The 144,179-nt window shown below is 39.2% G+C and overlaps 5 protein-coding genes and 1 long non-coding RNA gene across 8 annotated transcripts in view; 4 read left to right on the top strand and 2 right to left on the bottom strand.

Annotated features, from left to right (window-relative positions):
* Positions 1 to 20,952: 20,952 nt before the first annotated feature.
* LOC306771542 (melanopsin-A-like) lies at positions 20,953 to 65,054 on the top strand (the record flags this gene model as incomplete). The annotated part of the gene is made up of 11 exons (XM_079260717.1): positions 20,953 to 21,075; positions 31,390 to 31,526; positions 31,635 to 31,768; positions 40,350 to 40,553; positions 46,477 to 46,648; positions 47,345 to 47,506; positions 51,587 to 51,694; positions 55,244 to 55,415; positions 55,518 to 55,709; positions 61,931 to 62,002; positions 64,854 to 65,054. 11 exons carry the CDS (start codon positions 20,953 to 20,955, stop codon positions 65,052 to 65,054), a joined length of 1,677 nt encoding a protein of 558 aa, XP_079116843.1.
* Positions 65,055 to 74,818: 9,764 nt separating this feature from the next.
* On the top strand, positions 74,819 to 91,473 carry ldb3b (LIM domain binding 3b). 3 transcript variants are annotated; one of them, XM_079260722.1, is made up of 10 exons: positions 74,819 to 74,885; positions 75,124 to 75,461; positions 78,674 to 78,825; positions 79,129 to 79,204; positions 83,651 to 83,673; positions 85,406 to 85,603; positions 87,289 to 87,312; positions 89,441 to 89,610; positions 89,750 to 89,786; positions 90,687 to 91,473. In XM_079260722.1, the coding sequence occupies exons 2-10, from the start codon at positions 75,366 to 75,368 to the stop codon at positions 90,781 to 90,783; spliced, it is 873 nt and encodes a 290-aa protein (XP_079116848.1). In that variant the 5' UTR covers positions 74,819 to 74,885; positions 75,124 to 75,365; the 3' UTR covers positions 90,784 to 91,473. The 3 variants fall into 3 exon arrangements, with proteins under 3 accessions (XP_079116848.1, XP_079116850.1, XP_079116849.1); XM_079260724.1 differs by lacking the exon at positions 87,289 to 87,312; XM_079260723.1 differs by lacking the exon at positions 74,819 to 74,885 and having other exon boundaries at positions 75,009 to 75,461.
* Positions 91,474 to 99,192: 7,719 nt separating this feature from the next.
* Positions 99,193 to 107,384, top strand: sncgb (synuclein, gamma b (breast cancer-specific protein 1); the record flags this gene model as incomplete). Its single annotated transcript, XM_079260726.1, has 6 exons — positions 99,193 to 99,317; positions 102,525 to 102,562; positions 103,192 to 103,319; positions 104,433 to 104,450; positions 105,277 to 105,318; positions 107,266 to 107,384. The coding sequence occupies 6 exons, from the start codon at positions 99,193 to 99,195 to the stop codon at positions 107,272 to 107,274; spliced, it is 360 nt and encodes a 119-aa protein (XP_079116852.1). The 3' UTR covers positions 107,275 to 107,384.
* A 10,220-nt stretch (positions 107,385 to 117,604) lies between these two features.
* On the bottom strand, positions 117,605 to 125,427 carry LOC306771871 (glutamate dehydrogenase, mitochondrial-like; the record flags this gene model as incomplete). The annotated part of the gene is made up of 8 exons (XM_079261193.1): positions 117,605 to 118,476; positions 119,730 to 119,792; positions 120,049 to 120,140; positions 122,295 to 122,418; positions 123,438 to 123,446; positions 123,496 to 123,564; positions 124,821 to 124,915; positions 125,376 to 125,427. The coding sequence occupies 8 exons, from the start codon at positions 125,425 to 125,427 to the stop codon at positions 118,357 to 118,359; spliced, it is 624 nt and encodes a 207-aa protein (XP_079117319.1). The 3' UTR covers positions 117,605 to 118,356.
* A 5,142-nt stretch (positions 125,428 to 130,569) lies between these two features.
* The window catches only part of LOC306771541 (glutamate dehydrogenase, mitochondrial), a 17,740-nt gene continuing 4,130 nt past the window's right edge, over positions 130,570 to 144,179 (bottom strand). Inside the window, exons 2-13 of the mRNA XM_079260716.1 lie at positions 144,133 to 144,179; positions 143,867 to 143,922; positions 143,272 to 143,335; positions 142,125 to 142,219; positions 140,689 to 140,868; positions 137,689 to 137,826; positions 137,329 to 137,466; positions 137,167 to 137,247; positions 135,396 to 135,519; positions 133,159 to 133,250; positions 132,853 to 132,915; positions 130,570 to 131,596 (exon numbers count right to left, since the gene is read on the bottom strand). The exon at positions 144,133 to 144,179 is cut by the window's right edge and continues 34 nt beyond it. Of these exons, the coding sequence (XP_079116842.1) occupies positions 131,477 to 131,596; positions 132,853 to 132,915; positions 133,159 to 133,250; positions 135,396 to 135,519; positions 137,167 to 137,247; positions 137,329 to 137,466; positions 137,689 to 137,826; positions 140,689 to 140,868; positions 142,125 to 142,219; positions 143,272 to 143,335; positions 143,867 to 143,922; positions 144,133 to 144,179 (1,198 nt within the window). The 3' untranslated portion in view covers positions 130,570 to 131,476. The remainder of the gene's footprint in view (positions 131,597 to 132,852; positions 132,916 to 133,158; positions 133,251 to 135,395; positions 135,520 to 137,166; positions 137,248 to 137,328; positions 137,467 to 137,688; positions 137,827 to 140,688; positions 140,869 to 142,124; positions 142,220 to 143,271; positions 143,336 to 143,866; positions 143,923 to 144,132) is intronic.
* Positions 131,641 to 135,150, top strand: LOC306771549. The gene is made up of 4 exons (XR_013771763.1): positions 131,641 to 132,037; positions 133,751 to 133,813; positions 133,928 to 134,004; positions 134,594 to 135,150. It is a non-coding gene; the product is annotated as an uncharacterized lncRNA (long non-coding RNA).

Raw genomic sequence — 144,179 nt, forward strand, 5'->3', positions numbered from 1 at the left:
TCATTTTCAAAGAGTTGTTCAATATATATCAATCACTTCTCTTTCCATATCTCAGTTCCCCCTTCTTTTGAATGTATAAAATCAGTAAATTCGAACCATTTTAGTGACCCTGTGTATTGAATCAGCCATTTTCTATTTTTGAAGTTTTTTTAAACTATTCTTTTGTAATCTTCAAATTATTTTGAATTTTCTTGGTTACAAATGGCAGTAACTCTAATGACATCTCTGGGCAAGAATTTTGCTCTATTTCCCTCCATCCTTTCCCATCATCTGTATCAATCCATACTTTTAAAGCTTTCAACTGTGATGCCAAATAATGGTTTTTGATATTGGGTAAATTTTTACTACCTTTTTATCTTAATGCTCTGAAGTAATGTATACTTTATTCTTGTTTTTTTTTTTATTAATGTATAAACATTAGTTATATTTTACTCAGTTATATTTCAAAATTGTGTTTATTTTTATTTATTCATATATATATATATATATATATATATATATATATATATATATATATATATATATATATATATATATATATATATATATATATATATATATAATTCTTTTTATGTAGGTTTGTATATTAATGTGCATGGATATGTATCAGTATATGTATGTATGTGTATGGGTATATATCTTCAAATTGATAAAAATTCATAATTCTAATTCATAATGACAAAGTTTTGGAAATGACTTGGTAACATTTTACAATGCCACATTTTGGTGTTTAATATAGTTTAAAAACAAGCTTTATTCTATTATTCAGATACATACAGTACCATGTACACTGTTGTGTTCTCCTACAGCTTTCCAACAGAAAACACAATAATGACACCCTAATGCTGGTTTGAAGACTCAGAATAAAAATTAACAAAAGAAATAACGAAATGAAGAAAAACAAACTTGGCCAAGTTTCGTTAACATTTGTAGCTTGAAAAAAGACAATAGCTATACAGACTACAGAAAACAGAGTGAGAAGGGATGAGGGCTGTAGGAAACAGGATATACAACAGGAGAATATGGAGGCTAAGGCTGAACTTTAAAGCACACTGGGAAAGTGTGAAACACGGACATGTACATTTTGTAATGAGGAAGAATCCCTAGGACATGTTCTGTTTAAAGCCAAAACAGTACGAGACAGACAAAAGTACGATGCCAAGAGACAAACGTGATCAAATCATAATCTGATTTCTTGTAACAACAAAACTTGTTCGTAGTTATTTATAAAGTAACACACAGACTTCAGCCACACTCCCCTAATCCTAATTTCCTATTAATAGGAGACTTTATTATTGGCAAACTGAAAGAGTTTTAAAATTTGTATCAGTGTTTAACTTGCACAACTAAATTAGATCCTGAACTTGTGTTTCAGAGCCTGCAAAAAGTTTCTCCCAGAGCCCCTTCTATACTTCTCCAACTACCATCCTCCTCCTCTCCTCTGTATACAGGCCAGTACTTCAGATGGAGAAACTACAAGAAGAGAAATCTCAGTCTGGGGTAAAGAAATACATCTGTGTTACAGCGAGGTATGCGATGTGCTGGCCCAGCCTTAAATTTACATTAACTAATAAAATACCTAGTTACATTTTTATAAGGATACAGTGATCAAGAAGGTTTTTTTTTTTTAAACTTGTCCTCATAGCAAACCTTCATTCCTAAGTAACTTGCACACCTCATTTTATTAAGGAGATGCAGGAGACATAAGAGAAGAGAGAGAGAAGTCAGAGCAGAAATTAGGAAGGATAAACTCCCACATGAAGATAAGCTGAAGGAAACTTTGAGCAGAAATGATCTTAGGGGTAGTAAAGGATGGTGTGAAAAAATGACAGATTTAACTAAAACTGATTAAAAAGCAACTATGTTGAAAGATCACAAGACAAGTAGAGACCTGGTAGGAGCTCCACATGGGCTTAACGCTCGGAGCTTCACAGGAATAAATGTAGAAAGTCAGCCTGCTGTCCAGTTTAAACTGAAGATACATGATGTAAAAAGCTATAGGTGAACAAGAGTCCAGAACCAGATGGTATCACAGGAAGATTGTTGAAAAAACTGTGCAGAGCGACTCAGCCATGTGTGTCTTGATACATTCAACATGTTATTGGAACAGATGAGTGTCCAAGCTGTGAAAGGAGTCTGTCACTGTTCCCATAACCAAATGCAGTTCTCTTAAACAGCTGAGTGACCTCAGACCAGTGTCTTCTCTGGCTGATAAGTAATTTGAGAAGCTGGTGTAAGCTTTAAACAAGGGGAAGGCCCTTGCAGACCCCATGCAGTCGAGGATGCTTGCATTACTTTACATTCCCTCCTAACGAGGCCTAGAGACACACTCCAGAATGTTATTTGTGGACTTCTCATCTGCTTTAAATTCCATCAATCAACTATTTTAACTCAGATACTGCTGAGTGATTCTCAAATCAATATTAACTTGACAGTGTATTTTAGATTTTTTTTTTAACAGTAAGGACTCAGAGTGTGAGAGTGAATGTCAGGATGTCGATTCTGCTCCACACTGACTCTTCTCAGGGATGTGTCCTGTTACCTCTACTACACATCCTGCATACCAACAACTGTACAAATTCTTCGGTGCAATTTCACTGACATATAATGTTAATGTGAGCGCAGTGACTAAAAAAGACCCAGAAATGTCTGCACCTCCTAAGGAAGTTACATGTTTTTAATGCGGACAGTAAAATGATGTTTCTGTTATTTTCTAGTTTGGAATTGTTGGAACCAAAGATTCTACCAAGTTAAGAGGAAATATTATGAGAGATTAAATGGACCGCATCTGATGTGAAACCCATTTACACTCAGTGCAAATGTTTTACTAAGTTTATGCAACTTGACAAACTGCTACATCTATAATTAGAGAGGAACGAAGGCAGAATGCTCAGTAAATAACCAGGGTAAGTTTTACAGGAGTGTGTTTTTGAGAAAGACTACGAGGGCTCACAAAACTTCTCCGGTTTTATTTAACAATGTTTGAAATAGTCAAAGAAAACTGCGTTATATAAAGATGGTTCGGTCAGGCTGAGTTTAATCCAGCTGCAGATGATGCGATCCAACGCAGAGAGGAAGGAGTGACACAGGAACCTGTGGTTGTGGTCGCCGTTGCTGTCTCGTTGGGTCTTGTCACATTGCTGGAATCATTCAAGCGGCTGGGAGTGGCTGATTCTTGTAGCTTGACACCTGGCATGTTTCTTCAGTCACGTTAATATTTAACCACTTTCTGATTCTATTTTTCAAAGATACCAGTCCATACAAAGGATTTATTGAAACTGGCCAATATATTGTGATAACTTAACGCACATACAATCATGTTTACGCACAACTTCTCCAGGTATTTCAGTGATGAAAAAGCAAATACAGGAAGGGATTCTGAGTTTAGTACCAGTGTGAAAATATTTGATAAATAAACGAAAATGAAAATGATATCGAGAAGAGCATTAATTAAAATAAACAGTCATGTTCCTGGATGGGAGGGCCTGATTTGTAAATGAGCAGGTGTTTCCCTGTGGGGCCAGTCATAGCTAAGGGACATGTCCTCCACAGTGGGAATCCTCTCCACTCACCCGCTACATTTGCCTTGGTTACTAGGGATGGAATTAGTGAATAAAATGGGGTTTTTCACCAATATTTCCAGCTATTTTTACCACCTTGAAGCTATTTCCAGGGTGAAAGAACACCCAGTATTCTGCACCGCTGGCATTTCCACTTGGTTAAACAGGAATAAATGTAGAGCATGCCACACACGTCATTGCCATCATTTTCATTTTGTCTGGAGCTTGTTGCTTACTTTGCAAGATGACAGAATTTTGTTCTTGTTCTTAAGGTGGCAAAAAGAAAAAAATATCAGTTTTGGCCCGATTATTTCATACTTCATGAGAAGTTTTGTCCCTGATGGGGACACAGCGGTGTCCTTTCCTTCATCTGCTGCAGGTATTGTAAATATTTTAATACTTTCTCACCAACTCAACTAATTGTGACTTCAACCTATTGACTTTGCTGAACCTTTCACATCACCGGAAAAGCGGGAAGGACAAATTTTGCTCTACCCTTTTCCACACACAATTCACACAATCACTCTCAGACACCACAGTTCAGTTCAATTCAACTTTATTTGTGTCGCACCATTTCATATTTCATTCATATCTGGCCATTTTGCAGACAAAATCGGTTCAAGACAATTAAATTTAATTGGTATTCATACTAACCAATTAAAGAAAAAAATGATAGCTTGGCTGAGGAAGAAGAGGCTTGGGGAAAACCCATAAAAACTGTGAAACCACAGCAATAAGGACAAAATCATAACATTTTGTTCTTGTACCTCCAGAACAAGAACAAACGTCTCTGTTCTTGTGTCATATGTGACGGCATTTATTTAGAAAAAGTTACACAGTCAGCATGTCGCTGTGCGTAAACATATTGAGTCATTGATTTGATTTAAGCTTTTCATTGCTTTACATCACCTTTTGGAAAGTCAGCCAATAAACATGTGGTCATTTGTTTTGTTTTGTTTGTTCTTTTTAATGGTTGATCAGCACACAATTTGCTGTCGTAGTTAAGTTTCAGGAATTCTAAGTCCACATGTAAGACGGGGTTTGAGACCTCAGATGGTTTACTGTGTACTTCCACAGAAATCACTTGTGATGTTTTATTTCTATTTCTTGAGCATTTTTAATGGTTCTAACTTTGTACTTTTTGGGGAAAAAAAATCAAACAAAAAACAGGTGTTAGATAAGATTAAACTTAATCCACCTCACCTCAGCGTTTGCTCCCAGCATGCCATCTGCTTTAAAATGAAGGTCTTGTGCGGCCACGACGAGTCGTCTCAAACAGCTCTTGACCCTCATGATGTCATCACTAAAGCTGTAACATGTGCGACTGCAGGCCTCTAAAAGCTACTGCAGTCTGTCCCCTACACCCCTACACCTCAAGATGGCTCGTCTGTAGCCATCTTGAATGTATCTTTGAGTGGTAGTGCCACTTGCCCGGATAGCTGCTTGCAGTCAAAGTGGACACTGAGTGATGTTTGACAAGAAGTTCCACACGTTGCTGAGGTAATCTTGTCACAGACACATAGCCTTTGTCCTGCTTCTCTCACACTGGGCTGAAGCTCTGGGATCAGACATCTGCCTTCGTGGGATGATGTACGAGCTTTTCCAGGTTGCGGTTTCACACTGAACAATGCATATGTGATAAACCTGATATCCATTTGTATTTCATTTCTTGTTTGGTGGTTTACAGTTTAAGCTCATAGTCCTTAATTTTCTCTGAAAAGTGCAGCTTGCATGTGACCAACAGCAATATTTCATTTAGAAATCAGAACTTCTTCTCAGTCACATTTCTGCATTGTGTTTTTAGTGTGCAAATGACACCCTTTCAATGCTGTCTGTTTCCACTTTTTTATCTTTTTTCCCCTTACAGGCAGTTCCCAGAACAAAATATCCTTGATGAGATGGATTTCAGTATAATGCCTTTAAATCCAACATGAGAAATGTTGTTTTGCTGTTTGGTTTCACAAATAATCTAACAATCTGACAATCAGTCTCACTGAACCAGCACATGAACTTCAAAATATAAGGACACAGCGCTAAGAGTTGTTTGATTTCAGTAAACTGACAAATCATCCAGGTATTTAAGGAAGTTGCATCAAAGTCATATTTTGCTGTCACATTTCTACATCTGTAGCGGAATTTTGCATTGATGATAAAGGCTGAAAGAGAAAGAAACCATTCAAACTTTATGAACACTGTTTTCCCAAATATGAACAATGAGGACAAAACATAGATCACCGTGTCATCTGTACATTTTATGGTCTTTTCCAGTAATGACTTATCCCTGTAAGGCTGAAATCAAGATTACGTGGGCATTCGTGGAACAGATCAGATAATTGTGTGTCAGACGCCGTGTCCTAGAAACCGTGACATTATTGCTGATATGTTGTTGAACTGGTTGTTCTGGAACAATTCCATGTCCCAGAGCAGCTTACTAGCCTTCTGCTCCTGACAGATTTTTTTTTTTTTTTTTACATAACCAAAGTAGCAGGAACACACACACACTCACAACCGCTTGGTTTCCACTGTTAATGCTCTCTTGCTCAAAAACTGCTAGTTTAAATTCCTGTTTAATTCCAAATAAAAGTTCATTCTGCTTCAAACAGATGCAAAATGACCAAGTAAACACTTAATTCCTAATGCAAATTTCCATTTCGAAATAAACTTTATTCTGATCTAAGTGGCTATTTGTATTTTAATTCTGAACTATTAATTCCTCTGTCATGTAAACCTTAAATCCACTCTAAGTTAATTCATCGTTCTGCACATGCTCGTTACCTTGTCCTGTCTCGATGACGCGCGTTGTTTTGCCTCCCGTGTTCGGTGGTCTATCTTTCTTCTCCTTCTCAGTTGCTGCAAAAAGTGAAGTAGTATGCTCGTGTTGAGCGGGTACTTCACATTTATATTAAAAATAGCTGTGAAACTGGTACTTATTATGTAGTTTTTACAAGTCACGACTGAAAAGACGAGAAGCAGCGAGCCGACTTTGTTTATTTCCGGTATACGTCATACGTCACATGCACCCTCTGTCCAATCAGAACACCTTCCAACCCGCCGCTCTAAAGAGGAATTAAGTGAGGACGTGTTTCATGTAAACCTTCATTCGGAACTATTATTTTTATGTGAACTCGTAGGAGAATACATTAATTCCAAATTATTTAATTTTAAAAAATGAATTCCAAATGAATTGTCGAGCTGACCAGGGTGCCTTTCGCCCAAGGACTGCTGGGATAGGCTTCAGCTTCCCCGCGACCCTAACTTGCATTAAGCGGTTAGGAAAATGAATGAATGAATGAATAACTCCAAATTAAAAAACATCAAGTAGCCGTACTCAGAGTGTGAACAGAGTTCGCGGGACTGAAGTGTAGTACTCACCAACGGTATGAGAAAAGCAAAACAGAACCATTACAGGGTTTTTTTTGTTTTTTGTTTTTGCCCTGCAGAATAAACTGTTTTGCATTTGAAGAGAGGATTCACCATGAACAAGTTATCCATTGGAACAACCCACATAAATAATTCTGCTGCTCATCCCCCCAATACATTTTCCCTGCATGTGGCAACTGTGAGATGGGAAATAAACAAACTTTCCAACAGCATAGGACCGATTACCAGGAAGGATTGTTAGAACAAAGGAAAACTACTCACAAAACATCAGGGATATCCAACACTATTCCTATTGCTTTGTCCACTTGGTAACATACATGGAAAATGTAAAAAGTTCATGCTACACACACACACACATATATATATATATATATATATATATATATATATATACACACACATATATATATATATATATATATATATATATATACATATATATATATATATATATATATATATATACATATATATATATATATATATATATATATATATATATATATATATATATATATATATAAATATATAAAGAATGTAGAGCATTTAAGTGGAATCATGCAAGCTGTCTGTAAAAGCAACATAAAAAGTTCATGTCTCAGTAATGTTTTTTATATTAGGTGTCTGGTCTGATGGTGTCAAAATGTGAACAGTGTGATGAAGGTGACTGTTTACATACAAGCTTTCACTAAACCAGAACATTTATTGGTCGATTAGACTCTTCTTCAGGGTTTTTTGTCATTCATCACCTTGTTAAGGCCAGTTTCTACTCAGCATGTGGATCAGGCCAGACCCGCGTAGCTGATGGAGATGGAGTGTATGTTGAAACTCGAGTGTCGGTTCTTGTAGATGGCAGAAGGGCTGGTATCGGCTGGTAAACTCCACAAAACAGTTTTTTTTGAGGATTTGCTTCGGTTCTGGGAACGATTTCACATTTTGGAACAACCGTGGTGGCACTTGGCATTCATTCAGCTATAGGCATAAACATAAAAACATATGTCTATGTGACATATGTCCATGCATTCAGCAACAAGACCCAAACATTCGAAAACATTTGATCACACTCTGACCAATCGCAAGGGAGTACTTCCACATAGCTGCGTTTGTCAGGTCTGAAGAGGTGCGTGTCAAGTTTGAATATGGCGATACCGACCTGATAAAGACGCCCCGCAAGTATAAACCAGTCTTTAGAGAACAGCATGTTGTGTAATAAAGAACAATTTTACAAGCACATTAAAAAATGTATCTAAAAAAATCTCCTGTAATGGTTTCAGTACATTTTAGATTCATTCTGATATTGTCTGAAAAGCCAAATGCTCCAGCTCTTCTCTCGCCTACCTTCTTCTTCCCTGGATGAATGACTGTTCATTCGTCTCAATGCATGTGTCCTCTATCAGCTTCATGGTCCTGCACAGTATCTTAGCTGATTGGACTCTTCTGGACTGGGATATCTGATGTTTCTCCAGGCATCTCTTGGAGCGAATTCTTGTATGGAGGGCTCACTGTCTCCAGTTCTCTGATGACCGTGGACCTACTGTTGTCTTCACTGTCCAGGCTTTCTCATCTTCCTGACACTTCCGGATGGCCACCATTTCCATCTTGTTGGTCTATATCTGGAAGTCTTGCACAAGCTTCGCTGTGTCATTCTGCACCGCCTTGGGAGGTGTTTCCCATTGTGACCTATAGCTCTCCAGTCTGCACTGATGTTTCGGTACACTTTACTGACAACTAGATTTTGGTATTTCATACATTATTACACCTTGTTATGTGCTGGATTGTTTGAGGGACCTCTTTGCACAGTTTTCTCCTGGAATCCTGCCTGGTGTGGTAGATCTGGGCTTCTATAGCTCTTGTGCTCAAGGCTTGTGTCTGTGCTGCCATTGTTAGCGAATCTGTGCTGTCAGGTCAGTCAAGTCCTCTCTTGCCACTCGTAGGACTTGGTCTTATCAGCCACTTCTGCTACCTGTCAGTGGTATGTCCCTGGAATTTGTAAGGGTTTCCCCTCAGCTCCTTCTCCTCTAGTTTTCACTGCTTGAGACATTTACCTAGTGCTTCATCCCTCCAGGCCATCTTCCTGATGTATTTATGGAACTTGAATATTTCGTCTCTCTCTCTCTCTCTCTCTCTCTCTCTCTCTCTCTCTCTCTCTCTCTCTCTCTCTCTCTGAAGTAGGAAATCAGTCGCAAAAAAAATGAAAAAAAAAAATTACATTTACTGTGAATGCAGAAATTTTCATACTGGCATTTTTGGGAACTGACTCATGATATCTTTTTATTTTTTAATCAACCACAGTGTACCTTTTTAAGAAGTTGCAGGTCTCTTTATTTTCTGTGTTGGCTTGAGTTTCCATGACTGGAACTGGGTGGTACAGCACATTGAACAGCAGGATGCCAGCATGACCAGTAAAACCTTAATAATTCATCCAGTCTAGCTCCCAGTGTTAAACGCTGCTTTGCATACTTTAAATATTAGCAACCAACAATGGCTGATTTATGAAAATCTCTTGTAAATCTGGGCTGGAAATGAGCAATACTCTGGTTGTGTTTGTACAACACTTTTATCCAGTATAGAAGACAAACTGCTCTGGAGGTTTGGTTTTTGATAAGAACAATATATTTGATAGTATCTCATTTTAATTCATGTTTATCACACGTTTATTGACAGTAGTTAGCTAAATTTGGAAGCCCATCACATCATTTTTTGTGACTTTTTTTTTCTTTGTTTTCTGACATTTCAGTGTTTGTAACATTCACATTGTCCTTTTTTAGCTGTGTTGTTGCCTGATTGCTCATTTATCCAACAAAAAAAAATAATAGTCAGCTGCAATGTTGTCTGCATGTGCACAGTTTAGTGTCATGGTGTCATGGTGTGAAGTTTTTGTGTCGTCTTTGTTCTGGTTTCCCGTTTTATTTTGTAGTTTTCCTTCTGTTTTCAGTCTAGCCTTGTTTCCTGTTTGTTAGTTCACCTGGGTCTATTTATCTTATGGATTCCGCCTGTGTCTTGCTGTGTTTTCTGTGCATATGAACCATCTGGTTTCTGGTTCCATTTGCTTGTTCAATGTTCATAGTCACCCCTTTTATCCTGTCAAGTTGTTATTAAAAAGCGTCTTAATTCTGCATTCCCCCTCCTGGTCTACATTACGGTCCTTACTGCGACTCCTGACACATGGCTGCTAATAAACCAAAGTAAACCTCATACCTGAATGCAGCTGGAACAGATTTACCTCAAATTGGATTCTATTTAGATTCAATTCAAATTTTCTTGTATTTCTCTATTAAAATAATTTCTTTTAAAATGATACTTGAAAATACCTAACTTGCTAAGTTTCGTAAATCTAATGCATGGATAATAAATTCCTGTGAAGTTCTTTGGAACAGTTTTTTTTCTTCCTGAAAGAGAAGCTGCTGCCATTAATGTTTGGCCATTAGATATAGCATGCTTAGTTCTGTTAGCAACATATTGTGCAGATGTGTGACTCATTATTTAGTCTGTTGGTGTGTATGTTGGCTCTTGCATGCCTGCATGACTGCAGGTGGAGCAGAGATGGTGGCACAGAAGGAAGTACAGCAGAAGCTACAATTACTGAGTGAATGACACGGTCCCGAGTGTCACCTTGACAGCGTGTGGGACATACGGCTCTGTTCATGATGTTATTATTTATAAATATGCTGCCCTGTTTATAACTCACTGTGTGAAAGGTGCGGAAGCTGCAAAGGTGTGCAACACGAAGATGAACATGACAAACAGGCAAAACAATGGCAGGTTAATAATGTCAAAGTGTTGAGGCCAACAAGTGCTGCATGTGGCAGGAGACTCTTTCCATGTTAAAAAAAACAAAACGGTTAATATTACCATAAACTTCTTGTTGTGGAACGTAATGAAACACTCTGTATGACCTGCATGTGACACAGTCACTGAGTCGTCCTGCAGGTTTATTTACTACAGATGATTTTCTTTCTATGTTTCTGATTTAGCTTGTGAGTTTCCGGTTCCCCTGACAGTTGATGGCTTCGTCCTCCCGAAGGGTGAATATGAATCTAATGTGTGTATGTGTATATGTGTATGTATATGTGTACATATAGGCGGGTGTGTATGCGTACGTATGTATATGCAGATGTATGTAAATTTTTCTCTTTCCCATTCTTTCTTTCTGTTTCTCTCTCTCTCTCTCTCTCTCTCGCTGAGTTTTTTATTCTGTTTTCTATTCTCTTTCTGTCCCTCTTCTATCCCCTCTGGTCCGGTCCAGCAGTACAAACTTTGTAATACAAAAAATTATGCAAAAAAAATAGAAAAATGAAAATAAGAATCCAGAATATCAAGGGGAGCATTATAGATATAAAGGTCCCCTTGGCAAAGTCAATTTGTTCAGTAGAACACAGCATATAGATCATCATTCTGCTTGCTTAAGTGCTGGACAAAGACACAGAAAAAAGTAATGAAACAAAGGCTTAAACATAATCCCAGGACATGTTAGAGTCGAGAGTGTGAAAATAAACCAAAATGAAGAGTAAACTACTATTGAAGATGTAACTGTATAAATGTAAAGACTCCTATATCAAATTAAATTTAGCATTTATTGAATGACTGACTATTTCATTATTCATTCATTTCATTATTTCATTCATTCACTACATTAAAAATGGGATCTATCAAGGTGTTGCTGCAGACATAAAGTAAAATTTTTGCGCCAGTGGGCTCATGTTATTGCTACACAGGCACTACGTCTGCACACACTATGACCCTTTATCGGGCAAGTGACTACTTTTGATCACTTCTGCATCCTCCCTCACCTTACCTTTTACCATTATTCCTCCCTTATCCTCGCTCCTTACATTCTCACTTCCCCTTGTCATTCCTATGAAACATTCATATTTTTTGTCCCTCCTTCTATACTTCTCATTTTCCAGGTACCGTGTAGGGAGTGGCTGAGGTCTCTGGCATCCAGGACCATGATCCTGAGACTCCTTCCAGACTTAAGTCAAGTAGCTCCAGAAAATTCTATTAGAAAGCCTGTCTTCATTTATATAACTTGCAGAATTGCATTGCCAACAGCAAAGCAGGAGCCAGCTGCCACCACTCAAATCTAACAATAAAACCATCTTGTATGTTACTTACAAGGTAAATGCAAATACTGCATGTCTGGTTTTTTTTCAAGCACCATCAAACCTAATGCTTGGAAATCATTTGGAGTTCAGAAGAAGGAAAAAAAAAGTCTGGAGAAGACCAGTAAAGGTAGAAAAAGCCGAGTACAGCGGTATCACAGATCTGAATTCTCACTAGGTGAGAGCTCATGAATCTTTCAGTAATAACACAGCTGGTGCAAAGTAAAAAACACACTGGATAAAATACAATGTGGAGAGGTCAAATGTAGCTACAGCATCTTAAGCCCAATTTATTACTGGTAATTCAGAACTTACAGCATGGTTGAATGAGACCTTCCATAACCTGATGATTTAAAGCTGTGGAAAAAGACAACAATAAGTCAGAACTCCAACAACACTTTGATATCTAAGATACAAACTATCCATATAATCTATATGACTTAAGCACCCTAAACTGCAAGCTGCTGGTTCTCAACAAACCTTCTAAACTTCATTTTTGCTTCACCTGGCAACATTTTACTCCAACTGAAATGATCCCAGCCTCTCAAACTTGGCTGCTTGTGTTGAAATCCTTGACTCACACTGAGCTATGACAGTCCTGACCCCATGTGAGGTTTCTGAGAAATTTTTGATACCTGCCCCGCCGTCTGACCTGTTGCCCCGCATCAAGACAGATTTTCTAAATGTCACTTATCTAAGGCCTCTGGGCTGTAATGAACCTCCGCTGCCACCAAAGAGTTGGGGTCTTTCTACAAAGCCGACCGCAGTCCTGAGTCAGTGGGCTTCTGCAAAGTTAAAAATACATGCATCAAGCAGTCCGTGTCTGTTTTGCTGTTTCCCTGCAACTGATAAAACATTCTCTTGAATGAAGGTCATAAGATGGTTTTCAGTGGTTTAACTTAGTAACTCCTATTGAGAAGACAAAAAAATGTATTTAATTCTTATTTCATAGAAAAAAAATCAGAACAGAAGAGGAGCACAGTCTTTGTCTTACAGTTGTACAACTTCGTGTCAACTGCCTCAACAACGTTACTGGAACTGGGTGACTGCTTCACTGCTTCCTTTCAGTTTTTCATGTTTCAACACTCTCTAAATAAACTGGAGTGTGTGGCGACAGTCCCCAGTCGTACAGAATTTGAAAACAAAATAAACTGCTTTGCTGCTTAAAGATCTGAACTTTTGAACCTCACAACCACTTTCTGCAGCCGTCACACACCAAACGCTCAATAAAATCTTTTCATTTTCCTGTCTCATGGTTCTTCTGCTGGAACAAAACCAATCTTTAATTGAAGACCCTGGTTGCACAAAAGCCCCATTGTAACTTATGTGGAGCTACATGTTGCCTTTAGCGACAGGATTTTGGGAAGACTGTTAACACTTGGCATCAACACGTGTCCATGCAGATACAATCACAGCTCTGAGCACAAATTTTGGTATCTTAGTTCAAACCAGGCACTAGTATTTTCACGTGTTCGGGACTTGTGAGCTCGATGCTGTGAATTCAGATAAACATGTGAATCCGTCTGCAAGAACCTGACAAACAGCCAGCAGTGGGCAACAACAAAAAACAAAATTATGGCAGCAACCAGAACAATGTCTTTATAAAAATTATAGTGATGCATGTCGGATGTGTCACACTGATATCTGTAATGGTATGCACATTTTAAAAAAATGTTATGCATGAGATGCAATACATGAGAAATAAGGAATGAAAGGAAAAACACTTGGATTTGTGATGTTAAAGAGCATCTGCATGTGCACCTTTACTGCCAAAAGTCCCACAAACAAAATGTTTAAATCTTGCAGGTTTTATTCTAACTTAAGTTTTTAAAGACGCTTCAAGTCCATAAGCTTTTGAAATTCTAAGCTTAAAGTCTCAAAATGAACTCATTTGAGTTCAATCCTCAGGCTTTTTTTTTTTTTTTACTTCTCTTTCTCTTGTATTAATTTAATCCAATAATGTTTTTATTTAATTCAGCTGTACACTCAGAAGTTACATTAATGACATAATTATCGGTGAAATTCAACAGTTAGATACGACATTACTGGCTCTAAAGATGAATAAACAACAGCATGCAAGTCAATTTAGTATCATCACTCATTAAAAACACAAGTGTCTCTTAAATGCAGCATGCAGCATGCTCAGAGGTGGGGGGGGGGGGGGGGGGGGCTTTTCACACTGGCTCTTTATTCAACAAAACTACATATCAATATAATAACCCTCAGACTCCACAATGAAAAGAATGATTGCTTTTTACCTCCAGCAATGTGCGACTGGACTGTGTAACATATGGCCATACAGCCATTCACTCTAAGAAATCTTTCAACCAGGAGAGCGGTGGTCTCACCATGTTCTGTTCATCCGTTTGGGAAAATCATCTGCACCAGACTGGCTCTTAGATATTGTTCACCCTTGAAAGGGGATCCACATGTTTTTAAGCTCTGTTGTATCACAACACCCGTGTGGAGAACCATAAACTTGCAGAAGTAGACTGGAAACGTTAATAAAATGATGGTTTCCACTGAATAAACTAAGAAATGGACCAGTAGCTGAGACTGGATCAAGTTGTTGTCACAGGAAATGAGTCTGAACTCATAACGCTGCTCAGAACGATGGAGCCACATCAGATGGAAAAAGGTCCAGGCTGGAAATACAGACGGTGACAAGCTTGTCGTGGCCTTCAGGCGGTGCTGATGACAAAGATTCATACATTCAGTAGAGCTAAAATAATTTGTTATTGATTTTTTACTGTTTTATTAATATTATTATGAGTTTATTTTGTTAGCTGTTTTGTTTCCAGTTTTTATTATTCAAACCATCTCTTGTCAAACACTAGATAAGATGTTTTTGGTGAGTAAAGATGGAAAAAAACTGATGGCACATGTTATCTTCCTTGCTGTTGCTCAACATTACCTGAAAACTAAAGTAGGAATAATATAATGGATGCTGCACAACAAGCAAAAGGAAGCAATACGCAATGCAGAAATCATGCTAGTCACAACCTTTCCAACATTACTCACTCAGTCATTAACGGCAACTCATAGCATAAAGAATTGTATATATATATATATATATATATATATTGTATTTTTTTATACATTTATACATTTATACATTTATACATTTTATACATTTTTTTATACATTTTTTTTATACATTTTTTATACATTTATATATATATATATATATATATATATATATATATATATATATATATATATATATATATATATATATATATGTACATGTATATGTATGTGGTGTATGTATGTGGTGCATTAAAAATATATTTAAAAAAAATATTAAACTCCAAATAACTCTATAGTGACTAGTGTATAATTTCAATACATCCAGGATGTCTTTGTTTCTCGAGTTTGTGTTGCTCTGCCAACATCGTGTGCGTCTCTCACCACATGAGAATTTTTGTGTGACGCCAACAACAGAGCTACTAATTAATTCTCCTTTGGCATCGTTGCTGTTGATCCAGCATGTATTTTCAGCACATCATGTAAAACCTCACATTACATGTTAATAGAGACAGTCTGCTTTGTGTTTTTGCAGGAGACAGCTCACGTGATGGCCTCTGAGTATAAATGCAAACTTAATTAGTGTGTAGTCACACTGTGTTTGCTTGTTTTGCATGCCATATATTTCATATGTCCTCCATAGTTTAAGGGGTGCCTAATAACGCAAAGGGTCGTTTTTATACTGCAAAATGGCTCAAATGCAAAAATTGCACATGTGACATGCACATGAAAGGTTTTTGCACTGGACACACAACATGAGGTCATCTTTGAATTTCATGTTGTTACATGAAAAAGGGTAAAATATTAAAATGTTTTGGGGAACCATTTATTGTAAGGAGATATGCTAAAATGATTCTAATGCTTCTAATGCTAATCAGATAGTATTCAAGTAGATTTTGAGCAAAGTTTTCTCCACAAAGTGATGCAAAATGTCTCAAAAACTGTATTTATTGAATATGTAACATTAGGCTCTATGTTAAGGTTAAATCCTAACAGATGTGCTGATTATTATGCAAAAGTAGTGAGGGTGAATAAATGTCCATTTTTCACTGTCTAGTGTGAATTTATTGGCATCTAGTGCCAAAGTTGCAGACTGCAACTAACTGAAATTGGTGGACCCATTTCTTTATTTATTTTCTATATTGCTTATTCCAGTTCAGATTCTCAGAATTGCAGGAACCTTTAGACAATTACCAGGCAAGAGGCAGGGTTTACCCTGAACAGGCTGACAGTCTATCACATGGTTAATACAGAGACAAACAACCACTCATGCACTCACTCACTCCGAGGGTAGAGATAACAATTAACCTGCTGGTACCTGATATCCCATGAGCGGGATGTTACAAATAAATGTGTATTTTTCTCAGATTACCTTCACTCTACCACATCTTAAACACCATTGAAAAGCAAAGATTGCAGAGATTTGAATAATGTATATTATTTCAAGCTTCAATCAAAACTGTCGCTTCAGTAGATACTTATTTTCCACCACTCACCAAAGCAATTTCTCTTTGTGACGTGCTACCGCACATGATTCTGAGACAAAAAAAAGTCCGTTTACATCAGCAAGGGTCCCGTAAAACTAGTCATTTGGTTCTGCCGAGTGTTTGATTAACGCATGTGTGTTTGAGTGGATGCGGTGTTCATTGACATGTAGAACAACCACACAATATCCTGAACACAATGAGCTCCCAGACCTAAATTGGGTTCAGCAGGTATAAAGCCAGCGCAAATATTCTCTCAAGTTGACGTGGGAAAAGGAAAAGTAACCTCGACTCGAACAGGAATTGGGAAATGAGGGCGGAAGGACAAGAAGGATAACACCACCACACAGACTGGTATTGTTTCCTTCTTTGTATCAGTTGTGTTGTTTAAACACAATAAAGCTTCTGTTGTGTAAGTCCAGACCCAGATTCTGATCCTCTTAATATTAGCCAGAATTCGGCATCATGGGGCCAGTTATTTTGTGGGTCTTTCTGCTGCCAGAGGGCCGCTTTGCAAATACTCCAGACACACACTCTGTATACACGTAAATACACAACACTCATGAAGGAAGGAAGTGTATTTGTCAGGGAGTTCAGTGAGAAGGGAAGAAAATAAAAAACTAAATGCTTGAACATGCCCTTAAACTTGCATACAATGTGTGTGTGCATGTGTGTGTTTTTGCATAGTGAATGTGTGTCTGGTGGGAGCGGCGTTCAGTGGGAGATATTTGTAGAGAAGTCATAAAATGATCATAGTGTTTTGAAGGAGCAGACATTCATTCGCAGAGCTTGGCAAGTGCACATCACATGATTGTGTCACACATCTATTTTATTTGAACCAATCGCATCTTGAACAGAGCAAAACTGTAATTTCCCACAGGGTTAAATTTGATCCACTGTGTCCCAGAATCTCCTCGCAGGAACGCGAAGCATTCCAGACATGAGTTATCCTGACTGAGTTTAAGGCAGCTGAAGAGGCAGTTATGTTTTATGAGGGAGCATTAAGCATCATTAGAGAGCATTAACTAAACATTGCTGAGAATAGAAGATACAGAACTGGGTGTTTTTTAACAGTAAAAAAAAAAAAGCTTTTATTGAACAGGGGTTTTTGGGGTCACTGTGTAAAAACCGCAAAGCAAAGGAAATAGAAAGGCGGTTATGGGAAGAAAAGATGTTTTATCATAAACAGGAGCTGCATCATGAGACTTTATTTGAACAAAAAGTGAAATAAGTCAAATTCCTTAAGATCCTCCTCCTGCTGTTGACAATCAGACATTATTCCTCATCTAACGCTGAGCACTTGCCGTTTCTCCATCTACATGCAGGACAGAGTGCTCCCGGCTAAATGTCAACTTGGATCTGTGGAGGTGAAAGGAACAGTTTATTGTTCCCTCGGGAGCAGTCACAGTCAAACATGTTCCTCGTCTCCCTCTGTTGTAACTCTGATGACCCTTTGTACCCTCTTAGAAATCATGACACGGAGACTTTGGAGCACCTCTGATCTCTGTCAACGCTGTCGTTTCTCCAATTATTACAACCCGTAGTTACGCAGTTTTACTGTTAAGTGCACCCTGGCAGCTGTCAGAGACGGCAACATGTTTCTGAATTTTAAACAGTGAAAGAAATTAATTCGTCTGGATTTAAAGTAGATGTAATCACGGTACTTTTTGACATGTTTTATTTTTCTGAAAGTAGTTGCTGATTCTTTTCTTCCTCTGAAGAGTTCTCCCAGTACACATTAGATCCCTTCAGCTTATTTCAGTGTTATTCAATAATAGTTTCCTAGCTTTGATTCGCACTTGGGCTCTCATGGTGTCGTTTTCTTGTGCAGCAAGCTGCTGTTTTAAGTGCGAAAGCTCAAAATCTCAGCTGAATCACATTAGGCAAATCTCTTCACCGGAGCTGGTCAGTCTTTTAGCTCTATTTTTGGTCTGCACCATGTCCGGTGGGAAATATCTCGGTATTATGCATTGCTTTTTAGTGGTTGTCTCTGAGATGAGAACGCACAAAGTAGAGCAAAACAAGCATCTTTTCATGCATTTTATACACCTGCTTAATCCAGTTCAGGGTTTCAGGGGTCTGGAGGTCAATTCATCACAGAGCCAACAGTGAGGCAAACAACAAGGCATGCTCACTTTTATTCTATTTAGAATTAACATTCAAACCAGCATACGTGTGTTTTTAACATAGGAAAAACCAACTTATAGGAACATTATGCAAATTCCACAAAAAGACCTCATACAGTCAGTGTTTGAATTGTGAAACTTTTGTGAGATGACAATCTGAATATGTGTTATGAATGTCTTTTATGTTGCTTGAAACTGGAGACCAAAAAAAAGCCACTGGCACACTCTTCATCAGACAACAAATAGATCCATATTTAGAGATTGTAGGGAATTGGTGAACTTCAATTTTTTGAAAAAGGAAAATAAACTTATCTGTAAAGCAACAATATTTATATTTCTTTAGGTTTATGTATCAGAACTACAGTATATTGTTGGTAAAAGATGATAGTTTGACATTATAAAGCCTTCATAAAATTGCAGCACAATGCTTGCAAAGCTTTATATTAAAGGGGTCCTATGATGGTATTTGGAGTTTTCTGAGCTTTCTACAGTGTTACAGTATTGAATCCTCATCAGACATGTGAACAGTACTGTTTTTTATTACCTAAATCATGTTTGAGTTTGAGTTTGAGTTCCAGCACGCTCTCCGTTCAGTTTCCATGGCGACGGAAAACGTGTCGTTTTAGAGAGTTTTTTCTACTTGGACATCCTTGTGACGTCCCGGGGGATAAGGTTCGGTGATTGGTTACCTTCTACTGGTTAACAAGGGCATGTACAAATACATCAGGCGGGTGGAAAACGTGGGATAAAGTTATTTCCAACGATGGCTGGTGAGTTTACCAAAGAGAGACATCCTGCTGCATTCGTTGCTGTGGGTTGCTGTTTTCCACTTCGTTTTCAGGGTCTGATTCAGGTTTCAACATGTAGGGCTGTATGCTTTGTGTTAACATTGTATTTTTTTTTTTTATTGAGTTCATATTAGCCTAATCCTTCTGTTTATGAGATGTTACAATGACGGCGAAAGCAGGTGCGGTGCGCACTCCCGATGTAGTGCAGTGGCGGGAGGCGGGGCTTAATGCGGAAGAGTCTCAATCCACTCGTCTTGCCCACAGGCTGATCTGACAGCCTACGGAGAGGGTCGGTCTGAAGTAAATAAAGTGATTTGTGACAATAACTCGATCAATCCCAGCCCTTCTGGGCTCAGAAATAAAAATAAATTAGCCTGAAATGCACATAATAGTTCCACTTTAACTATTTTATAGACCAAAGTAGCCATAGGACAACCCCCAATTGCCCCTGATAGTAAATGTCACACACTTTAACACACACAAGTTGCAGAGGAGCACAACAGCTCCTCTGCAACACACACACTCAAAGTGTCTTGCAGAACTGCTAAGATTTGAGAGCTCTGCAGAGTATTTACCACTTAAAACAATGTCTGCATCAGAAGATTGACTGCTTGGTTAATCAGTTCCCAGCAGCACAAACTGGAAACCGAACTTCATCATTAAAAAATAAGGATGCAATCTCAAGAAGACATGAACAAACCAACATTCGCCAGTTAATTATTTTGTCTTCATTCTTTCATTCTTCTCGTGCCTCATCTTTGTTTCTGGTTGCAGGATTACAACATTGCATGTGAACATGAAGCCTAATATCTGGCTTAATCAAACATATAATGTGATCCATACAACATCACCTTTGTTATAGGTTGTATAGTGTTGTATTCTGACCTTTCCCAGCAGCTGCACTGAAAATCCACAGCTTCTCTCCATCCTAATAAATCACATCAGTAAAACATCTTAATCAGTTATTTTACTGGCTAAAATCAACATGAATTCTGCAGACAAAAACAAAGTCCTGTAGGAGACAGAAAAGGTATGGCTAAAAGAAATTAATCTTATCTTGTACAGAAGTGGTTTTAAGTTTAGCCTTTTTCTTGAACTGTAAATTAAAATGGGGGTAATTAGAAGAGAGGAAGGAGGGGATGAAGTCATGCAAAGCCAAACTGTTACACTGATTCCTTCTATTTAACAAATACGGGAACAAAGGTCATTTATATCTATGAGCTCACACAGACCTACTGACACAGTCTGAGGCATCCCCGAAGCAGGGATTGGACGGGAAGCAGAGAGAGAGAGCGCGCGCAAGTCTTCCCCACCGCTCCACAGCTGTTCTACTACAGTTGCTCTGAGGGGCATGTAGGAGCAGGGTGGCAGGGATGACTGGCCACTTGGACTCTTAAACCTTCTCACATTGACTCGAAACTTCTCAAGTCAACTTTTATCATACAGACATTCAGTATTTTTTAACATCCAGCCTTGGACCGTGAATGGATTCCAGGCTTCAGATTGGACCGGTGATCCCGACACCGGACCCGACCGCCCGCGCACCTTGGAATATCAGCTCCATCAACCCGCACCGGCTCATGGAGCTGTCTCCGGTAGCCACAGCTGTAAGTGTGAAGGGAACTTGCTGCGTTTTTGTTTTTTTTTGTTGTTTTTTTTGGCTGTGTGAAGGACAGCTGCTCTCTGCGTGACTGGAGCGCTTTCTGCGCGCTGCAGCGATGCGCAGAGCAGCCAAACAGCAACTCACCACAGCTGCAAATTTACACACACTTGTGGATCTAGTCTTTTTTTTTTTTTTTTTTTTTTAACCACAACATTCGCGCAGTTTAGGAGTCTTCATAAGTAAGGGAAGTAAAAACGAAAGAAACGTTCACTCAATTATTGAATGAATGAATGCATGAATGAATGAATGAATGAATATCATCTCCTGCGCGTATCTGCTCTGTTCATTCAGCATCATTCGGCACATGACTTGAATGGAGACAGAGAGCAGCGCAAATCTCATCTCATTCCTTAGTTTATCATAAATCTGTAATGGTTGGACAATCCAGCTGTGTGTGACTCTGAAGCTTAAGAAAAAAAACAAAAAAAACCCCACTAATTTTTGCACGTTTGTTAACTGGTGCAGTTGCCTTGTGTGGATGGGGATTTGGATGTATTCACAACCATATTTGTTAAAAATGAGAGCCATTCTTTTGTGTCACTCCAGAGAACTAATGTTTTGGGTTTTTTTTTTGGTTTTTTTTTAATTGTGTTGAGACCTTTCTTACATCTTTAGGAGAATTTAATTGAAGAATGAAGTCATTAACAGTTTTGTCTGCCTTAAATGTTTAATATGTCTGTCTATTGTCTTTATTTAAAAGAAAAACACATAAAATTATATTACCAGCACAAGGAAAGTGCAAGATGTAAGGTTACATTTGGGTTTCTGTCTCTGTTTAACAGTGAATGTATCTCCAACCTTGGGGGAAAGCCTTTCGTGGTTACCTCGAACTGCTGTGCATGTAGATGCAGAACGTGTCAAGGGAATGTACTGATGCTACCAGTGAAGCAGCAGCCCTGACAGAGTCACTGATCTGAGACAAAAACAACTGTTTGGATGACATACGGGCTTCATCACCGCAGTGGCCACAGCTCAACAAGTGAACACGCTTCAGCTCTGGTTCTGACATGGAAGCTTAGACCTTCAGGCTTTAGTTACTGTAGCTTTTGTGTTCTGGCGTTTAAAAGGGGAGTACTGGGAAAGCTGATACTGGAGCTGAGCCTAAGGGGCAGATTCTACAGAGACAGATGGGATCTTCTACTGAGAAGCATGTGGTTTTCTGTGAAAAACTGTTGAGGTTTTTCCACATTCCTCCTTTGGGGCTCTCTTTTCGTGCTTGTTGCTTCTTACTCCTTAATCTAATCTATAATCCTTGCACATAAAATATATATACGATCAAAAAAAAGGTTTGTTTTTCTGGGTGTGTGCGAGCACTTGGTTGCACTGCTGAAACAAAATGATGTATCCGTTTTTTTGTCTTTAAAGAGAGAGTGATAGCATGTCAGTGGGTGGCCCTTTCTGATATTTTCTTGTGATTGCTCCACGGTGGATTAGTGGGTGTCAGCAAAGCAGTTTCCTGATTTATAGATAGGCTGACTGAAGGCTTGATCATGAGGTATTGTTGATTCTGTAAGCTCCATGTGTGCAGTTCCTCTGGTTTTCCTCGGTATTAAGCCTCGGACCCAACGCAGGGACTGCCACAGTTTGCTTGTTTTGCTCTACTTTGTGGAGACAGAATACTGGTGAGCAAATTGGTGGAAATCATGGGATGGTGTGGGAAACCTCCTTGATACATCAGTGTAAAACATACAGTAACATTATCATATAAATTATAAATTATTAGTTGAAAGCAAGTGTGCTGATTATAGATGCAACACAGTGTTTTGGAGTTTTGAAATACTCAGTTTTCCCTTACAACGCAGGCTAGAAGTTTCTACTTGTTAAAAAGATTTTTTTTTTTTTTTTGCATCCCACTGTTGCTATGTGCATGTTCACAGAGAATTTATGGGAAGGATTTTTAAGAAGTGTTGATATTACCCTTTGTACTGAGTTGGAGTATAAATAAAGACTAAACTCAATGTGTCAACCGGGGTCTATCAGCAATCAGAAACATCCTAATTTGCTAAAACGTTAAAAGTAGTTATTTGGTTTAATACACACGGCCACATGCTTTTAAAGCAACTAATATGTTGCCTGCAGTAGCATTAGCCAGTGCAGGAGTGAGGAGACAGTAGCTGAATTAGTAAACTACTAAAAGAATACAAAAACAAGATATTTTACTGGAGCATATATATATATATATATAATGTAACATTAATTTTAAAATGAGATTCTGAGGATTCATTGATTTTTTTTTTTTTTTGTCATTTTCTTTTATTCAGCTATTAGTTTATCTGCGGTGAATTTCAGATTTTTAAGCACCATGTTACCTGTATTTTGTTGAAGACAATTTATTTCATACTTGCTTGATAAAATAAAGCTGTATCAGAATCAGAATGGATTAGTTAAAAGAAATGAGACACACATCCAATAAAATGATCTAATACATGTTAAGGGCAACTGACATCTTTTACCTTAACCCTTATAATTTGACCTGACATTTTAACTGTATTAAACGACACATGAAAGGTTTAAAATATAAATGGCAGAAATTACATGTAAGTATCCATGATTACATGATACCATGAGACCATGCTGGCAGGTCAGGTGCTATGCAGGGATCATTCATGCTTTATTTGTCTGTTTGCTCTGTGATGTTTGTGGTATGTAAAAATATTCCATGTAAAAGCTTTTTAAAGGCATAAAATCAGGTTTGTTGTGAACCTGCATGATACAAATAATGCTGAATTTGACTTGAATTAAATTAGCCGAGACAAGACAAAAACTCCTGACCTTTCACAGGATGAAGAGGGTACACCTGATGGATGGATGACTCTGACACTGTAAAGTTCATGTGAAATATTTGACATGGATAGCAGTGACACAAAGGAACATCTGATAATCAGGAATACAGGCAAGAACAATTTGCATCAGACATGTGGCTTGTTATGTTCTGGAAATGTGAGGAATATAATAGAAGCAGTAGAAGGCTGTTGCTTAGTTTAAAAGATGTATTTATTTTATTTAATTTATTTCTATTTATTTTATCTGTCAATGTTGGACATATTTATTTGTTAAACTAAATTATTTGATTTATAATTCAGTTCAACATTGCTTTAAATGCACCAGGAGTGGCCAGAAAGGCTTTCTTTCATCTGCTGCCCTTAATTGGATGTTGCAAATTTTTTTAATGCAGCACCTAAATGAGGCTTTAATGCAAGCCACAGTGTTTTCTTTTTTTTTTTTAGCTTAAAAAATCCTATTTTTTAAAGCTTAACTTTTACCAAATGGTGTAATAAGTAAAATAGTGTCAAAACAGTGCAAGGAAACAGTGACTGTAAAAATCTCATAATAAAAGAATGTTACATAACAATGTCAGGATCATTACACACATTCTTGTGGACCACCACCTTACAGCTCTTCCAGTCTGAATGTGGACTTTTTCACCGTTAAAATAGACTGTCCGTTGATTTGGGAGAATTCAGTGAAGTCTGTCAACAATGCATTTCTATTTTGTGTCCAGATATAAAACAGAAAAGAGGAACAAACTGTGTGTTGTAACCAAGCGGCAACCTCCGGTGGTTAAAAGTGAAGCCTATGCAGAAGTGTATAAAACTGCAGTTCCCCCTTCATCCACTAGGGGCTGCAAAACAGAGCAAATCCCCATAGACTCCCATGTTAAAAAGGCCAACTTCATGGCAGAAATAAACATGTTTCCAGCCTGGTTCAAAAATCCATTTTCGGTTTATAGGTCAGGTTTACCTTCATGAAAACTGTGGGGGGAATTAATTTTTTTCTAACTCGCCCGTTTAAAAGTAAGTTAATCTCGAAGTTCTGCAGATTTAATGGCGTGTCCTTTTGATTGGCAGGTACCAATCTCCGGCTTCAAGTAAGAAGAACATAGAACAACCGCGGTTTTTAGTCGGTTAACAACGTGACTTAGCTTTAGGCCGCTTACCTCCGTTAGCTAGTTAGCTCCCGTTATATCGGGGTTAGCTCGGTTAGCTTTTAGCTAGAGAAAGCTCGGAGTTCGCTCGATGTCAATCATCCACCATGACGCTCACGGCTGCCCTCTCAGCTCCACCATCTTTGTCCATATTTGTATTTTCCGGACGAGACGACACGCATGATACTGCCAAGATGGCGATGGTAGGAACCGCCCACCGAGCTTCAATTCAGCTCTTCAGAAACCTACGGGTAACGTCACAGAGGCTATGTCCATCTCTTTATATACAGTCTATGGCTGGGACATATGAATCAAAATACACAGGAGACACATCCCGTATGAAAAAAAAAGCCTTTAAAAGAAACCTTTAATCAAACCAGAGCTGTAGAGTTCATCACAGAATCTGTGGAATTATTTACATGCAGGTTAAGTTTCAAAATTACTGTAAGTCATACTCTGCAGAGGCAAAATGGTATGTGAGTGTTTACATCCAGTAACACTCTAAATAAACAATTTCACAGATTATTATAATAATCAGCAATGTTTATCAAATTAAAAATGGTAGAGGTTTGTGAGGGACCAAGTTGGTGAAGGAAGAGGAACACAGGTGGCTTCAAAAGAAAAAGGGTTTTATTTACCCAAACAATATAAATGAATTAGGCCTTTAAAAGAGGTCAACTAAGCAAAACCTAAATCAAAGTCTGAAAATAACTAAACTAACAGATTAGGAAACATAATCGACATAACACAAAAACATACTGACCTGACAAACAACAAACAAAGGAGAACTTAAATACTGGCTGATCAGACCAGTTACAAAACATATGGGGTAACACATTAAACATACTAACAAACTAGACAAAGAAACAGAACCTAACTGTTAGCTTAATTATTCTTAACAAAACTCCTAACAAAAGGTAAACCCAAACTACTCAAAAATGGGAAAGAAAATGAACAAACATTTGAAGAAACTAAACTAAACTTTTAATCTCCCCCTCTGAAGATGAGGTCTTCCCAAAGGCCCGTGGCACTTCCTGCTCACTGGCTTCCCACCTGTGCACACTCCTGCCCCCCAATGCCCAAGCTAATCCTTTCAGCACCAGTAAAAAGAAAACAAGATTAACCAAAACGCAAACAATTGAAAATACAGTGGCTCCTTAATGTGCGCGCTAACAAAAAGAAACCAAAGCATTTAAACTAAGTTTAAATATAAAGAAAACTAACAATGTGGTGGTTTTACCGCCTTTATATGTGTGGCCATTGGCCTGGCCTTCACAAGGTTGTTGCACAGCTGCTAAAGTGATCATCCTGCAATGGGAAGGTTGGAAGCTCGATCCACAAGCCTTTCTGCAGCAAAACAGTGAATAACCTTGCCTCTACTTTCACCGGTACGGAAACTGTGCTCAGTGTTTTTTTTTCTTGTGATAACAGGATCGTTTATCTCGTCATCTCGAGAAAACAAAGTTTATTTTCTCGAGATAACGGATTATTCAAATGTAGGGTTGCCGAGGGATTGAAGCAGTTCCTCGTCCATCACAGAACCAACACAGAAAGATAAACATTCCATCAGACTCGCACTCTCTCCGATTGAGAATATACAGTTCAAATCAGACAAACATGCATGTCACTGCGGGAGGAAGCCAGGAAAGAATTCATTGTTGGATAACATGCAAACTCCACATAGGTTCTTCCCATAAACCTACTTGTTGATAATACAAAGCTTAGTAATTATATTTAAGAAATGAAAAAAACTATGTAATTAATAAATTATATTGATTTAATTGCTGGTGTTTGTGGTCTACATGGGAGTAATGCTGGTTTCCAGTGTATCTCCTGCAGGAGTTAAAAACCTGCAAAAGCGCTTTTTCATGTTTGGATGCAGCAGTCTCTCCTTGAAGGAGTTTCATCAATCATTCATTCACAGAATTACACATTTTCACTGTGACTGCAGCCCCTGTCGCGAGGTTTGGATCAAAGAAATCAGGCGTAACTTATTTTTGAGCCCGCCTTCATCTTGTTATCTAACAAGGGATATTATCTTTATATTATCTCTGATATTATGCTCAACTTAGATTGAGCATGGCTGCTCTAGGCTTCCATACACCAACACGCTCACCTGTGTGTGACTGCAGAAAACAAAGAAATTACTTCATACATGTAGAATAAGAAGCAGTGTATGAGAGCATAGGAGCATGAGAACATTAATGGATTCAGTTTAAGTGCAAACTATTTGTTCCATTGATGCCAGCAGATTCAGAGTAATGAATCTTTCTGTAAACAGTCCTTCCATGGTGTGAAAGTGCCCTTATACCTATGTGTGCGGCAGTAATTGCACTAGTGCATATGTTCAGTTCAATCAAATCAAATTTAGTGAAACTCTCTTCCTTCGATTCCTCTTCATGTCTCTCACAATCTCCTTTACCTCTAATCTTCATTGTTAGCCTCACTCTGTTTATTTGTCGGTCTTTTCAATATCACTGTGCGTCAGGCAGCATCCAGACCATTTACATTTCTATTGCGTGCTCTCCACTGATGAGGAAAAACACAGGAACGTGTTCACACACATAAAGTATAGAGATTTATTACTACCCATCATTGACTTTATACCTCACAAAAAATAAAATAAATAAACACACACACACAGAGGAGACTTCCCCATGCATCTTACTGTGCCCTTCCCTCCTGCTCTGCCATGTGATCGGCATTAATCTGGCTCTGAGCTGCTCGGGCTCGAAGGCAGGTGACATGAGAGGAAGTGGGAGGAAGGGAAGAAGTGATCGAGAGATTTAGTGACCCGAGGAACAGACGTGAGGAAAGACTGGCAATCAGCTGTGACACTACAAGTAGATAAAGCAGGGAGCGTGGCGGGGTTGTGCAAAAGGAGAAACAGGATTTGGGAGGAATTTAAGCAGGAGGGAAAGAGGAATTGGAGTGTGATTGACTGCAGCTCTGATGACAGCATCAGACTGGATCATAGTGTGTCTGTATTGCACACATACATGCTACATATAACCACTACTTGTCCCCTTTTTTTCTGTAATATCTCCTCATGACCTTTTCACTTATTCACTTACATAACCACATTCCACTGTACTGTTAAAACGCCCTCCATTTAGCAGCGTGAGGTTGTGACTCTGCAGAAAAGTAGGACTGCTGAAACAGATGTCGGACAAATGCAAAGAAACACACGCACACACATGCTTAACTTGCAGCAGTCGGGATTAACAAAAGGAAGAGTGAGTTTGTTCCTGCTGAACGCTGGGGAAAACAGGAAGATTTAGCTCAGTAGAGTCCTCGTGATGATGTGCCTGTAAATCTGCGTGTATGTGCGTAGGTGTGAGAGTGGGTGTACATCTGCTTGAAAGAAAGCACAGCGAGAGACAAAAGGAAAGCGTTAATACGGAGAGCGTGCCAGTATCTGATAAAAATTCTGATGCGAAGCTGTGAGCTCTCAGGTGCAGCAGCTCAGCAGAAGAAATGTGCCGCTGTCTAAAGAAGAGCTTTCATTGACAAGGAAAGAGGTTTGAAAGAAGACAGTTTTTTTTAGTTATCACTGTTAATATGGGAAAGTTTTCTCAATCCATCTAAATTTAATCAGTTGATCCCTTTTAACATAAATTTGGGAAGGTGTTTAATGGTATTTTGTGCATATGTTTCTTAATAACTCACAACAGTAAAATATATTCAGAATAAACTCAATTTATCAAAAAAAAAAAAAAAACACACTGAGCAAAAACTGAGGAGAGCAAGCATGACTTTAACAAGACGCATGTGGATCAATCAGTTTTGAGAGGCAGAAATGTTAATGCACAAGCCCACTTATTTCAGCATCATGGGGAATAATAAAAATTTAAAAGACAAACAACCAACAGAAATTAGATTAGATTCAACTTTATTGTCATTATACATGTACAAGTACAATGCAACAAAACGCAGTTGGCATCCAACCAGAGTGCAATAAGCAACAAGTGCAAAGTATATATTATCTGCAGTATGTACAAGTATTTTACAGCTGTGGCATGGAGTGATTGTCACAGTATACTGATTTTGAGTGCTATGAGCATTAAATAAATATGTGTATAGGCTTTAAATATACATCCAGTGTTGGCAGAAGCTATTAACATATTAGGTCCATAAGTGAGAAGTTAAGTTAATGATAGCTGGCATTTTCCCAGTAGGCTTCTGTAAAGTTTGCCACCACGCGTCAGATTATCAGAAAGCCACATGTATGGACTGATGAAGTCTTAAATACAACCGTCATGCTGGTGTCAGTCAGGCATTCGTTATGAAGCACACTGCATGACAAAGTGACGCTAACGCTTCACATGGCAGGACATTGGAGTGAGAAACAGGATAAGTCCAAAGAGAATTGAAAACTATCAAATGAGAGATAAAGGTAATTCATACCTCTGTCGAATGGGATTTCTCACTTTTGCTCCCCTGTGTTGGTGCTGATGGAAGAACAAGCAGCTTTTTGGGCTGAATCGCTACCTGTTATCCATCTTACACAATTCTGCTTTCTTACATCCCATCTGGAACTCTGTCAAATCTTTGGAGTGCATAATCCATCTAAAATGGACATCCCACCGTCGTTGCAGAGGCACTGGTGAAGTTCACCAGCAGAAAAAAACAAACAAGCAAGACAACTGACTGTTAGAATATACATAGTGTTTCAGAAGAAAGAAAAAATTCAAAGTGTATAAAATGTGTTGTGCAAAAAGATTAAGTTCAGTCTTGTCAGACACATTTGGGCTTTATTTCGGCTACTTGTGACACAGTGCTTTATGAAAAGTGTATGTATAAAAAGTGCTATATAAATAAAGCTTAATTTGATTTGAATCAAAGCACTGGTAGGTTTTATGTGGGCCAGATGTAGCCTAAAAGTACTGAGCTGGGCTAAAATTGGGTTACAGCATATTAGCCAGATGTAGGTGAAATGGCGTAAGCCAGCTTAATGCTACAAGCACATGCGCTTTGCAATCATTGGGTAACTCAGTCGGTTAGAAGTTGGTGATTGAAAGTACTAATATGCTCTGAAATCATAATATACTGAGTTTTTTTTAAAAACAACTTTTCATTTTTGTAATCAAGCATTTTCCTCACTGTAAATCCTGGATCAGTTTGGGTTAAATGATCAAATTGAATCGATGAGTTATAAACTTTTCAACAGCAGAATCCTCATTGGGATGCATGAAGGTTGGAGTTACAGTGCACACTTTCTTCTTTAACATTGGACTCCTGCTGGGAGACAACAGTCTAAGAGAAAACGGAGGCAGAAGGCATCATCTCTGCTTATATTCTTCTGGGTTCTAACTGGCCATTCAGAGGGATTATTTTTTATCTGAAGTAATACTTCAGTTTCTGGTGAAGTACTTGAAACAATTTGCTTCTATTCAACCTCCTGAGAGGGGAACGGTTGATTTAATTTTTAATAATTTTAGCATTGCTTTATTATGCTGAAGTGGGAAAAAGATCCACATTAATCCTTGAGAGTAACTGTTTACCTCTACTGTTGGCCTGCTGTCTTTTTAATTATGACTTCAAAATATTTCTTTAGTACAGTTACTGTGGTTTAATTTATCAGAGGTCTTGTAGAGTTTCTCTAATGACCTTCCGAAAAATAAAATAGTTGCTGAAGACATAATAATCAGATAATCAGTCTTGTTTTCACACTTACTAACTATATCAATGACCTCCTTTTCATCGACAGTGTTAAGAAAATTGTGTTATGATTCCTTTCTATTGTAAAGTTAACAGCTGGGGGGGATCTTGGATTTTAATTGTTAAATTTTATCCAACACTAACTAAGAATTTGTTCAAACTATTTACTCATATTTGTTACTTATGATGTTTCCATCTTATTCAAAACACTTTGCATGTTCAGATAAATTTCTAAAATTTTTTATTTAATATCTTCCACATACCTTTAGTATTGTGTTTGCTGCTCTCTAATAATTTATTACAATGTTCCTCTTTGCAATTCCTCATAGTTAACTTTTTTTCTTTTTCAAATTTTCGACATTTATTTTCTGCATCTTTGGTTCTGTATTTTATGTAAACTATGTATAATATTTTTTTTCTATTTACAAGCATTGTGCAATCCATTTGACATTCACTGATTATCTTTATACTTTTGCTTCCTACAGTATGTAATTGGGCAATTTTTATCCTATAGCAATCGAAATATTCCTAAAAACTCATCCTAAGCTCTATTAGTGTTTTTTTACTTTTATATTATTTCCCAGTCTTGTGCCAATAAATAATTTTTACGGGCAAAATGTAATTTAATCATTCTAATGCCACAAATAAGCCAAGCGCTTTGTCTGCAACCAGGGTGCCATCGTCCCGGGCCATGCTTTTCCTACAGTGGATGTCCCAGACCACGCCCACTACACCATCGGAGTTGTCATCCTGGCTGTGGGCATCACAGGCTTGTTGGGAAACTTCCTAGTCATTTATGCTTTTAGCAGGTATTTTCTTTTATCTATAAAGTTTTATCAGATTTTATATGATGGCTATTTGTTAATTATTCGAATGATATTTCAACTGTGTGTGTGTGGGTGTGTGTTTGTGTGCAGGAGTCGGAGTCTGCGGACACCATCCAACATCTTCATTATTAATCTGGCAATCACAGACTTCCTCATGTGTCTCACCCAGACGCCCATCTTTTTCATCACCAGCATGCACAAACAGTGGATCTTTGGAAAGAAAGGTAACGGTTACACAAGCTGGGTGTTACACACAGGTTTAAGACAATCTAGTTAACCTTCCTCCTGTGCTGGCTTTCTGTAAACACCCCAAACGTTAATGGATCGGTTTTGACCAGTATCTTAAATCAGCTGTAAAACACACACACAAAAAAGATCTATCAACCAGTTTTTTCTCATCTCTTGGCTACTGTGTTTTATAAACATATTGGTTTGAATATTTTGGTGTGAGCCTCCAGGACATTTAATTTTAGTGTACTCCTTTTTTGACCCATATCCTCCTGACTACCAGTAGTTCAATTTGTCCTCTGTGGAGGACCTTTGTAAACCTAAATATTTTCATCTCCCTGAATGCTACAGAACGAACACCTTTTGGTCTTTAAAGAGGATATTTAGTGCTTTTAAATGGTACCTCATTTGTGGGGGTGGGGCTTTGTGAACTTTCTTTCTCTCTTCAAGAAAAATGGCCTCCATTGCAACAAGCATGTTTTATGGGAAGAGCAAAAGTGCATAATACTTTTCTTTGTGCTGATTTTTACTTGAAATTTTGTAGTTATATTTTCATTTCTTAGATAAATATAACTATATTTTACCACAATATTTAAAAGTTTAAGCAATGTCCTCCATAGTGGACATTTGTAGTTACACATTTTTTTTCCCCTGGTAGTCAGGAAGATATGACACATATGGCAAAAAATTGACAGTAAAGATAACCTTGACCTTAAGTTTCTGGCTGCACAATCTTTTTACATATCAATACCTGATAATGGCAGCATAGCAGGACTACTCAACTACATCTTACAAAATGTGTCTCTGTCACAGTGTTGAATGACAGTGCATTGATGATGGCAGATCTGGCTCTGATCATAGCTTTATATTCTTATTTTTACAACTGGGTCAAAACCAACTGTAGCAGTACAAAGGTTATCATTTCAACAAGAGTGTTTTAGAATTTAGAGATTTTTTTGTTGCTTTATTTTGTAAAAATAAAGGTTCCTGACAAAGTCTAAAAGCCTTGATGCAATAAACAAACTTATGTGGTTCTTTTATGCGTTTAACCCTTTAGAGGGCACACAATTAAATACCTTAAAATTAGAAATGTTAACCTTAAATTGTCTTTCTGGTATGTACCAAGACCTCCATTCTGTTGTTCCACTTTTTTTAAAAAAAACATGTTTTGATAAAGGGTTAAAACCTACAAATGGGTCACTGCCGACCACAACACATGAAGGTGGTTAAGCAGTCCCAAAGACTCATTATACACTCTTATATATGTTATGCACACACATTTGAAAATGCACAGGGGCTGCATTGTAAACCTTTCCCTTTTTAGTGTTACCCTATAGTTCAGTAAATCCTTTCTCATCCATAAGTGCCATAATGCAAAAGACAACCCTGTGTTTCATACAAGTACATTTATACCAAGTGCAGAGAGCTAGAATGTCTGTCGTACTATCGAATGTGATCTATTTTTTTTAAAATAAGATGTAGTGAAAGAGGCTCAACACAGGCTTCTTTGAGATTTTGCACTGACCTTGATGGCAGCAGACAATTTACCGAAGGGCGGCTTTTGATTTTTTTTTTTTCATAGCCGCTGCTAACATCTTACAGCCACTTAACTTTTTTAAAGACAATTGCTTTCATGTATCTTTTTCATGAACTGATTCAAAAAACTGAAAATACTACAATTTTGCAGTAAATATAGCTAATTCTCAGACAGACAGACAGACTCATTTTGCTTCATAACTGACTGTAGTTTGCAAGCTAAAATCAAGCTTTGTGACAAAGGTTTGTTCATATCAGCACTGATTCTTCACATAATTGTTTTTCTCTTTTTCTTTCTACTAATCAAACAGAGGTTGACAACAAATGACTTCACAAGTAGAGCTTTTTCCAGTGTAACTATTAGCACAATGAAAATAAGGATTTTTGGGGGAACAAAGAAGTCTGAGTACAAGTAACACACGTCCTTTTTTCTACATGCAAAACAACACCAGCAAGAGCTCTTGTACATTGTTTTTTCCATGCTGGGCTCATTTTCTTTTAAAGCACATTCTTTTTTCAGATTTACCCATCATACGTGGAACGTAGCTAAGAAATATTTTGGTTAGATTACAGAAGTGAAATGGTCTGTGATACTCATAAAACTATTCTGATTTTGATGCCACCAAAGGAGAATAAGTTTACTGGGAGTACTCAGTGTTTTTTGCTTGTCCTATACACTGGCCAAACATAAGTATTTATTTTTACATTCTCATCTACAGAGATATTTTTGAAAGCAAAACTCACATATTATTCTTTTTTTTCTAATAAAAAAGGAAGATGCCTTTTGTAAAAAAATATCTGGAGTGTGAATGAAATGCAAATTTTTGCTAAAATCCTCGCGTCATTGATGAAACATAATTCATTCTTTACAGCAAGCTTCATTCCTGTAAAGCTCAGGAGTATTTTATGAAACATGTCCTTTCAGAAAACTACTTTTTTTTGGTCATATTTATGAAAAGTGTCAGTGTGTGTGTGTGTTTGCTTTTTCTTTTTTGTCTTGTGTCCGTTGCTGTTGTTCTCCCTGTGTCTGTTTTCTCAATCCAATGGCTGCATCTGTTTGTGTCAGTTTATCGTGAACAGCGGAAGGAAATCCAGTCTCTTCATTTTAATTTCAAGGAAGTTAATAAACCAAAAACAAATATAAATTATATTAGAAAAGCATTCAGAAAGCACAGACTTTCAGCAAGAATCTCATTTCCTCCCAGATTGTGAATAGCCTTATTAAAACTTCTTGTTCCACAATTTAATGAAATCTAAGTTTGGCCAAAACCCATTCTCAGGACAAAAAAAAAGCCCAGTAGTTTCTGTGTAAAACTGCTAATAGACAAACAGATAAAACTTAAAAACTTACCCTCCTTGGCGAAAATATGCATCTGAGTTAGAAACCCAATGTATTTACAATAAAAGACTAAGACTAACATCTTTTTTTTTCTTTTTTAAATATCCTGTGCAAAACACGACAAAGCCAGAACTTAGATGTTTGTTTTTCTTCTAAAGTTTTGTGGAAAACTCTTAAAATACTAATACTTTTTTTTTTTTTTTTCCATTGCACTCATCACTGAAAGAACCACAAACAGTCTACTTAATGTAAAAATCTAGTACTGAAATAGTTTTCTGTTGAATCCACTCTTAAAGATGTAAATGCAAGAAGCACTCACCTTTAAGACTAAACATTTCCACCTTTACCTGCTGTGTGCCAGTGAGTCAGCTTAAATTGTTTGTTTTGACTGGGAAGGCTCCTAGCTGAGGTAAATGATCCAGAAATATTGGAATGACTGCCATGATACAAGGTGGTCAGTTCTTTAAATGATGTGGAAAAGTACTTCAACTCTTCCATTTCTATTTTTATCTGGTGATGATGCAACATACTGCATACACACAGTTTATTAGGGAAGCCACATTTGAAGTGACATTTATATATTTTAGTAATTCTAACAGGTAATGTTCAGAAGTTAAATAAGTAGACCTACTTTTTGTGGAATTGTATTTTATTTATAGGCAAACATTTACTGAAGAGGCTATAGTTTTGATAGTGTAAGCTAATTAAGTAATGACTGAATTGACATGTTCACCCATGTTTAAAGAAAGATATTTAGTAAAAAGTTCATTGGAACAGCTTATGTTTAAGCTCCACAGCTAAGCTAGCCAAACAGAGATTAGCCTTGCTAGTTGAAAGGCTCCTTTTAATGTCAGTAAAAGGTTGTGTCGAGATACTGGGTAGAGTTTTATAACACCTACGTTCAAAGAAAAATGTTCAGTTTACCATGGACAGCTTATGTTAAAAGTTCCACGGCTAAGTTGGCTAAACCAAGATTAACCTAGCTAGTTGATAGGCTCATTTTAATGTAAGTAAAAGCTTTCTGTGTTTAAGATACTGGGTAGAGTTTTGAAGACTGATGTTTCTTTAAACTTATCTTTTTAATTAAAGTCAATAATCAAAATAATAAGTACAATGATAAGAGCTGTGTAAGATGCTAAGTAAGCTCTTTGTTTTGGACCCTGATGGAGCTGCAGTAACTGGTAATTTTCTTATTGAACTCAAGGCTGAAGTGTTGCTGTTGCTCCTTTTTTTGTTCCCTTTTCCCAGAGCTGTTCTTCCCCCTCCCATTAAGAATTTAATCTCAGATTGCTGAGAAAGCTACATTCTACAGTATTTAAAAAGGAACTAAAGAGCAAGCATAAAACACTGTAAATGGCCAAAATTGGCCCTTACTTTTTTTTGTTAAAGCAGCACTAGTATAACTTCCATACTGCCCCAATATCACATCTGTTCCACGTGCATATCTATTTTATTTGATTGAATTTAAGGCGTATTATAATTGATTTTATTGCAAGACAATACCCTATACCGTGATGGACTGGCAAACTGTCCAGGGCGTACCCTGCCTCTCGCCTGGTGATTGCTGGGATAGCCTCCCGCTTCCCTGCCTTAATTGGAGCAGTATAGAAAATTAATTAACAAAACCCTATTATTCATTTTCTTTCTCAGGTTCAGTCTTTCATCATACTTTCTAACCTAAAAAGAAATAAATACATAAACGAACTGAATTCTGAAGTAGTTCAAAACTAAAATGATGAACTATGACGGTGGACAATATGGACTAATAATTTTATCCTATGGGAACTGAATTTTGTCCATGAGAGGCATGGACTTGCACAATACTGTTGAACATGCACAACATATCAAGACTTGAAAAAGTGCAGAACTTTGCTGTTAAAAGAAAATGCCCCAGAACGCCTGTTCTTCATTTGGAGCTTGTCTAGCCTTTATTAGCTTCAAGCAATGATTGCAAAACACATGGGAACATATGGATTTCATATTTAATTGTGTGATGTTTGGGTTTCTAAACAAGAGCAGCACATTTGAGATTTGATCTTAAATGGGATGGTTTGGGGCTGTGATTATGTGTGACAGGACATTGATCATCACACTCCAAGGGCCAGAGGCAATAGCAGCTGATGAGCTGATGACTGGATGTTTACTTTATTTGTAAGTCATGTGTCTGCGCTTGAATAAACTTGTACACAGAAGGTATGAATTTAACAGAATGATGAACAAAGTCTAAACTTTTGGAAACTTAGAGACATATAAGCAACATCAAAATTGTGTATGTCATTGAAGGAAATTTCAGCATTTAATCATTGTAATTATTGGTTTTCAGTATGTATCAAATGATTGAATGTATTTATGTAGTTAATTCTATTATTTTTCTTCTAAATCATCCCTCAGCTTATATTCTGTACATTGGTTTTATGGTTTAAAATACATTACTAGCTTTGATTTTATAAAATGCCTAAGGAAGTGATCAACTATGGTAGGTATTTTTATCAATCAAAGCTAGTAATGTATTTTGAATCATAAAACCCAGAGACCGAACCACCCGAAAGCATGATGCCCAATTCTACAACTACCTCAGCAAGCAATAGTTAATCAATAGTACTGCACTGCTACTGCACATGTGACAGCCTTCAGTTCATATGTTCAAACTTCAGCTTTCATACATGAAAAGCCTAAAAACACAAACAACAGAGCAGTAAAACTTTGCAAGCATCATGTTCCAATTTGATAGTAATTCATCCATTAATGATGCCATACAACAGAAGATTTGTACAATTTGCAGATACTAGCGTGCAGAATGAAAACTCTTATTTTGTCACCAGAAGATCAATGATATGAGCATCATGTTGTATTTTGAAGTGTCCATATCTCCACTCAGTTCATTTTTGTCACATTATAGTATGAGATCAGAGACCTTAAACTCAATAAAACTGTATCTTGGAAGAAATTCTGACAATGAACAGTTATTTGCTAATATGTTGTTATTAACCTATTCTACTAAACTTCATTGTAAATGAAAACTTGTAAGTACTTAAAACCTCTAACATGTCTGCTACCTTTTTGACCTACCGAGATTGGCTTGTTTTACCTGTGAAGTGGATTCTGGACCGCTGATGTAAATCTGTTGCTCTCAAGGAAAGAAGACGAGGATGTGAAGCCAAATGTAACATTTTTGTGGCAATATTTTCACTTTTAACATTGAATATACAGAAACAATGCCGAACTGTGCGGCTTTTGGTTGCAGTTTCTTGTCAAAAAGCAACAAAGACAGTAAGTATTCACTGCTTTTTGGCAAGTAGAGTAGAGCAGAGAGTTGAATGGCCTATGAATGGACAGAGCTTTCCAATGACCTCCATTTATGTTCTCAGCACTTCTCTCCTGATGCCTTTGAGTCATTTTGTGGACCACAGCTGCTAAAGGAGCTAACAGGAGCTGGTGGTCATACACAAAAGCCAAAACCAAATGCTGTGCCAAGAATTTTTAACTCTCGCAAGGCGCCCAAACGCCTCAGGCAGGCAAACAAAAAAAAAGGGGGAGACACATCTGACAGGAGACGCTGGATGTCCTTCTGCTGGGATGTAAACAACCTGCTCCCCCTGTCACAGCCTCTAAGTGTGAATCATCTGACAGGAACCTGACGACCCAATGCATCATTTTGTCCTGCAATCTGCAAGGGTCCATTTTTCCTCAACTGAAACTGTTCCCGCTTCACAAACAGATGACAGGACATCGGACGCAGTGGTACAGTAGCCGGTAGATGTTTATTACCCATTAAACTAGAAGTACTCAAAACAAGAGGGAGACTGTCTGTCTTGCTTGTCAGTCAAAAAATAAGTGAAGTTTGACATTTCAAGGATTATGCACATTATATATATTGACATAGTCAAGTGTCATCTTATTTATGTGCTTTTCCCCATGTTCAGTATGTAATTATGTGTAATATTCCTGAAGTCATGTTTACCACAGACAACTGCTGTCAGAAAGTGGAGCCCTTTGCATCAAATGCTTTCTTTCCAGTGGGGATTGACAAGCATCCGCTGCACAAACGACAGATATTTTGGTCTACTATATTCTTTACATCTATTTGTTTGTCTTCGTTTTTAAGTGTGTTTTCAGTCATTTCTTCATTGTTGTTCTGTCTGTCAATGTGCTCATGTTCAAACTGAATAGACTGAAGAAAAAAATTAGCTTGTGTACTGCTAGATGAGTCTGAGAACACAGCAACCATCTGATACCATTACCAAGTATGTATTGCAAAATAAAATAGCATTTCACAAGTGAAATGAAATTTTCACCATAAAAAATTCATAAAAAATAAACAGAGTAAAATATTTTTTAAAATCATACATGAAACAAATCAAGCTAAATCCAAGAAACCTCCAAATGTGAGGTTTCTTAAAACACAGGTAACGTCTCATCCATAAAGATTTGTAAATTTGTAAAGTAAGTTTATGCTCTTGTCACATATAAACACTGTATATTTATGGTGTAAAACTATGGTGTGTATGTGCAAAAAGCTCATTTGTATAAAATCCCAAAAATGAACAGAATGCATATGCAGAACAAATCCCCTCTTTTGATACATTTCTGCCCAGATTCCAATGGCGTCATTCCCATTTTTGGCCAATTCATGGAGCTATATAAACCATGCATGTTTATGGGGAAAGCCTGGTCTAACGTCCCTGGCACTGGATTTTGATTCTGCAGACTTCTTCTTTGACCCATACAACCTGATGGAATATGAATTACTAAAATATATATTTAAAAAAACAAAAAGCACACCATGCACCATAAGGGCTGTAGAGAAGCACAGAATGACCGACACTGTTAACTGTTAATAACAAATTAGCTAAGCTTTCATGTATTGTAAATTAAAAATAGATGTTGGCAGTGGGGTTAGTATAAATGTTTTAGAAACAATCCAAAATTTTTAAATTACATTTTCATGAGAACTGTTGTTTTAATGGCAGGAGCCAAGCTGTCTTGTTGCAGGTGTGACATCTGCTGAAGGTAAGTATTGTTGTGGAAATTGTTTGTTCTGACTTAAATTTTCATACATTCCATATATGGTCTTTCTGAAAATGTCATGATGAACTGAAGAACTTAAGCTTAGTTACGCAGTGTCTGCTTATTCCCCTTTAGACATAGCAATGTAGAGATCTGAGATGTCTGCATTCAGACATCTGATATCTGATTAATTAGAATACTCTTTTCCTTAAAGAGTGTTAAAGCTAACAATGGACCATTCCTGTTTATATATATATATATATATATATATATATATATATATATATATATATATATATATATATATATATATATATATATATATATATATATATATATATATATATATATATATGTGTGTGTGTGTGTATATATGCATGATTTATACATGTATTTATAATGTAGAAATAAATTATAATAAATTATAATTTATACATTTATATTTTAAAATTTATAAATAAATGTTAGTCATCTTTCCAAGTTCCACATATCTCTCCTGAGGAGATGAAGCAAGAAAAACAGCAGGACTGTGTAAAAAAAATATTGATTCATAATAATGCAAGCAAAGCACACTTTCAGTATTTGCAGCAGAACTGGAGGGTGCACTGACAGAAGAAAAATGTTTATCCTGAAAGCCTTGGTCAGTAACCTATTTATCCTTCTTCTCTGCTGCATTTCTCCTCTTTGCTCCCCAGGCTGTGAGCTGTATGCCTTCTGTGGAGCGCTGTTTGGTATCTGCAGTATGATGACACTGATGGTGATAGCAGTGGACCGATATGTGGTAATCACCAGGCCTCTTGCTTCTCTTGGGGTGATGTCTCATAAGAAAGCTCTCACTTTTGTGGCTGTTGCCTGGGTGTACTCCATGGGTTGGAGCCTGCCGCCCTTCTTTGGCTGGAGTGAGTATTCCTGCTTTTAGAGACCTCAGTGCTGAGTCTTTATCAGTGTGATTTCTGTGAGGGGTTATATTGTTGAGCTGTGCATGATCTTTCATTTCATTGCATTTCAACAGCCCTGAAATCTTCGATGAGGCTTTGGTCTCATCGTCGCTTTGTATATTTTGTAATTGTATGCTGTCAGAATCTTTTAATTTGGTTTTAATCCCATATTATCACAACACATAATAGCAATAAATTGTTTCAATTCCGGCAGCAAAAGTATTCTTTCTTAACAGCCCAGATGTGCTAGAAGCCACATATTCAGGAATTAAAGCAACATATTTTAAAAGGTACATATCGCACATGTATGAACATAAGTGAAAAGATACTATATGAAAATGTATGCAGATCTGGCATCACTGTTTATTAGATCGGTTCCCCTTTGTAGGTCACTGACAACCATAACAACACACAATAAAAAGGCACAAAAGTGTATCTTAACTATGATGTTAGAACATAGTTGTAATACAAGCTTAAACAAAAAATTTAATTAAAATAAAATGTCCCAAAACTTGTTCAAATTAGGTTAAAAACTGGTAAAGATAGACATAAGAGTATTGTGGTGCTAAGTGAACTTCTTTGAGTGTATCTTGTGTTAAATAAAAATAAATGTAAAAGAAGTAAATGATATGTTTCTATTTAAACTGGTGAATGTCAACATATTGATAAATTAACAGTGAACTAATGTTCATTAATTGATGATGAATAAAGGATCAAGTAAACACATGAATCAAGATTGAGATCATCATTAGTCCATGATGAGCAACAGGAATTCATGATAAAGTCTTCATTAATAAAAGCATTAGTTCATCATGACTTACATTTTACTTAAGTATATGATTTGTGCCATTATTATAAAGTGTTACCAGAGTTTTTAGCTAAAGCTAATTCTCAACTTGTTACATAACATTAAAATACAACGATGATCAGAAACACATATTCCCACAATATATCATCTGTAATCATTCCAAGTTCCTTTCATCATCTTATGCAATGAAAGAGTCTTTCCTTGCTTTTGGAAACATATAACAGTCCTCACATATAGACAAAATTTACATGAATTAGATGTATATTATGAAAAGCAGAAAAACTGACATGGCTGCTGGATAGCTTATACTGTAGATGTGAGCTACCTAAATATCATTGATAGTAAAAATGTAGATTGCAGCGCTTTGATGGGACACATTTGGCCAAAGTTACTTTTTAAACTTTGTACTGTTGTCGGCAGCCATCTCTTTAAGCACTTTTTTCCTCACACTAAGCTGTGTTAGATGTAACTGGAGGACTCCACGAGGGGGCAGACTAGTGAACTCAGACCATACAGGAAGTAAGGCTGTACAGCAGAGGTACCCAAGTCCGGATCTCAACATTCACCATCCTGCAACTTTTAGATGCATCCCTCTGAAACACATCTGAATAAAATAGCTGAATTACTCTTCTATGTGTGATCGAGCTCTGCAGACACCTGATAACATTTGAGTCAGTTGTGTTGGAAAAGGGTTCATGGTGCCTGATGGTAGATCGCAAGGGACTGAAATAGGCACTCCTGATCTACAGCATGTAAATGAATAACTTTGCATTATAAACGTTTTTTTTTTGTTTATGTTCAGATGAAAGAAATATAGAACTGTTTCATTCTAGATGGTATTTGAGTCAACTAAGTCAAGGAAGTAAACTACGCACTTATGTTTGTCTCTCACTCACTGTTTCCATCCATCTCCACATAGATCAGAGGCTGTACAATGTTGGATGACAGAAGCAGAAGCCAAAGTTGTCTGACAGAGTACAGATAGGACCACCACGCTGGTTGTCAGTCCACCAGAAAAATGAATGGAAATGATTCAAAATTCTGAATGGATTGCAGTTTTTTCTTCTTTTTTTTAAATTAAGGACAGAAGAAAATTACTGATCCAAGCTAGTAACAGTGGAATCTCATTGTTTATTTCAATAAACATATTATTATTCAATGCTAGAAGTTTCTATATACATTTTAATGCAATTAAACAGGAAGTGTCCTGTACAGCAGGGGTCTCTTCTGTTAAACGTAGTATGTGAGAAGTATATCTTGTCTAAAATATTTTACATTATTAGCCTGGTGAAGCTGACAATAATACCCGTTAATACCCTGCTGTAGATGTTGTCAGATCAGGAGTGCAGAAAGGCTATGAAAGAAGAAAAAAAAAGAAAAGAAAAGAACAAAAAGAAAACTTTACATCAGAACTCTGAACTATGAAAAAGCATTTTATGGTTTCATTAATACATTAATGAAATGAAATAAAATGAAAAATACTTTATTAATCCCCAAAGGAAAATTCAACAAGCAAGCCAACAAGATTTTACAGACAATAGAATTCTTAAAGGAAGTTCGTACAATCCAGTGGTTATCAATATTGATTAACAGTGAGGTAAACAATATGGTTAAAGTAAAAATAAATGTTTCAAACATATAACCCCAGCTTTGAGCCATCATTCACTGGCTCAGTCTTTGACATGTGCAAAGGACCGTGTGCTCTGAGGATACAAAGGAAATACAAAAGCATCCTTAAAATTTCAAAGATGGCCGAAGTCCAATGGACCCTTGAATTTGCAACAATCCTTTGGCAAGATTTTATGGTGTAGTATCCCAGAAACACAGCCAGCAGGGTTCCTTACTTTCCTTTTCACAAGCACTTTGCATCATCTGGGAGAGTAATGAGTCTTTTGTGCAGTTTGGCTGCATGCAGACTTTTTGTAAAGCTAAATAACACAGTGAGTTTACAGCAAAAAGGCTGAAAAGAATAAACAGATGCAGACTTTAATCCTCTCCATGTATGTACAGTATTTCATGTATGTACCTTTTCTGAGGGCTGTTGCATTACTTCAAAGTATAAACTACCCCAGGAAGATACATTTTTCACTATGATATTTCTGACTTATCAAGTAATAAACAGCACATACATGCAAATTGTTTATTCTTATTTTACTTTATGTTTTGTTCATATTGTGTGAGGGGACACAAAAAGACCGAATATTAAAATTAAAGTAGAAATTTCTCTTATTATTTTTGGGTCAGACAGTAAAGGGGTTAAAACTGTCAACTGGAACAATTGTGCAACTAACAGTAATTTTTTTTTAATATTATTACAACATACATACTGGTCAGGCTACATAAAGAAATTAAATGTTTTCCAATTTAGTTTATATATTTTTTCTTATATAATAATATATTGTTTAGAAATGCAGAGTACACATACTTATCAAAGTGTCATCCAAGGTAATGGCATCAAATTTCTGCCATTTCCCAACCAAAGCATGAAGTTAAACTTGGAAAAAACACCCATATATGAATGAGGAAAAACTGCAGTTTTTGTATTTAAAGATGATAAAATGAATACAGTTTTATTATACTTTATAATATCTCATAACATATATAATACATATGTTGTATCAGCCCTGCGATGGACTGGCAAGTTGTCCAGGATGTACCCTGCCTTTCGCCCAAAGACTGCTGGGATAGGCTCCATCTTCTCCGCGACCCTTTATTGGACTAATAAGTCCAATATAAGTGGTTAGGATGATGAATGAATCAATATGTTGTATCATTTTACATTTAAAATATATTATGTTTAAACAAAAGACAAATCTCACTGTAAAGACAGGAATTTTCTCTTAAAACTATTCTTATGCGAAACCTGTATTATCAGATCGTCTTATTCTGGGTGTTGGCGGCAGCAACGTGCTTCTGTTATTAGCTTTTAACATAAACTTTGCGAATACTGTTAAGAGGCTGCATAAGTTTTCACAATGGACTTGCTCATTGTGCAGAATTATTTGAGTAATTACACTGCAGTTTTCCACGCTAAGACCGCCATTGAAAAAAGGATTTCTTGTATCTTTAAATGTTGAAAGAAAGGTTAAATCAATATGTTCGAAGGTCTTCCATATTGTCCCAGTTATTCCTACTGTAGCTTGTGTTTTAGCTTCTCGAGTGGCTGCTTCCTGCTTCTCTCTTTTTGTCTTACAGCCCCTTCAAGGGAACAACTTTAGACAAGTGGGTTGTTAGACATGTCCTTGTTTTCAGTCTATATTCTTGTTTTCTGTGTGTGAATGAAAATGAAGAACACTGTCCACTAACTAACAAATGTGTGGTGCGCATACCAAAGTACTTCTTCTGAGGAATAAAGCGTGAACTCAACAAGTGGTGTTGCATGAGAATACGGCGTACTTTTAAGTGATGGCAGACATTCAGCTCCAGTTTGATGAATTTATCAAATTTCTTCACAACTGTTTTATTTATTGCGTACATTATAAGACAGGCATGCGAAGGTCAGTTTCAGTGCTTCTGCTTCTCTCCAGCAAAACCGCTGGGATATATTTGAACAATTTTTCCATCATTTCAGTCCCTGGCAGAAAAAAGGATGAAAATCATGCCAGTCAGTCACACTCATCTGCACTTCAATCAATGTTAACAGCTTAGCTCATGACCAATATTAAAGCACCTCTCAGTGCAAGAATGAGAGAGGGGGAGGGGGGGGAGGGGGCATGACCATCTGGATGAATAGACAGGACTTTATCTGATATATTATTTTGATCATTTTTAATACTAATGTCATTTAATTTTAATTTGAATGAGTCAGATTTTGAGATCATGCAAGATAAGGCCTGCTGGGGTGTATCTAAATATAAAAATAAAAAGTATAATCAGTCTTTCCATCTGCTCAAATTCCAAAAAACAGCATAATCCATGGCAGACAATGTGTTTCTTGGTGAGTAAAAGCTAAAAGTCTTTATGTAATATGAGTGAATTAACCCATAAATACAACATGCAAGAATGAGTTTTCACTGTTAGTTTATTTTTCCTTATATCTATAGTTGCTTTACTGATTAGAACAATCATGGGAAATGTCCACATATCTGTTTTAAACAGTGTGGTAATCTGACATAATGTCGTAAAAGCTGTTGAAAGATTATGTTCAGGGTTTGGTAAACACAGTCAGAATTTTATTTATCCCTCCAGGTGTGTGATATAGATCTGTGCTTGACTGAAAGGCGGCTGTTCCTTCTAGCTTGAAAACCGTCACTATCTGTGGAAACTTCCCTGTCTGAAGTTAAAACCTGACTGTATCTTTATTAGGTGTAATTATGGATAATTGATGAGTTTACCAGTATGATGCTACATGCATCATGTGCAGCTCTTACCATGAATAAATGAATGGATCCTGCTGTTGTACAATTTTTTATTGTCTTATTAGTCTGACCTTCTTCATTGTACTTTTATTTTTCTATTAACTGCAAACAAGCATGTCAAAGTGAATGAGGCACAAGTCAATAAACAAGGATCTGTGCTTGATGCATTGTTTTCTATAAATCAAGGTCCTTCAGGTTTCCTTTTATTTGGGAGATGTTTTTGTTTGTGCAACTTGAGAGACTAAGAAACAGATTAAATTTGCAAGATCAAATGTTTTCATTGAAATTGTTGAAGTGCAACAGCATTTTGGAAAGTACGACTTTTTACTTTCTGCTGGTGTTAGATCAGATGAATACTGTTTCATCCCCTCAAAGTGAAGCCAAAACCAGAATCAGTTTAGATTAGCATTGTCTACATAATTAAAGCAAACAAACAAACAGAAACTCCATCCATTAAAATGTTATTGATCGATGTTACAACAGGCAAAGAGACTTATGAACGATGCTTGTTTTACAGTATTTACTTCTTGGCTAGTGTTAGTGACTCAGTTAAAGAAAAAGCAGCTCTCTTCAGATGAAATAACTGAAGTGTGAAAGCAAGCGGATCAAGGTTTTTCAGAGAGTGAGTAGGCAGGATTCTGAACAATGCAGAAATCTCACAGAAAGATAACAACTTACTGAACCCACCACTGACAAGTGTACATGTGCTCTCCAACAGGTGCCTACGTCCCTGAGGGTCTGATGACGTCTTGTTCTTGGGACTACATGACGTTCACCCCTTCAGTTCGCTCCTACACCATGCTGCTCTTTATCTTTGTCTTCTTTATTCCTCTGTTTATCATCATCTTCTGCTACTGTCGTATCTTCAGAGCCATTCGGCACACAACACGGTTGGTGCATGCAAACACATGAACACATTCCAGCAGTCCTGTAAACTTTTTCTGCCCAAACCCACACACATGAACTGATGAACATGCGTGTCAAAGCTAAGCCTTTGCCGGCTGTGTTTTGCAAAATGTCAATGTGAGATTGATTAGTGAATTCCACTACCGTTTTTCTGAAGCTGAGCAGAAATGCTGCTTTTTCAGGCAATATAGATCAGTGTTTTTCCACCACTGAGCTGTGGGACACTAATGTGCCATGAGAGATCATCAGGTGTGCAAAATTATACAGTTTCACCTGATTGGGCTAAAAAGCAGCTCTGTGTTCATCTACACGGGCCCAGGTTTCTCACTGAAAAGAGCGAAAGATCATAAAATTTTTATCGGATTTCTATTCAAGACACTTTGACAGGCTGGACTTTATATAATTAATATAGGCTTTTTTGTGAAACACTTTTGGTTTGTTGTGCCTTGTAATTTTTTTTACAGCAAAACAAAAGTACTTTGACTTAAAAAAAAAAAAAAAAAGGTTGAAAAACACTGCAGTAAATGACAAAGAAGCTGTGTGAGGAAAGTAGCACCACCCATGTGTCAGAAACAAAGAAGCAAAGAGGAAAATCAAGCATATTTTGCAGTAGAAAAAAGAAATACTGCTCTCAAAGTAAAATTACAATTTATTATAGCTACACTGTGTCTGTCTTGCAGAGCGATAACAAAGATCAACTGCGAGGGAACCAGAGACTCTGCAAAGAGATTCCATAAAATGAAGAGTGAATGGAAGATGGCTAAAATTGCGCTCATCGTCATCCTCCTTTTTGTCATCTCCTGGGCCCCCTACTCCTGCGCAGCCCTCACTGCATTTGCAGGGTAAGTCCGTAAGTGTGTGCACTTTGTCAAAACCTGCTTAAGAGACATTACTTGCCATTTAGAGCTGTCTAAAACTATCCACGAGGACCAAAAAACCAGTGAAGCACTATATTTTTGGTGGGTTTCATTCATAATAAAGCAGCCCTGAGATTAATTTGCAGTGGGAGATTTCAGTAAAGCTGCCTCAGGCAAAGGTCGTTCATCCATCATTCTATTTTATGTCAGCTGTCTTTGCAGAGGTGGTTTGAACAAGTCTTCCTGTTCACCCTAATCTCTGTGATAAATTGTATTGAATATCTTTGGCATATACTTCAAAAGTCTGTTTTAACAAAGCAACTGTTGCACAGAAGAAATCTGGACATGTTTTAGTCCATTAAACAAACTCTGACTGGGAAAGCATTTGCAGAAACGGACATAAAATCATCTACATGGGTATTTGTGGATTTTCTTTTGTGTTTCTTGCCATTCTTATCAATTTATTAAAATGAATTAACAAAATGCTCTGTAGCAACATATTGGGTTTCTTCCAAAAGCTCTACCTGGTATTTTGGTAAAAAAAAAAAAAATTAAAAAAAATGAATTTTAAAAATTCACTTGACAGCGTTTGTAATTTTGATATTTCAACCTAAATAAAAACAAAGCCTTTTTATTTAGATGAACATTTTTCCCCAGAATAAACCCAACCATTTAAAGATTTCATTAATTCCAGTCACTTCAAATGACTAAAGAGTAATATTTTAGAAACCGTGGCAATAACCAAAAACTGTCAGCACTAACAAATAAATCATAGATAAGTTATTGCTTTCCTTTCTTATATTGCATAATATTAATATTGGGCGGGCGGGCTCAGCAGGAAGAGCAGTCGTCTTCCATCTGGAAAGTTGATCGATTCCAGGCTTCCCCTGACTATGTGCCAAAGTGTCCCTGGGCAAGACACTAAACCCCAAGTTGCCCCCAATGTGCCGATCAGGATATGAGTGTGAATGTAAGTCGCTTTGGATAAAAGCGTCTGCTAAATGACTGTAGAATAGAATAAACCATGTTGTAAAGCTAATTGGAGTGCTGACTGCTGTGGTAGCCCTGACTCAGTGCCTGCCTGGGTTTACAGGGTTTGTGGAGTTGAGCATACAGATTCTCTAACCTCAGCTTAATAACCAATAAGGCCCTTTTTAATTGATAAATGTGTTTTGTCTTATTCTCCTAACTGCAGTATTCCGACTTTCTGAAGAGAATTTCTTTGTATTCTTGCTTTGTAGTCATGCTGGATTGCTTTGGCTTTGCTGGCTTGTTCCAGTTGTTTTATTAAGTTTTATTTCCAGGAACTTGGCCAAACCTATGTGCTTGCAGAAACCGTTCACATCCATTTCCAGCCAACTTCTTGTTAGCTTGTTAGCCTTGTCCACATGCCGCAAGTATTTTCACAAACACAGATTTATGCGTTTTTGCTGATGTCATGCAACCTCAGTGTCTTAAAAATGCCACTCGATGGGCAGATATTTGCAGACTCTGGCTGCATAGAAGGTTTTTGGTTTGCCTTATCAGATTGTGCACCACTATCTCCCTTGTTTGACGTCACAATATGCACCGATTTCCACTTTGTTGGCATGGCAATGGCAGATGTATCATCTCTACCCTGTCAGTATGACTAATTACATGTTTGCACATAAAATGTACACAAAAAGAGCATCAGCGGAGGCATCAGCATGCACTCTGTCCATGTGAAAATGCAAACACACAATAGAAGCTAATTTTTAGTGTGATGCTATTTCTTGTTTCCTTCTTCAGTGTTCAGGGGCGGAAGCTCAGTCAGATTCAGGAGCTTTGTTCTGCACATGTAAAAATTCTCTTACCTTTATTCAGCAAACCAACAGCTCATTCTTAAAGGCATCTTACCCAGTTGAAGTCCATGCATTGCAGACCAGTAACACCAGTAGCTGGTTCTGTATCACTGGATTGTTTCGTCTAGCAGTGCACACTGGTACATGCTGAAGCCTCCATTTCTTAACACAAACTTAGCATGTGATGCAGGGATGCCATGGAAGCCAAAGTCAGCTACCAGCTAACTTATAGGTTATAGGAGTGAATACTAACAAATACCAGTAATGGCATGGTTAAATGTAAAGACATTTCTCAAGACTTGCCACACATCTGTTCTTTTTTTCCCTTTTCTGGCTGTTTTTTCATCAAGTATGTAAAACACAACGAGTATCCAACTGCTGTAATAAAGCAGGTTTCATGGTATGTACCATGTGTAGATACTTTGAAGTGGTAATCGTCAGGATAGCGGATCATTATTCTCTTTAAATGTTATATCGCAAACACATGCTAACTTTCTTGTAATGTTGGATTTACAGAGACTGTTGCGATAACTGGGAAATGAATCTTGTTGGGAGAAAACAAGCTTTGTTTTCTCATGATAACAACATGGGACTGCAAAATGAGCGGTTATTGTGTTGCACCTGATTTTGTTGATAAAAATAGACCTCATGACAACTGTGGTGGGCTACAAGTCATGGCATGTACACGAGTTATTCTGTGAATGAGTGATTGGTTAAAATTTCCTGATCAGACGCATCACAATTTCAGCCTTTATAAGACTTGATAGAAGAAAATCTGCTGATCAGCGGTTGATGTCAGCGGATCAGACATCAGCTTGCTTCCCAGTACCATACAGCGATGCCTCTTGAACCCAGTGGAGGTGATGAAGGATGATCGCTAAGCTCTCATTCATGTTAAAGCACATCCTCCCTCCCTGTTGCTCCTCTCTCTCAAACACTGACAGCCCTGCAGAGCTCCTTCAGCAACAGATTGTTCACGCCAAGTGTGAAAGGAGCGCTATCACAGATCTTTGATTCCTGCAGCGGTTTTTCTGCAACTGCCAAACAGCTTATTGTGCTATTTACTCTTGTTATGAGCTTTCGGTACCACCAGTGCTGACAGTCATGTACATAATTAGAAGAACCTGTGAGCATGGTCGCCGTTAGCATCGTTCTGGGATCGTAAATGCAGAGATGAAGTGGAGAACTTTATGATGATTGCTGCACTGATAGGGTAACAGCTTTTGTGGTAGGCAGTGTGATTGTGTGGGGCAGCATCTCCCTCTGAAAAAAACTAGACTAGACTGTCATCTGTGGAGGAAATCTCAGTGCAGAGAGATGTTGAAATGTTTCTGCAACCAGGAGCAGTTTCATACTTCTACAGTATGAGGTCTCAAAACCACCGACTAGGTTTGTAACATTGGAGTTTTAGTAGACCCCGATCTGACTTTCACCAGCGACATCAAAGCTCTCGCTAAGATGTTCCAACTCAGAAACATCAACAGAATTAAAAGTTTAGTCTCCCACAAAGGCCAGGAAAAACTCAGTTTAGGCCCAGATTTTATCTGTGATATGTTTAGAGAATATAAACCGAGCAGAGCTCTTCGATCCTAAGACTCAGGTCAACTAGTCCAGACCGGAGTCAAGAACTGAGTCCAGACTAAACATGCAGAAGCAGCATTTAGCTGTAAGGCTGCAAACAACTGCAACAAATGACTGGTGGCGATTAAACTCTTACTTTTAAATCCTGGTTAAAACATTTCTTTCCTCATGTGCCGCTATGCAAACAGGAGTCCAAACGGTGATCCACATTACCATCAAAATTAAATCAGTTCTTCCTTTTCACATCTCCAACAACTCCTGAAAATTTAATAAAAATACGTCTATAATTTTTTGAGTTATCTTGAACACAAACAACCAAACAAAAATAAAAAATAGATAAACACAGGTAAAAACATAACCTCCTTGGCAGAGGTAATAAAATCTTTTTTTTTTTTTTGGGGGGGGGGGGGGGGGGGGGGGGGCAAAATAATCTTTGTTTTAACTATTTAGTTCCAGAGTGTGTAAACAAAATTTTTCAGGACATTGTATAATTTCATCCAAATATGTTGTACTTGTCCCAACGATTGGGGAATCTTAGTAGACAGTTCATTTTTATGCGATCTTGAAATATAAACATGGCTTTAACAAAAATATGAATGAAACACTGAATGTGTGATCATGTGTCTCGCTCTGAACATGCTTCTGTCTCCTTGTCTCTTAGGTACGCTGATATGTTGACTCCATACATGAACTCTGTTCCTGCTGTTATCGCCAAAGCATCTGCCATCCACAACCCCATCATATACGCCATAACACATCCTAAATACAGGTAAAACAACACATGTAAATATACATACATACTCACATACATACATACATGCATATACATATATATATGTATATATATATATATATATATATATATATATATATATATATATATATATATATATATATATATATATATATATATATGTGTGTGTGTGTGTGTGTGTGTGTGTGTGTGTGTGTGTGTGTGTGTGTGTAGGTGTCATCATTAAACTACATAACATAAAATGAATTAACCCTTATTTAATGTTGACTAAATCCCTGTTAGTTATTCTGAAGGAATAGGGGAGAAAGAGGCACAAATCTGAAATATAATTTTTGAGAATAGTTTCTTATTTATTTTCCTGTCCATCTATATGCGTCTGATTTAACGTTAACTGATACAAAAACATTTGAAAGTTAAACTAAATCACTTACCAGCCTGCTCCTGTTTCTTTTATTTCCATTTCTGATCAGCGTTAAGTACAGATTTATCATCTAAAGTTTTGTCATCTGAGAAGAGGTGCTTTCAGACAACGTAGTACTTCCCTAACAACAGCAAAATACTCAGTTTCAAACTTCAGCCCAACAAAAAAAAAAACACATTCAAAATAATGGTTTATCTGACAAAGTTTAGCAGATCTTTCTTGCCGGATATTTGCTAGAATAACATCTTGCAGGTATGCAGGTAAAGCTCAGAACTTCATATGAGGACCCCACATAAAGAGAACATCGGACCTGAGATGTCAAAGATTTAATGAGTTTCTGATCAATGGCACCTAATTTGGAGACCTGGATCTAATTTTATGGATTTGAAGGTGTGATGAATGAATGCATGAGTGACCTATATACACTGCTCAAAAATATGAAAGGAACACTGCTTAATCAGGTGGTGTACTCGCATACCTTCTAATCAGTAAGTTCTGATCAAATTGATCAAATGTTTGTAGTGCAGTTAGCACGGTATCTGTCATTTGTAGGTACTCGACTTTTGGGACAATGATTCAGTCAGTTATGGGGCAGAGGGGCCTGTTAATCGATTTCAGCTAATTTTGATGTTAAAGAAAGGAGGAAGCAATGAGATGACCCCCAAAACAAGAATGGGTTTACAGGCCACAGACCATTTCTCGCATTGTACCAGTGCCCTCATCAGATCATACATGAGGAAGTGCAATCTACAGAAGTTGCTCAGGTAGTGCAGCTCATCCAGGATGGTACGTCAATGTGTTCAGTGGAAGCAAGGTTTCCTGTGTGTCCAAGCACAGTGTCAAGAAAATGAAGGAGGTACCAGGAGATGGTTGGGTATACCAGGAGATATGGAGAGTGCTGTAGGACAACATCATGTTTACAGATTCGCCATTGGCACCCTCTTTCCCCTCATGAATGAAAGCTGGTTCACACTGAGCACATGGGATAAATATGAGTGAGGAGATGCCATGGAGAACATGTTGCTGCCTGAAACATCCTCCAGCATGAGCAGTTTGAAAGTGGGCCAATGAATGTCTGGGAGGGCATAGATCGGAAGGCTTCGCAGATCTTTATGTGCCAGACAGAGAGGTACCCTGACTGACAAGATTCTCATCGTGCTGCTGGAGATGCTGCTGCAGTGGGACCTGGCTTCCTGCTAATGCATGGAAATGCTCAGCCCCATGTGGCTGAAGTTTGTCAGCAGTTCCTGCATGATGAAGGCATTGATGCGACAAACTGGCCTGACTGTTCACCAGACTTAAATCTTTCCGCTTTTATTTTTAGGTTGATTGTGAACCCAGACCTCCATGGGTTAATGAGGCTTTATTTCATTATTTTGCACTCAACACATTTCACTATGCAATGAATGAATATTTTCATCTGGAATATTTATTTATTAAAGCCTAAGATTTGTTTTCTAAAGTGTTACTTTTATTATTTTGAGCAGTGTATCAGGGGGGTGTTTTCTAAGAATCAAAAGTGAAATATTTCATTAAAAGTAAACTATTTTTATTATTTGTTTTTCTTAACTCCCGAAAAAAGCACATTTTGGAGCCTGTATTTGACATGCTTCATGTTGAAAAACACTGGTGTAGAACAAGGGTCTGTTGTAATGTTCACTAATAAAAGAGAGATTTCACCACCAAATAAACATAGTTTAGAGCTGCAAAATCAAATTCAGTCTTAAAAATAACAATAAAAATATGAAAAACTGTCAAATGACAAGAAAAGCATATTGCGTTTTCAGTGGACGTCATTACATTTGCACATTGATTTAGAATTCAGCTTGCTGGGAAACTGGAACTGAAGCTGCACTTATGTAACTAACAGAGTAACGACATTGTAAAACATGTTCTGGTTTCATTCAGCCGGTGTTGAAATAGCTCATAATTTGGACACAAATCGACAACAGTTCTTATTTTCATCAAACCTTTGGCCACCACCCTGTGCATGCTCAGGTTGGGGTGTTCAATTAAAGAAACAGTTAAAGCAGCTTTTTTTTCTTTGGACTGGTTTGCATGAACACAGTGATTATAGACTGGATTAATGTAGAATTTGTTTTAATTGGATCACAATAAGCCCTGCAATGGGCAGCTTCCCCACGACCCTGGCTTGGATTAAGCAGTTGAGAAAATGAATGAATGAATAAATGAATGCATGAATGAATTGGCTTGAACTGTAAAATACCCTGAGACCATGTTGTAAATTACAAATAAAACTTAATTGAATTGAATTGAATTTTCATGTGGTTGCAGACATAAAAAGAACATATAAGGATGCGATTACATTTCACAGCTGCCAGTAAATACTAAACGCTGGAACTGAACATGCAGAGCGTGTATTAAAAAGTATGTAAACAGTCATAATTAGGCCGTGGGAAAATCGAATTGAAAAATCTAAGATCAGGATTTTTTGCTTTCACAATTTTAAAATCGATTTTTTTTTTTCAAATAAATAAAATTAATTCTCTATAATTTTTTTGTTATTTTTTATTGTTTTTATTAATCTTTTTACCTGTCTTCTTGGGCATTATAGCAGCAGAATGATGGTCTGGCTACTGTGTTGTTTTTTTCCTCATTCAAAATGAAGAAAAATGACGAGCAAAAAAAAAGCTTTATACATTTTTTTTTTTTAATCTACAAAAATCAGCAATATCGAAGAATTGTGATGATCGCAATTTAAATCGCATCGGCACCCAAAAAGTCGGAATCGAGAATCGGGTTGAAAGCATATCGTCACAGCCCTGGTAATAATGCAGATAAAGACTCAGGTAAAGTACATTCTCTACAAAGTGGGATAAAATATGACAACAACTTGATGCTGCTTTGCACAGTATACAGTGGATACATGAAAAATGCTTCAGCCTCTTATTAAACATGACAAATTTAACTTTTAGAAGCGTCAAGCTTCATGACTGTGGAGACTTTTTTTCTATTTTCTTCTCTTGGCTGCACAGGTCGAGCTGGGGTCGCTGACTTTAATGTGTTTCTATATGGCCCTAATTCAACTTGACATACAGAGATTTTTCCTGACCCCACACCTCACTATCATGTCATAAAACTGATGTGATTATCCATCTTGACCCCCCCCCAACCCTTCTCAGGTCAGCAATCAGCAGATACGTGCCCTACCTCGGCGTGTTGCTGTGCGTCACTGGCAGAGACCGTTACAGCAGCAGCAGCCTTCAGTCCACACGTCGCTCAACACTGACCAGCCAGTCAGAGTGCAGAGGCCCCAGCAGGCCCCGCAACTCCTCCCAGTCTGAGAGTGAATCAGTGAGTGTACTTCATATATAATATGGTATGTCTTTGTCTTACTGCTCCTTCAACAAAAGCTTCAGATTACGAGTTGCTGACTTTGGTCCTGTGTCGACACAGGCCCACTTCTCGGACACGGAGGAGGACTGCCCGTCTCGGACACCTGTAAGTCGTCACTTGTCTATTGATGTCAAACAGGTGCGTCATTCCAGCCAGAGGTCGAAGGTGAGTGGTCACAGCAGAGGAGAATTTGAGAGAGCTGCTGCCCACATCCCCACTGACCCGGCCATATGTCACCTTTCACAACTCACTGTGAGTACAAAGACCTGTCTTGTGTCAACATACCACTAGATAGATACATATGTCTATACACACACAGAGGTACGCTAAAGACAATATTTTTACAGCTTGAAAGCCATGCAGCTCTAACTTAATTACTCTGAATGTCCAATGGTTATCAGACACAGATGATTTGTCACGTGGGTTCAGGTTGACACTTTTTCATGGTTCAGTGGTTTCATGCAGAAGAGAAGGAGTTTTTGCCTCTGTTTTGTCATCATGTCAAAGCTGATATAAATCCTTCTGCAAAATATGGAAAAAATTGTGGTCATGTTGTTTTTGGAGCCCTGTTAAAGAAAATAGATGACTTTCAAAAGATGATTTTCCTTTTCTTCACATTCTTGTTTGGTTCATATTTCATGTTACGCAATCCTATGAGGTCATGTTAACAGACACCCCCGCCCCCCATGTGCATTCATGTGCATTTATAACATTTTTCCCTGTTAAGGTAAAGAAGTTAGTGTTGAAGTCAAGATACTTATTTTTAAATTTAAGGCATAAATGTGTGAGAGACAAAGCAACCAGGCTAAAAAGCCAAGTTCCACCAAGAAACAAAACAATATTGCATAAAATGAAATAAAAAAAAATAATAAAACATTCTCAATACTATGAACTTGATGGGTTGGAAGGGTAAGTGGATTTTATTCACCAAGTATTTTGTTTTTCATATAATTTTATTGTTAATAAACTAGGATAGGAGGACGTTTTAAAAATTAAACTGTGCATATGCAAAGCAATAAGAAGTTAAGAACTGAAAAAATTTGCATCTTTGCTTGAGCTGAGTGATTAATAATGCACAAGTCAACAAAATATTTAAGAAGAACAATGTTTTTTCCAGAGATTTTAAACTCCTAAACCTTTGCTCTCATTTGCACCTTTTGTACAGTATTAAACATGCTTATCACATAAAACAACGGTACACCGCTGGCTGAGACATCTGTTGCCCAGGTTACTGAAAACTGAATCATCTCTCAGAAAAGTGTTTCCAAAAGTCAGTTTTTCTAACCAAGAACAGAATTTATATGTGGAGAACAGGTAAAAATATGGTAAAAAAGTTTGTTTTGCCAAACGTCTGTAATAGTGTGGGTGGGGCTCGACTAGCTTACAGGAAGGGACATCTGTTTCAATACATTGATCACTGTATTGTCACTCACATGTTGATCAAACAGATGCAACCTAAAGTGACCAATGAGCTCGCTTCACACTTCAGGCAAAAGTCACTGTAATCAGAAAACAGAAAACAGCAGAAATGCAACTCAGCCTACTTTTATATGCGCTACTAAATCAGATACATATCCAATCTTATCTTTTTCACAGTGGCTGCAGTCTGAACAGTTGTGTCATATTTCATCCAACTTTTACATCATTGAAGTAGGAAAATCATTACAATACTGCACTGTGGTGGCAGGACACAGTAAGATTACTAATAAACATTGGATGGAACAATATTATATACCATATTTATTCCAGCTCTGATTCTAAAACAACTTTTAAATGGCACACATGCTAACAAGCATATCATCCACATTTACCACAGCATGGTATGTGTGAGGTCATGTCCTTGCATTATAGTAGAAAAATCTCGTTAAAAAATCACAGTTGAGCTTTTAGACCTGCAGTGTGGACTACTTGTCACACCAGCAGCACCTTGTCTCACTAAAAGCAATAAACTGTTTCCAGTGACCTCAAGAATGATATAAATAAACTTTCTTCCTTCAGTCACCTGTCTATGGTCGGATTTGCCCCAGCTATGTAGTTAACACAGCATGACAAGCAGGCAGGACTTGACTCCAAGCACTTGAAAAACAGACAGTACAAAGTTTACCAAAGTAAACTTCTGTGAGTGTGTCTTGAATTAAACAAAAATAAATAAAATAAAAACTGGGAGTTAAATGATATATTTGTATCTAAACTGGTGAATTTGTCGACATATCAATGAATTAACAGTGAACTAATGTTCATCAATTGATGATTAATCAGAGGTCAAGTAATCACATGAATTAACATTGAGATCATCATAAGTTAATCATTTCATAATATAGTCTTCATTAATTAATGAATTAGCCACAGTTCATTAATTATTGAATTAGTTCATCACAAGTTATGCTTGTGATGTAATGTTACCCAGTACAATTCAGAACATACCAGTTGAGGAATTGGTGCTTTAATGTGGCCCAGGAGAAATTCATGTTTATATGCCTTATTAGCCGAGGGTATGTTTACATGTGGTCCAAGTGCTCTAATCTTGTTTTTCCTTAATTCAACTTGAATGTGTTACATTTCGATGTTAAGCTGTTGACATATGATTGAATCAGCCAGCATTCATGTTACTGCCAGGTTTGAACAGAGTGAGCCTTACATTCCTTTTTCACATGTATACTGATGGAGTTCTTCTTTTTTGAATAAGGGTCACTCTTTAGTACGAAGTTTTTATATGCAACGCATTAAGTAACTTTCTGAAGTGTGTGCCCTCAAATGGGTGCAGTAGTTCCCCTTTCAAACTAAACTATGTCTGCATCCCAAGCGGCAACCTCCGGCGGTTAGAAGTGAAGCCGATGTGGAAGTGCATAAAACTGCAGTTCCCCCTTCATCCACTAGGGGCTGGCTGCAAAACAGAGCAAATCCCCATAGACTCCCATGTTAAAAAGACCAACTTCATGGCAGAAATAAACATGTTTACAGCCTGGGTCCATTTTTGGTTTACAGGTCAGGTTTACCTTCATGACAACTGTGAGGGGAGTGAATTTTTTTTCTAACTCGCCCGTTTTAAAGTAAATTAATCTCTAAATTCAGCATATTTAGGGGTGTGTTCTTTTGATTGACAGGTACCAATCTCCGGCTTCAAGTAAGAAGAATGTAGAACAACCGCAGTTTTTAGCCGGTTAACAATGTGACTTAGCTTTAGCCCGCTTACCTCCGTTAGCTGGTTAGCTCCCGTTATCTCGGGGTTATCTCGGGGTTAGCTCAGTTATCTCAGTTAGCTCGGAGTTCGCTCGATGTCAATCATGCACCATGACGCTCACGGCTCCCCTCTTAGCTCCACCTCTTTGCCTATATTTGTATTTTCCGGGCGAGACGACGCGCATGACGCTGCAAACATGCCGATGGTAGGAACCACCCACTGAGCTTCAATTCAGCTCTTCAGAAACCTACGGGTGACGTCACAGGGTGACGTCCATCTCTTTATATACAGTCTATGCTGCATCCCAGTCAGGTATTCTTTCTGCTATTAAAAGTGTCTGCACAGAAAAGCTATCAAGAACTGATTTTTGAAATGGTTGGCAGCTTTAACTGGCCAATGTAAAACCATCAGACATCTCTTGAAAGACTGCTAATAAAGCATGGTTTCATAGATTTTTTTTAATCATTATTAACCCACATATGATGAAAAATACTAAATGCCTGGGACTCCCCACCCTTTCACCAGAACAGCTTAGCCTCTTTCTCATTAACAAGGATCAGTCATAGCTTCCTGTAGCTGACAGTGGTCAACATTCGCTGTTGCTTCTTAATGCAAATTCCACGATTGCATGGATATCAAGCCAAGCATTAAACTGCTCTGTGCTCTGTAGTTAAATTATTAACATTAACTTTCCTGCACACACTGCCTGGCCCAAAAAAAAAAAAAATCCACCTGGATTTAACTAAGCTAATGTTTATGAACCTTTTATTAGATTATTACTGTATGGACAATTATCTTTCAGCTGGTAACAAGTACCTGATCAGATGCAATGAATAGCTTAAAAGACATTACATAAATTACATAAAAGACATTACTCAGCGCAATGTCAAGTCATTGAGATGCATCAAGTTAAGAAAACATCCAATGAAAAGGAAGGATGGTGAAGAATCATCATCTTCAAAGAAAAACTGTGGCTAGGAATTTACCTCAATGGCTTATTTGAGGTTTTATGTTTTTTTTTTAAGCTTGTAAATAATCAGTTTGTTTGTTTTTTTTTATGTTGAAACCTGACTATTCACAGAGGGTCGACTGAATATAGGCAGTCTTTTTATGTGAGGCACCCAGTAGAGGGAGTGTTTCCATCTCCCTGTAGCCATCATAGTGCACAGATAAAACACAAGTAACCCACATGTGCATATGCAGACCAGCAGAGTTGGCACAAAGCATGGCCAGTCAGATTCATGGAGGATTCTGTTACACAAGGCCTGAACACTAATCCAGTAATCTGGGATTTTTAGATTTAATCCGACGCTTGCATGATGTGATCCCATGTTTCAGCACTTGTATGCTGCACTTATTGACAGACGAAGGAGCCTGATTCTTGAAGAGCTGCTTATCACCATGTGGCTCCATCACTGAGCAGCAGATGTTAAACATTTTTTTCTTTACAGGATTTGATATTGAGAGTTTCTCATTAAACAATGCAGAAATAATTCAATTCATTTATCCTGTAACTTCTTTGTGCTACTTGCCAAAAATGTTATTATTGTATGAATACATAATGAAATCATTTAAACAAAGTGTTTTATTGTTTTTAGTTGTTTTAGGTGGAGTATGGAGGGTGAATTTAGTGGTCTCAAGCCAAAAGAAAAAAAAAAAAAAACAGCACTCAGTGTAATCCTGCAGCATGCCAAAATGGGCAATTAACATCAAGCCAACATGAAACTCATGGACAATCCCATCTGGGGCTCATTTTTCAGTCGATTTATTACCTGTGTAGGTCCCACTTACACATGTTGGCTGAGCAATAGCTGAATTTGACACTCTGGAAATGGGAATGGGCTATTCGGGCTCTGTGCAGACACCTCATCTTTCTGATATCACTGATGCTCAGCAGATTGGTACTGGTATTACTTTGGGCCATTTTAATCAACCACTGCAGAGCATTCCAGTCTGGGGCACACATTCTCTACCTCTTTTTGAAGTTTGCAGTTTCTAAATGCCCCTCTGCTATGTAGGAGTTTACTTGGCTCAAGTTTTGCTTGATTAAATTTTCTTGAGAAAATTGGGTAATTCTTTATCAAGGTCTATGATGACCAAATAAGGTCCTCTCTGATTCATAAAGTAAAAACTCATGAAAATGTGTTTTACTGGCATATCTCCCTCTCATCCCAGTGAGGTCACTGACTCACTCAGTTTTTGTGGGGTTTTTTAGTCACAAATCAGTACAGGTCTGAAATACATAACATAACATAGTAATGAATTTATGCTTTATGGACTGGCAAGCTGTCCAGGGTGTACCCTGCCTTTCGCCCCAAGACTGCTGGGATAGGCTCCATCTTCCCCGTGACCCTTATCGAACTAAGCAGTTAGGACAATGAATGAATGAATGAATGAATAATGAATCAGTGTGTCATTAATGTGCTGTAATAATATACGTAAGTGCTGCAATTTAAACAAAAAGTAATTTTGTCTGAACAGAAATCTGGAAATGGAAACAGAAGGCAAACAACGTAATTGACTTGATCTCAGATGATGTTAATCTAGATTTCCAAACATCCCTATGAAGAATTTTTTTTTACTATCTAATAAATAGATAAATAAATAAATAGAGTAAAATCAAATTAAATTAAATTAAAAGAAATTAAAGAAAGAAACCTGGTAAATTTTCAAAGCAGATGAATACATATACATAAAAAAAATACAAATACGGTACATAAAATAAAGACATTAAGGGAAAAAAGTGCTTTTTCGAGTAGTTCCTCATAGATATGAATGAGTAAGCATCTCTCTAATAATCTCAGTTCTGATGTCGTCATTATGATAATTAAAATATATTTATGCTTGGTGTGACAGCTGAAAGCTGCCCTAGTCGTCCCTTCTCTGTGGAAACTCGAGCTTAGTCATTTCTTGCTCCAAAACACATCTGATAACCATTGGAAAATATTAATTTTTCATGTACAGTTAGGATTTATGTGTTAGCGCTCAGGTTTGCGCCGTAGAAAAGCTGCATACAAAGTCCTCATGCTCTCACTCATAACTGACCGAGCTAATTCGGAATCTTTGCACAAATGTGCTGCTAGACAAGTGTGCTCAACTCATTACACTGCACATGTTAGAGCCTTTGCAAATACAAGGAGGAAAGAAGAAAACATATAGAGATGTTCCTCTGACATGTCTGTGTTCATATTGTTTGTCTGTTTTTAGGAAGACCAAAATGACCTACAGCTAACACTGAAGTTCTTCTGAGTGTAACTGATGCTAAAAAGATGTTTTTATGTGCACTGTTCAGACTCTGACAGAGCCTGAAGACATCTGCATGTCGGACATCAGTCTGCAGCCAGCCAGCCACCTCCCCACTGCTGTAAGATTTCTCAGATTGTCCACCGCCTGCACATTACAGTAGAAGATGCATCTGCTGCTTTTCTTTTCTTTTGCTTTAGTTTTTTTCTTTTTTTTTTTGTAATAAAAGAAACAATTTAGTCTCAATACATGAAACATCATGCACGGATCAGACAGATACATCTAATGTTTACACATCAGATTCTTCCATTCATCAGTTCATCTACAAATAGGTAGTAGCTGCATTTCCATTACACCTAGATTTGCACAAAACCTAATATAAAAAAAGGCTAATGGAAACACCTACATTTAAAGAAAATGTTTTATGCTCTCATAACTAAGTTTTTCATACGTTTCAATATACAAGTACATCGCAAAAGGTTAATAGAAATACTTTTTACGCATTTACGTGTCGCTGGATTTGGCTTTGGGAGTCATGAGACCAGTTCATTTCTGATAAAGATGGCGCAGTATGCAACAAACAACAATAAATTTCAGAGTTTTACAATGAATTAGAAAAAGAAATGATGGAGAGAGGCTTCGAAAAGCTGTGGCATGGCTGTCTTGCATGAGCCTAAGTTCTCGTGAAATCCCGTCTAGCTGATGAGATTTTACGAGAACTGAGGTTTGGGGGATAAACAGCATTCAACTGAAACACCTGCAAATCACAAATGTTGTCGAAACTTACAAATATCAGTTTTATTCTGCAAAAAACTGTAATAGAAACGCAGCTATTGTTTGTGTCGAACCAAAAAAAAAAAAAAACCCCCAAAAAAATTCTCACCACAGTCAGACGTACTGTTTAATTTTACACAAATAATTGTAATCATGCATGACTCGTGTTTGTTTTATCTGTATTGTTTTTCATTTTGTAAGTGAGTATTTCTAACTTATTCGTCATGCTTTGATTAGTTTACATATTTTACCCGTCGTGACCACACCATGAATTATTTGGTTTTTACTGAACCAAATCCTGTTTTCCTATGTTACCTTTTCAGTTGTTGCACAAAATCAGTTGTTATCATGAAGACATCTAGAATTTTCTGATGCCAGAGCAAGCTCCAGACAGAAACTTTTCTCTTGCGGCTTTATGCTGCTTTAGTACTGTTATGTGCGCTTGAAGGAAAATAATTCAGTCTGTTTAATACAAGATTAGATCAGTGACTGTCAGCAGGAATGAGACCCTGCCAAGAACTTAATTGCTTATATGGGATGAGTGTGTTTTTACAGCAAGATATGATTCTTTATGAGCCAAATGATTCAAGTGACTCACTCAGAAAAAAGTCTTTGCTTTTTATGTTTCTCATGGTTTCATGTTAACTCCTAATAGAGTCCAACAGCTCTCATTTTCATCACTTAATCACACCTAGGGAGGAAAAATCAGGATTGTTTAAAAAAAAAAAAAAAAAAAAAAAAAGTTATTTTGGTTTGAAACAAGAGAAAATTAAAAAAAAGAAAAAAAAAAGAAAAGTTACATTGATGTTATAGTAAGTTAAGCAACCTGAGTTAAAAGAGTAAGATGCATAAAATAAATTTATCTACAGTGGAGCTTGACAGAAATGAAACAAAGTTACATCAGCATCGTCCTGTAGATCATGACAACCATTTGTCAGAGCAGATATTTTTATCTGCTGCAAAAGAAGCCTGACTGGAGTTTACAGAAGTCGCCACAAAGTAACCTCAACATAGTTAGTTGTCCAATCCTGACGACTTGACCTATCTTGGCTCGACATGATTAAATCAGAAGTCATAGCTGTATCATGCAATAACTGAATAGCAGCAGTCTCTGTCGTTTCATGGTTTTTTTTTTACCTGTTTTGGTGATGCAGGATGTTTGTCAAGATGGATTTATCTGTTTGGTTTTGTCCAAAGCAAAAATCTCAGCGTAACCAAATATTTTCTCTTGGTTCTACTTAATGTTTTCACCTATATGTACCATACTGCTGATTAAAAGGATATGTTGGCCATTTTTGCTCCTGAATTCCACTAAATTTAAAACCAGAAGAATAGCTCTGCATACACACTGGCCACGTTTACATGAGTTTTAATTATTCTTTAATTCAAAATAAAAGTTAAATCCAATTTAAAGAGATGAAAAACAACAATATAAACACCTCATTCCGGATGAAAATGGTATTTGGAAATTAAACTTAATTCCCAAGCAAATGGCAAATAAACATGTAACATACCAAATGTGTCTTAGCTGGCTTATCTCTATAAACACATTTAGTTTTTTCTCTAATCTATTCTGTTTGATCCAATCAGCTTTTCTTTTTCACTCAGTTTGGATTAATTTCTCCTACATTGATACTGATCAAATCTTGCAGAAAGAAAATCCCCCACTTATGCCCATCTGCTCCTTTGTTCATACCCAAACCCCTTATGATTGTTATGAATATGTCAAACATCCTGTGTTGTCATAATGAAAGTGTACAGGCTGGACTGAAGAATTGCTTGACTTTGAATGAACTACTCATTCTAAGATTACTTTCACAAAGAAAAGTGAGAATAAATTGCAAAGAAACATATTTTACAACTTCTTTTTAAACTCTGATAATTCTTAAATACTAAATAAATGTAACACAATGAATGTTTCGATCAAAAACAGAGATTTGATTCAATGTAAAACATTTTTATATAAAAAAACCCCAGAAATCTGACTAAACAAACTAACTTTCATAACTTTGCATATCGTGTGAAAACCTCTGGATCTAAAGAGACAAATAAAGTCATGTAGTCACCTGTTTTGCCGTATCTGCATCTTTCTTTCATACAAGCGTCGCTATCACTGTTAACATTCTTCGGTTGGACATTCGTAAACATTATGGATAAATCCTGGCGCTTGAACTTGTGTTTTCTCTCTACCTTCACAGCTGGACAGCATGATGAGGGAGTCGGGGCCAAGGCCTGTGTGCAAGACCATGCCATCAGTCATTGTCACTTCCATATCCAGCCCGTCCATACTGCATAGTCCTCCAGGTTTCCATGGCAACCTCAAATTAGCCAAAACTTGCAGCCCGGTTAGTAAGGAGCTACTTGACATAGTCAGACTGGAGACAACAGCATTGCCATGAACAGCTTCAGGAAAGCGCAACGTTGTGAAATTGTGCTTGTGTGCGCTTCAGTATTTTCCTTCATGGGAACATTTTGTTCCCGCATGCTGTTTTATAAGTATGGTCATTCCAGAGCCATAGCTTTTCTTTCTTTTTTCTCCCCCGTTTTCCTGCATGCGGTGTATAAGTATGTGCGCGTGAATGCCCAGTAACTTTATTAATATGTTAGCGTATGTGATTGCACACTTGTGTTTGATTTTTCTGACATATCATGGTGGCTGGAGATGGTTTACCTCAGAGCAGGAAGCAACAAGTTAGCTTTAAAAACACGATCATGGCTTGCGGTTGGTCAAATTGTAAAAAAAAAAAAAAAAAAAGTGGTGGTGAACTTTTGCTGCTCATAAGCGGCTGTTTTGTTTTGTTTTGTTTTGTTTTGTTTTTAATCGGGCATATCAGTATAAGTTTCTGGCGTGATATGGCAATGACTGGAAAAGTTTTTTAAGTTTTTGCGCAGTGTTTATGACCCATATTTTATATTTATCTTCTGATTATCAGACAGATCGCCAGCAGGAGATTTGACAGATCATTTCTTGTGTTGGGAATCATATTTTATACTAAAGTCTGGCCTGGAAAGATTTAGAAAACTTTTTCAGTTTCATGTTAGCTTGTCAAATTGAATTATTAACAATATAATGCTTACCATGCTCAGACATTCCAGCTAATATTGTTTAAGTTGTCTTCAAAAAACATCTGAACAGTCCGTTTATGGATGAAAAAAACCTGAAAGTTAAACTAAGGTTTCCAGTGGAGGGAAGTATGGACGCTTGCCTGCTCATAGCAGGTGCTCCCAGGTATGAATCTTCATTATTAGCTTTTAAATATCTGAACTTATGAGTACAGATTAAGTGAAGATTAATAACACACTGCTGGTCATAGTTACACTGCTAGATCTTTAATAGATACATATTTGCTGCTATATTAAGTTTAAATTATCATCTTATTATATAATAAGATGGAGTAAGGAATATTTAATGATTACTGATATAGTACAGCCATAATCTACCCTTTTTTCTCCCAACATATCAGTTTATTTCTCTCTAAACTTTTTGCTTTATTCTGAAGCAAGCCAGCTGTTTGAACGCTGCTCATAGTGCAGCGGTTCGCCTGAGCTGACTGCACCTACTTATCGTTTCTTTGAAGAGTATGATGCAAGTAAATCTGTTGAAGGGTCAACTTGTACAAATTTCTATGTAAGATATATGTGGGGTTTTTTTTAACACTAAATGAACGCCACAAAATATGATTTGAAATGAAAACACACCTTCAAACAGGAAAGAGTGTTATCAAACACTCTTTTAAAAGAGTGTTATCAAACACTCTTTTAATGTGAAAGGTTCAGAACTGGGCGATCCTGCATACATACACACACACATGACAGGACAGATCTCTGATTGTCTTGTGTGTCTGGCATGTGGTACCACATATCAAACTCATCAGAACACAACTATTTCACATTACCCAGCAGCACCGTATGAGTATGTGCATGTCAGCACTGAAACTGCACTTTGTGTTCCTCTTGAGGCCATACTTTGTGTTGTTATCTAGATATTCAAGTGACAGTTTGCTAAAAGACTTAATTGTTTAAATAATCAGCTTAACGTGACATTTCCAGAGCTTTTTTTTTCTTTAAATCTTTGTTTCTGCACTCTGCGGTTCCCTTTGACATTCCCAAGATTGCTGCGTCTTTGACTATGATTGTAATGTAACTGTATTTTGGCACCTCAACATAAAATCAGACACATTGTTGTCATTTTTGTGAAATGATGAATAAAATGAAGGTAAATGTCTTAGTTAACAAGGCAGCAAGAGGTGGTACATTCCCAATGTTGCTTTTTTTTAATGTTTTCTTTGGTGAATGTTAAAAACATGAATATATTAAATACGTTATGGGTAGATTTTTGTCAAGACATATATTAAATATGAATATTATATTAGATTGAAATTCTGCTTTATTAAAGTGATGGTTTCATGTTGATTTTGTTTTCTTTGTATAAAATGGTTTATGTTGTTTTTATTTATTTTTCTAAATAAAATCTAAATAAAACCTCAGTGCAGTGAAAGTTACTCACCTTATGTTTTGGTCATTGGGACTATGAACTACCCATCTGTTAAACCACATTTTATAAATTACATATTTACCTGGTTATGATATTTCTTATGGTTATATAATTAACTGAACATGCTATGTGCAGAGATTGTCAATGCAATAATCGGTACATTTCATAATCCATTTATGAAATGTATTACATCTTCATGTTTCAGTGTATTTAAAAGGTTTATGTTCTGTCAAGACAATCATTTATATCTCTCTTCTGTCTAATTTAACATTTATCAATACATTCCTCTGCAGCAGCATATTGATTGTGATCAGAACTGCTTTTCATGCATCTTTCCATGACTTAGCTTGATCAGTGTTGTGACTGGTTCATGATTAGTTGGGTTCATGATTGTAAGATATCCAGCAAAACACTGGAACATCTTGCTGTCAGATAATTGCCCAGCAGCATCATCGTTGGTCATACTAGTCCAGCATCCTAGACAGTATGGTGTACTGGACTGCAAGCTGTTTGGCCTTAAAGTGGAAATGAAACAGTCAAGCAAACTAACATTATTTACTAGACTCAGTCATAATCTCATCAATAATAATATTCCAAACGTGACAATCCTGCAGAATGATGGGACATGGCAGACACAGTCTGCAAAATACCTGGGATTACATGCATGACATAAATTTTATTGTAGAATGAAGTTTTGCAATGAAAATATCTCTTTTGGAAATTGCCGCATCTGTCAGCAGAGCTTCCCATAAAGGGCTCCGATTGGTTTTTGACCAGAACCAGATTATTCGAGATCTGAAGCTTGAGGGTTTTCAGTGGCGAGCCAACCCAGGATATTTGATTGTGGAGGGACCGACAACGCGGTGTGGCCTGCCATATGATCAGTCCTCAGAAAGCAGTACCACCAACTCATCTCACCACTCGTGACACAGATAAGACTTAGCTACCCGGGTAGCATCTGACACAGTGAACAAAGACGCTTTTTAGGAAAGTCAAACATACTCACATAAGGAATTCTCACCTCTTTTTTTGAAGGAAGAACTAATCTTGAAAACAGACTTTTTCCCTTCTACACTTTATTTTAAAGGACCTTAACAGGGACACCATTTTGTTTTTTTTATTTGCTCGAGCTCATTTAATGTGCGTCTGTGCACTCTTTAGATAGGCAGGCATTGTAAATTTCTGTTATTAATTGTGGATAGAATAGAATAGAAATTTGGATTCAACTATCACACTTCAGTCATTGTTTTGTTCTGTGCCAACAATTCTTTCAGGCTCGGTAGTCGTACCGAGAGCTTCCGGATGCTGATCCAACATTAGTGCAGCCCACTTACCTTAAGTTCCCGCTACAGAAGGATGGAGCACGAGATCGACAGATGGATCTGTGCGGCATCTGCAGTAATGCGGACTCTGCGCCGGTCTGTGGTGGTGAAGAAGGAGCTGAGCCAAAAGGCAAAGCTCTCGATTTACTAGTCAATCTATGTTCCTACCCTCACCTATGGTCATGAGCTGTGGGTCGTGACCAAAAGAACGAGATCTCGTATACAGGCGGCTGAAATGAGTTTCCTCCACAGGGTGGCCGGGCTCTCCCTTAGAGATAGGGTGGGGAGCTCAGTCATCCGGGAGGCCGCTGCTCCTCCACATCGAGACGAGCCAATTGAGATGGCTTGGGGCATCTGGTCAGGATGCCTCCTGGACGCCTCCCTGGTGAGGTGTTCTGGGCACGTCCCTCTGGGAGGAGACCCTGAGGGGAGACCCAGGACACGCTGGAGAGATTATATCTGTCGGCTGGCCTGTGGACGCCTTGGGATCCCCCCCGCAGAGTTGGAAAATGTGACTGGGGAGAGGGAAGTCTGTGCCGCTGCCCCCACGACCCGATCCCAGATAAGCGGATAATGCAAGTTTAATGTATTCGATGACCTGTCATAATTGCAATATGCAAAAAAGCCTTTATAGTATCCAACTACACCTAGCTTGAGCTGATTTTCACTTGTTGCTTGCTAGCTTCTGATTTCATTCCTTTTTTGTTGTTGATGTTCTTTACAGCACAAGCAAGTTGCAGTAGTACCAGTCCAGTGACTGATTTTGCTCAGTGTGTTATAAAAAAAGATAAATTTTAAACAAGTTGAAGCTTGTCAACAACTCAAGCTGTGTCGAAAGCCAATGAAATCATGTAAGTCTCAACAGAGTATTTAAAAACAGAATGAGACCCAGCCTGTCTAAGGTGTACTAGCAGTGATTTCTAAAGTTCGGGGCTGAGAATTGAAAAGGAGAGGATTTCATCTTGGACTTCGGGACACCTAACACGGATCTGCCAACCTGAGAGAGCATGCAGGGGTGTAGGACTGAAGCAGGTTGGACAGATATTCCAAAACAAATAAAAGAGTTTTGAAGTACTTAAGTACAGTCTATATCATTTTAATTAAATATACTGTAAAGCGAATGCTGTAAAATTATTGTAAATGAAAAACTATTTTGTATGAAAAGATTATATATCTGCAGCTTTTCCTGCAGTCTAACGTTCCACTTCCTCCCAACAGTGTCAGAATTTCTCTGTCTGTTGCACTTCGGCTTGGTTAACACATTCTTTCTCATGTTTGCTCCATATATGTGTTATTCAGTCACTGTCACTGCCCATCATGTCCCAGTGCGACCAGTGTGCAGTCATGCTACAGCAGCAGGGTGGTGAGTCTTTCTGCCACTGCTTTTCAATCCAAGCATGCACATATGTCGTTGTGCATACGTGTGAATGAAAACGACAAATGAGCCTCAGTGACATCTCTGCCATCCAATCGTGATTGTTATATACTATATTTCACTATTCCTCTAGTGTATTTCTACGCAGCGAGTGTGTTTTTGCCAGAAGAAGTGAATGTTTATGTTTTTCTGATGTTTAGTATCTCCATGTGGTGCATGCATGGCTTTCATTACACTGTAGAGATTCCAATCTAACAGAATCATGTCAAACATTAAGCAATCGCATTGTATGGACACATTTTTAAATACATGTAGTAAACCTTCCACAGAAAACCATACATCTGTTTCCTGTTGCTCGTGTACACACATTCACATTTTATCTCTACTGCAGTTCAGTACAGAGGGATCAGCCACGAAAAACTGATATGAAAAGACCACTCAAGTGTGTCTGAGTTTTCCAGAATAGGAGGAGATCGTTATTTTTCCCCTTTTTTTGTCTTCTTCTTCTTTTAAAAGAACAAAAACAAAAGGACAATATCAAGGAGTAGAAGCTGTGTAACACAACTCCGGGGGTTTTTGGAGTGTAGGTTGAGTGAACAAATTATTAGAGCAGAAATTACAATAATGCTACATGATTTTGCTCCAGTAAATGTGACTTTTAGATCCATTATACTGCTGCAACAGTAAACTGGAGCCACGTAAAGAACCGCGTAAAACAGTGTTGAAGCCAGTATGTTGCATCTGGAGGAAATAAAGATTGCATGAATTTGCTCTCCAGATCCACCGATGTTTTTTTAAGCTTGCTTGCAGAAACACTCTAGAACAGTCACAGGGGATTCCTTTGCAGTAGAAACAGGATGGATCGACTTCTAAGAATAAAAGATTTAAAATCAGCCTTGTCCGGGAACCAGCCTGTTTCTTCACAACATCCTCCCAGAAGAGGCTTGACACGTTTTTATATATGATGCAGACATTTTGAATATTCATGCACTTGAAGATGAACTTGGGTTTTATTTTTATTAGTTTTTACAGTTTACGGGACATGATTGTTCTTGTAAAAAACAAATCTCGTAGAAGTTTGTCTTCTCACTCTGCGATCTTGGTCTATCCTCCCCGTAGTATCCCGCCTTGCCCTCAGCGCCTGCTTTTCAGTCACATGCAATTAGAAGAATTTAGGCAGCTCTTCATATAGCTTTTTTTTTTTTAACCTAAGTCAAAAATGCACCATGATAAATTATCTAAATAGGAAAGGTAAATATTAGCAAACACATTTTATTCAAACATCAATTAACTTAAAAAAGTCGGTTGGCTGATCAAGTAAACTTGTTCAGCTTTTGGAGGGATGACCTGAAACCCTGGCCATGTCTCTCCTCCAGGGTGTAATACTACAGGAATCTATCCTTTTTACTTGCAGCATTACCATGATCACAAGATGCATAATGCAAAAATGGACAACGGTTAATTCAGCCCCACCTTAAAAGTTTCATTGATGCTTTACTGTCAAATATGAATGAATGAACTTTTAAAATTAAAAGGAGAACGAGATTTTCAAGTTTATTCAGAGCACACCTTAACCAAACTTTCCCGGTTGTCAAGCTTCATCTGTTTTCTTATCAGAAAGAATAACTTTCCCTTTTGTAGACTTTAGTCTTCTATTTTTCAGATCTTTTACATACACAAGCATATTATGAGCAACTGTGAAAGAAAGAAAAGATTACCAATAAATTTATCATGATATTATTTAATACTTTGTCAAATGTACGACGCTTTCTACAGGTCTCAAAATAGCTGGACTGAAAAAGCAAGAAAGTTGAATAAAAAAAAAGGTTCAGTTGGGCAAACATCTTCTAAGTAATAATGCTGACTGCTATCAGGTCTGTAACGTTATTAGCTATTAAAGGGATGGACATCCTAAAGAGGCAGAACCTGGGCAGAGGCTCTCCAATCTGTGAAACTGTGTAAAAAGACTGTGAAACGCTTCAAAAATAATCTTTCTGAATGTCACATTGCAAGTGCACAACATCATGAAATGTTAAAAAAAACTGAAGATGTCTCTGTGCGAATGGGACAAGGCTGAAGACCTTTACTGGAGGTCCGTGATCTTTAAGCCTCCAGAAAAACACTATTTTTATCATTTTAACATTTGTGGCCCTGAAATGACTAAATCAGCCCAGGATTCTTCCAAAAACGTTTTACTTCTGATTGCACGTTTGGAAGAAGTTTGGAAGAAACTATGAATGCTAAGAAGTACATAATGGCTTTAGAGGATCAGCTGCTTCGCTGCAGATGACGTCTGTTTAGAGAAAGATCTTGTGTACTTCAGCAAGACAATGCAAAACCACTTAGTACAACTGTGTACTACTTCACAGGAGAGGAGTCTGTATATTGATGTGGTCTGCAAGCAGTCCAGAGGTTTCATTTGGTGCATCGTTAACTGAGTAATTCATCATTAATTGAGGGCTGCATGGTGGAGTAGTGGTCAGCAATGTGGCCTCACTGTAAGAAGGTTGCTGGTTTAAACCCTGGCTGGGGGTCAGTTTGAACACCTTCCACCTTCTTAACTTGTTGAGATTACTTGTTGTTATTGTGTGTGTGGGTTCCTCTTGTCCACAAGACATGCATGTTAGGCTAATTGCTATGTTTAATTGATCGCTTCTCACATTTAGGTTGCTTTGGAGAAAAGCATCTGCCAAATGACCACATCAAAGACTTCCAAAAAGTTTTCAGCAACTGGAAACTTTATCAGGAAATAATGGGATTTAATTCAAACTGCAAAACTCCAGGAACTCATAACCTCGATGCCCTGACGAAGAGGCCTTTGCAGCACACACTTTGCAGCTGGTCAGTGCTGTTTCTGGGCTGACAGTGTCCTGGCGAGGGGATTTTATGATGGGGTACAGACGGTGGTGTGCGCCCCAGAGTGCTGCAGCGTCCCATCCTGCATCGTGGCAGGATGGCAGGATACCAGCACTATTTGCAACAGTCCACTGGAATGATCTAGATGTAAAGAAATGCAATGTTGCGAGCAGTTTTATCGCACAAGGAATGGCATGACCCCCTCTTGCGTTCATTTGCAAATCAGCCATCCATAACCTCCAAGATTGCAACGCTGGATATGTGATATGTCTCAACAATCTCTACCTCATTCAAACTATATCTACATGAACAGAAGAGATGTGCACTTACCATTGTCTCTGGCAGTCTTTATGCCTCGTGATCACAACAATAACTGCAGCCATTTGTGCGTAAAGCCATGGCAGTTAATATTACTGGCTTTCAGATGTGCTAAATATAGGAGTGACACAGAGATCCAAGTGGCCGTGGTTAATAATGGTTACAGCCACTTTCATAGAAGCCACAACCACTCTGGTTGCGGCCTCTTGTCAACACAGTTGCACACCGGCAGCCATTGCTTTCAGAATAGCTAATAAAGGTTTTGTACCACTTTAAATGATAGAGACATGTTTAAGCATAACTTTTTGTAATCATGCAGGTACAATTTACGGAGGTGAATGCTGTTGCCTGCAGAGGAAACAGGTGGACCGTCCCAGATTTGTATAAATAAGTAAACTTTCTTCACAAGGGCCCTGTGAATAGGATTGATGCTGATTGTTACCATGGTACCAATGGTGAAGCAAAAGACAGAAAAATCTATCACCAAAACTGTGGGTGCAAATGTCACTTTAATTTTAGTTGTTATAACACAATAATACACAAAGGCATCATGGACAGTGTTATGTAATTTACAATGTATACAGTGCACACTGACCAAGGATTTCATTAGGAATACCTGTGCACCACCTTGCTTGTGCAATCATCCAGTGAGCAGACACTGGACAGGAGCTTCAGGCAATGTTCACATTGTACGTCATAACAGGGATAACATATGATCTTAGTGACTTTGACCAAAGCACGCAGATGGAAGGGTCATGGCGTCTGCAGCATCAGTCCATGGAGCTAAACGTGCGACTGATATCATGCAACCATGCAGTCATGGAGCGGAATCTGAAAAATACTCTTTAACCCTTTATTGGGCACACATTTGATCACTTGATGAGATATACAAAATGCCTCTGCACGCTGGTGCATCAAATCATAGAACCAGGCTGAGTTCCTCACACAAATTACAGGTCAGGCTACGGGCCAGCTACTTACTGAGAACGGTCTTCAGCAAAAAATATCTCAATTTTAAAGTCTCGTGATATCATCTAATATAATCACAAGCGTCTCTATGGTTGAAAGTTTCAGTGAGTTCCTGAAAGAGAGCTGAAACACCTGTTGGAATCTGTGCCCTGAAGAAGTGAGAAGCAGGAAGTACACAGTGTTGGTGGTGTGTAGTGTGATGTCTGAGTTTGTGCAGTTTCGTATTCACTTAAAGGGTGGCATGACAAGTACCACCACACAAATGTTTGAAAGGAGAGGATTTAGACACATGGTATGATATTACAATTTGCTGAGAGCAGTTACTGAAAATGCAAAGCACGTTTACAACCACGACTGTGCACAAGTTTTCACTTTTAATTTACTGGAAATATCAGGATGATTTTCCCTTTTTCTTTTTTCTTTTTTTTAAATGTCATGCGCAAACCCCCCATGAAACAATCTCTACTGTTTGCATCCATTTAACCTTAACAGCTGTGGCTGGCTGCTAATTAAATTGCTCCATATGACACACTCAGAGGACTGGCAGTGTTATCAGCTTAGTGGGTGTATTTCCAGGGAATCGGCGCTGGGTAATTTGTTGTTTCCTTTCTTCAGTCGAACGAAACACTGGACAACAGAGAAGCAAACAACATCAACACACAAAGACTGATTACAGATAAGAGGGTGCTGGCAGAATGCACTGATAATGCTAAGAGAGGGACTGAGTGAGAAAGAATGTGTTGCAGTAAGAGGGGTCTATATTGGCCTTGTGAATCGGCAGTGAAGCATTCTGGGGCTTCGTGTTACAGGCCTTATACGGGGCAAGGGCCCCTGTGTCTCTGCTAGTCTTTGCTATTCTTAGCCTGTCTGTCCCTCACCCTCAGCAACCCTACAGGCAAGAAATTCTTCTCCACCTCAATATAAAGTTAAATCTTGACTTTAGAGATTTTTTGCACTCTCAGAGATTTAAAGTTTTTCACCAGTTTTTGCTTTTAGGATCCAACTCTGAGAGGCTTTGCTGTTTTTCTGTAGTGGCCCAGCTTTGCAGTGTGCTCTCTTTCTGTGTGTGTGTATTTGCAAACGTGTATTTACGTGCACGAATGCATGCATGTGTGTTCATTTGTGTGTCTTAGAGGTTCCACAGCACCTGACCCACCCACTTACCAGCACCACCACCGCCCCAGGGTGTTTGTCCTGAGAGCTGGGAGCAGACAAGGAGAGACGGTTGGGAAGCCAGGGCTGACGGAGGAGGAGCGACCGCCGAGGCACTGTGTGGGACAAAAGGATAGCAGAACAAGGGCAAAGCGAGCAAGGAGGAGGAAGCGCACAGCCAGAAGGAGCTGTTAGCAGGTGGAGTGCTGACATTTAACAGAAGATGAGTACGTACACAGTGACTCTGAATGGCCCCGCTCCGTGGGGCTTCAGACTACAGGGAGGAAAGGACTTCAATATGCCGCTCACTATCTCCAGGGTAAGAACAGAGACACCCTCATATGCTCAGATATGTTGTGACAAACTTACAAAAAATCCAAAAAAAGAGAAAAACCAACAAGCAGTGTGGTAATTGTAAGGTGCTTCAATCAGCGACAAACTGATAATCCATCCTGCACTCAAACCTAAGCCAAAGACGCTCGTCTGTCATCCTCTTTGGTAAAATAAGCATCTCAGATATAAACAGAAACAGTCTACAATAGTGTAAACAGGGAAATCTGTGCTCCTCATAGCCATCTCAAGGAAGAAAATATGAACTTTTTAAACTCTTCATCTGGTTACTTATTATTTTAATTATCCTTTTTTAGGTATATCCAATATAAAATATAGTGTTTTGCAGTTTTGTTCATCAGTGGATTTAAGTGGCAGAAGGGTTACCAGGTTTCTAAAAGGACGCCTGTACGTTGTACAGAAGCATCTTTGATAGTCAAACGCAACCTGGGTGTCTTAGGAGCTTTGACTTAATCTGATCCTTTTCAGTCTTTTCTTTCTATGTACATACAGAAAAAGCATGCAACATGCAAGTGCACAGGTGTCACTTGTGCATTTGTAAGCAATGGTTGAAGCAACAGTTATGTAATGTTGCTGTATGTGGTGATGACATGCAGGCTCTGCTGTAATCTCCACAGAGGTTTCTAGAATGGACAGGAATAGTTTTACTGGAGCAGAAGTGCCCCTGCAGCTGCCAACTTTTCCCACTGTGGGTTTTCTCTAACGTTGCGAACATTGCAAAATGCAAAGCCATAAAAAAAAAAAAATAATAAATAAAGCATGAAGATGAAAATGTGTTTAATAAATCAAACATGGTGAGTGGATTTAATGATATCAGGACATCTTGGCTTCTGTGAAATCTTCAAACTACATCAACAGCTCCTAAGTTTATTGTTCCAAAAAAAAAAAAAAAGAGTGACTATTTTGTCATTTTGACATTTAACATATTCTCTGCTATCCGTCGAGGTGAAAAACTGTCACTGTACAAATGAAGACAACAAGTCACTGCTCTGTAGAGACTGGCTCTCTCTTTGGCAGGGCTGCTGGTGTATTCACAGTTTTTGCTTTAAATAGCATTGGAAGAGAGCTGGATGGATGTAGAAGGGTGGGAATGGGATGGGAAAGCGATGAGGACACTGAGGAAGCTAATGACAGCTTGTGTTACCTTTAGTAAGCTTAATTCCTCGCTGCCGCTCAGTTTCTTTTTCAGTGTCTGGAGCTGTGCCTGTAGCAGGAACAGATGGATCAAGGTTCGGTCCAGGAAATGAGACCAAGCTCACCTGAGTGGAGCGTTGTGGATTTTAACTCCTGTCCCACAACACCTTAGTCCTGATTGATGTCGCTGTGTTAACTCCCACAGCAGCTGACCTCTGCTGGTTTATTGTCTTCTGATCCCAGTTTAAGACTACATGAGAATGGAAGTGTGTGTGGAGGGTCCTTGATTTGTGGTCATATAACACCGTATCATTTATCATTAGATTTGTGCCCATCCCCTGGTTGTGATGGATCCTGGCAGGTTAACATTAAACACTGCAAGTTGACGTGACAACTGAGGATGGCATTACAGTTTGACGTAGTACTGCTGCGGTTTGGATTTCGGCTTGCTTTTACCAAGAACTAAGAAAAGAAAGAGAAATGAAGACAGTAGATTCCTCACATGCTGCACAGGACACTGAATATGTTTACTGTACACTGATTTAAGTCATCACAAGTGGGTAGTTTGTTTTTTTTTCTGTTTGTTTTTTTGTGTGCGTTGTGTTGAGGTTAAGGTACTCCTTAAAAAAAAGAAAAATCCCCACTGGAAGGTGATTGGCTCCTGATTAAATGGCTGCATGTTGAAAATACTTGACATCACAAGCATACATCATGAGTAGTTTGTGTCCATCTGATTGGTCGTGATCATTTCCCTTTAAAACAAAAAGCATGGATTGTTTTATTCCATTCAAATGTCTCTTCTAGCATTCATGTCCAATTTTCCATGAATCATTCTTCATTCCTGCCTCTTGTTTGTTGTCTCATAAATCCAAAACTCTGATGCAGATAAAAAAATTTGCATGAAATGATCTGACAGATCATGTCTACATGTGTGTGATCACACAGGCGCTGCTGTGTAGGAAATAGTTTCTCTGTACCAGCCGGCATTTACTGTATCTCCACTTTCTGTCAGGTATCAACTCAACACACAAAAAGATTAAAAAGAAGTTTGAAAAACAGAAAAATGGGACTGGAGGAAGTTGAGAGGTCATTCAAAGCCATAAGTAATAGTTTCTAAGGAATAGTGAGCTTTATGAGATTATGATGGGGTAGACGGTAATAAATGCAAATATTCTCAAAGACACAGGGATGTTGTAGATGAATGTCAGTGGCAGATGTGTTTATATGCATGCATGTGTGTGTGTGTGTGTGTGTGTGCATGTGTAGGGCAATGAAGGGGCGGCTCAGAAGGGTCAATCACAGTGAAGCCGCAGGCATCAACAGTGTTGCTTATTTTTAACTCTTTAACGAGTTGACTGTAAGTCTAGACCGAACACTGTATGCCTCTGAGCTCACTTAAACTTCCTTTTTGTGTTTTGTGTGTGAAGTAAAACGTTGAAGGTCAAAATTGAAAGAATAAAAGAACATAAAAGCAAAGAAAGGTGCACCATCTGAAGAATTGAAACATTTCGTTTAACTATCAGGAAGTTGTTTTTCTGAGCCTTTTGTGCAGAATCTATGTGTGCAAACATGAAAATATGAAGCGTTATTCTTATGATTCAGAAATAGGAAGTTTGTTCTGTGCACCTAATGACTAAAACATTTTCTGTTAAGACATTCAGTGCCGTTCTGATTGTTTTTTATTGGCATGGCAAACACATTTTCACACATAACTTATCAGCACAGATTATTTTCATTCATTTAAATCGTATTTATGTTTCCACAACCCAGATCATAAATATCTAGGCAGAGCGTGGCACTACTTGTCACATTATAGCTGAGCTGCAATGACCTGGCTTTGAATTAACAAATTATTTTAATCTAATTTTACATTTTACAAATTTCCTCCTGGGTTCTAATTTCACACCCATCCTTGCAAGTCTATTTTCAGAAGCATTGCTACCACCATAATTGTCATGAGAATGTAGTTTGTCTTTGCAAGTGTTTCCAGTGATGTTTTCTTTCCCACTCCCCCCCTTCCACCCCCACCACCTCCCCCCATTACAGATAACTCCAGGCAGCAAGGCAGCAGGCGGTAGCCTGGCCCAGGGTGACATCATCTCAGCCATTGATGGAGTCAGCACTGATGGGATGACGCACCTGGAGGCCCAGAACAAGATCAAGTCTGCCATCCACAAACTGTCACTCACAATGCAGAAGTAATCAACCAGCCACACACACACACACACACCCCAGCAGACTTATCTAAATGATTCAGTTGCAACTTCTAAGGCACCACAGTCATAAACTTGTACAGAGCACGGGAATGAATCAGTGTGGGTATTCAAGCAGGGAGTCAAAATGATAAAAATAGCTGTGTATCCTCAGTATTTTTATTTAAGGTGAGCTCTGAGAACATTTCCTCCTTCGGCAGATGGATGCCAACATGTGCAGCTTCAACAGCTAAAATTCTAAACAACGTTAGCACGTTTTAAAGATTTATTTTACATTTCAATCCATAGATCAAGGCGTCCTGCTCCAGTTCCCACGGCAACTCCAAGAATGGACTCCCCCATGCCAGTCATCCCACACCAGAAGGTATTAAAGCCGATATGTCATCAAATAAAAAAAATATATAACCATGCACAAAAAATGTTATTGTTCATACCATCTCTTAAAATGTATGCTTATTTATATGTTTGTCGTGTATTTTATATTGTCCAGTTCATGCGTGTAAATATGTCACTGCATTGTTTTTGGCATCAGACAGACTCCTGCTGCCCTCTAGTGGAAAATATTCACAGTGCAAGTGCTGGGAGCTGCAGAGAGGTCAAAGGTCTGCAGAGTCTAGATGGACTGGAAATAAATTGCAAACATTTAGTTTATTTCAAACCTTCGCTTCTACGTATTTATATCAATCTATCATGACATGTTCCAGTTTATTAAGGACACAAAGGAAGAACATTTTGCACAAGGTCAAATGGAGGAGACAGGCTTTTGTGGAATCCTCCAGGATAAGACATCCTGCAAAAGGAATCTCTTTCACCCCACAAGATTTCTAGCAAGCCTGCAGGGGTGGTACAGTTTCTCACCTGGAGTTTCAGAGAAATTATTTCAGTGCAGGTAAGGATAGGGATCACAGCTGCTGACTTAGTAAACAGGGACCATGTTGGTTTGAAAGAAAATATCAGGAAATCATTACTTTTCACTCAGTAAGAAATGAAGTCACTTCACCCTCATTTGACTGCGCATTAACCAGGAGAACGTGTACTTTCCAATCCTGTCCCGGAGCTCATACGTCTCCTGCGTGGCACTATTTCAGGATCGTACACACAAACGTGTTTGGCTTGCACCCAAGTAACAGAATAGCAGCGGATCAGACTACAGTGTCATTTTGGGGTCTTTATACCAGGCAGATCTCAAACTCTTTGATAAAGGTCAAGATTCAAATGTTTCTGAAATGGTTATAAAGAAGATATGAATTAGCTTTTGTGCTTTTTAAACTCCCTAATTCTCCCTTTTTATTATTGTTTTCTCTATACATCTTCTACCAGTGTTTGTCAGTCCTGATCCTTAAGTAACACTTCCCTGTTTAAGCAGCAAACCTATTTTAACACACCTGAATTTAAACTTAAGGTGAGGAGGTTCATTCATGTAAATCAGGTGTGTTGCAGTAGGAGTGCCTAAGACATGCAGGGCAGGGGTGCTTGAGAAAGACTGTTGCTAGCAAATGAACCTGCTCTTCTCATTTGACAATCCCAGAAGTAAAGATTTTGTTCATCTTTGAGGCTAAATTCAAACCCAACATCAGACATGGCAAGCAACTAAAAGTACCAAACTTCAATACATCTTTTAACTAAAGGATTGTGGCCTATAATAAAGGTGGCATAATTTGAGCATTTAGATTTTTTGTTTTCTTTAGAAGAAGTAGTAATTTCTTAAAAAATGGTTTTGTCCAGCAATGTATTTAGTTAAACTGTTACAGAAGGCTTTTGTCAGTAGAACTGCCAAAGACAATCAAAGGTGACTAAACAGAAATCAGTTATTTTTCTACCTGTTTTTCAAAGATATTTTTCTTAAACTATAATTATTCAATTAAAAACCAAAATAATTTTCAACATAATCAGCTTTATTTAGGTATGTCTGGCAGTTTGAGACCAATTGAAATTAAGTTTTAAACATTTTGGGGATGCTTTACATATAAGATGACATACTTGGCACTCAGAGCTAATCCCACTAGCATTAAATCATACGAATTGCAGACATGAGGACAACCCTCTTGTGTAAGGTAACATGGAAAGCTATGTTTTTTTATGTAAGTTTGCAGTGTGCAGTTTCTTTTTCATCTTTAGTGAACAAACTTTAATGTTTATGCCCCGGTATTTTAGCAGATAAGTACATGTACAAAATATTGAGGAAGGATGTCACATTCATTTCTGAAACCTTGGCTTCAAAATAGATTTAGAGGTTAATTAATGGTGTGACCCGTTAGACCTCTGACATATCTCATGCAGGTATCAGTCTCCACTAATGTGTTTCCCCTCTGGAGCCGAGCTGCTTTACTTTAACAGCCAGCACTAAGTCATGTGTAGGAAAACGTGCTCCAGGCAGAGCACAGGATGATGATGCCAGTGCCGTGCCACTGGACCCACCTCACATAGAACATGGACACACACAGACACACACACACACATAGGAAAGAGCAGCTGTTGCATATGGACGTGGAATGTTCTGCTCTGGTTACACACCATCATCCCAAATCCCCTGAATGCCAGAACTGAGATAGGACACCCCTGTCTATAGGGAAATGTCCCATATGTGGGATGCTTCACTTAAAATACTGTATCCACATCACATTTGTGTGTTTCACTGCACATAGTCCAGTGAAATGGAACAAACTAATAGAAATGATGAATGCAGTGATGCTAGTCCTCTTCATAGCTTCCTTGTCTTAAAATAAAGGTCAGATGTTTTGAATACAAATATTTAATGTGGCTATATATAGTCATGATATACAGGTAGCCCTATACATATATATATATATATATATATATATATATATATATATATATATATATATATATATATATATATATATATATATATATATACATGTATGTTCAATGCCCTCATGTCAGACTTTATTGCTCATATGCGACTCATGTCTGTTTGTTTTCTAAGACAGTGTGAACTGCATCCAAATTATTATTATTATTATAGAGAATTGGATACATACCCAACATGTTTTAAAGTTTTATTCAAAATGTTGTTGCATTTCATTTGACTTCTAAGTCACCAGACAGATATTGCAGCTATGTGCTAGAGGAAGCAGGATTAGGCAATGTAAACACTGGATGAAACTATATTACATTATAATTTATTCACCTCTGATTGCACATAAAACGTCAATATTGAAACACACACTGAGATGTGCATTGTGTTTACTTCCATTAACATAGCATGCTGCATATATAGGTCACTTTAGGGGCATAGACTATTCATACTGGTGTCTGATGGTGGTTGCATGTAATTGTAAAGTCAACAACCAAGTAAAAACTCAGACCTCATGTAAAAATCTGAATTGAGTATTAAAATCTGCAGAATTAACTTTATGCTAATGTACATATTAGAGTTTGAATATAATGTAGTTTAAGGCACAGAAATGGGTTACCTCAAGACTGGATTGGCAACATAATATAGCCTAAAATACTTTTGTTGGTTTTAAAGCCATCTAATGTTAAGTTACTAATTAACTCTTGCTAGCTAGCGCTAGCTCAAATAATTCGTATCTTGTATTCCAGTTTTCTCTAAAGCTGTATTTTGTATATTCTGACCCTAAAGTTCCCGGTGTGTCAATGCTTAAACTGTAAGATTAGAATGTAAAGCAAAGTCCAGCTAATTTCTACTAATAACTCAATGTCTTGCATCACATGCCATTGTTAAGACTAATAAGAAGCATAATGATGCAGCCAGGATCGGACCATTGTGGGCTGTGATATTTTCAGTTTCTGATTAATAAGTCAAAAATGAAAGAAGCAAAACAACTGACTGATAGGTTTCCATATGGTAGTTGATTTATGACTACAAAAAGTCTCAAATCTGGCCTTTTACAATTTTAGATCAATATTAACCTTCAGAAAACAGGTAACAGGGTTGTATTATGTACTAGGATTTAACATGAACTTCAACCATAAAACAAAAATACTTTTACATTGTTTACATTGGGTTCATTTTCTTTCTCCTTTTCCTTTTTCCATCCCTTTCCTGCTCCACCAAATTGCCCTTTTTTAGCCAAACAAAACAAAAAAATCAAAGGCACAAAGAGGCAGACTGTGCCTGTTATGGCTGTTTTGTTTTGATGGTATCACAAGAACAATTGTGACTACATTTCACAAGAAAAAAACTTTATATCCTTGGACATAACTGTCTGAGTTGCATCAATGTTGCAAAAATTAGACCCTTCCACTGTCCTGTCATTTGGTGAAAGTAACTAACATGTTTAAACAGTGTGATTAAAACATGAAGATTTCATATCTATAATACAGGAAAAGTTGAAGAGTCTAAATTTATGGTTGGAGTAACAGTCAATAAATCCAAGAGTTTGGGTTAGAATTTAACCTGTTATCAAGTCTTGTCAAAGCATGTCAGTTTAAAGAAAAAAATCTTTAGTGAACGTTAAAGGCTTTTGCTGTACTGTATAATAACTTTAGTTTTGACACCGGTGCATCTGGTGGTCTGTGTTGTGTTTGTGTATATTTCTGTCTGTTCTGTGCTAAATGTGTCTTTGTGACCCTCCTGTCATGTGACTGAAACACTCCTGCTCTTGTCAGTCACTTCTGGGGATGAAAGGAGCACAAGGAAATATCTCAGTGATGATGAACGACTGCTATTCTAACATCTACATCAGAAATGGGATTACAGATGAACAGTGTAGTTGGATAGTTTCCTGCCAGGCTATTGTTGTCATCCAATGCCTCTAGTGATTAAATACATTCTCCCTTTCTTTGTCTCTATCTGTCTGTCCGCTCCTTTGGTGTGTTTTAGGTCATCGCAAACACAGCTGCAAAGTCAGTACTATCATGTTTCTCAGCATTTAATGTGCATGAAGTTAATCTTAGTTGATCGTAGTTTAAAGTGTGCAGAGTGACGCCACTGTTTTGCCCTAACCCTAACCATAGAAGTGTGTATCATCTGGGATGCATCTGTTTGCTCTGCTACTTTACTTTAACATGAGCATGTTGGGTTTTTTTGGACTTATATGTTAGCTTAAATCGACTTTGAGTGTCATTACAATGTACTTATTAGGCCCAGTCGGAAAAAAGCTTCTGGTTTTCAGTGGACCACCCTGCTGTGTCCCAATTCTAAATAAAGAACCAAACATATGGACTGAGAAAACATGCTTTGAATGGGGGACGTGGACACACTTTGCCACTGTTGTACTTGACATTAATCCAATATTGGCCAATGTTCAGACCTTTTTACTATGCAATGGTAGTGGAATGCAATTCTTTGATGCAACCACTTGGTGTTTTTCACAAATAAAAAGATGTAGAACAAAATAAAACTTATCTGGAACTCTATCAAGCACCTGACGTATATATTTATTTACAGAGAACCAGAGCAGTAAGGGCTCTGGTCTTATTTTCTGGTTCATATGGTGGTCTTTTAGCTAAACAACAGGGTTTATTTTGCTAAGGAAAGGAGGATCTCGTGCTCTAACACACAAAGGACAGAAGAGTATAAAATATCACAGAGGATATGAACCACCTTTGCCTTCACATATATACCAACACATAGAAGATATGTGTGTATAACTGTCTTAAGGCTCATTGTAGCATGTCCTCCAGAAGGAAACTGGAAAAGGCAACCAGCTTTAAGTAACTTAACTGCAGCTTCGATGAAAAACACTCAGAATCTAATTTGAGGCTGGTGCAATCCCTGGGATTGTCTTAGCTTGCTAAGTTTTCCATCAGTATTTTTATCAGCTGTTTTATAAGTTGCAAGACAGTGATGGCCATTGTTGGCGACACAGACACAGCTACTTTCTGCCACAAAATCTGACTTTTGTGTGCTCACCTTCATGAAGCATTAGGTACCGTAGACCAGATCTTCCAAAGCTTGATCATACGGGCAAGATTTGCTGGAGTATACCATCCTCATAGACCAGAGTTGGAAAGTTTTGTTTTGTTTCCGTATGTCTGAACAACCGACTCGTTTACTTGGATAAGAATTACTCCACCAAGAACTTGTTTTAGTAAATACTTCAAAGTCCATTATACTGTATAAAAAGGAGATAATCAAATGTCATTGTGAATTAAATATTTGCTTTTTCAAAATTTTCAAAATTTAAATTAGTTTTTCTATTATTACCTAATGTGTTAAATTGGTCTTCTTTTGACTAAATATTGAATAGATGATGACCTTCTTTGGTCAACATGCTGAAATATTTGATTGATTTTCAATTTGCATTTTCCACACTTAAAATGAAACTGCAGTTCTCAGTTGGGACACAGCAAGGTGTAGTGTGATGTGTGTTTGCTCTGTACAGAATCCATACTGTACATTGTGGATCTCTATGATGAATAAATGCCAAGTACAGCACTCCCTATTTGTTAGTCATGTTACTACAGTGTGACCTGGTTTCACTTTTTTTCACTATGATGCTTTTTTTTGTTGTTTCTTCCTCTGAATTTCTTCTCTCCTCTGTAAACGTCTCATGTTCAAACTCTTCACCCCTGCCCCTGAAACCTCCCTCTCTCACCTCTGACCTCTGACACATCCTCACGCTGGCTATGACAGTGTGGAGTACACTCCCAGCTTCAACCCAATAGCGCTGAAAGACTCAGCCCTTTCCACCCACAAGCCCATTGAGGTGAGGGGTCCCGGAGGAAAAGCCACCATCGTTCACGCTCAGTATAACACACCGATCAGCATGTACTCACAGGACGCCATCATGGACGCCATTGCAGGACAGTCACAGGCCAAAGGACACGACAGGTGAGATCACCCAGCTAAACTAATCCCCTCTCTAGTCTTTTATGACCCCCTCTTCAGGTGTGTACCTGGTACCACATCATATTTGGTCAGTCCACCCAAATTAAAAATCAGGCTCGCTTGTTTTTGAAGATCCCAACCCTAAATTTTAACAAACAGCCCGAAACTATAACTGCTATAATTATGTAGTGTGTGTTTGTGATGGCTATCTCACACACCCCTTGTTCTTTTGGAGCGGGGATAGGCAACTCCGGTCCTTGAGGGCCGCAGTCCTGTAACAGTTTCCCTGTTGCAACACATCCTGATACCAATCCGACCTAATTAGCAGACTTGTGCAGAGCTCAACATTAAACTCTGTTCTAGTCTGCTAACTACCCGTTGATTTCAGTCAGGTGTGTTGCAGCAGGGAAACTCAGTGGCCCTCAAGGACCGGAGTTGTCCATCCCTGATTTGGGGTATCATATGTGTATATTGTCTGAAATTAAGTGAATGCAGAAATTAAGAAAAAATGCAAACTACACAAAACCAGCAGAAGTAGTGTAAAGGCAAATAACAGATATCTAACCTATTAACAGACTTTAGATTAATGCTGCATCTGTTGTTTTTCTGCCATAGCCTTCAGTCAAATACTTGTTTAACTTATTGTCTTTAATATTGATATGTAGGCCTACTTTAAATGAAGAAGATCTGTCTGAGTGTTCTGCTGTACAGGTATAGTACTGTACATCAACGCAAATAAAACAAGGAATAATGAAACCAGTAATGAAGCCTGTAGCCTATGGGAACATATGGTTAAAAACAAATGTATTTTTGTCCTTAGTGTACATTTCAGCTTGATAAATGTCTTAGCAGGCAGCACATTTCTATGATCCAGGCTGGGTTTATTTGTGACGTGTGTGTGAAACACTGCAATCATTTCTTAAACCTAACTATGTAGTTATGGTTCCACGTCCTATTTAGGTGTTGTTGCTTTGTATGTTTATTATTTTTGTTTGTTTTGTTTGTTTTTTGCTCTAACCAAACCCCAAAAAGTATATAAAGTGAAAAGTAAAGTGATTCCATGTTCTGAATTTGGGTGAACTGGCCCTTTAAGATTTACAAGGCAAATAAAGCAGAGCTTTTCAGCGTCTGTCAAAGAGCCCATATTATGCTCATGTTAGTGAAGTAGAGGCTTCTTGTTTTCAATCCTGAGAAAACAGGATGCAGTTTTAACTCCAGTCTCTTGAAAGCTGTTGTCCCTATTGGCCCAGTTACCTCTGCTGATGCAGATGATTGGTCAGAAATGGGGGAGAGGGAGAGAGCTTCTGATTCTTGTATAAAGTTAACAAAACTAAACACCAGAAAAGTAATATGCAAATTGGTGGACATCAATAAGTAACATATAAGTAAAGGTGGCGTTTCGGTAGTTTGGGAACAGTTTCCTTTGGAGGAAGGAATACATCCCTTCAGCATGCACTTGAGGCTTTAGGCATCTTTTGTGAAAAGGACATGAAAGAAGGAAAACATGAAAGTATAATGTGGCCTCTTAAAGCCTCTGCTGCTAGAACAAAATTGTCTACAGTAGTGTATGGCTTTTCTTTGTTGTCTGTGTGCTTATCATCCACTTTCCTATGCTCATTCCATCCAACGAACTACACTTTTGCTGTCCTCCACCCCTCCCCATCTTCCCTTCCTGGTTGTGACCTCAGTGAGGAGGCGGGCTCTCCCTTGGCGTAAGTACAGCAGTGCTGCTTTTCCATCCCAACTCTCCTAAAATGCTGATTTGTGCCATTATTTTATAACAACTTTTGCATTGCTCTATACATCCCATTAACTAATATCCCATTGAAACTAGTTGAAAGTCCCTCTGCATCTATATGTGCACTTTATTGTTATTGTTTGTGTGTTTATTCGTGTTTCTGATGTGTATTCACAGAGTTGTGTTTGGTAAAACTTGCTAACAATTCATGGACTCGTTTTTTTCTGTGTGGAAGTACCTACTTCCAGGTACTTCGGCCAAAGTGTGAGAGTGAAAGTCGTGTCCAGGGATTTTAGCATCATAGCTTTAGGAACCTGATGGGATTTTATCTAACAGGATTTAATGGCATGAACATTTTCTGACAATCTATTTGCAGGTTTTCAAACAACTACTTACGGTCACTGTCTAACACTCATTAAAGATTGGTGAAGGAGCACTTTGTTACATTGCTATTACGTTGTTTCAGTATATAATGAAATACAAATACGAAAAAGTTAGAAAAATGTAGAAAAAAACATTGTTTTCAAAAAATGTTGTTAATCTTTCATGTACCTGCATGAGTATAAACCCAAGTTGTGTTTTGTCTCCAAAACATTATTTGATTTATTAATAAACATCCAAATAAGTGAATTTGCATCATGCTGCACGGTGGAACAATGGTTAGCACTGTGGCCTTACAGCAAGAGGGTCACTGGTTCAATTCTTGGCTGGGGAGGGGTTTGGTCAGTGGCCCTTCTGTGTGGAGTCTGCATGTTCTCCCCGTGTATGCGTTACTCTAAATTGCCCCTAGGAATGATTGTGAGTGGTTGTTTGTCTCTCTGTGTGGCCCTGTGATGGACTGGTGAGCTGTCCAGGGTGTACCCTGCCTGTCGCCCAAAAGCCAGCTGGGATAGGCTCCAGCTTCCCCGCGACCCTGAATTGGATTAAGCGGTTCAGAAAATGAATGAATAAACATCCATTTTTTTTAAATCCTCCAATGCACACCTGAAATGTTGGGATGATGGCTATTTAAGGTGGAAAATAGGTTTAAAACATCTGCTGATTTTATCAGGTGATTGTCATGATGACTTAAAACAAAATCAGCAGAAATCCAGAAAAATCTTTGAGAAGCAAAGTTCTTCGGAGGACTTCAGTTTGTCAGTGAACTTGTGAGAAAATTAGTGATTGGCTCCAATGTAAAGATTAAAACAATCATCCAGACTGCTATCAGCTAATCCAAAAGCCACCTTCTGTAATGTTGTGTAGTGTAAAGTGCTGTTAGCTAAGCTTAATTATTACACGTTTGTGAAGGCAGCAAATAATGCGCGATATTTACTATAATTTGAGAGTAGCAGATGTGGAGACGTCTTTACTGATTTAACAACATGGTGCAAAACCACTTTATATGTATTTTACAAATGCATGATGGAGGAAGAAGATGGTACAAGCTCTGGACTGGATTCTCTCTGCAGTCTGGACCAGTCTTAATAAAGTCTGTGTGGAGGATTTTGAAATGAAACTGTAATAATAATAAACTGTTGAACACCAAAAGATGTGTCAATAGGAAGACAGATCTAAATAGAACCTGAAATATTGTCATTATTTAAGTGCTGTAAGAAAGTAAATGCTAAAATAGCTAAATTTAATAACAAATATAAAGACAAACATATCTTGGGTTTATAATATAATGTTTTGACTTTTGCAAAAAGTTAGATGCAAACATTTAGTTTAACAAAAGTCTAACTAAATGTTGGAATCGCTGTATTTCTCATGTTACCACATTGTTCTTTAATTACAACTTTGCATCTCTGAAAGAAGACTTGATGGGTTTGGTAGAGCTAGTTGCAGTTTAAAATGTCTCATCGGCACCCTCTAGTGGTAGTACCAGTAGAGTACCATACAACCAATACACATTGATACCAGGGGGAAATTATTTCAAATAATAAAATGATTTAGGCTTCTTTTAGTAAACACTTGTGTTTGTTGTCTGGTATTGAATTTCACCATGTACTTCCAGAAACACTCAAATTACATACATCCAGTATGCATCATGGAATTGTAATACTTTAGGAAGATTTATTTTGCATCAAGTTTACATAAAGTAAATACTTCTTGCCTTGCAGTGGAGCTCTGCCCATCAAAGAGCCTGTGGTAGACTGTGCGTCTCCGGTGTACCAAGCCGTGATCCGGCCAGGAGAGACAACCCAGGACATGTCTGAGTGGGCTCGCCGCGCTGCCAATCTGCAGTCTAAAAGCTTCAGGATCCTGGCCCACATCACTGGCACTGAATACCGTCAGTACCCAGACCCTCCTTTGCTTCTTTCTTTCATTTCTGCTTCTTTACACTTTTTTTCCCACTCATGAATCAGTCATCTCATGCTGCTTATTTTCATGCCAGTACTGAATCCTTTTGTGCATTTCTGCATGTACAGTGCAAGATCCAGATGAGGAAGCGCTGCAGAAAGCAAGGTAAGAGTTGCCTTTTGGGGAAAACGTATCTTTTCCCTCCTTTTATCCATCAGATTCAATCAGAAAATATCACAAGGGGCAGATTCAACAAATCAATTCCAAGTGTCAATGTTTCAGTTTGGAGAATAAACCGACCCTTCTACAAATGTGATATGGACTGACATAACTCTGACAGCTGCTGATAACTAAGGACATGGCAGGTTAAGCAAAGCACAAAGCTGTGTAGTAAGAGGTTTGTTTCTCAGAGTAACAAAACGAACTTAACCAGCTCTTTTAAAACTTAGCAAAGGTATCAGATGGCAAGTTACTGTATATTTACCATTTTCTGCACATAATTGCACAAAACATCTGGTATAGTATTCGTAACTCCAACTGCTGCGACGGCTACCTCAAAGCTTTATTTTAGCTACAAGGGAGAAATAGTTCCTTGATCTTTATCTTGGACCAGTTTGCAGATTTGTTTTCCTTTTATTTTGTTCAAATTAAGTACAGCAAACATTAGCCACCTTCAGGTTTCACAGCTTCTGCAAATTCCAGAGATCTCAGCAATGTTTTCCAGTAATGTTAATACTAAGAAACTTATCACAAACGCAAACACTCAAATAATGACAGCTGTCCAATTTTACACTTTGATTATGGGGGGTAAACAAAACAAATAAGATATTTGTTCATTGGTGAACTTTAGAGAAACTGATGTAAGCTTTCTTTTTTCTGCCCAGGCATGAGAGTGGTGTAAATCTTATATATATATATATATATATATATATATATATATATATATATATATATATATATATATATATATATATATATATATATATATATATATATATATATATATAAATATATATATATAAATGGATGCATGCACAAGCTCTAACAGTGATGTTGTCCTCACAGAGAGAGGTTTGAGTCAGAGGTCAAAGGGCCCCGCTTTGCCAAGCTCAAGAACTGGCACCACGGATTGTCTGCACAGATTCTCAATGTCCAGGAATAAAAGGGCAAAGAAAATACAAAAGGAAGGAGAGTGGAGGAGGACATGAAAACATGGGCAAAAGTATATGAGTTAACAGGAGGAGGAGATGAATTTTGGAGTGAATAATGAGCAGAACGAGACGGAGGAGGAGGATGACGACACTCCTCAGGAATGTGAGATAGTTGTAGTCTAGAGTAGTAGAATGTGAGATACTAAATGTTAGTGTAAGAATGCTATGTGTTTATAAGCTCAAATGTCAAATGTATCTGTCCGCTGCTAAAACCTAATCTCACATTTGGGTTCTTCTTTGTTTCTTTTTTTTTTTCTGTTTTCTGTCTCTTAAATTAAAGTTGTATAAAAACTAAGTATTCAAGTGAAAATGCAGATATTATGTTTCTTTTTGTGCCCCAGAACATGACCCACATACACTAACGAATGGATTTTAACACAATGCGCATGTCTGTCAGATTCAACAGTGTAAGAAATACACAGAAAGATATATATATATATATATATATATATATATATATATATATATATATATATATATATATATATATATATATATATATATATATATATATATATATGTATGTGTGTGTGTGTGTGTGTGTATACATACATCATATATACATGCACAAGAGCAGTATGTAAAAAATGCACTCAAAAATGTACTGATATCAATGTGAATAAATGTTTTCTTAAATCACATGTTAAATGAGGGTGTGATATGTTTTCTATTTTTAGAAACTGAAGGTGCCTTGTGTGTGTGTGTGTGTGTGTGTGTGTGTGTGTGTGTGTGTGTGTGTGTGTGTGTGTGTGTGTGTGTGTGTGTGTGTGTGTGTGCGTGTGTGTGTTGTCAGGCTTCATAAAAATGTCCTTCAGTCAATGTGTCATTTTTCTTGCTGATGGGAGAGCAGAGAGATGTGTTTTGACTTTGCAAAGCAAGACTTAAATCAGAAAATGTAGCTAACAGCTTCTGACAGATTGATATGATTGTTTAACAGCTGGTGGCGACATGGGATGGGGACACAGCTGACATCGCAGCTTGGTAAAGCCTCAAATACCCTGCATAAGGGAGGTGCTTATTAGTTTTTCTGCTAAATTAGATTCAGCTAAACAGACTTATTGCAAAAAGTAGTTATGTACCAGATAAGTTTATATTTTCTACTGCAACAGTTATTGAGCATTATGAGAAGGTTAAGAGACAAAGTGCTATCAATTCAGCTGATGGGTGGAAACAACATATACTGAAATGTGATTTTCAAGCTTTCATTTCCAGCCAAATGTCAGAACAGTATCACTACACACTTAATTTCTGTTTCCTTTCTTATGAAAAAGGAAAGAAATGTTCAAATTTATGCATGTCATGTCACCATGGTCAGATTTCATCAAGATATTTTTTCCACTCAGTTCAGCTTCTCTATTTGTATTTGTCAGTGAAAGAGTCATCTATGATTGGTTGTTCCTGGTAATGAATATGAAGCGGAAATTATGACAGACAAATATGTCTTTTCTTGTATGTAATCCTCATTTCAACACTTTCACAACAGTATGGCCACCGTATGAGTGGTCTGTCCCAGCTGCTGGAAAGGCTCAGTCAGGCGTCACGGAAAAAGATGGTTTTTGTATTGCATCTTCTTTTATCTCTCATGTTGGCATGACGGCAGATAACACTAAACTTTCTTAAGACATTAAATGGAACATGGTGGTTATTGATTAGAATCCAACAAATTAACAATGTTATAACTGCTGTAAACTAGTGAGCTTACATTTTTTAACATTATAAACCAAGTGGAAACTCAACCCATTGCATTTTTTTTTCTACAAGACAACCTCAGTTGTCAGATTATATGGCTAAAACTCAAAATGAATATCAATAAATGTATCAATAGATATAGTACCGCATAGGCCAATTAAAACAACAAAACAAAATGTATTACTGACTATGATACAATTACAGACCCACAGATAAACTGTGAATAAGCATTTTTTCACCTGCATATCATTCTGTCAAGTCTTTCAGGGGAGAAGATATTAGCTTTTAAAGAAACACAAAAACAGAAGTTCCATCCATCCATTTTCTGCCGCTTACGCGGGTCTGTTCGTGGGGGCAGCAGCCTAAGCAGAGAAGCCCAGACTTTCCTCTCTCTAGTCACATTTGCCAACTCTGCAAGGGGGATCCCAAGGTGTTCCCAGGCCAGCCGAGAGATGTAATCCCTCCAGCATGTCCTGGGTCTTCCCTGGGGTCTCCTCCTGTAAGGACGTGCCCGGAACACCTCACCAAGGAGGCATCCAGGAGATGCCCGAGCTACCTCCACTGGCTTCTCTCAATGCAGAGTAGCAGCGGCTCTACTCTGAGCCCCTCCTGCATGACTGAGCTCCTCACCCTATCTCTAAGGGTGAGCCCGGCCATCCTGCAGAGGAAACTCATTTCAGTCGCCTGTATACAAGATCTCGTTCTTTTGACACGACCCACAGCTCATGACCATAGGTGAGGGTAGGAACGTAGATCGACTGGTAAATCGAGAGCTTTGCCTTTTGGCTCAGCTCCTTCTTCACCACAACAGACCAGCGCAGAGTCCACATTACTGCAGACACCGTACCGATCCACCTGTCAATCTCACACTCCATCCTTCCCTCTCTCGTGAACAAGACCCCGAGATTTAAACTCCTCCACTTGAGGCAGGACCTCACTCCTGACCCGAAGAGAGCAATCCACCCTATTCCGGCTGAGGACCATGATCTCAGATTTGGAGGTGCTGATTCCCATCCCAGCCACTTCACACATGGCTGCGAATTGCTCAAGCAAGACCTGGAGGTCACAGCAAGATAAAGCCAACAGGACCACGTCATCTGCAAAAAGCAGGGACCCAATCCTGAGGCCACCAAGCCGGATCCCCTCAACACCTGAGCTGCGCCTAGAAATTCTGTCCATATAAGTTATGAACAGAATCGGTGATAAAGGGCAGCCTTGGCGGAGTCCAATCCTCCCTGGAAACAAATCCGACTTACTACCGGCAATGTGGACCAAGCTCTGACACCTGTTGTACAGGGACCGGACAGCTCATACAAGGGGGTCCGGTACCCCATACTCATGAAGTACCTCCCACAGGAGTCCCTGGGGGACACGGTCGAACGCTTTCTCCAGGTCCACAAAGCACATCTAAATTGGTTGGGCAAACATCCACGCCCCTCCATATCCCAAAGAGGGTAAAGAGCTGGTCCACTGTTCTGCAACCAGGACGAAAACCACACTGCTCCTCCTCAATCTGAGATTCGACTATCCGACGGAACCTCCTGTCCAGGACCCCTGAATAGACCTTACAGGTGGGGCTGAAGAGTGTGATTACCCTGTAGTTGGAGTACACCCTACGGTCTCCCTTCTTTGAAAGGGGGACCACCACCCACCAGATAGGTGACATTCCATCTCCCTAGCCAGTTTCTGCAGCGGAGGATCGGACCACTAGGGACCCCGCTTCATGCTGCCGCCCAGCTCACATTGTGACCCAATCCCTACGGCTCCTCTGTCAGATGGTGAGCCCACTGGAGGTGGGGCCCATGTAACCCTTTCGGGCTGAGCCCGACCGGGCTCCATGGACAAAGGCCCGGTCACCAAACGCTCGGTTTCGTGCCCCACCCCCAGGCCTGGTTCCAAAGGGGGGTCCGGGTGACCTGAGTCCAAGCAAGGGAGCATATCTTATAATGCTCATTGTCATCATGGAGGTCTTTGAGCCACACTTAGTCTGGTCCCTCCCCTAGACACCTGTTTGCCATGGGTGACCCTACCAGGGGCATAAAGCCCCTGACAACATAGCTGCTAGGATCTTCAGGACACACAAACCTCTCCACCACGATAAGGTGGCAGCTCAGGGAGGAGGAAAAACAGAAATTAGCCATATATTTTCTTTCTTTCTCCAGTAGACTTTTGTTATTTACAGTTTAGCTACTATCCTCACAGAACAAATAAACTCCACCTTATTTTTGACACAACTGTCTATCACAAATGTCTCCTTGGCTTTTGTTCTTTTCAAGGAGACCATTAAGTTCTTGTTCTGTGTTGGTCTTGAGATTTCCTGATTGGACATCATTGCCAATTTAAGTTAATTGATTGCTCAAAGGTTTGACTGAAAGTAGCTCATCATATTTTTTGGGTTATAACAGAGTACTCTTTGTGAAATTGTAGTAATAGCTTTACATTACAATAGATAATCATGTTTTCAATGATTGATCATTTTGGCTTTATCATATACAGACTCCTCCATATATCATCTAATGCACATGTGTCGAACTCCAGTCCTCGAGTGCCGGTATCCTGAAGGTTTTTGTTATCTCCATGCTCCAAAACACCTGACCAAAACTTAAAAACAGGTTGACAAGAAGCTTCTGGATGCATTTGATTAGAATCAGCTGTGTTGGTGGAGGGAAACAACAAAAACCTGCCGGATACCGGCCCTTGAGGACTGGAGTTTGACACCCCTGATCTAATGTGTAAGCTATGGATCACAATTCATCCCACAGAGTTATCTGAGAAATTGTTGATAGTGTAATCGATTGGGGGGCATATAAGGGTTAAACAAAGAGTTGTGTAGATGCAGATGGCTGCCCTCCCTGAGCCGGGTTCTGCTGGAGGTTTTCTTCATGTTAAAGGGGAGTTTTTTCCTTCCCACTGTCGCCGCATGCATGCTCAGGATGGGGAATTGGATCGAAGTCATGACTCGATGCAATCAGTTGGTTTCTATGATAGGATATGTATGATTTGGCTCGAAATGATGTGTATGTTGATTCGTGTATGTAAAGTGCCCTGTGACAACATTGTTGTGAAGTGGCGCTACACAAATAAAGTTGAATTGAACTGAATTGAATTGTATATTGTAGCTTTACAATCTTAAGCCTAATGTATCATATGTGAAACATACTGTTTGTGAAACCCATTGCACATGGTAAAAACTTTACTCATAACTATTGATGTGAGAAGTGATACCAGTGTTTAAGTTCTAGAATCAATTTTTATATTAGAATATTGATAATTTAGTGATTCTAGGTGAGTATGTAGTTTATCATAATAAATACAGTAGAATGTATGTATAAGTCCAAGATTTTGTCTAAATTATACCGAGTTGGTAGGAACTACTTTTTCTTCCGCCTGCCAGAGTATTATGTAAAAATAGGCACAGCATGGTGGCTCAGTGCAGTCGCACAGCAGTGTGCCAATCGCTCATGCAGTCACGTGTGGAACTGAACAACAACAGCGCTGTATGATGTGTGAGAAAAGACATAGTGTAAACACCTAAATATCTGAATCAATCAGAACATAGGATATAATGAAATTATGAGGAGCAGGAGGAGGATTAGACATCCCTTTTGGAGTCCCGTGATGCTGCAAGCAGTACTAGCAGGTGCAAAATACTGACTTGAAAGTTGATTTGATAAAAAAAATAAAAATAAAAAAATAAAAAAAACAAAAAGAAGTCTCTGGGAGAGTTAAGTTGTTTCTAAGGGCTCAAGAAGAAAACCTTTGTTGATTGTGTTTTTATATCTGATCTGTTTGTCATGTGGTATATTGTGAGCTTGCGGATGTTCTGTCTTCTTGGCCAGGTCACTTGTGAAAAAGAGATTTTTCATTTCAATGAGGCTTGTGTGTGTTAGACCAGCGGTTCGCAACCTTTTTGCAATACAGTACCCCTTGTAAATTATTTTTTTCAGCCACATACCCCCTAACCACTGCAAAGTATTTTTAGTTAAGAAAAAACATGAAATACAGCACTTTGTTATTTATGTTTGGTTTATTAAACTTTTAACCATGCAAAACAATGGAAATCTCTACAACGCTTCAAACAGTGTGGGATTTTGGGAGGAATGAAATGGTGTAAATCTAAATGTAAATTCAGTTTATGAATGTATACTTACATTGGATGAAATATATTAAATATTTATATTATTTTGTTGAAGGATGTTTTAGAGAAAACATAAAAACATCTGTTTTCAAAACATTAGAATGCCTTGAAGTACCCCCCGCGGTACATTTGAGAAACAGTGTGTTAGACTAATGGAAAAAAATGTTCAGGTAAAAAGAAAAAATTGTGGGGCTGTGTATAAATTATTGATGCTGATTTTAGAAAAGTGATTTTCATCTTTTTGCTAGTTTAGGTTTAATGTTGATGTTCAAACAAACTATTATATTATATAAAAGTAAGACTGAAAAATATTTAAATGCTAGGAGAGTTAGAAAATAACAATTATTCTCATTTGTTTAAACTGATGGTCATCTTAATATTTTCAAATGTGTTAAAAAACATATGCAAATATTTGGGCATTTATATATTTATTTAAGTACTTTACTATTTAACCCTAACCTTAAGTTGCAAAGTATTCAATAAAAAATGAAAGTATCATTTCAAGTGTAGCCTGGTTTGAAAGTGATTTTTTTTTAAAAAGTTAAGTTTCTGTACAAACATTTGCCTTTACTGTCTTGAACTTTACTTGGTATTGTGTTGGAAAGAAAATAAGTGGTATCACACATCACTACTAAAAACCCAAACAAAAGAAAGTAACCCAGTTGTATACAATCTGACATCTTCTTTCCCCTGGTGGATACTTGTTGCATTGCAATAATTCTAAAATACTAACTATATTATTACAAACCGTATTTGAATGCAAATTATTTGTGCATTTGTTTAAAGGGCCAAACAAAGACTTCTTTTGGAAATAGTATGGCCAGTTAAAGTTTATCTGAGTTCCTTTGTAGTAAAAGTTCCGTTTTTGGCACAAAAACAACATTAATGTGTTGAAACATTTTAAGATAAATCATAGACCCGACAGGAATTAACTGTGGTTATGGGACCCTTGTGTGTGTGCGTGTGTGTGGGTGTGTGTTTACATTTTCACTCTAAAACAATAATAAAACAAAAGCTTTTTCAATCCTATAAGGTACAGTTTTGTCTATTGGCTCCCTTTGAGTTTTAATACAGTCCTTCAAGGTTAAGGTGGCAATTTCACCCAAAAAAGACTCACGTGTCGACTTTAATACACAAATTCAGGACATTTGACTTAAATCCGTGTTTCTCAGTTCCACTCCACAGGACCCCCTGCCCTGCATGTACCTACCTTTACACATCTGAATAAAATAAAAAGGTTCATTTACAGGCTGCAAAGAACTTGATGAGGAAGTTCAGCAACCTGACAGCAACCTGTGTTTTGGAGGAGGAACATGTCTCCGATATGCAGGGCAGGGTGTCCTGAGGACCGTAATTGAGAAACACTGACTTAAATAAACTCCAAAGTCTGGAAAAACCCCCACAAAGTTGTGTTTTGTTGCCGTATGACCACCAGAAGGCAGTGCAATATTCTTTGTTTTATCAATCTTACAAGCTAGTGCAGAGAGGAGAATGACTCAGCAGCAGAAATCCCTTTGGTTCCCATTTTATTTTATTCTCCTTGTCAACATTTTGATTAAAATATCGATTACAGTGTGACAAAATGAGCCATTGTCACATCCGCATCATCAGAGAACTGCGTTGCTGCTGAGTCGGCACAACAGGGAGAAACAGATTGAAGAGGAGGAGGAAAGTGTGACTCATTCAGGTGGAGATGACGAAGCATTCTGTCTCCTCTCACAACAGCAAAAAGGCTGCAGATGCTTGCCCATGTCTTTCCAAATCCGTTGTGAATCAAGTGAGCTTGAACACACATCCCATCTTGGTCAAAAAATGTGATAATCTGCCTGATGTAGAGAATACAAACCATTCATATATATATATATATATATATATATATATATATATATATATATATATATATATATATATATATATATATATATATATATATAAAAATACTCCATGATAGAGGTTCATGAACAAACGGCATCACTCCGGCATGCTGGCTGATGAATTATAGATTGTATTAGAAAATGTCAGTGGCTGTTTAATGTGAAAACAACCTCCTTCTTCTTGCTGTGCTGGTTATGTAACAGTTGTCACTAGCCAACATCGAGACAGGTGAGCTCAGAGCAGTCAAAATAAGCAGACGCAATGACAGAGGCTGAGCTGAGTGAGTGGAAGACGATGGATGAGAGTAAAGGGATGGTTGAGGGGCGGGGTTGCTGCATGGCTTGAAAAATGCTGCAGCGTCCGGCCATCTCTCCTCCTCCTCCTCCTCCTCCTTCTCCTCCTCTATGTCGTGGATAGCGGCTGTGTCCTCCCCCATCTGCGTGCAGTCCGTGCGCTGTAGCCCTGCTGTAGATCGCTCTCAGTCTTCTGTTGGAGCATCAAAAGGAGGAGGAGCCAAAAAAAAAAAAAAAAAAGCAGACACACATACTCAGGCACACACACTCTGACATCTCGCAGCATCTCTTCTGCACACTCACTGTAAGCACCAACCAGCCAGGACCGTTTGGAGCAGGGGATCCCAGCCGCCTTGTCACCCACAATGGATGTACTGATGAAAGGGTTCTCCATGGCCAAGGAGGGGGTGGTGGCCGCTGCAGAGAAGACCAAAGCGGGCATGGAGGAGGCAGCAGCCAAGACTAAGGAAGGAGTGATGTATGTAGGTAAGTAACACAAACTGTGACACGGAGGGGAGAAAAAAAGAATAAAAAATATACATATTGTTTTCTTTTTATGGAATACATTCAATATTTGGTGCAAACATGGCATTGCTTGGTGTGGTGTCCCATGGATATCCATGCTGAGGACGTGAGAGAGGAATAGAGAGAGGATGAAGATGAAGGGGAAGCAGTGCAGCGCACTGGCAGGATACTGCTGCAGGACTGCTGCAGGGCAGAGGGTGTGGGTCTGGTAAGAGCAATGAAGTGATGGATGGGTGGTAAGAAAAAAGTTGTGGCTTAATAGCAAGAGGTATAGCAGACTGATTCACATTGGGTACAAAAAATATGAGAGAAGAGAAAGAGGGACACTGCAGGGTCGCGTGACGCCTTTCACTTGGGAGTTTTATTATCTGTCCAGCGTAATTTACAATCAATGGTTCATGAAAGCAGATTGCAGAAAGACGTCCAGCGATTGATTCAATGCAGCAAAGTCTCCAGAGAGTCGACTACTTGCCTGACCTACATTTACATGTGTGCATCATGCATAATTGCACAGGCTGCCTATTTTTATAACACATCAAAGTGCAGGAATCTACCGCTTGATATGTCTGAAAGAGGCTTCAGGTGCTGCTTTGTGCATCCGCATTCACGTCCTGTGATTTTATTTCAGCTCAAGCAGCAACTGCGTCACATCTCAAGGTTACCTCGAGTACCAAGATGTTAGTCCACCAGAAAAAGGGAGACAAGGAGGGGGGGGGGGGGGGTGTACGAGGAAGTCCTGGTCGTTGCCTGCAGTTCATGCCTTAGATGCTGTCGCTGACGTCACACCATGGCTTCAAAATCTTAACCACGACAATGAGGGAAAGAGAAAAAATGTTAATGCAGGGGTGAATGCCAAAGGTTGAAGAGATAGGGATGGGATGGGGGAGGGGCGGGGAGTAGTGTAAGGTATACATGGTAAGGATCTCTTGAGCACTGCAGCAACTTTCTCTCACATCCTACCCTTCCCCATCCTTCTGTGTGTATGTTAGTGTTGGGCACGTTCTTGCAGCAGCTGGACATTTTTTTGTTGTGCCTGCTCAACGACAACTCTCCATCCACAGCAAAGGATGGAAGGATGCAGTTAAAAAGAGCAGAAAACAGAAGGAAGGGGTGTTATGTCACAAAAAGCTTTGAGCCGATTGTCCCGTGGCTCCTGGATGATCACATGCAGGAACAGGAAGAGGAGGACAGGTAATACGTTGGGATGGAGGCAGGGAAACGACACCAAGAGATGAGTGGCGAGTTTTGGTGCGGCAGGAAGGAGGTTTGAGGGGCTAAAATTAAATCAAAACACAGGAAACAAAAAGGGGGAAAGGAGCAGAGAAGATAAAAAGAAAAGCAGATCACAGGAGCAGGAAGAGAGGAGACGTGATCACTGAAGCCAGGAGAGTTGATGGCTCTGATAAAACCGTTGTATCTGCCTGCAAGTGAAACACAGTAACTAAGTTTACACACCTGCTTACTTAAAGAGGTGAGACCTGCAGACAGCTGACATCTCTCCAGCTATAAATAAATTCTCCTTTTCAATAGCAGTTCTATTTTCCATTTAATAATGTTATTATGGATTGGATATTATTTACATTTTTTATTTCCTGCTTTCACTGATCAGCACTGGCCCGTTAGATCTGTGTCTTTTAATGGATTGGTAAACTATAAAGCTCGGTAATCTTGAAAGCTCTAAATTATTGTAGAAAAAGCACAGGGGAATGTAAATCTAAATCATTTTATAACAGTAGCTGGATGTGTGTGTGTGTGTGTGTGTGTGTGTGTGTGTGTGTGTGTGTGTGTGTGTGTGTGTGTGTATAGGTAGCATGTGCGCATATGTTGCATCTCTGCTGAAAATGTTTTTGTAATTAAACTTCCATCTCATCAGCATTGCTAAAGAACAAATCCTCCTTAATAAAAAAAAAAAATCATCAGAGCCATATTTTTGCCTGTTTAATGGCAATATTTTATAAAGGAAAAAGCGACCAAACCTGTTAAACCGTGCAATCTTCTTTTATTCAGGCGTGCTTTCGATTGGGATTATCATTTATGATGATTATTTCAGCAGTTGCTTCTTTTTTTCTTTTTTTTTAATAATACACAGCATTGTCCTCCGTTTCACCCATGCCTAGATCTCAATTTTTGTGTGATTTTTACAATAAATCAGCAAAGTTCCCCTCAGATCAGAAATGTTATATATTTTATATATATATTTATCAAGGATGAAAGAGAAATGCACAGCGTGCCGTGACCATCGTGGGACTTCCTCTGTGGATTAAGGAAAAGAAGCTGTGTCACTGCAGTGTGAATGCGTGTGTGTGTGGGTGATTGTGTGTGCTGTCCTGCAGTACTGCTCAGTACTCAGGCACGTGGCTTATGTGCCACAGGGAGCGTGCAGAGGGGCAGAAAGGAGCAGGAGGCAGTGACGACGGGTGGATGCAGGAAACTAAATGGCAGAATCTGCATCTGTGTGATGATCCAAAAAAACATCACGCTCAGTTTGCTCCAGCTAGGGCTGTTCTGCGGTATTTTTCCTTCCTTTCATTGCTTCTCATCTTTCAGAGCAGAGCATTTCCCTCCTTCGACCCCTTATTCTGGCAGATTATATAACGAGAGTTTAATCTGCTTGGGATCAGGCTGTAACGAGCACAGGGCGGGAGAGCAGACAAGGATTCATAGAGAGGTGATGATATATTCCAGTAAAAATGTTTGTTAAGTTATCAGGTGTAAAGCCTGCAGGGATCAAATACAGAGATCTCGATATTGAAAAGGAATTATGATAGAAAATGAATCTAAGAGTGATGGAAACTGCTGAAATGAAACTTTTCTGTTATGTCAGGGTCTTGAGGGGCATTAGTAGATGACAAATGTAGATATATATAGAACACATGTTGTTATGCAGCTTCTACTGCCTTTCTCTGACTTAGAATAACACTATAACTCTTTATAACATTAAAGGACTACAAATACAAAGCAGAAATGCATTTCAAATTATGTGGTAACTATGCTGAGAGTATTTTGCATCCCAAAGTCGTCAGTGCACCATAAATCAGTGTGACAGCCATGATTTCATTCATTGATAAAACAGTATTCATAGAAGGAAAAAAGGCTTCATCTCTCATTAATCATTCTCTCAGACTACAGGAGTTGTTGGATGACATGATCTTTTGCTTTGGTCTACAGGCAGCAAGACGAAGGAGGGAGTTGTGTCATCAGTAAACACAGGTAAGGAAAAGGTTTGAGGGGGAATGAAAACCATTTGTATTCAGACATAAAAAAAAAAAAAAAAAAAAGGCAGGTTATAAATGTCCTCAGTCTCCACGTCTTCTAGGCTTAGAGACCTTTCTGTCCTCAAAATAAAAGAAAAATCGAAAGCACTTCTGGTTTGGAAAAAAAAGGAATAAATAATGCTGTTGAGGTTTAAGTACCTTGTTTGTTAGAGATTAAAAGTACAATTGAAGCTATTATTCAGTCAGCAGTTTGGAGTTTGTGCATTTATGCAAATGAATGCTTCATCATTGATGTAACCTGAGATGTTTCAGATCTGCTTTTTCAGGTGATCTAGCTGCAAAGATATAAGTAAATCTGATCGCTCAGGTCACTTGTGTTTACAAATTTGCTGCTTTTAACAATTAAATCGAACACAGTACAACAATATGAAAATAATAATAGTATGCTTCTGTGTTATATTAAACCAAAATATTATGCTTGTATATGATACTTATCTGCTTGTACTTTCCAGCAAGAGCAGTTAACCATCCATATGCTCACATTATAAAGGGGTTGTAATGCAGCTGATACAGAGCATCACAGTGTAAATAACAACTCTCCTTCCTCTTCTCTTGCCATGTCAGTGGCCAACAAGACTGTGGATCAGGCCAACATCGTTGGAGACACAGCGGTTGCCGGGGCCAACGAGGTATCACAGGCGACCGTGGAGGGTGTGGAGAACATCGCTGCCTCAACCGGAATGGTTAACCAGGTCAGTCAAATGTGAAGTAAAGCAACTTGCTTCTGCAGTTTTAAGTTTCTGGACTAGAGCATTTACTGAAGAATAAACAAAAGTTGATTAAGATAATCTTTTTTTTTTTTTTTTTAAATCAATAATTCACTTTTGACCCAATAAAAATATTATATTAAGATAAAACATAGTCCAAAGGTTTATTCTGCCTGAGAGATATTGAATGGGGGTTTTTTTAAACCAGCCGCTAGATGGAGCCATTTCACCCTATGAAATATGTCAGAAAGTCAGCAGAACATACCACATTTCTACAAGTAGTACTGCAACACTGAGCATGCCAGTTTTTTGTTTTTTTTTCTTGGTCCAACTGTTAAGCTTGAGCATTGCCATATAATAAATCTCTGCTCCATATAAAATAGTTCCACTAAAGCTGCAACTAATGATTGTTATGCTTTGTACAAATCTGAATATCTCAGAGTCCATGGGTGTAACGGAATAAAGTACAATTATCAAATTTCTTGGTTTATTTATGGAGAGGACATCTTTAAAAAAAAAATCTATATTATCATAGTTTCTGGAGATACATTTGTTCGGTTTAAACCACAGATTTTTGGCATTTTAACATCAGAAAAGATTTGCATCACAGATGTATTAAAATGATTGTTTAATAATATTAAAGTTAACAAATTTTTACTGACATGGTCACTAGTAGAGAGCAAAATTGAATCACCCTTCTGTTAAAGTGTCACTTCACCATGAATTCCAGCTCTTTTCAGGACAATATTTCTTACACATAAATACCTCTGCAAACTTATTCAGTCTTCAGCAAATATACAAATACATTTTTGACATTGTTAGTTGTTAATTTTACCAAACAGTATGAAATACTGGCTTAATTTAGCCTCAACAAGTAACAACTGATCATCTCTCTTCTGTTCTTGTATGTTGACTTTTCTGCCAAATGTTAAATGTCCCACATTTAACATTTGCCTCGTGCATGTCTTCTGAGATATTTTTTTTTTCTTGTGTTGTTTCTCGTGGCTTCTGTCTTGTGTATATTTGCTGTGTGTTGTGCTGCTCTTCTCACCTTTCGTTGTTTTTGTTGTTTGTGTCTTGTTTGTGTTTTCCTGATAGGAGGAGCCTGTATACGAGGTGCCTATTGGACAGAACAGTGTGTGTGGGGGTTGTAGGTCATCATGGGGTGGGCTAGGGTTAAGAAGATACAGGGAGGGCGCTCTGCATGCTTGTAGAGAGAGTTTGTTAGCTGCACCTGTGCAATACAGTTCAATACACCTGCAATACACCTGCAGATTCATCACGTTTAAAGGTAAGTAAGGCGTATTGCAGTGTCGTATTGCATTGCATTGGGGTGCATTTGCTACAGTTCTGCACATGAAGTGAGCATCAGGAGGGAAAATGAGAAACAGAAGCAGCTGAGATGATTCTTCATTAAAACAGTTAAACTTCTGCCATTTTTGTGACTTCAGAGGAAAGCTTAAATCAGGAAGCCCTGCTGACTTTTGCTAACGTTTTCCTCCCTGGTGCTCGCTAACTTGTGTGGTTTGAGCCAAAATTATACTAAAATTCTCATTTCTAACCATGTAGCTCCTCTGCAGTTATACAACCACATCTACTGCTCATCAGATAAAGGGGTGACTATTACAAATGGGTTTTGTAAGCTCAGGCTGGATGATACCTGTGCAACTTAAGCCTCTATAGTATCTTAACCTTAAAACTAAAATGTTATAACCAACTAACTCATGTTCTAAGTAACCTTAAGCATGTAAAATAAGAGCTGAATAAATCATAGAGCATGTCTTTTTTCCTCTTCAGTCAAAACCAGCTTATTGTATAATACATAGACAAAATGAGTTAAAGCTCCTCCACCCTACCATACCTTCATTATTTCACCATCGTAAACTTCCAATTCCACATTTCTGTCACGTTATTTATTCTTCCTGTCTGTCTTGTCTGTCAGGGAGAGTACGGTGGAATGGAACAGGGCGGGGAAGGAGGAGAGGTAAGAAAGCAATAACATGTTTTATTGATAAAATATCAAGATTACTCTTGGTTAAAAAGTTTGTGAGAGAGGATTAAAGTAATGAATCTATGGTGTGATACTTTATATCCTAAATCTGACAGTTTTTAGGATTTAATCTGATTAACTGCAACTGACAAATGAACATGAGTTTGAAAGAAAAATGATGATCCTGACAGTAACAAGTCAATGTTGAGTTTTGGTTTTATATTGGGCAAAAAACACGGCTGTGTAGAGAGTGAAGGTCTGTGTTCTGTTAAAACAAAAACAAAAAAAAAAAACAAAGGACAAACAACCAAAATCAAAACCTCATGTATAACATCTGCTATGAAGTTGGCATGTTTCACAGAGGTCTGGTGGTTAGAACCATCTCTTCACAGCAAAAAGGTTGCTGGTTTGAGCTTCAGCTGTGGGAAGGTATGACCAGGGGTCTTTCTGTGTGGAGTTTGTGCGTTCTTATGTGTTTGTTCTCTCTGGGTACTCTTGTTTTCTCCACCATCCATCAACCTGACATGCATGTCAGGTTAACAGGTTTCTCGTAACAGAGGCTGTGTCTCAGGCAGACTACCTGTACAAATAAAGGTTCTTAAAAGTTAATGTTCAACTGTTTATGTTTAAAAAGCATCAAGAAGATAAAAAATAAAATAAAATAAAATAAAATAAGATAAAATTCAATAAAAATAAAGCTTGACTTATACAGACTTTTTTTTTTTTTTCATTTTGAGAACTTATTGTGGCTCTCGGCTGAGGTGTTTGTGAAACAGCCTGGTTTGCAACATGGTGTAAAAGAAGCTCTGCTTTTCCTCAGTCTGCTGTTAGATTTGCCCTGGTTAAGAAGTGGAATTAACTTCTTTGGGAACATGAGTCAGAATTTTTTCTCATTGTACTAAAAAAAAAAAAAAAAATGGAGGCTGACATCATTAATTATCCATCAGTATTGTATACATTGTAATTTTTACATATGTGGTTGTTTTTATTACTATAATCATTGGATAGATGTTACTCAGTCTATAAGATAGGAAATTTTCTAAGGTTGGGTTAATCAAATAGAGTTTTTATAGGTATGAGCTGTCTTGTAGGGTTATTCATTTATTGGTATTTACATTGTTTTATTTTACTGTATTTGTCTGTTTAACTGCCGTGGGCCCTGCCCAGATGGAAATTAGCCAGTAGATCAATCTGGTTCATCTTTTCTCCTCTTACTTTTTTTTTTTTTTTTTTGTTCTCCAACAAATACAAATTAAAAGAAAGACATTCTTGGTCTCTGTGGAACCAGAAGTGAACAATCGACAGAGCTTGAGGTTGAAACATCTTTATAAAGTTATTTTAGCTGCTCAAATACAATGACTCCAAACAGTTTGGACTCCATTATTCTAATCGGGAAAAAAAATATCCACAACTGTAAAACATTCAAAATAGGTGGAGGACCCCAGTAAATTAACACCATGCAATGCTACATCGTCAGACAAATGGCGGTCGTGTGGTTTCAGGGCTTGTAAGGAAAGATGAGCTAAAATATGCAGGTTGAAGAAAAAGATGCTCATTAATAACAACCCTGTTGTTGGAAAATATCACTGAGAAGTATTAAGTACGATGCCATCTGACACCCAAAGGAGAGAGGTAACTACGGTATCAAATCATAATTTTGAGCTTGAAAAATCATGTTGGATCCAAATCACGTATAATCCCACATATTCTAAGGAGGTTGAACCACACTCTTTACACAAATTCATAAACTCTGATCCATAAATATAGACAGATGAGTTGGACGTTTGACTGAAAAAAGCCTCTTCAGCATAAATGCAGTAGAGGAACTTTCTAAATCATACGCTTAAAACTAAAGCCACTTCAATCACTGGATCCACTGTGCATGTCTCCTACTTTTGCTGATGTTTTTTTTTTTCTTTTCTTTTCCCTCCTCTCTTCCAGGGATATTAATCATTTTCAGGACCCTCCAGAAGCCCCTCACCTTCCTCGCCTCGCTGTACCAGACTCCAGATGTCCAGCATATTTTTTTGTGACTTTATGGAACCAAAATCAACTAAAACAGACTCTTCCGGATGCTGCACCTCAGCCCCTTCTCCCTGATGCCTCCTTCCTACTCCCAGTTACATCCACCCTGCCACCTGCCTCAGCTTCTTTCCTCTAATTTTCTGCAGCCTGCAGCTTTCCCTCCACTGCCGTTGTTCCCCCTTCAGTGTGTTATTGTCTTTCCTGCTATGAACCCCAGTGTCGTTGCCACCCCACAGAGAAATCTCAAACACAAACACACGCTCACACACCTAAAAAAGACAAACCTTACTTAGCCGTAGGCATGCAACACTCACATACAGTACATACAATAAATGCCAGCACCGACCACACAATGGGCAACTGAGTGACAATTTGAGATTAAATTCTTAAAGTGTGCAGAGAAGCTGCTCCACAAGAAAAACAAGAAAGGACTGAATGCTTGAGGAGGGCTTGACAGGGTGTGTGAGCTACGTTCAGTGTGCCCATGTTTCCATGTTAGCTTGTGTGCATGTGTAGCTGCTGGCGTTCAGAAAAAAAAAAAAAACCTCCAGGAGCTTTTGCAGGGAATCGTGCACAAGGACAGAAATCACTGTTAAATGTGCAGTAGTTAGTTCCAGTAGACTGCATGAGCAGATGTTCTGTGTTGTTAACAGTGAAGTAGCAGCTGTTCTGTGTCGCTTTGTATGGCTTAGTGTGTTCTCGCCTCAGCATTTAGAAACAGTGGAAGTGATACACGTTGCTTATTCATTTCAGCTCTCAGATGGAAAATATGCTGTGATGCATGAAAGAGCAGAGGGGCGCTTTTAAATCCTTATATTGTTAAACATTTGTGGCTGGAAAAGCTGACTTAAAGCAAGCCGGAACTTTTCACAATCAAAGATTTGATGAGATTTTAATGGGAGGGGAGCTTCCCTTAAAATACTCAGATTCTGATCATTTAATAACCACACTAGGAGCCTCTAATAACCTAAAAAAAAAAAAAAAAAATCTCACATTTGCATCAACTAGCCAATCATGCCACCTGCTACATCCATCTTTTGTTGTGTTTTTGCAAAATATAATGATTAATATTAAATTTGACCTTTTGTATGAACAAAATCACCTCATTGAATCATCTTATTCTACATGTGAGAAGTTTTAGTCATAACTACGCCAAAACTTTTAATGCTTTTTTGTAAATTTGCTACTTTCGAGCACCAACCTTGACTCACTTTATCTTAAAGTCCAACCTGATGCTTGCGTAAAAGAAACTGAAGAAGTTATTCATAAACACCATGAAAACAATGTTGCCAGATTAAAAATAAGCGTGCATATTTAATTTGCATTGTTTGTCTCCAAACAGCAGATTATTTCAGATTCCAGTGGAAATCCCAAAGTTTAAATGTTCTACGCAAACAGGTGTTGAATATCATACACCCTCCTTTTCACAAAAAAGAGGGTGTATGGTGAGCATGTGTAGTTTGCATGTCATCTAAAGACATTTATCTTTTATTCAGAATTCTGTAATTAAAGAAATCCACTCCTCAGTGTGATGAGCTTGCTGATGTGAATTATTGCATATGTGGGTGTTTTAAGAATGCATCAAGTCTGTCTTAGCCAATCAGAAGCCTCCTTTCTCTTGTCACTCAGTGTCACGCCACCTTTCAGTGCTAATCTGCCCAGCACCAGGGTGTGTGTCCGTATGTGCGTGCTTGTGTGTAACATCATAAAACAGGTTCAGCCAGCAAAGTGTGCGTGTGTGTTTGTCTTGAGCAAGTTTGTGTGTCTTTCATTTGAGGCCAATGGAAACTGATGACTGCATGTTGCCTTATCAAGCAATGTCACATTCACTCACACACACAGCACACTACACCACACCTGCACTAACACATACACAGAGCTCACAAACACGCAAACGCATCACAAATGCACCAACACTTGTCACACACCGCGTTTAAGTTGGCATCAAATCAGACTCGCTGATTTTATAAACTGTACCAGTGAAAATAAAGAGGTTTTGTTGAAATCCAGCAGCTGTGTTGAGCGTTTGTTTGACAAGGTGGGATGATGGTACGCCACAATGCCAGAGCTTATTCAATACTGGAAAAGTTTCATCATGAGGACTCTAAACTCTGTAGCAGCAGCACTTTTAATTCCTGTAAGGTGCAAGGTGGCGCCTTGAATTGTTTTGTTTTGTTTTTGTCGCACATCATTTTGTGATCTGAGGAATTCCGAGCCAAAATTATGTTTTCTCAATTATGTTCATGCTTTTTTCACATAGAAAACAGGGGCTTGGCTCTGGAAGCATGACTGGAAGATCCCGTGGAAAAGTAAGGCCAGCTGAATTATTCTTAAAGCACTTCACATCAATAAAATCACCTCTTCTTGCTTTGTCTATTATTTTTGTGGATATGCTCTGCTCCTGTACTTCAGACATCACAATTTGTCACTTTAACACTAGAACTCTCACAGCCCAGTCATTTGGCTTCTCTAACTAGATCTCCCATAGGGCAGCCAAATGGCTAGATTAGTTTTGAACTAATATCCTGATTGAGGTGTGAACAGACACTATTGTTTTGTAAATGAGGCAGTTACACATGCGAAACCGAGAGCAAACTACTGTTGCTTTCACTTTACCTGAGAAACCAGTGTGTTGTATTGTAACAAAATGCCATTGTTTGTATAAAGTTGATTTCTAGCCTACGAAACATTCATACTACCCCATGGTTCTCAAAGCAAGCTTTTGTGTTTTGTTTTGCTTTTTATTTTTGTACTCATCGTAAAGCAAAATATTCACATATTTACCACTACAGTTGAGCCAATTATGTGGCAAATATTTTTAGTCTGTTTATGAGAAAGACTTGTTTTAAACACCGCAACATGTCCTAGAGACAGAAGGAAATTAAGCTTAAAACAGTCTGGATATATTTGACGACTTCCTCAGGAAACTGTACATGAAAGAGAGGACATGTGTGACATAAGATAAAGGGAGCGGTGCATTTCTTTGACAAGGTTTTCGTTGGCGAGACAACTTGAGTCGGCTACAACGAGAAATAATATTTCCACTTGCTAAGATTTATTTCTGGTATACAAGATTCAAACAATACTTTTTTATTCTTACACACTACTGTGAGAAAATGTAGTAACACAAAAATCTGTGCTGCATATGGATCAAGTCATACTGACTAAAAATACTCAGACATCCAGATTGTTTGAACATACTTAGAACTGCCACGAAGTCTCCTTTCGGCATTTGCCACGTGTACTTGTAGCCATCTACGCAGCATACAGTTGGTGTCACATGTTATCTGGAAAGTGGTTTTCAATGGGAATTTGACCACTCCCCTCAAAAGGAGGATGGCTAAGAATGCCATTAGTTCAGGGAGGGCCATGACCCAACAGTCATGTTGGGTCTGGCGTCCATGCTGAACAGTCCACTCCTGAATACTTTTTAGCATGTTCAGAGTAACAAAAGAGAGGAAGCTCTGTAGACGACTCAACACAGTTCTTCTGACCAAAGCTGTTGGCTCTCCATCTACAGTGTACGATTCTATTTGGCTGGGATGGAGATGCCTCCCGACATGCTCTTCACGCCACACTCCACCATCTTTTCCCTTCTCTGTCGGCACAGTGCGTGTCTCCAGTTGAGCTCTCTTTACTGGTGAGGTGTCTCTTACTCTTGGGTGATCATAGTGTGTCAGAAGAAATTTCAGAGTAATTTCAGCTGATGGGTAAAGTCTTCTCCATCTGAGTCACAAGGGTTGACTTTGTTCAGGATCATGTCCAAAGACAGCTGAGTACTGTAGAATTTCAGCATCTTTGTTTCAGAGTTGATGGTCCTACATTGTGAAATTCTTGAAACCAGTGAACTATTATGCACTGTTAATGAGTTATTAACCCCCCTCGGTACCAACCACACACGCCCAGCAGACCTGCTTTTACATTTGCAATCTAGCTACATATTTGTTTCTTTATTTCGTTAATTTCAATGTTTTAAAAATAATTTTCTGTTTTTTCAGCAATTAAAGTTAAAAAGAAGTAGATAATCAAATTTAGGCAACTCAAACACCCTGTGTCAATTCCCATGCTCAAGACTCACTGAAAAACATCCTTGCATTAAGATTTTCAAATGTCAGAGCAGAGATTAAAAAAAATTTTTGTCACGCCATAACAGATGACTTCAAAGTTAGGTCTTTAGGTATGTATATGTGTGTACTTGACATATGTGGACATACATTTTTTAAAGCAAAAAAAGTTAAAAACAATTACACCCATGCAAACACCAGACCTAACCAGAGCTTGCAAAATAGACAGTCAGTTCACTTCAGGTTTGTATGTTGCACACTCACAACATTACCAGTCACAGAATGCCAAATGATTATATCCAAATATGTGTACATCCACATGGCCCACATATACATAAAAGTAGTTCTACCGAAAATAAAATTAAGGGTAAGGCAATAAATACTTCAAATGAAATAAAATATACCTGGAGATAATGTGGAAATACCTGTTGACTGTTTAGCCGTTATTTTGTAAATAAAAATAGTCCACTTGCCTGTGCAGTTTTCAACAATGTGGTGTTGACCGAAACTCTTTTCTGTTCATGACAAAAATCAAAGGAAACCAACTCTTTCCTTTGAAGCAAGCCATGTGTGCATTGTTAGACTAGGTGTGCAAATACAAACTATTTCACTCGAGAGATGCTGAATAAAGGCTGCATGACAAATGTGAGAAATGGTTAAAAGTTTATAGGCTTTTTGTGATTACTGAAACAATGCACAACGTTTTGAAAGTCCCTTCCAGTCCCTTAGTCAGGAGAAAAGTTATCAGTAGACATCTTAGTGGCTGTTTTTACCATACCCCTTCCCCCAACATGAGTGTGTCCATGTGAGGCATGTCTTTCTGAAGGAATGTCACAACCATGAATTGCTTATCTGGCAGGTAATGGCTGCATTTAAAAATGAAAGGCGGCTAACTGTGGGTCGTTGAGTTGTTAATTTCATACCACGCAGCCTTTTGGATGCCCTCTGGGAGTTGCAAGGGGGGTAAGAAATCTCTGAGAATTCTAGTGTTAATCACCTTTCTTTAACTTCCAACAAAAAACAAAAAAAACCCAAAACGGTTTACTTCCTGCTTCGGTTGAGTACACATCACTGTATCCTTACAAAAAGCCTTAATCTACATCCATCTTTTCCACCAACTTTACAAGTACAGGATCAGGGACATACTGTAACCAAGACAAATAATCAAGCGCAGCCACTCCTAGTGTCCATGCTCATTTTGGGACTGTGTACTCAAGAAAAATCCACTAAATTAACATAGAATTTAATTCTGCAAACTTAATCCTCACCAGTTTATGTATCGCAAAGAAAACTATCCTTCTAAACTGGAAAAGCAAACAAAGTCTGTGTATCCAGCAGTTCAGAAATCTCTTATTAGATCACATCAGTGTCGAGATGATGTCTGCCTCCTCAAGAGATCAGTCAGCTGAACTTTATTCCCTCTGGTCCCCTGTGATCAGCTCCATCACTTAGTATGGGGGGAGAATGTGACCTTATTGCGCTCGGGGTTGGTGGCCGGTTGGGGTTCTCTGGGGGCTGTGGGTCTGTGGTGGGCTCCTGGGGGGGGATTTTGACTGCTCCATTGCTGGAGTGGCTAGGTTTCTAGCCCTACTGTGGACCTGGATGGGCCAGCGGCTGGAGTTGCCGCGCAGCGGCGGGGCGGGGTCGCTGGCGGGGGATGGGTTGGCGGGCGTGACTCCGTAACGGGCGCCTGTGCTGCCGTGGGGTGGGCTGGGCGGGGTCCCGGGCTCCGGTGCCCGGGGTTGTCCCCTGTCTCTTGGGGGTGGGGGGTCGGCTTGTGCCGGGGGGGGGGGGCTGGGCTGACCTGGACCTGCCGCTGCGGCAGCGGGCAGGTACGTGCTCTGGTGCCTGGTTGCGACCCTGGGACTTGTTGAGTGGGGGGTGTTTGATAGTGTGGATGGGATGTGAGTGTGTATGGAGGGATGTGTGTAGGGGGTGTGCGTTGAGGACTGGTGGCGGTACATAGGTATGTGGATGTGTGTGGGTGGGGAAGTGTGATGATGCGTGTGTGGGGGGGGTGTCGTGGTGTCTGTGGGGGGGGGTAGTGCCGTGTGTGTAGGGGAGTGGGGTGAAGCGTGTATGTGGGGAGTGGCGGTGGTGCATGTATACGGGTGTGTGTGTGTGGGGGGGGGGGGAGGGGGGGAGGGGGGGCGTGCTGTCTGTGTGTGTGTGTGGGGGGGGGCAGGGGTGTATGTATGGGGGAGTGGGTGGTGCATGTGTGTGGTAGGTTGGTGGATAAGTGTAGATATGATGGATGGGAGTGGGGGAGATTTGGATGTGACGTGGGGGTCAGGAGGATGGTTTTAAGGGTGGGCTGAACGGGTGGCTGGGTGGACCTGAATGTGTCCGGAAGTGTGTGTGTGTGTTTGTGGCTGTAGGTGTGTGCTGAGACAGTGTGAAGTGCCGATGTGTGGACAAGGGGGGACTTCATGTCCCCAGGTGGGGGTGTCCTCTGTGAGTGAGGGGGCGGTGGACAGTCGGTCTGGGATTCCCCTTCTGCCGCCCCGCCTCCTCTTTGTCCTCATGCCCCCCTTCTGCATGTGGTGAGTTGGTCCCCTCTTGGGTCGGTGATGACTCTCTGGTTAGAGTCGCCGAAGGCTCTGGTTACGGGGATGGCTGTCCCCGGCTTGTCCTGGTCCTTGGGGGGCCCTGGGAGTAGGGGGCATGCCCAGTGCCGCGGGCGGCTCACCTTCTGGAGGAAAGCTCACTTTCCTCCAGACTTAAATCCCTCAACCCCTCTTCCTCCCCGCTCCCCATCACACACAGGCAGGGTATTGGGAGGTGTGCACGTGGCGCTGGGTGGTGAGAAAGGCCATCAAGGTGGTCTTGATCGCTGCACCCAGCCTCGGCCCACCCCCCAGTTTTAATTACACTTAGACACCAAACACCAAAACACTGACGACTCACATGATTAGGGGGAAGAGCATGCGGTGTATGGTGGGCGGGGCTGCTTAGGTGGTCCCTCTCCCAACACCGTGTGGCACTTCCCTCAATTTTAATTGCAACTAATACATACTTCACAATCAGTCATAAGAGGGGGGGAGGCAGGGACGATAGGGTCTTCTCATGCCCCTGCTCTCGGGGCTTTACTGGGGGGGGGTACGGGTGGGGGAAGAGTGCCGTCCATTAGGCCTAAGTCTGGGCTGGCCTGGCTGTAGGAGGGTTGTCGCCGGCCCTGGGGGGGTGCTGGGTCGGCTGCATCTGTAGGGTGGTGGGGGGGATGCTGGGAGTGGTGGGCGGTAATTATGGGGGCCCTGATCGGGGCCATCCTGTCCTCTGCCCCCTCTGAGGTATCTCACATGGGACATGATGGAGGGGTGAGGTGAGGATGTGTGGGAGTGGGTGTATGGGGTTACAGATGGATGGTGGGATGGCTGGGGGGGGATTAGGGTTGGGGATATAGGTGGGTAGGGGATAGGGATGTGTGAGGATGAGTAGATGTGTGTGTGGAGGGGTATGTTGGCGCGTGGGTTGTATTGGGGTGTGCCTGTGTTGGAGGAGTGAGGGTATGTGTGTGTGTGTGTGTGTGTGTGTGTGTGTGTGTAGGGGGGGGGGTGTATATGCGGAATGGGATGTGTGAGTGAGGGTGAAGTTTGGAGGGGGGCTATGGGTGGTGGAGGGGTGTTTGGTGGGGCATGTGTGGTTGGGTAGAAGTAGAGGGATGGGGTGGCGGGGTGTGAGCGTGTGTGTGGGGGGGGTGAGCGTGTGTGGGGGCGGGGGGCGATTGGGGTTCGTGTGACTTGGTATGGGTGAGTGAGTAGGGGTGGGGTGGGGTTGTATATGTGATGGATGATGTGCATGGATTGCAGAGGGTTGTGTGGATGGGGGTTGAGAGGGGAGTGCGTGTTTGGGGGGGGGGGGGGGGGGGGGTATGCATGTATATGTGTGAGGGGAGTGCGTGTTGGGGGGGGGGGGGGTATGCATGTATATGTGTGTGTGGTTTGGTGGTGGGGGGGTGGTGTCCTGTACCCGGGGGCGCAGCTGGTGCGCTGGGGTGCGACCTGGCTGCCGCTGGGTGGCGGTCTGGGGATCCTGGTCCTCCGTCGGTGTGGGCTGTGCCCTCTGCCTGCGGGGGCGGGGGGCTGCTCACGGGCTCTTGGGGCCCTGGGGCCTGCGCTCTGTCTGCCCTAGGTGGCCGGTGCCCGGCGGGATCGGCCCTTGCCGGCCTGGGCCTGCTGGGGCCTGTTCCCCCTGACTGCGGGGGACTCTGGTTGGGCACCTCCTTCGCCACCTCCTGGGCAGATGCATGGCTGGCTCTGGAGTGGGGGGGTTGGGATCTGTACCTGGGGGTGACTGTCGGTTACCCGGGTCTCTGGGTTCTCCTGGCCTTCCTCTAGCTGTAGGCGGGCAGGGTCACATTGGCATGATCACTCTTCTCTAAACACGTTCCACTCTGAATGTTCTGCATGAATGTTCTACATGTGTCACAGTCACTGAGTCATCCAGCAAGTTTATTCACTAACAGCAGGTAGCTCTCTTTCTGTCTTTTTGACTTAACTTGCTAGTTTCTGGTCCTCATGATTGTCAACGGTTTTGTTCTCCACGAATCTAGAGTTGGCTTGTGTGGGTGTATATATTTATGTGTGTGGGTGGGTATGTGTGTGTACTTATGTGTATGTGTATGTGTATGTATGTATGTGTATGGATATGTATATATGTATGCATATGTGTGAGTGTATATGTATGTGAGTAAGTATATATATATATATATATATATATATATATATATATATATATATATATGTGTGTGTGTGTGTGTGTGTGTGTGTGTATGTGTATATGTATGTATGTATATCTATCTTTATGTATGCATGTATGTGTACATGTGTGTGTATGCATGTGTATGTATGTGTATATGTATGTATGTATATATGTATATATATATAATGTATGTGCGAGTGTATATACATATATATGTAGGTGGGTATGTATGTGCATATACATGTATGCATTGATCTCTTTCTTTTGTTTTTTTTTTGTTTTTTTATGTTCTCTTTTCTGTTCTCTTTCTGCCCCTTTCCTGTCCTTTCCGGTCGGGTCCAGCAGCATAAACTCTGTAATACAAGCTATTATCCAAAACAAATTGAAAAATAAAATAAGAATCAAGAAATACAAGGGGATCATTACATCTACAAAAGTTCCCCTTGGCAAAATAAATTTGCTCAGCAGAACACAGCATCCAGAACATCAGTCTGCTTGCTTAAATGCTGGACAAGACACAAAAAAAAAAAAAAAAAAAAAAAGAAAAATCCACTAATTCACAGGGAGGAGGAACATACACAGTCAAATACAGAAAGGATCCAACTATGATCTGAACCACAGACTCCCATACTGTGGGGCAACAGAGCTAAAAACCACACAATTATGTGTTAAAGCATAAAAGTATGTGGTTTTGTTCACAATTTTAACACGCAGAAATGATACAAAGATGAAAATCAGCGTTTCATCAGTTGGTAGTCACATGTAGCAATAAAGACTTGATACTTTTATCTTTGATAAGTTATAAGTTATATGGCAACTTCAAGCTCATAACTACCCATTTCAACATGAGCAGGCTCACGGCTGCTTATGGTGAAAGTTGGCAGTTCTGATCTCCAGCTGTTCAAGTTAAACTCACATGTGTGTGATAGTGCGAAACTTTCGACATTTATAGATAAAACATACATGATAATAAACAGTGGGGAAATTGAAAAAAGGTTAAAAAGGTGCTAATTATTAGTAAAGACCATGCATCATACAGAACCTTAGAGATGCGATCAGGAGCTTCTTCCATACACCAGTCCGACTCGTAATGGGCTTTACCACTTAGATTGGCAATAAAACATCCAAAACGCTGCCTCCATGTAATTCCTTGATTATAATGTCCTATTGAAAGACTAAAAAATGTTTTAAAAAAAAAGGACTTTTGTTTAAATTAGTGAGAAACAATCTATTCCTCCTCCTTGTAGGGATAAGCAGGTGCAGAGCAGGGAACTCCAGATCGGTATGGAAAGAAACCAACACGTGTGTTTTTTTCCTGAACATTTTATTGGTTTCCAAAAACAATGAACAAAATAAAAATAAAAAGTCATTTCCTCCTAAATTATTTCAATAATGAAGAACAGGACGGTTAAAAACAGAGGAAAATGCAAACAGAGAACTGGGTGGTCACTGTGACAAAACGCCCCATCCCTGCCCCCCCCACCCCCTTTTTTCTTTTTTTTTTTTCCCTTTTCTTTTGTCCATCAGCAGAGGAGTCAGACAAGCTGCGTTTGGGATGAAGCGAATAATGAAGAAAGGGGAAGAAATGAAGATGACGAAGGGCATCTACTGAGTGCTGACAGAAGAAACACCCGCTATGAAAAAATAAGTCTTAAAACTTTACGGCTAACCTTTACACGGTAAGAGAGAGAGGACGAAGTAAAATTATAATTCTCTTTTTATTCACAAGAAGTTAAGTCTAAATCCCTTTTTAAAAAGCATTAGACTGAAGCGGCCATGTCTCTTTAAGAGCAGACCTCTTCCTTTAAATAAGGCATCTGTAGTGCTGTCAGCTGAAACAACTACAAAAGGAGGGTCACACATGCATTCAGCGATCCCAGTAAGAGCGCCGTGAGCATGGCTGCCGTACGACCATATCAAACATTTATATGATGGCTGAGGGAAGGAGAGGCTCATTCATTCTCTCTGTGGATCTAGCTCTGTGTTTGATCTCATGCAGGCGAAAATGAGAACAGGTCGGCGTTTAAACAGTCGCAAAAAATTGAACAGCAGCGCAGAGATTACGGGATAAATGCTGGGCAAGCCAACATATTTGCTGCAAGTGTGTGTGAAAGAGCCAACAAGCGGTGGTAAACAGTGATATGTTCTGAAGGCTGTTGGAGGAGGTAGAGGGAAGCGGGAAAGAGGGATGAATAGCTGGAGGATGGAGGAAGGGACAGTAGTGTAGGGTATAATGGGCCATTTATGTGAAGGTGAGCCCGGCCTCGTTGTAGACCTTGAAGACCTTCTCGATGGCATTGACGTAGGCGGCCGTCCGCAGGTCCAGACCCAGGTTGTACTTGCTTGCTGTGCGCATGATTTGCTGCAACGACAAAAGATGTTACATGTTAGATGTGTTGTGTCGTAGAGGGTTATGTAGGCAGTTGTAAAAAGCTCTGAGTCAGCCAAGTCAGCTGGTTTCATGAAGTGAAACCAGCTGACTTGTTGTCTGGTAAACATATTTTTTAGGTGGTGGGTCATAAAAGCACGGTTTCATTTTACTATAATGGGTGGAGAAATTCCAGTAAATGTGTGTATTTTAACTGGTACATTTCAATGAAGTGTCTGCTCAGAGCTGCAGGGGAGGAGGGGTCTGGAATGACTTATAAACAGACTAGCGGGGTGTAAGTCCCTAGTTCTGTCTTCGGTCTCCCATCGAGCAAGATCTGTGTCTGCTATCTAGATATTCTGATAAAGAGCTTTGTCTCCTTCTTCCCTCCTGACTGGTCTCTGAGGGACGGCGCCGACCGGGCTTCACTAAAGGTCTGTTCTGTTATTACATTAAGTAATATAGATCTGCCATAATAGTTTCTTCTGCAGGTTTAATTTACTAAAAACAGACCATAAATAACTTCTCTAGAGGTAATTTGATATTCTTTTCATGGGAATGAGGGTCAAACGATGACAGAAACCAGGGGAAGGAACTTATCATTGAACAGATTCATTTCCTGAATTTTTAAGCGCAACTTTTAGTAATCAGTAATGTTCCACAGTCTGCCTGTTTCAACAACTGACAAAGAACTTGAAATAACATGGTTTTGCCAAATATTTAAGTGTTTTTTTTCTGTTATCTTATTCACTGCTGGCAGTGGTGTCGGTGTTTGCAGCAGATATAAAGGCAACGACTAAATCTTGATTAAACACATATGTAATAACCTCCTGCAGCAAAAAACATCAATTCAAACTTTTAGCATTTAGATATACGGTCTGTGAAAGAGCCATAGCTGTTATTTTTTAACGTCATACAGCAGGAGCGACAAATGTACGGCCCGGGGGCCATATCAAGCCCCCCAGAAGGTCCAATCTGCTGTTTAAACTTTATTTATTTTTTTTCCTCAAGAAGTTTTAGGTTGTAAATGTTGTATAGAATGTTTTAATGAAGTGTAAACATCTTAATAATGTTCTTCTTTACACTAAAACAAGGCGAAAAATGTGCAGTTTTCATTAGATTATTATGCTGTTATGTGACCAGTCCAGATGTAACCACAAGTTGTACACATCATTTGTGTTTATTTCAGTGTTTTACCTTTTAAATCTAACAGGTTGGACTGTGTTAATTTGTGTAGGGTCGCTTACCCGAGCAGATCTCTCCATTGTGTAGGCCAGCCCAGAGTGAACGATGTCCTTCTCAGAGGCACCCTGCAGGAGGATTGCACGTCGGCATCACAATCTCTAATAGAAACTTGCAGCTTTTGTAACCTGTGATCACGTCTGAACCCCAAACCAACAAAAATCTAATTTCTGTCAAGAGTTAAAATTTCCTCATCTCCTAAAATCCACCTTTTAAAGCAAAATTTTGAGTTACCACTGGAAATCTCGGGAGTTATAAAAAAATTAAAAAAAAAAAAAACAAAAACAAACAAAAAAAAAAAAACAAAGAGCAAAAGTTACTCACAGCAACTCTGGCCTGGAAGTCAGCGGTAGGTACGATGGGGATGGGTCCTCCCTGCTTGCCAAACTTCCTCTCTAAGCTCTCCTGCACAGACACTGGAAAGGAAAACAGTAGAAAGGAAAGAGGGAGAAACTGAAAAATCATCTCTCATGTCATCAATCCACCCGTTACACCTGATCAGCATACTGATGCTCCATCTAACATGCATCCACGGCCGCGTTCTGGCTTGAGGACACATGAGACAAGAGAGCGTGGTACCGCTGATGACACCTGCTAGTTAAAACTAGTTCTACAATTAAGCATTTTCCTGATAAAACTGAGAATCCAGACAAACTTGTTCTTTTATAGTACGATAGATGGTAAAAAATTCTGCTTTTGTTTTATATTTTATTGTTGATTTGACGAAAGATCATTGAGAATTTCGATGCTTAAAAATTAGTTTTAAAATCCAATTTACATACTTTAAAACACAGAGAAAAAATAGTACATGGGTAACAATAGTCCTCTTCTATTTATCATACATAATTAAGATAAAATAAACTGATTGATCACAAATATGTCTGAACTTTGATACAATACCTTCATGTCTACATGCAGGACATTAACAAACACCTCCTCTACGCTGGGCTGACATTTTTGGAACTGACTGCTTAATAAAAGGTCTGGAATTGATACAAACCAAGATCATGCAGATCAAATATCAAGACGTGTTTATTATAATTACTAAAGTATTACGAGAATGCCAACTTAACTTTTTTTTTTATATGCTTTTAGGATACAGTTGAGCAACTGTGGGTGTAACTGGTTTGGAGCATCAAAGAAAAACACAATAAATACACACCAGAGGAACGGTGAGTAGGATAAACATTTACTGTGATGCATGGCTCAGACCCTGATTAACTTAGAAAGCAGCAGTTACTGAGATCAGGCCTTGGAGTTGACCCTGCAAATATGTTCAACTCTGACCTTAAACACACTAAATCTTTCAGACTAGTCGCACTATCAGTGATTTGAGGTGGCATGTTTTTAGTATGTTCTCAGAAAAAACGCCACCCATCCTGTTTCATACATGTAAAAAAAAATATATATATATATATTTTTTTTAAAGTGTTCATGTCAGCGTCAGATGCTGCAAATTCCTAGTGATCAGTGATATGAGGTGGCAAATCTCTGCATGTTTTTAGTAAGTTCTTAGTAAAAACACCACCCATTCGATTACATACATGCAAAAAAAAACTTTTTTTTTGTAGTGTTCATGCTGCAAATTCCTAAAATAACCATCAGCAGTTTGTATGTCACTTTGATAAACACACACACTACATCCTCAGAATAATCTGAGACATTTTACAACAACAAGCTCAGATAACTTCACAATTCTAACTCGAATGTGACTTGTTATGTCAAAGAACCATTTTATTGCATCTTTTTTTTTCCTTCAGATGGCTAAAAGATTTGAATATAAGGACGCCTCAACACCACGGCAGAAAAAAAAACAGAGAGAAGAACAAATGAAAAATGATGAAGATCAACTCTATGTAACAGAGAGAGGTGGAAATGATGATAAATACATGTTTCATACCAAGTCACCATATGAATGGGTTAATAAACTAATGAAAGCTCCTTTTGGTGCACGTCCTGAGGACGAAATCACTTTAAAAGTGAAAACCAGAGATTCTACAGCTGGCACAGTTATGATAAATCTCACTACTGGAATCATTGTGATACATGGTGATGAGGAGAAAAGGAGAAGGTTTAGAACATGGTTTGAAGAAGAAAAGCGTGAAAAAGAAGAACTGAATGAGATATTAAGCAAGCTCTCTCTCGCTGACCGAGCTGGTAACACAGAGAAGTAGCTTCAAGGTTGTGGTGCCACAGCTCTGTTCCAACAGGAAGCTGTGGTTTACGCACAATCACACATTTTACCAAAGCAAACTGGTATTTTATCTTTACTGGCATTAAAAACTCACATTTAGCTTTATTTAGAGAAAAAAAAAAAAAAAACAATCATCTATCTAATGGAATGAATAAAAGGGGATGTTAAAATGGTGTGATGGTGGATTGAAAATATTTATCATTTTACAAATTGATTCAATAATCTTTTTTTTGTGAGCATTTTTAAATGTTATTTTCCTTTTGTGTGTGTTTGGTGGAATTCTTTAATAAAATAAAATGGTGGCATTTCTTCAGATTGAACCGAATGATACTAATCACTATCTTCTGATTATGGAGAAAATGTGGAGTGCACTCACTGAGCAGGTGGTAGTTTGAGTCCCTCTCATATTTGAAGGTCAGTCTTCCATAGCTGACATGGTTGAGATTCTTCAGCCACTCAAAATAAGATACGGTCACACCGCCAGCATTCAGGTACATGTCCTGCAAGAGAAGACACCATCAGACATCTGCACCGCAGGGACAGTCTGCATCTCTCCACAGATTTATACAGATTAATTGTTGTGTTTTACAAAAATAATAAGATTTGATTGTCAGGGAAAAGTTGTTTGATATGAAATAAAGATATTGAAATAAACTCTAAAGAAAATTCTTTTGTGAAATTAATATTGTGATAAGCATGAATGTTTATCAGAGTGAAAAGAAAGGAAAACTACTTTTTTTTTCCCAACATCTTGATTTGATAATAATAATAGTAATAATAATGATGATAATAATATCATCATCATCATCATCATCATCATTATCATTATTATTATTATCATTATTATTATTATTATTATTTTCAGTAACAATAAATAATAACCACATAACCAAGTAAAACAATATAACCTGGAGAAACTGGAGTGTTGATATTTAGAAATAACAACATGAATCTGACTGTGATCACATTTGTATGAAAACACCAGAAGCATAAGATTTCTAAACTTTCCGAATATAAATGAAGAAAACTGAAATTGTGATATTTAGTAAGTCTGACCATCTAAATGTTGGTGAAAGTTATTTTGGTCCACTGTCTTTATGCATTCGACCTCATCCTAAAAGTCTTGGAGTGATTACTGATCATTCTTTAAGACCAGCAGAGCAGCTCAGTGGTTAAAAATGCTTTTCGTATTTATTTTGGCGGATCCTTGGAAAGGTGACGCCAAACCTGCTGAAACACAAAATCGATCCAGAAAAAAAGTCATTTTCTCATCATGTCTTGGTTAAACGGCTGCAGCTCGCTCAGAGTCCAGCAGCTCATACGCTGGCTGGAAGGAAGTGACATGATCAAATCCCTCCTGTGCTCGCTGCTCCTCACTGGCTTCCCACAGTGTTTCAGATACAGTTCAAGGATTCATTACTTGTTTTTTTGCTTCTTTTTGAACCACATGGCTCCATCGTACTGGTCAGAGCTGCGACACCAGCATGCTTCAGTCAGAGCTCTGTGGTCTTTTACTCACTTCCTCCCAGAGGTTTTATCCTTCAGGCTTTGTCCTGGAAAACTCCACGGCCTGTGGCCGAGATACGCCCATGGATTCCTCCCTGGCTGATGGGCTTTCCTGTCACACATGCATGGGCGTTGATGTCCTGCAAGACGTGGAAAGATCTGATTAAGAAGACAAGAAAATACACACTTCTATGCAAAACGCCCCAGCCAGAGACAGCCAATCACACTCAGCCAAAAGTATCAGCTGGCTTGCAATTGCAAGAATTCTCTCATTTAAACAAAACAAACAGCTCAAACTGCTGCTGATATTTTAGGATCAGCATCAAGTGATCTTCGGGGGTACTGTGCTTTCCCCTCTGCACCGGTTTCAGCTTCCAGCAAGGTTAATGCCTCAGTGGCACACTGAATGCAGTAAACATTTATGCAGTACCAAGTGCTCTCAGATACCCAGTGCAGGAATGAGTCCCCCAGTCCAAAAGGAACCAGAGTGGTTGAAGTGAGATGACAGAAGAAAGAAAAGTGGAAAATAAACCAAATAGAGTTACAGTGTTAAAGATTCAGATCAGGTGACTGATTGCTGTACTTGGTTATACACAAACAGCTGATACTGCAGTGGTTTGATGGCACAGTCTTTGTTCGTTGTTTCAGTGGTTAACAAGACCAACCAATCAGAGTTCAAGCTTTCAGTTTTCCATGAAGCTGGTGCAAAACAAATATTTATTATGTGAGAATTACACCCCTGGTGTGTTTTTCTGACATTCTGCCATTGCAATCTGACTAAAAACGGCTATCATTGATTAAGTAACTCTTTTTCCAAATAATTTAGCTGCTTTTCTTAAGATTGTTTTTATCTCCCCAGTTTCCCAGTTTTAACACACAGATATGGCGAAAGATGATGGTTTCGTTCTTTTCATGAGCAGCCAATTCCAAGAACAGAAACTGTAAACGGAGGAGGTTTGGTTGAGTGTTAGCATTTCACCATCAACAATCTTACATCTGGAGGAAAACACTGCAACACACTCCTAACTCCTTCAGAATTCCCAGATAATTTCCATCCTAGAAATTGAAGTCCAGCGAGTTTGGACCTCTAATTTTTGGCCATTTTGATGAGATGTTGTGCAAAGAACACACACAAACATTTTCTATGTTTAGTTAAATAAGTCTCGTTTAACACAGGCAATTATTAACTGATGGCACAAAGAAACTCAGGCCTCAGCCTGAAAAGCTGCTTTAGAGGAGAGGAAGAATGTTTCCATAGTCGGCTGGGAAGGGAGAGGCAGGAAACCATTGCTCATGGTTTACACATGACTCATTCCCTGTTTTTAATGTGGCCTATTTTAAAATTTGCACCAAAATCCCTTCCAAGTCAGCCAGATTGTTTATGTAGTGAACTCACAGTGTGTGCAATGGTGTTGGCATATGTGTCGGCAATCCAGGACATCTCCCTCTCCCCTGTACTCATGTCTGGTGCAGGGACGTCGATGCCAGGCCCTGGTAAACAAAGGTGGGAAGGGAAAGGAAGAGGTGGGAGAGTTTTAAGTAAATTGTGCAAGTTTATGCAGGAGGGTTCACAAGTACAAACTTCTCACAGTCCGTAGACTATCATAAATCAGGCTTCATTCCTGACAACCAGATATTCCTGACTAAACGTTTGAATTAACAGAGCTGTGTTGAAAACATAGAGGTGGATGGCAGAGGAAAAGTGAGCACCAGGCTCGGTGTCCTTGTGTCATATATATATATATGTGCTGTCAAGAGCCTCTGATCTAAAAACAGAAGCAGGCATGCAAAGAAGCCAGTGACATGGACAAGGAGGGGGGGGGGGGGGGGGGGGGGGGGGGGGGGGTAGGCTTGTAAACTTCAAACTTTAAAGTAAAACCTCATTGAATAGTATCGATGCTGAATGCAAGCAACTGAACACTTTTGCAAACATTTGCATGCATCCAGGTACAAACAGGGTGCATGGAGGTGTTTAACCTGCTAAAGCACTGCAGAGAACGCATGTTCCGATGAGTCCCCGCTAAACAGAATTACCTCTATAATCATAACCTTCTAATCAAATCTCTGCAAAATATCATGCTAACCAGACAAATGACGCGTTTTCCACCAAAGTAATTATTTACTCTGAATGCAGATTAGAGGTAAACACAGCACGTGTTGCCTTTACTGAACTTTGTGTACTTCTTGAATGTGAGTAGGTGTCAGGCAGCTGTGTGACTTTGCCCACCAACTATGTGACCAAGTTCATAACTACAAAGTTTTATGTTTAATTCAGTCCAACTCAAAGTCAAACATTGCTGCCTTTACTTACAGGATCAGGGACATACTGTAACCAAGACAAATAATCAAGCGCAGCCACTCCTAGTGTCCATGCTCATTTTGGGACTGTGTACTCAAGAAAAATCCACTAAATTAACATAGAATTTAATTCTGCAAACTTAATCCTCACCAGTTTATGTATCGCAAAGAAAACTATCCTTCTAAACTGGAAAAGCAAACAAAGTCTGTGTATCCAGCAGTTCAGAAATCTCTTATTAGATCACATCAGTGTCGAGATGATGTCTGCCTCCTCAAGAGATCAGTCAGCTGAACTTTATTCCCTCTGGTCCCCTGTGATCAGCTCCATCACTTAGTATGGGGGGAGAATGTGACCTTATTGCGCTCGGGGTTGGTGGCCGGTTGGGGTTCTCTGGGGGCTGTGGGTCTGTGGTGGGCTCCTGGGGGGGGATTTTGACTGCTCCATTGCTGGAGTGGCTAGGTTTCTAGCCCTACTGTGGACCTGGATGGGCCAGCGGCTGGAGTTGCCGCGCAGCGGCGGGGCGAGGTCGCTGGCGGGGGATGGGTTGGCGGGCGTGACTCCGTAACGGGCGCCTGTGCCGCCGTGGGGTGGGCTGGGCGGGGTCCCGGGCTCCGGTGCCCGGGGTTGTCCCCTGTCTCTTGGGGGTGGGGGGTCGGCTTGTGCCGGGGGGGGGCTGGGCTGACCTGGACCTGCCGCTGCGGCGGCGGGCAGGTACGTGCTCTGGTGCCTGGTTGCGACCCTGGGACTTGTTGAGTGGGGGGTGTTTGATAGTGTGGATGGGATGTGAGTGTGTATGGAGGGATGTGTGTAGGGGGTGTGCGTTGAGGACTGGTGGCGGTACATAGGTATGTGGATGTGTGTGGGTGGGGAAGTGTGATGATGCGTGTGTGGGGGGGGTGTCGTGGTGTCTGTGGGGGGGGGGGTAGTGCCGTGTGTGTAGGGGAGTGGGGTGATGCGTGTATGTGGGGAGTGGCGGTGGTGCATGTATACGGGTGTGTGTGTGTGTGGGGGGGGGCAGGGGTGTATGTATGGGGGAGTGGGTGGTGCATGTGTGTGGTAGGTTGGTGGATAAGTGTAGATGTGATGGATGGGGATGGGGGAGATTTGGATGTGACGTGGGGGTCAGGAGGATGGTTTTAAGGGTGGGCTGAACGGGTGGCTGGGTGGACCTGAATGTGTCCGGAAGTGTGTGTGTGTGTGGCTGTAGGTGTGTGCTGAGACAGTGTGAAGTGCAGATGTGTGGACAAGGGGGGACTTCATGTCCCCAGGTGGGGGTGTCCTCTGTGAGTGAGGGGGCGGTGGACAGTCGGTCTGGGATTCCCCTTCTGCCGCCCCGCCTCCTCTTTGTCCTCATGCCCCCCTTCTGCATGTGGTGAGTTGGTCCCCTCTTGGGTCGGTGATGACTCTCTGGTTAGAGTCGCCGAAGGCTCTGGTTACGGGGATGGCTGTCCCCGGCTTGTCCTGGTCCTTGGGGGGCCCTGGGAGTAGGGGGCATGCCCAGTGCCGCGGGCGGTTCACCTTCTGGAGGAAAGCTCACTTTCCTCCAGACTTAAATCCCTCAACCCCTCTTCCTCCCCGCTCCCCATCACACACAGGCAGGGTATTGGGAGGTGTGCACGTGGCGCTGGGTGGTGAGAAAGGCCATCAAGGTGGTCTTGATCGCTGCACCCAGCCTCGGCCCACCCCCCAGTTTTAATTACACTTAGACACCAAACACCAAAACACTGACGACTCACATGATTAGGGGGAAGAGCATGCGGTGTATGGTGGGCGGGGCTGCTTAGGTGGTCCCTCTCCCAACACCGCGTGGCACTTCCCTCAATTTTAATTGCAACTAATACATACTTCACAATCAGTCATAAGCGGGGGGGGAGGCAGGGACGATAGGGTCTTCTCATGCCCCTGCTCTCGGGGCTTTACTGGGGGGGGGGGTACGGGTGGGGGAAGAGTGCCGTCCATTAGGCCTAAGTCTGGGCTGGCCTGGCTGTAGGAGGGTTGTTGCCGGCCCTGGGGGGGTGCTGGGTCGGCTGCATCTGTAGGGTGGTGGGGGGGGACGCTGGGAGTGGTGGGCGGTAATTATGGGGGCCCTGATCGGGGCCATCCTGTCCTCTGCCCCCTCTGAGGTATCTCACATGGGACATGATGGAGGGGTGAGGTGAGGATGTGTGGGAGTGGGTGTATGGGGTTACAGATGGATGGTGGGATGGCTGGGGGGGGATTAGGGTTGGGGATATAGGTGGGTAGGGGATAGGGATGTGTGAGGATGAGTAGATGTGTGTGTGGAGGGGTATGTTGGCGCGTGGGTTGTATTGGGGTGTGCCTGTGTTGGAGGAGTGAGGGTATGTGTGTGTGTGTGTGTGTGTGTGTGTGTGTGTGTGTGTGTGTGTGTGTGTGTGTGTGTGTGTGTGTAGGGGGGGGGTAGTATATGCGGAATGGGATGTGTGAGTGAGGGTGAAGTTTGGAGGGGGGCTATGGGTGGTGGAGGGGTGTTTGGTGGGGCATGTGTGGTTGGGTAGAAGTAGAGGGATGGGGTGGCGGGGTGTGAGCGTGTGTGGTGGGGGGGGGGTGAGCGTGTGTGGGGGGCGGGGGCGATTGGGGTTCGTGTGACTTGGTATGGGTGAGTGAGTAGGGGTGGGGTGGGGTTGTGTACGTGATGGATGATGTGCATGGATTGCAGAGGGTTGTGTGGATGGGGGTTGAGAGGGGAGTGCGTGTTTGGGGGGGGGTATGCATGTATATGTGTGTGTGGTTTGGTGGTGGGGGGGTGGTGTCCTGTACCCGGGGGCGCAGCTGGTGCGCTGGGGTGCGACCTGGCTGCCGCTGGGTGGCGGTCTGGGGATCCTGGTCCTCCGTCGGTGTGGGCTGTGCCCTCTGCCTGCGGGGGCGGGGGGCTGCTCACGGGCTCTTGGGGCCCTGGGGCCTGCGCTCTGTCTGCCCTAGGTGGCCGGTGCCCGGCAGGATCGGCCCTTGCCGGCCTGGGCCTGCTGGGGCCTGTTCCCCCTGACTGCGGGGGACTCTGGTTGGGCACCTCCTTCGCCACCTCCTGGGCAGATGCATGGCTGGCTCTGGAGTGGGGGGGTTGGGATCTGTACCTGGGGGTGACTGTCGGTTACCCGGGTCTCTGGGTTCTCCTGGCCTTCCTCTAGCTGTAGGCGGGCGGGGTCACATTGGCATGATCACTCTTCTCTAAACACGTTCCACTCTGAATGTTCTGCATGAATGTTCTGCATGTGTCACAGTCACTGAGTCATCCAGCAAGTTTATTCACTAACAGCAGGTAGCTCTCTTTCTGTCTTTTTGACTTAACTTGCTAGTTTCTGGTCCTCATGATTGTCAACGGTTTTGTTCTCCACGAATCTAGAGTTGGCTTGTGTGGGTGTATATATTTATGTGTGTGGGTGTATATATTTATGTGTATGTGTATGTATGTATGTGAGTATGTATGTATGTGAGTATGTATATGTGTGTATATATATATATATATATATATATATATATATATATATATATATATATATATATATATATATATATATATATATATATATATATATATATATATGTGTGTGTATGTATGTGTATATGTATGTATGTATATCTATCTTTATGTATGCATGTATGTGTACATGTGTGTGTATGCATGTGTATGTATGTGTATATGTATGTATGTATGTATATATGTATATATATATAATGTATGTGCGAGTGTATATACATATATATGTAGGTGGGTATGTATGTGCATATACATGTATGCATTGATCTCTTTCTTTTGTTTTTTTTTTGTTTTTTTATGTTCTCTTTTCTGTTCTCTTTCTGCCCCTTTCCTGTCCTTTCCGGTCGGGTCCAGCAGCATAAACTCTGTAATACAAGCTATTATCCAAAACAAATTGAAAAATAAAATAAGAATCAAGAAATACAAGGGGATCATTACATCTACAAAAGTTCCCCTTGGCAAAATAAATTTGCTCAGCAGAACACAGCATCCAGAACATCAGTCTGCTTGCTTAAATGCTGGACAAGACACAAAAAAAAAAAAAAAAAAAAAAAAAAAAAAAGAAAAATCCACTAATTCACAGGGAGGAGGAACATACACAGTCAAATACAGAAAGGATCCAACTATGATCTGAACCACAGACTCCCTTACTGTGGGGCAACAGAGCTAAAAACCACACAATTATGTGTTAAAGCATAAAAGTATGTGGTTTTGTTCACAATTTTAACACGCAGAAATGATACAAAGATGAAAATCAGCGTTTCATCAGTTGGTAGTCACATGTAGCAATAAAGACTTGATACTTTTATCTTTGATAAGTTATATGGCAACTTCAAGCTCATAACTACCCATTTCAACATGAGCAGGCTCACGGCTGCTTATGGTGAAAGTTGGCAGTTCTGATCTCCAGCTGTTCAAGTTAAACTCACATGTGTGTGATAGTGCGAAACTTTCGACATTTATAGATAAAACATACATGATAATAAACAGTGGGGAAATGGAAAAAAGGTTAAAAAGGTGCTAATTATTAGTAAAGACCATGCATCATACAGAACCTTAGAGATGCGATCAGGAGCTTCTTCCATACACCAGTCCGACTCGTAATGGGCTTTACCACTTAGATTGGCAATAAAACATCCAAAACGCTGCCTCCATGTAATTCCTTGATTATAATGTCCTATTGAAAGACTAAAATTGTTTTTAAAAAAAAGGACTTTTGTTTAAATTAGTGAGAAACAATCTATTCCTCCTCCTTGTAGGGATAAGCAGGTGCAGAGCAGGGAACTCCAGATCGGTATGGAAAGAAACCAACACGTGTGTTTTTTTCCTGAACATTTTATTGGTTTCCAAAAACAATGAACAAAATAAAAATAAAAAGTCATTTCCTCCTAAATTATTTCAATAATGAAGAACAGGACGGTTAAAAACAGAGGAAAATGCAAACAGGGAACTGGGTGGTCACAGTGACAAAACGCCCCATCCCTGCTCCCCCCCACCACCCCCTTTTTTCTTTTTTTTTTTTCCTTTTCTTTTGTCCATCAGCAGAGGAGTCAGACAAGCTGCGTTTGGGATGAAGCGAATAATGAAGAAAGGGGAAGAAATGAAGATGACGAAGGGCATCTACTGAGTGCTGACAGAAGAAACACCCGCTATGAAAAAATAAGTCTTAAAACTTTACGGCTAACCTTTACACGGTAAGAGAGAGAGGACGAAGTAAAATTATAATTCTCTTTTTATTCACAAGAAGTTAAGTCTGAATCCCTTTTTAAAAAGCATTAGACTGAAGCGGCCATGTCTCTTTAAGAGCAGACCTCTTCCTTTAAATAAGGCATCTGTAGTGCTGTCAGCTGAAACAACTACAAAAGGAGGGTCACACATGCATTCAGCGATCCCAGTAAGAGCGCCGTGAGCATGGCTGCCGTACGACCATATCAAACATTTATATGATGGCTGAGGGAAGGAGAGGCTCATTCATTCTCTCTGTGGATCTAGCTCTGTGTTTGATCTCATGCAGGCGAAAATGAGAACAGGTCGGCGTTTAAACAGTCGCAAAAAATTGAACAGCAGCGCAGAGATTACGGGATAAATGCTGGGCAAGCCAACATATTCGCTGCAAGTGTGTGTGAAAGAGCCAACAAGCGGTGGTAAACAGTGATATGTTCTGAAGGCTGTTGGAGGAGGTAGAGGGAAGCGGGAAAGAGGGATGAATAGCTGGAGGATGGAGGAAGGGACAGTAGTGTAGGGTATAATGGGCCATTTATGTGAAGGTGAGCCCGGCCTCGTTGTAGACCTTGAAGACCTTCTCGATGGCATTGACGTAGGCGGCCGTCCGCAGGTCCAGACCCAGGTTGTACTTGCTTGCTGTGCGCATGATTTGCTGCAACGACAAAAGATGTTACATGTTAGATGTGTTGTGTCGTAGAGGGTTATGTAGGCAGTTGTAAAAAGCTCTGAGTCAGCCAAGTCAGCTGGTTTCATGAAGTGAAAGTGAAAGAGCTTGTTGTCTGGTAAACATATTTTTTAGGTGGTGGGTCATAAAAGCACGGTTTCATTTTACTATAATGGGTGGAGAAATTCCAGTAAATGTGTGTATTTTAACTGGTACATTTCAATGAAGTGTCTGCTCAGAGCTGCAGGGGAGGAGGGGTCTGGAATGACTTATAAACAGACTAGCGGGGTGTAAGTCCCTAGTTCTGTCTTCGGTCTCCCATCGAGCAAGATCTGTGTCTGCTATCTAGATATTCTGATAAAGAGCTTTGTCTCCTTCTTCCCTCCTGACTGGTCTCTGAGGGACGGCGCCGACCGGGCTTCACTAAAGGTCTGTTCTGTTATTACATTAAGTAATATAGATCTGCCATAATAGTTTCTTCTGCAGGTTTAATTTACTAAAAACAGACCATAAATAACTTCTCTAGAGGTAATTTGATATTCTTTTCATGGGAATGAGGGTCAAACGATGACAGAAACCAGGGGAAGGAACTTATCATTGAACAGATTCATTTCCTGAATTTTTAAGCGCAACTTTTAGTAATCAGTAATGTTCCACAGTCTGCCTGTTTCAACAACTGACAAAGAACTTGAAATAACATGGTTTTGCCAAATATTTAAGTGTTTTTTTTCCTGTTATCTTATTCACTGCTGGCAGTGGTGTCGGTGTTTGCAGCAGATATAAAGGCAACGACTAAATCTTGATTAAACACATATGTAATAACCTCCTGCAGCAAAAAACATCAATTCAAACTTTTAGCATTTAGATATACGGTCTGTGAAAGAGCCATAGCTGTTATTTTTTAACGTCATACAGCAGGAGCGACAAATGTACAGCCCGGGGGCCATATCAAGCCCCCCCAGAAGGTCCAATCTGCTGTTTAAACTTTACTTATTTTTTTTCCTCAAGAAGTTTTAGGTTGTAAATGTTGTATAGAATGTTTTAATGAAGTGTAAACATCTTAATAATGTTCTTCTTTACACTAAAACAAGGCGAAAAATGTGCAGTTTTCATTAGATTATTATGCTGTTATGTGACCAGTCCAGATGTAACCACAAGTTGTACACATCATTTGTGTTTATTTCAGTGTTTTACCTTTTAAATCTAACAGGTTGGACTGTGTTAATTTGTGTAGGGTCGCTTACCCGAGCAGATCTCTCCATTGTGTAGGCCAGCCCAGAGTGAACGATGTCCTTCTCAGAGGCACCCTGCAGGAGGATTGCACGTCGGCATCACAATCTCTAATAGAAACTTGCAGCTTTTGTAACCTGTGATCACGTCTCTGAACCCCAAACCAACAAAAATCTAATTTCTGTCAAGAGTTAAAATTTCCTCATCTCCTAAAATCCACCTTTTAAAGCAAAATTTTGAGTTACCACTGGAAATCTCGGGAGTTATAAAAAAATTTTTAAAAAAAACAAAAAAAAAAACAAAGAGCAAAAGTTACTCACAGCAACTCTGGCCTGGAAGTCAGCGGTAGGTACGATGGGGATGGGTCCTCCCTGCTTGCCAAACTTCCTCTCTAAGCTCTCCTGCACAGACACTGGAAAGGAAAACAGTAGAAAGGAAAGAGGGAGAAACTGAAAAATCATCTCTCATGTCATCAATCCACCCGTTACACCTGATCAGCATACTGATGCTCCATCTAACATGCATCCACGGCCGCGTTCTGGCTTGAGGACACATGAGACAAGAGAGCGTGGTACCGCTGATGACACCTGCTAGTTAAAACTAGTTCTACAATTAAGCATTTTCCTGATAAAACTGAGAATCCAGACAAACTTGTTCTTTTATAGTACGATAGATGGTAAAAAATTCTGCTTTTGTTTTATATTTTATTGTTGATTTGACGAAAGATCATTGAGAATTTCGATGCTTAAAAATTAGTTTTAAAATCCAATTTACATACTTTAAAACACAGAAAAAATAGTACATGGGTAACAATAGTCCTCTTCTATTTATCATACATAATTAAGATAAAATAAACTGATTGATCACAAATATGTCTGAACTTTGATACAATACCTTCATGTCTACATGCAGGACATTAACAAACACCTCCTCTACGCTGGGCTGACATTTTTGGAACTGACTGCTTAATAAAAGGTCTGGAATTGATACAAACCAAGATCATGCAGATCAAATATCAAGACGTGTTTATTATAATTACTAAAGTATTACGAGAATGCCAACTTAACTTTTTTTTTTATATGCTTTTAGGATACAGTTGAGCAACTGTGGGTGTAACTGGTTTGGAGCATCAAAGAAAAACACAATAAATACACACCAGAGGAACGGTGAGTAGGATAAACATTTACTGTGATGCATGGCTCAGACCCTGATTAACTTAGAAAGCAGCAGTTACTGAGATCAGGCCTTGGAGTTGACCCTGCAAATATGTTCAACTCTGACCTTAAACACACTAAATCTTTCAGACTAGTCGCACTATCAGTGATTTGAGGTGGCATGTTTTTAGTATGTTCTCAGTAAAAACGCCACCCATCCTGTTTCATACATGTAAAAAAAAATATATATATATATATATTTTTTTAAAGTGTTCATGTCAGCGTCAGATGCTGCAAATTCCTAGTGATCAGTGATATGAGGTGGCAAATCTCTGCATGTTTTTAGTAAGTTCTTAGTAAAAACACCACCCATTCGATTACATACATGCAAAAAAAAACTTTTTTTTTGTAGTGTTCATGCTGCAAATTCCTAAAATAACCATCAGCAGTTTGTATGTCACTTTGATAAACACACACACTACATCCTCAGAATAATCTGAGACATTTTACAACAACAAGCTCAGATAACTTCACAATTCTAACTCGAATGTGACTTGTTATGTCAAAGAACCATTTTATTGTATCTTTTTTTTTCCTTCAGATGGCTAAAAGATTTGAATATAAGGACGCCTCAACAGCATGGCAGAAAAGAAAACAGAGAGAAGAACAAATGAAAAAAGATGAAGAAACTCTATGTAACAGAGAGAGGTGGAAATGATGATAAATACATGTTTCATACCAAGTCACCATATGAATGGGTTAATAAACTAATGAAAGCTCCTTTTGGTGCACGTCCTGAGGACGAAATCACTTTAAAAGTGAACACCAGAGATTCTACAGCTGGCACAGTTATGATAAATCCCACTACTGGAATCATTGTGATACATGGTAATGAGGAGAAAAGGAGAAGGTTTAGAACATGGTTTGAAGAAGAAAAGCGTGAAAAAGAAGAACCGAATGAGATATTAAGCAAGCTCTCTCTCGCTGACCGAGCTGGTAACACAGAGGAGTAGCTTCAAGGTTGTGGTGCCACAGCTCTGTTCCAACAGGAAGCTGTGGTTTACGCACAATCACACATTTTACCAAAGCAAACTGGTATTTTATCTTTACTGGCATTAAAAACTCACATTTAGCTTTATTTAGAGAAAAAAAAAACAATCATCTACCTAATGGAATGAATAAAAGGGGATGTTAAAATGGTGTGATGGTGGATTGAAAATATTTATCATTTTACAAATTGATTCAATAATCTTTTTTTTGTGAGCATTTTTAAATGTTATTTTCCTTTTGTGTGTGTTTGGTGGAATTCTTTAATAAAATAAAATGGTGGCATTTCTTCAGATTGAACCGAATGATACTAATCACTATCTTCTGATTATGGAGAAAATGTGGAGTGCACTCACTGAGCAGGTGGTAGTTTGAGTCCCTCTCATATTTGAAGGTCAGTCTTCCATAGCTGACATGGTTGAGATTCTTCAGCCACTCAAAATAAGATACGGTCACACCGCCAGCATTCAGGTACATGTCCTGCAAGAGAAGACACCGTGTAGTCAGACATCTGCACCGCAGGGACAGTCTGCATCTCTCCACAGATTTATACAGATTAATTGTTGTGTTTTACAAAAATAATAAGATTTGATTGTCAGGGAAAAGTTGTTTGATATGAAATAAAGATATTGAAATAAACTCTAAAGAAAATTCTTTTGTGAAATTAATATTGTGATAAGCATGAATGTTTATCAGAGTGAAAAGAAAGGAAAACTACTTTTTTTTTCCAACATCTTGATTTGATAATAATAATAGTAATAATAATGATGATAATAATATCATCATCATCATCATTATCATTATTATTATCATTATTATTATTATCATTATTATTATTATTATTTTCAGTAACAATAAATAATAACCACATAACCAAGTAAAACAATATAACCTGGAGAAACTGGAGTGTTGATATTTAGAAATAACAACATGAATCTGACTGTGATCACATTTGTATGAAAACACCAGAAGCATAAGATTTCTAAACTTTCCGAATATAAATGAAGAAAACTGAAATTGTGATATTTAGTAAGTCTGACCATCTAAATGTTGGTGAAAGTGATTTTGGTCCACTGTCTTTATGCATTCGACCTCATCCTAAAAGTCTTGGAGTGATTACTGATCATTCTTTAAGACCAGCAGAGCAGCTCAGTGGTTAAAAATGCTTTTCGTATTTATTTTGGCGGATCCTTGGAAAGGTGACGCCAAACCTGCTGAAACACAAAATCGATCCAGAAAAAAAGTCATTTTCTCATCATGTCTTGGTTAAACGGCTGCAGCTCGCTCAGAGTCCAGCAGCTCATACGCTGACTGGAAGGAAGTGACATGATCAAATCCCTCCTGTGCTCGCTGCTCCTCACTGGCTTCCCACAGTGTTTCAGATACAGTTCAAGGATTCATTACTTGTTTTTTTGCTTCGTTTTGAACCACATGGCTCCATCGTACTGGTCAGAGCTGCGACACCAGCATGCTTCAGCCAGAGCTCTGTGGTCTTTTACTCACTTCCTCCCAGAGGTTTTATCCTTCAGGCTTTAATTCAGGGAAGATTAAAGTGTTTTCAGCCGCTGCTTCTAAACTGTGGGACCGTCTCCACCTTCACATCAGAGCCGCTCATACACTTGATGGTTTTACGCCAGTATTTATGACCCACTTCTTTTCACTTGCTTTTAAACATAGTCAAACATATTTATTGCTTTCTTATGTTTTTGTTTTGTAGTTCTGCTTTTATTGTACAGCACTTTGAGCGACGGGGTTACTGTAAACGTGTTGAATAAATAATGACAATTATGACCACATAAGTCTACCAACTCTGATATGTAGTTTAAAATATTACTGGACTACAGAAATATGTACAACTGGTCGACAGCACACTTTCACGTCAAACTAGTGAAAAATATTACAAATTAAACGAACAAAACAACAAAAATACAAACTGTAAAGAGTCACTGAAATGCACAATTTTCTAGATGTTCAATGAAGCTTGAAATATTGCTTTATTTCTCATCTATTACTTTGTTATTAACAAAACAAACTGAAAAAAATTGAGAAAGAAGTTCTATTCAAAATTAACTTTGTATTTCAGTGCAAATTATTTTCATGTCTATGTGTGTGTGAATGTGTACTTACAGGAATAACCATGACGTTGTTCTCCAAGAAGATCTTATCAGCATCTGGGGTGGTGGGACCATTGGCACCTTCAGCAATGATCTGTCAGAAAATCAATTGCAAATATATTTATTGTTGATGACACCCACCATCCTAACCCTTCCTCACTCGTGTAAATCTTACCTTGGCCTTAATCCTGGGGGCGTTGTGGCGTGTGAGCTGCTTTTCTCCAGCAGCAGGAATCAGGATGTTGCAGTCAGCCTCCAAAATGTTGCCCTCGTAGGGTTTGGCACCTGGGAAGCCCACGATGGTGCCGTGTTGCTGCAAAAAGGTACAGACGCACAAATGGAGACCAGTGTTTAACAGTAAATTTGCAGAAAGAAAATTACAATGTCACACACATGTAGAAAACAACGGACAGATTTAAAGAATTTTGTTAAATTAAGAAAATTGAGGGAAAAAAGGAAACGAGAAGAAAAATATTGCCTAAAAAATAAAAAAGATAAAGAAGAATATGTCAAAAGGATAGAGATTTGCTGGTACCAGTTTGTAATCTTCCAGCTGTTTGGGGTCAATTCCATCTGGGTTGTAGATGGCTCCATCAATCTCACCGACACCCACACATTTGGCACCAAACCTGTGCAGGTATCTCATGGAGTGGAGACCCACATTACCAAAGCCCTGCAAAAATACACAAAAAAGGTCATAAACAACACAGTCAAACAAAGGATGGTAATTTTAAACATTTTTATACAATGTGGCATCAAAACTGAACATTTCTAAAATGTTACGAGTCATAAATTTATTCTGTTTTCTGCAACATCACACATACTTTGGCGCCACCATGTGGTCAAAGTCTGTTACTACATTAGCTATTGACTGAGCCCCGATCATTTTGTTATGAAACAATGCTCTTGTGGGAAAACTTCTGCTGGTCACATTAATTCTTGCTACCTAAAAGCAGGACTGCACATCTGCCGATGGCAATACCCCAACACAAATAGCCATTCCCTAAAAGACAATGCATGCAGTCACAGCTAAAAAAAAAAAAAAAAGAAAAAGAAAAAAAAAGAAAATGCTTTCAGTATTTACCACGTCTGTCAACTTTCTTTATCCTAATGTGCGAACGCTGACACCACAAAACAACCCAGAAGCATTCCATCCACAGAGCCAGTGTGGGGGGGGGGGGGGGGGGGGGGGGGGGAAGTACTTGTATATATTGTTAGTCAACCTTTATCAATGTTGTTGCAAAGGCAATTCTAACTATCCTAAAAAACTAGGAAGTTAAAATTTGCTTTGACCACATTTACTCTTCATCACAGTCTGAACCTTCTTGGACAAAATTTCTTGTATGTAGTTCATTAAGTTGTCTTCAGTAATAATTCTTTAGGCTTCTCGTAGAAAAACCGTACAGCACTATGTAGATACACACCGTTTAATTAAATCACACTCCTTTAGGTTGGGCTCTGACATGAAACCAAAGGGCCCCAATTGCTTAACAATTAAGGAAACAAAAGAGGAAGTGTGTCAGCAAAGTGAAACCTTGACCTTAAACGTGCAGCATGTAACAAAATGAAAAAGTCAGTGATAGAAAATTTAATTCATTTCTATTATTTAATAATTTTACTAAAGTAACAATTGTGTTTTTATCCTCTTGGAATGAACCATTTATATCGGCTACAGTGGATCCACATTCATGGTAGCTGTGCCACCATTTTTACTACGGTGACTTTGAATGGACAAACAGCTGTGTATGTATAAAGTGCAAACCTGCTGAGCTTTAAATCTGCAGTACTGACTTTAATTTATAAGGGCAAGAAAACAATTTGGTGTCCACATGTACACAGTATTGAGTAGTTACCTGTTTATTGTCTAATTGGATCCCCATTAGCTGCAGCTAAACTGCAGCTCTATCTCCTGGGGTCTGAGCTGCGGTGCAGTCATCACTGCACCTAAGCCAACTGGATCCACTCGCACATGAAAAGATTTTTCTCTGCAAGAATTTGGCCCACCAACTGCTACAGTCTATTCACAATTGTGCTTGAAATGAGAAATCCTTCCAGTGCCCACCTCTACCACTAGATGTCAGCAATTCTTACTGTACCTTTAATACCAAACCACAGGTCTTCTCTGCTCTCGCTGATGAATCTGAGAAAATCTAATCTCAGAGCAAAGTAATCCTCAAACACAAATACAGGGATTAACCACTTGTAAATCAGTCACAGCGGAGCTGTTGTCACCACTGTTTCACCTCCTGAGTCATCTCGTCTGCAAATACTCACACCATGAATACATTCTTTGCTCATGATAGCCAATAGTTTCTTTCATTTTTATTGGGGATAAAAATTTGTCTTTTTAACTCTATGAAACAAGGAAAATATATTTCAGGGTGTGATGTGATCGGGGCGGCTGTAGCTCAGGATAAGAGCAGTCGTCCTTCAGCTGGAAAGTTGGGAGGTCGATTCCAGGCTTGTCCTGACTTAAAAAAAAAAAAGCCGAGGTGTCCTGGGGCAAGACACTGAACCCCAAGCTGCCCTCCGATGTGCCTATCGGAGGGCAGTATGAGTGTGTTGTATGGGTGGGAGTGTGAATCAGCGAATGTGACAAGTAGTGTAAAGCGCTTTGAGTGGTCTGCATGACTAGAAAAGCACTATATAAGTACAAGTAAATTTACCATTTACAACCCTGTAATGAAACAAGTAAAAGCACATCCGATTTTGCTGATATGAACGCTACGGTGCCGCAGCTACACCAACAGACATTTTACTGCATGAACTGCATCCAAAACGTAGAGTGAAGGGCCATTCACGATATCACATTGCAATGTTGTCAAGAAAAGCTGTAATTATAGAAAGCGTTCTGGGAAAATGACAGAGGCCACTGCTGAGGTTGGTCCTACCCATGTGTTAATATTTAAGTGTGTGTGTGTGTGTGTGTGTGAGGCACATGAGGAGCTCTCATGTGACTAATGGAAGTGAAACTCAGAGAGAATGCTGCTCTTTTACCTTCAGTTTCCACAGAAGCAGTTCTCCTTTCACAGGATCACTACACGGCTTGTAAGAGGGCCGATGTTAATGATCAGTGTCGGGATGTTTAATGCTATCATCTTTCCCAGGGAGATATTTTATATATATATATATATATATATATATATATATTTTTTTTTTTTTTTTTTTTTTTTTTTTTTTTAATCATAGTATTAACCCAGAAAAAAAAACAAAAAAAAAAACAACAGAACTTTTCTTCAAACTCCACTTCAACAAGCTGCAGAAATTATAAAAAGCAGAGCAGCCAAGTTTCCCCGTCCAGTGGTTTCTCTCTCTCGGTGAATCACCATTTTCCATGCACAAAAACAGGAAACTTCAGGCCACTACTGTCTGCGTGGTAAGACGAGATCAGGGCCTGGCTAAACAGATGGCCCAGCTCTGATTGAGACGCAGCTCTAAAACCCCTCATCATGACTCTGAATGAAACTAAATCCTGTGGGCATCTGTGAGAAAATAATTGCAGTACACTTCATGGGACCAACCACGACTTGTGTACCTGGATGATGAAGGTCTTGTCCTGGAAGCCAGGAGTAAAACCCAGCATGCTCATGTAAGAAGCCTCGTTTATGAAGTTCTCAATGCCGTGGAAAACTCCACGGCCTGTGGCCGAGATACGCCCATGGATTCCTCCCTGGCTGATGGGCTTTCCTGTCACACATGCATGGGCGTTGATGTCCTGCAAGACGTGGAAAGATCTGATTAAGAAGACAAGAAAATACACACTTCTATGCAAAACGCCCCAGCCAGAGACAGCCAATCACACTCAGCCAAAAGTATCAGCTGGCTTGCAATTGCAAGAATTCTCTTATTTAAACAAAACAAACAGCTCAAACTGCTGCTGATATTTTAGGATCAGCATCAAGTGATCTTCGGGGGTACTGTGCTTTCCCCTCTGCACCGGTTTCAGCTTCCAGCAAGGTTAATGCCTCAGTGGCACACTGAATGCAGTAAACATTTATGCAGTACCAAGTGCTCTCAGATACCCAGTGCAGGAATGAGTCCCCCAGTCCAAAAGGAACCAGAGCGGTTGAAGTGAGATGACAGAAGAAAGAAAAGTGGAAAATAAACCAAATAGAGTTACAGTGTTAAAGATTCAGATCAGGTGACTGATTGCTGTACTTGGTTATACACAAACAGCTGATACTGCAGTGGTTTGATGGCACAGTCTTTGTTCGTTGTTTCAGTGGTTAACAAGACCAACCAATCAGAGTTCAAGCTTTCAGTTTTCCATGAAGCTGGTGCAAAACAAATATTTATTATGTGAGAATTACACCCCTGGTGTGTTTTTCTGACATTCTGCCATTGCAATCTGACTAAAAACGGCTATCATTGATTAAGTAACTCTTTTTCCAAATAATTTAGCTGCTTTTCTTAAGATTGTTTTTATCTCCCCAGTTTCCCAGTTTTAACACACAGATATGGCGAAAGATGATGGTTTCGTTCTTTTCATGAGCAGCCAATTCCAAGAACAGAAACTGTAAACGGAGGAGGTTTGGTTGAGTGTTAGCATTTCACCATCAACAATCTTACATCTGGAGGAAAACACTGCAACACACTCCTAACTCCTTCAGAATTCCCAGATAATTTCCATCCTAGAAATTGAAGTCCAGCGAGTTTGGACCTCTAATTTTTAGCCATTTTGATGAGATGTTGTGCAAAGAACACACACAAACATTTTCTATGTTTAGTTAAATAAGTCTCGTTTAACACAGGCAATTATTAACTGATGGCACAAAGAAACTCAGGCCTCAGCCTGAAAAGCTGCTTTAGAGGAGAGGAAGAATGTTTCCATAGTCGGCTGGGAAGGGAGAGGCAGGAAACCATTGCTCATGGTTTACACATGACTCATTCCCTGTTTTTAATGTGGCCTATTTTAAAATTTGCACCAAAATCCCTTCCAAGTCAGCCAGATTGTTTATGTAGTGAACTCACAGTGTGTGCAATGGTGTTGGCATATGTGTCGGCAATCCAGGACATCTCCCTCTCCCCTGTACTCATGTCTGGTGCAGGGACGTCGATGCCAGGCCCTGGTAAACAAAGGTGGGAAGGGAAAGGAAGAGGTGGGAGAGTTTTAAGTAAATTGTGCAAGTTTATGCAGGAGGGTTCACAAGTACAAACTTCTCACAGTCCGTAGACTATCATAAATCAGGCTTCATTCCTGACAACCAGATATTCCTGACTAAACGTTTGAATTAACAGAGCTGTGTTGAAAACATAGAGGTGGATGGCAGAGGAAAAGTGAGCACCAGGCTCGGTGTCCTTGTGTCATATATATATATATGTGCTGTCAAGAGCCTCTGATCTAAAAACAGAAGCAGGCATGCAAAGAAGCCAGTGACATGGACAAGGAGGGGGGGGGGGGGGGGGGGGGGTAGGCTTGTAAACTTCAAACTTTAAAGTAAAACCTCATTGAATAGTATCGATGCTGAATTCAAGCAACTGAACACTTTTGCAAACATTTGCATGCATCCAGGTACAAACAGGGTGCATGGAGGTGTTTAACCTGCTAAAGCACTGCAGAGAACGCATGTTCCGATGAGTCCCCGCTAAACAGAATTACCTCTATAATCATAACCTTCTAATCAAATCTCTGCAAAATATCATGCTAACCAGACAAATGACGCGTTTTCCACCAAAGTAATTATTTACTCTGAATGCAGATTAGAGGTAAACACAGCACGTGTTGCCTTTACTGAACTTTGTGTACTTCTTGAATGTGAGTAGGTGTCAGGCAGCTGTGTGACTTTGCCCACCAACTATGTGACCAAGTTCATAACTACAAAGTTTTATGTTTAATTCAGTCCAACTCAAAGTCAAACATTGCTGCCTTTACTTAGTGTAATTATTTAAATCACCTTAAAACCAAAAGAAACTATATGTTAATTACAGATCTATAAAAGAGGCTTGATTGACTTTAACTTTCAGTTTTAACAGAACCACATCATGCAACCACTTGTATTTACTTAATAAATGGGGCTGATTAAAAGAAATGTCTGTTTATCCTGCTAGTACTTCAGAGTAACATGTTTGAAAGTCCTCCATCTAAACAAACGCTCACTCAAAGCTTCTAGAAACTTACCAATGAAACCCTTCTTGGCAAGCTCAATAGTAAATCTCCTGGTAATCTTCTCCAGCTCATTGTCCTGCAACAAAATGTATGTTTTAGGAAAAACCTTTCGGCAGGATGGTTACAGTGTCTCCAGGAAACCATAACAGTGTATCCTACAACGGAAGCCACATCTGATATCAGAAGAGATGTTTCAGGCACTTGATAAAACTGAGATTTTGTTCCAGGATCTTTTATTTCACTGTAGCCAGAACAAAGCGACTAGACATTACAGTCTGGTTTGCAAAGCAGGACATTTAAATAATCAGTGGTTAAAAGTAAAAAAAACATAAGTGCTGTTTCTTTATTTTTTTTCCTCAATAAGAAACAAACATCCTGAATGAAAGGTCTAGCTTTCTGCACTGTAGTGAGATAGAATCATCCGTTGAGTTTGTTTGCATCAGATAAAAGCAGAGGATCATTAGCAAACTTCTCCAGCTACTTCCAGCATTGTGTCTGTGTGGTACTCTATTTAAACTTGTTGCTTCTTCGTCGATTACAACAAACATTTTAACATGTCTGTATAACAAGTGTGTGGGCGAGGGGGGGTTGATAGGGAACAGCTTACAGAGTAATTCCTGGTGTTGATCTTGACTCCAGCTTTGGCTCCTCCAAATGGCACATCTGGAAGGGGATAATACAGCTTAAAAAAAAACAGAGAAGCATATAATGCACACAACAGGGATGTGTACATGTTAACATTTCTTATCAGAAGGAAATAAAACGGAGCAAAATCCGCTCTACATTTTACTGGTTCAATAGCAAAACCAGTGACATAGAATTTTGCTAAAAGCAGGGATTTGGTGATAATCTGTATAAAACTTTTATACTTACCAACGACGGCACACTTGTAGGTCATCAAAGAGGCCAGAGCTTTCACT

This window comes from Telmatherina bonti (genome assembly GCF_933228915.1).
Source record: "Telmatherina bonti genome assembly, chromosome: 21".
Classification (NCBI taxonomy): domain Eukaryota; kingdom Metazoa; phylum Chordata; class Actinopteri; order Atheriniformes; family Telmatherinidae; genus Telmatherina; species Telmatherina bonti.

Coding starts and splice junctions, on each gene's coding strand:
- ldb3b (XM_079260722.1), top strand. CDS start 75,366: ATGAGTACGTACACAGTGACTCTGAATGGCCCCGCTCCGTGGGGCTTC. Junction 79,205..83,650: donor CAGTCATCCCACACCAGAAG/GTATTAAAGCCG, acceptor GGTGTGTTTTAG/GTCATCGCAAACACAGCTGC. Junction 87,313..89,440: donor GAGGCGGGCTCTCCCTTGGC/GTAAGTACAGCA, acceptor CTTGCCTTGCAG/TGGAGCTCTGCCCATCAAAG.